Here is a 144,179-nt window from a genome sequence, read left to right on the forward strand (position 1 = left end):
TGAGAAGAATTGGGAACACGTAAACCCAAACCCTGTAGCTTGGCGTCTATGGAAGGTTGAGCTAGAGAAGTTGCGTTGCACCTCCCTGGAGGTTTGGGGGCTCGGGGAGGGAAAGACTGTGGTCCAGGCAGTTTGGACACATTTATCGGTGTTTGGAGTGGGGAGTATGTGGAGCACACAGATGTGGAGACACATCTCTGCTTGGACAGGAACCTTCACTGCCTGGAAGTCATACCGTCATGTGTCCATCGTGCTTTGAGGGATGCAACCACAGCTAACGTCTATCTATGCCTATCCATGTAGACTGGCTACTGGCTCAGGTTCACCCTATCTTAGTATTAACCTAAACAAAGAGTTCAACTCTTTTAGATGTCCTCCAAAGGCACTGACGAAAGGCAGTTCCCTACCACGATATGATTTGGTCAACGTAAAGATTAACTGTAGGTGCTTCTGTAGGTGTCTAACACCTCAAGGGACAAATCCAGACTGGCCCATCCTAGAAGATGCATGAGGCCACTCCAGATGAAGATAAGTTGGCATTTGCAGTGAAGCCAAGCAGACGACTTTCTCACCTTACCTCCTCAGGGATGAACCAAACAATAAAACACAACCCTCACTGCCCAGCCCAACAAAAAACTACGCTGGAGAGAGAGAGATATGATTTATTGTTACTTTATTAACAATGTGGCTTACAATTGTTTCAAGTAAAAAGGGGATTTATTTCATTTTGAATAAAAATTAAAATATAACTCTGAATATAGATTTTCACTTATTTACATGAAAACATATATACAGAATAGAATCTTACAGCAAACTAACATGCCCTTTGCCCTGTGAACTTTAAAAAGTAAAAACACCAGCATTGATTTATATGTATATATATACACACATACATATACACACACACATATATATACATATATATCTCTACCACACCAAAGGGATTATATACACAAAGTTTGAATCAAATCTTCAGTACAAACTGGAATGCAAAACAATTTGAAGGTTTCCAACGTGCATCACCACGAATGGACCGTAACTGCTGGTTGTGGAGTTAATTTCTGTTGTTCCGTAAGAGCCAGGAATGTTTAAGTGCTTGCCTTGTCCTACCATGGTACATGACAAGACTCAACTCTATTCACAGCCTGCACTTGAGACTCTCACTTCTGCTGGACCATACTGCAGCAAATACATGGTTGTATTTCACATCCCTGCTGCGTACATGAAAGTATCTTGATGCTGTTCCTCAGGTGAGTGTTTTCTAGCAAGCAGGTCCCTGAAGGCTGCTGAAATAACTGCACGTATCAGCATACCCTGACCAGGTTTGGCGGAACAGGGACTGGGAAATTCAATTAACACATTTATAAGCAGATATAGTGACCATAATCTCCAGTGAGACTGGAGCAGCAAGAAGCAGGTGGGGGTGACTTTGGAATAATCATTTTCATCCTGTCACATCATAACACAGAGTGTTTTGTAGACCCACAATCTGAACTCAGGGCAATGTCACCTTCTTCTATGGGAGACAGCTCAAGTTTTAGCCCTGACATTTCCTGTGGAGGTCTGAAAGGTCCAAGAGCAAGTTCTTCATCCCCCAAACCCAAAAGACGCACAGGAGTTGGGTATAAGGAAGGAAGTGATTTTTCCCTACTATCCAGCCAAGGAGCTTAGAGCCACCTGAGCCGAATCTCTGTATCTCCACTGGGAAAATGGAATATGAACCTTTCATCATTGTAGCTTTGCCTGTATTGCCAGCTTCTTTCCTTCATCTCATGTAGCTCCTGTTGGGGCTCAAAAGACCTTTGCTGTCAAAAAAACCCTTCAGGAATGATGCTCATGGATCACAGCTGTGCTTCCCTGTCGTGAGAGGTCCCTCTCCACAAAGATCTCTGAAGTCTAGAACTCCAACTTCTCTCCTTTGCTGAAACCCTCACTCCCCTCTCCCACATCCTTGGCAGTCACCAAGACAAAGAACACCTGTGGGTAGGTAACCATACCGCAGTTGACCTGCTCCATTAGGCTACGTGACCTCTCCAGCAATAGCATCACTGGAAACATCTGTCCTTCCACAGTGAGCTGTGGGGAACATCTGCCCTTCAGGTTGTACAGACTCCTTCAGCAAGGTGTTGAAGCAAGACCTTCTTGTCTCACCTGACCTAACTGCTTGTCAACAAAATGACCCCATGCTCATCTACAGTGTGATGATGGATAAAAATGTATTTTGCTGGTACGTTGTGCCACGGGCCATTACGGAGGCTGGAGTTTTACATCAGGAACATGAAACATTTTTCAAGGTAAGAATTAACATGAAAGACTAAAACAAGAGAAAGGCCATGAGTATTTTAAACTATGACCCATGTTGGTTTTGTGCAGTTCACATGTCGTCTTCTGCAATAGAATTCCAGCTCATGGCACCAAACCACTGCAAAACCACTCTTCTGCAGGATGGCTGACATTAAAAGGACTACTGGGCTATAAAACTCTCATATTTGATGTCTGACTCATATTCTAAATTCAGCCATTAAGAGTATTTGCACTTCTCACTGGAGTATTGTACCAAAGAATAAATGAGAATATTAAATGCTTCTGCTCCTTTATTGGGAGTTCATGAGCACCTAAGGACACTAGTTCTCTCTTCTTAAGTCGGGCAGCTTTTAGTTGGATTTCTGCCTGCTAGAAGTGGTTTAAATCCTATGTTAATTAACTGCACATTTTTTGACTTTTAAGTGAAAAAATGTTATGCAGACCCAGTCCCACAGCGCATCCACTAACCTCGGTTACTCCTGGAACAAATCCTGAGTGACAGATTCCCTTAGCTCTGGGTCAGTTGATGTTATGAAGAGTATTATTAAGGGGAATATATACATGCACCCACATTTTGAAAGAGTTTTTATGTAAATATACTGTAGAAAACTTCTCTAAAACTCACAATTGGGGTTGGGGGTGTGGTATTTGTTGAGTATATCTCAGTTAAAAAAATCCACAGCCACAAGAAAAAAATAAAATCCTAATGCTTAAGATGTTGCTGATTACAGAAAATATTTCCTGGAGTAGGGAATCAGCTTTGCAATCCTAAGCAATGGAAAATACAGCGTGACACAGCACCAAAATGGAGCCCTTGAGACTACGCTTATCCACGTTATAAAGCTGGTTTTGATGGTGCTCAGTTGCAGCATGTTCTTATCTTTTGGCACTTGAATTTGGAAATGGGAGGAACGGTCTGAGTTCATCATCTTCCAGACACACTGAACCAGAAAAGGAAAAAGTATTTGAACTGTCCTGATGGTACTGAGCTTCTGAAACATTGAGATGGCACCGCAGCTCTGCCAAATTCCATTTTGCACCATGAAAAAACCAAGGCAGGCTTTTCAAGTAGCCAAATGTTGATTATAACAGCCCAATAGTGTCTGGTTTGCCTTCAAGGAAGAGCTCCATACCACACGACTGAGGACTGCAAAAGGTTGAAGGTTAAAGCCAAGGAATGGTGACTTTCCAGTTTAAGGCAAATTAGCTGTTTACCCAGAGTGAAATATTAATGGGGTTTAGGCGTCTAACTTACTGAGAAACTTTGTAAATCCTCGGAGACATTCAAATACCTCTGACAGTGTGGGCCAGGCCACCTCAGCTAGGACATGCATCTGCTAGATGCTTCACTATGGGCAGAGTGTGTAATAACTGGCCTTGATTTCAGTGGTTACCTAAGCCACACACCATTTCTAGGAGGTCTTCTGCAGCCTGCAGGACCAAACTATCAAGGGCTATTGCATGTGGTTAGGACAGTGGAGCTGGAAACTGTGAAATTCTTCTCAGAGCTGAGAGGCCATCATGGCTTTGAGAGGTAGAAAAATACCGGGTTTGGTCATCCTGGCACTTAGAAAAAAAAATGGGAGTGTGGAGACAGGAGCTGTGTTTTCAAGTTGGAAAGGAGAGTTCTGAAACCAAGGAGAGCATTTTTCTTTGAGGTGGAAGAAGAGCATCCATGACAGCAGGAGGAAGGCAGGACAACCAGCTACAGAATCATGGACATGCCCTTAAGTTAACGCTTTAATCCAATTTCAGAGGCCAGTGCCTTGGGCCTGCAGACTGGGAATTGGCCAATTCTGTCAAGGAAAGTGCTGAGGGGGTCGGGAAGGGAGGAGGGACCTGCCCACGGACCTGTTCAATCTGAGTGCAAGCTCAAAACAAGCCAGTGCAGATGAAGATGGGCAGGTACCACACACTCTTCAACCCCCTACTTTTGCTCCAGAAATGCCCATCTTTGGTCCTATGCCTGAAGAGAGGCCAATAACAGATGCCTACACACCCTTCTTGTAGGAGCAAAGAAGTTTGTGTGAATGTGGTGAAGTTCTGCACCCCACAGCCCAAAAGCAATGGCAGGGTTGCTCCTCAGCCCTTGGTAATGGTCTTGGAGAACCATGAGTTCAGCATTTCCCAGTGGTGGCCTTTTGTAGCTAGTAACACAACAAACTTCAGGCCTGGATGCCAAATTCAGAAGAGCTGGGGAGAAAGATGTGGCTTCACCAATGTCATCGGTGTATTTGTGATGTTGCACCAGCTCTGAATTTAACTCAGAACCAGGGCTAGACCAAAAAATCTTCCAGTGGCTTATACTTCTAGGTTGCAAAGTAATGTGATATTTTACCGAAGCAAGATCGGGTTTCCAATCTCCTTTGAATTACATTACTCCAAAGCCTTGCTAATGTTCCAGAATTGAAATGAAGTCCAGGCAAGAGTTAAGTAGTTTGTTCTGATCTCTGCTCAAGCTGTAAGTGACAATCTGAGCACACTGTCCAGTTAAACTACACGCCATCCATTTTCCACTTGCTTAGTAAATTGTCCAAGAAGGTCAGCTCCAGTTTTTCTGGAAGGCAATCAGTGCAACAGACAACAGTAGCCCAATCCCCTATTTCTTCCCAACCTGCAGACTAAAAGAAATAATAAAGCATTTACCACCCAAGGTAATTTTAGGATAACGATTTCAGGTTATCATCTTCTCTGAAAGGACAGAGAGTGACAGGACACTGAAGAACAATAAACTGAAAGACAAACGATGAGGAGAGAGAAACCTGAGGAAATAAAAGAGCCGGCGCAAGATAAAATTAAACCTCTTTTTTTTGTTAATAGGTGAGTTTTAGATACGATTTAACTTCCCTGAACAATCAACCAGTAAAGACTCCCATGTGCTGGGCTCCATGCTTCACACATCCCCTGCTTGGTCAGCATCAGAGCTGGCTGCTCTCAGTCTGCGGTTGTCTGCTTCCCAACCATGAGTAGTTAGCTGCCATAGGAATTATCTACAGGTACAAGGCTTATGGAGAAAATGACGATGTTTTTGCAACCATGTCCCAGGAAGCATCAAATGTCTCTGACAAATCCCAGCAGCCAGAAAGTCTAAGAACATCAGAGCAGCAAAGGATGCTCAGAAGAAGGTGGATGCAGTAAGTAAAGGATCTGGGCTGGGATGCTGTTTAGCAAACAGCCATTCTGCTTCCCTTCCTTGAAATGTCCTCCTGTGCCCGTTCTCCTGACAGCAGTCTTTCGGGAGACTCACTTTGCTCTCATTTTTCTGGGCACCATTCTTTTGTCTTCAGAGATGAAAAAGGGAGCAATATTTTTAGGGGACTCTAAGAGTAACACAAAGTAGTTATCAAACCAGATGCACAGAGCCCACTCCTCCTGTCTGTAGAAAATCCAGTCTGAGCCCAGTTTTTGAATGTCTACACCACTACAGAACCCTGTTCCTGGAATTCTGAGAAACAAAAGAAAACCATTTGACGCAGAGGTGACTAATTTTCCCTTCAGTTGATTAAAACTCGAGCAACGAGATCTTCAGTACAAGACAACAGCCGAGAAAAGATCCAGTCCTGCTGATCCTCCATGTGAGAAAATTTTGGTGAAGTCTCAGGAATTGGCAGGTCCTGGCCAGGCCTGCAGTGGCTGCACCCATCACATTCCTCGGTGGCAAATCAGGAAACTCACTGAAAAACAGACTAGAAATTCCCCAGTGATGCGTGGCAAACAGAGTCAATGCTTCTTGCCTAACACATGCTCTAGGACAGAATTGGATGCAGTCCACAACATTGATTTCTGAGGCTCTCCCCCTTTAATCCAAAGAACTTAAGGAGGAAACTGACGAAGGAGAAAGCAGCAGCTATAGCCTGATGTTAGTCAGTAGGTTCTTCTTGCTGTCACCATATGGTATGTGCTTGAGGTGGGGGTTATGTGGCCATGAGCACTGTTTTCAGATTGAGGGCTAGAAATGACATTTCCTTTTGAAGAGGTCTTCACTGAGTGGGCTTTGGCATCACAGCATGGTAACAGAACTGTGTACAAATTTCCAAGCTGAGTTCCCTGAGGCCAGGGAACAGGGGTCTGTTTATGGTTTGAGAAAAAAAGTCCGCCGAAGTCAGTGGTTTCCTACAAAATCAGGCTAAAACTCGGCACAAACCAACCAATTCACTTTCTGAGGGAAGGATTCATTTGCATCTTAAAGTCAGAGCAAAATTCAGATTTGGTCTCAGTTTGATTCTTGCTTTTGGGAGAATTTTACATCACTGGGACGCTGCCAACCTCTGCTGAGTTACAACAAATTCAGACTCAACACGTGAGATGAATGGGGTCATAAAACCCTGTAAAGTAAATGCGAAATACTTCTCCTATAAATACAACTGAATCAAACTCAAGGTGTCCAACCCATTTCTCCATCCTCTCTGGTTCTGACCCTGCTTGGCACGAAGCAATCGCCCAGTTCCACTAGCCAAGCGTGGCAATGGGACAATCTGGGGGCTTTATACTTATTGTGTTGGGCTGGATCCTCAGCTGGTCTAAAGCACCATGGTGTATGCCGCCTGAAAAGAGAGATGCTTTTTATTCCCACCTAGCAACCAGATTCATGAAGGTGCAAATGAAACCAGAATTCACTCAACAGTCTCATCATAAAATCTGAACAGACTTTTTTTTTTTAATCACCCTGTGGGGCTCAGTCAGGTCTTTAAAGCGACTCGGATTTAAGAGGATGGGCTTGACTATGAAAGCTTTCACATATGTTCTGTACAAGACAGCAGCACTGTACAGATCCCATCACAAGGACATTCAGCTTATTGTGCACAGCCAGCACAGCTCAGGACATGTTACTGTGCAACAGGTCTTGCTGCACCCCTGTCAGTTCACTGAAGCTTTGTCTGATACCGTACAGAGACCATGGGTTGATTCCTCTTTCATAAATCATGCAGAAATAACAATCAGTGTGTGACTGGTCTAACACTTTTTCCTTTTGTAGGACTGGAGAGGCAGGAAAAAAAAAAGCCCATTGATGACTAAGATCAAATTTGCAGTAAACCCCAGGTAATGCTACAAATGACCGCTTGTATTTCAATACGAAACAAGTGCGTCAGAGTTGGCTAAAAGAATTGTTCACGTCCAGAAACTGACCTAGACAAACCATCATCATCCAGAAATGTCCGACCCTTCTTGGGAATGTGTCTGCCATTGGTGGCTTTGTTTTAATGAACGACAAACCATCTGATCCATGCTGGCTTTGCACCGCTGCATAACGAGTTGGCTCACGAGGACAGATGCCAGCAGTCTTCCAGTGTGCTTTACAACTACAGAAAAATTAGTTCAATTTGTTGCTAGTTTTTTGCTGTGTGTTTTTTCTTTCCCTATAGATTAATTCCCAGTGCTTCCAATTCCATGTGTTCTTTGAAAAGAAAAGGGATAAGGGAAAAAAAAAAAACCTTGAACAAGTTGAAATATTAAAAAAGAGAGGGAACAAGGAGAACAGAAAGAAATGGAGAAGTGCAGTCAGTTGGCGTATTGTGCATAGAAAGCAACTTTTACTCGCTCGATCTGGTGGCACAGTTTGATGGCTGGACCAAGCTTCAGCTCCATGCATTCTTGCACTGTGGGCAGTGTCAGCAACAGAAGGGCTTGTCCATCGATGTCCTGGGGAAGGAAAAGACAGGGAAAATGGTTTTGTTTGTGGACTCTGGAAGGCAGGAAGCATAGCCAGGTCAGTGTTTTCAGCACAAATGCAAAACATAGCCCCATACTAGCTACTATGAACAAAATTGACTCTATCCCAGCCAAAAGTAACACAGGGAGGATCAAGGTCTAAGTGCAGAAAAAACACTATAACTCACAGGCAACATAAACTCCCAGGATAGCCCTGATTAGGTTGCATTAAACACAATGGGGATTTGGACACCTTAAGCCCTGCTTTGATCAGGACTGTCTACAGCTTAGGTTCTTCCTCCACCGAAGCTTGATGGCATGGCCCATTGCACCAGAGCTTCCTCGCAAATCACAAGGAAAAGCTCCAGTCATCTGTGTTTGATTAAAGTCCCCATAAAACTCTTTGGCAAAGGAGAGACAGGGCTGGCTTTCAAGCTCTGGGCATTATTCCAGGCTGATTAAGAAATGGTTGGAGCACAGTGCGACACCACGACTCCAGCATCTTGCTACGGACTGTTTCAGCCTTGCTCTAGACTCACACTTGAACTTCTCCCAGCTAAAGCAGCTGCACTTGGGCACAGAGTTACTCATGGTGAAGAATCAGAGATAGTTCAATGTGCAGTTGGCCATTTCACTGACTGCCATCGGCTATGGCCTAATTAACCACACTTGCTACCTTCTAACTATGATTTCTTTGCGCTGCCCTTTACTTTCAGCAGTGGCTGTTACTCATTAGCCAAGGAATGGCTGCTTCTATATAAATTTTACAAGTTCACACTGACTTGAGATAAAAAGCATTGGCTTCTGCTTCCTGCAAACCTATGTGCTTAATGAGTAGATGCTTGGCATATCCTAAAATTAGATCATCCAGGGACCTGACTACCAGATCTTCAGAGGGATAAAGATAGGAAGTAGGTGTCTACATAATTGGAGCATCTAAGTGTTGGTGCCAAAAATCAGGCAGCAAATTTGGGGTTCAAGAAACAGTTTTCTGCTTCCTAGCCTGCTATTTTAAACCAGGGTGGAACCCATGTGGCCAGGGGAGACAGCTTGCTAGGCACCAAATAAACACTACCTGTTGGTACAATGTGCCTGTGTGACACCAGGACGGTGCTGTGGACCTTGGCATGTGCAAGGAAGGTCCAAGCCTCCTGCTTTTCACAAGCACTCCATCTGGAGTGCTTCTGGTCTCTCTGAGGATCTGGCAAGGCTCTGACTCAAGTTTCCAAGGGCTTCTATGCTTTGTCAAAATTTGGGCTACAGCTTGGTCTGAGGGGATCTAAAGTCTGATCCTAATCTCTTTGTCAAAGTCCAAGGCCCAGCTAGCAAGGTAGTATGTGCTGCCCTTTCTTTCATGATGTGAGTAAGCACCACAGACACAAAGAAAAGAGTTACAGGAAGACCTCTACCTGCTCTTGAAATATTTTGGCAAGCGGTGCACAGTCAGTCAGTTTAATAAACCTCACAACATCAGTCACAGTCCATTCCAGTGGATTACTGTCCAGGATGAGCTTCTCTTCCTCTTCTTGCTTAATTTCCTACAAAAAGACAAAAAGCTCTCATAAAGAAAACGATGTTTGCAGTGAACCAGGGCAGGGATGTCCTCCTCAGATGAGCAAGGCTTGGCACCGAAGGTTAGTTTAGGAAGAATATTCCTATTGATTGGGAGGGGGAGCCTCATACTCACCTCCTTGACTTGCGCGCACTTCTCCGTCTCGCCATAGGAGTGGGGCTGTGGTCTCCGGCTCCGTCGAGCTCTCTCCGTGGGGGCAGGTCTGTCCAACTCGGTGCTGCTCCGCAAGGTGACCGCTCGCCGGGGCCTGGCGGAGGGGACCTCGGCGGAGGAGGTATCTGTCTGGTCATCCCGGAGCTCTGAGCTGGTTTCTTCGCTTCCCGTCTCGTCCTCCATCGCGTCCGGCTCGTCGTCTTCGCTCTCCTGCACAAGGACCACCAGAGAAACAGCAGCCGGGCTCGGAAATTAATACAGCAGCAAATCGAAAGGCACCGGGTCAAACTGCATGCCCACGACAGTCCAGGGTAACATTTATTTTAATGGAATTATCTCATTTTCATTACAGTGCTAAGTAGATTAGCCCTCAATTTAGATTTGTTACAAAATGTAGAAGAAAAAAAAAAACCACGGCGGACAAATCCTTTTTTTCTGTTTCTTACAAAAGGTCAACAGCAATCGCTCATCTGGCATGAAATGTTCCTCTGTTGGGCTTGTCTCTCAAACCTTGTGGCGATGCAGATGTGCACAAGAAGGGGAAGTGGAAAATATTAAAAGTATGAAACAAAACTCAGGTCACTCAAGATGAAATAAAATCAGAAACAGGCTTGAATTTAAACCTTCACCTTGCTTCAAATTGTCATGGGTGTCACTGGTATTGAAAGGAAGTAAATTTTAGTGTCTCTTAAAAATATCTAGATCTACAAGTGCATATTTGTATTTAACTTCTTAGCTGGTATTTCTGTAAAACCCAGGACAAAGGATTTCACCCAGATTTCTCTGCTTTCAGCCCAATAGCTAACTGCTGAAGGCGAAGCACATATTTCCATTTAGAGGATATTATACCAGATTCTTGTTATTTCTGTCACACAGAAGCTGCAAGCACACGCAAACTGATGGAAACTGTGTATTTTGAGCTTTATATATACATAAGTGGCCTAAAAGGCTTCAACAGCTTAGCTCTGATCAAAGTGTCAGCATGCATCTAAGACATACGCGCAGGTCTTAAATGAAAGAGCAATTTTAGACAAAGTTAGTTATGTTGGCTGAAAGGCTGAAAAACTTGGCTCATGGTTGATTTAGGCTTAGCATGAGTTTAAATTCCTTTGAAGCACGTATAATTTAAGGAAACTAAGCAGAACTACACCTAAATGAGGACCAAGTCATGAGGATGCAAGCAATCAACTGGAAGCTGACTAAAATATCCCTTTCCATCTGAAGTAGAGGGGTTTTAAGTAAATCAGTTTAACTTCACATTGCACAGGGCAGAAATCACTGACACTCAGCTAAACCAAGGAAACCACACGTGAACTTTGTCATCACTATCGTGGGAAAACCACCTGGAAACGGTCCACACAGAACTAAGCCTGCTCCAGGTTGCATTTGGACATGAACCACTGCTGAAGCCGGGATCCTGTCGTGTCACACAGCACACTGGAAAGAATGAGGCCTCAAATACCATACATCCGGGACACAAACCATTTGCTCGCATTCTACAGCTTCTGGAACTTCTCTTGCTTGATGTTGTGAAACAAAAAATATTACAAATGGTCAATGAAAAAATATAAGTCCTTGAAACCACAATGGTCCATGAGTTATTAATAATACTTGTTGATCCCAGACATGGATCACAGACCTTCCTCACTCTGCTAGATGCTGTGCAAAGCATCTAAGAGGCTGATCTACCTGCCCACAGGGCTTGTAAGGAAGCAAAAAAAACCACATATTAGACAGCATGTGAGAATTATGAAGGCAGGAGCAAAAAAACTCTTTTTTGTTAACTCTAGAATAGACAAAGGTAAAAGTCGCCAACGTGTCCCAATAAAGCCAGTCTGAACCTAAAGAACAGAGTAGCAAGGAGAGATTCAAAATGTAAAATGGAAGTATTGAGGTTTGCTGAGAAGTCCCTCAAAAGGAAGATGCAGATGGGGGGACAAAAAAGCACCAAGGGGCTTTACCTGATTTATCCCAGTGTAACACATACCTCTGCAGAGCCTGCAGCGTTCAAATCGACGGCTGATGACCTCCTTTTCTTCTGCACAAAGATGGATTTCCGCCTTTTTCTGCGTCTGGCTGGCTTGACATGTCCACTTTTCATGTTGTTATTTTCCCCAATTGGTGGCTTAATGATTTTTTTCCTCTTCCCATAATAATAAGCTGGAGATACGAAGTAAAATACCCATTAAAAACTTTAACCACCAAGAGAAGGAAACTTTGGCTTGCTTCTTGCCACTGACTCAGTACTGCACTCTAGGTGCACTTTTATAAAACACTTTAAAATACATTGATTTGGAAAAAATGTGCAGTGTAAATACAAGATGTCATCTTGGACTAGCACAAGAGTGTTACGGTTCTTGTGTAATACACATTTATTGGTGATGAGTGCGGAGTTCAGAATTTAACCCTATAATATGTATTCAGGCAGAGCTCCCATTAAGCCAAGCAGTGGTTTGGAGGGAGAGAGGCCAAGATGTTTCAGATTTGATCCCGTGCCCTTCTGCATGAGTTAACAGTCCTGGAGACACTTCAGTTGCTTATGTTTTCAGTAAAGGGTGAACAGGGCCAGCTATCTTGATTTATGTAGGTTTGTTGAATGCATGAAGGAACAGACTTTTATTACCTTCAACTATTTTGTGGCCCGAGTTGAAATTAAGGGTGTGAGAGGCCTCCGACCCTTGCTTGTGTTAGATGCATTTTGATGTGCTCTACAGCATCTTCTGGGGCTGCACCAGATAGGGTAACCGAGGACAACTAAAATGACACTTGGCACCCATGTCAAAGTTCATAACTGAACTGAGCCTTTCATCCAATCGATGGAGTTTTGAGGAACAATTCATCCAGTCACACAGAACCATCAACTTTGAGATGACACAATCTCAGCTGGAGCTCTCCTAGCTGTGTTCCTCCAGCTCTTCATTTGCCACCAGTGGGAGCCAGGGGTCTAGCTCAGGCGTAGACCTCTATGTAAACCCACATTCAGTGATCTGAATATCTCCATGAGCCCATCCCTCCTTCTTCTCTGGCACCAAACAGAAGCTAATTCATTTGAATCAATTGTATTCTTTTCTTGCAACTTTGTGGAAGAAGAACAGCAGTCGCTTTCACTTTCCTGACTTAAAAGTCAGTAATATCAGTAATATTGACAACAAAAAGTGCTGAACACACGCCTAACTTCAGCCTTCCTGAATAGGAAGGAACATGTTTAATTATTAAACACCCTAAGCAGAGAGATTCAATGCTCCCAAACTGTGCCCAGCACCGGAGCATCGTGATACCGGCCTGTGCTGGTGCGTATGCTGAAAACTCTTCACTGAGTGGGACGAGTTTCATTTCACCCAATGAAGCTGTCTCAGACATAGAAGTTTAAATCTCAGCTGGCCACTGCAAGTTCCTTTTATGTGCTCCTTATATTAACTTGACATATAAAGAAAAGTCAAGACTTCCAAAAAGTAATGACTTTTAAATAGATATGTTGGGATGGAGAGAGATGGACAGTTTTATGGAGAGGTCTATTTCTCTGTACAGAATACTAAAGGAGCCTATGGTGGCCTGGTCAGGATTAAATAACTGCTCCTAGATGAGAGGAATCCTACTCAATATCAATGTGTTACACAACTCCTGTTCTTCATCACTAGCTCATCGACAGTTTCCCACTGTTCTGACTCCCAGCTAGCGACAAGAAGCATTTTGGCTGATACTCACTGTACTTGGTTTTAGTATGAATGGAGCAGTTCTCTGGGCAGACTTCGGCCACCAGCACAGGACTGAACAAGTTGGGACAGCACTCCAACTTTGCACAGACTCTTCTGCAGAAATCCGCCACCTGATCCGACGTCCGCACAATCTTAACAGTTGCCCTGTATGTCTTCCCTCTGTATCTAGAAAAGAGTGCAAGGTCCCATGTCACCAATCAAGCAATGTCCTTTGATGCTACAGACCAGACTCTCCTCTGTTACCTTCCCTAATGACTTTTGGGAGAGCGCCTCTCTTGGGAAGGCAGGCAGAATAGGTCTACTTGTCTCAGTGGCTCCATTTCAGAGGGACTTGGGGAAGGAAAGGCAGGGTGAAATGAATCAGAGGTGTGGACATGATTCAGGAAGGAATGCACGTGCAGACTGGACAGATCTGTTGATAGGGCAAGAGATGAAAAATATCACAGCAGATTTGGTGAGGATACTACACAGGATGGCAAGCCCATACCATGAACTGATGCAAAGTTTTTGGGAGAGGCATGTAGCCTCTCTTCATATATTGACCTGTGATAAGAAGTTTATAAGTCTTGCAGAGCTTTGGGGTCACCACTGTGTGTTTGAGCTGCATTGGAGACTGTCTCTATAAGCCCCCAATATACCTTTGGTCTTCTCCATTGCCACCTTTCTCGAGGCAGCTCTCATATCATGTTCCAGCTCAGAACACAGTTTCATTGTGCCAGCTGCAGTCCCTGGGATACAGATATTGTGTAGAAGCATCCAAGGGAAACTGTACTATCTGCAATACGGGGTCCTGATGATTTCACCGCTATGAGATGTGGGCAATACAAAACCCGAGGAACTCATCGGGAGTCTCTTAATGCGGTTGCAGAAACAGACCCTAAAGGGTATGTTTTAGGGCCATAAAAATGATCAGAGAGATGCAACACCTCTCCTATGAAGACAGGTTGAGAGAGCTGGGGTGTTCAGCCTGGAGTAGAGAAGGCTCCAGGGAGACCTTATTGTGGCCTTTCCATACTTAAAAGGGGCTTATAAGAAAGATGGGGACAGACTTTTTAGCAGGGCCTGTAGCAATAGGACAAGGGATAATGGTTTTAAATTTAAAGACGGGAGATTCAGGCTGGACACAAGGAAGAAATTTTTGACCCTGAGGGTGGTGAGACGCTGGCCCAGGTTGGCCAGAGAGGTGGTGGATGAACCATCCCTGGAGACATCCCAGGCCAGGCTGGACGGGGCTCTGAGCAACCTGAGCTGGTGCAGATGTCCCTGCTCATGGCAGGGGTGGGAATGGATGAGCTTTGGAGGTCCCTTCCAACCCAAACTATTCTATGATTCTAAAAACTGATTCCTACAGGGAATGCTCAGGGCAGAAATCTTCAATGAAAGGTTTGTCTTAAATTTGTTACCCATGTGCTATTAAAACATTTATTTCAGTGTTTTATATGCAGTGTTTCTGAGTGATAAACAGCTAAGAAAGATACAGTTACATCCCTGCTGTAATACATTGTAGATGTGAACTCTGAAAAACCAATTATCCCCATAATTTATTAAACAGCAGCACCAAGCTATCGTAAACAGGGAGATAAGGTTTTTAAAACATCTCTTAGGCGTCCTGAGGAATGCAACACAAGAGACAATCATGCAAGCGGCTGGTGCTAAGGCATTATAAATGTGCTCAGAGGAGAGAAAAGTAACACACACAAAAGAAAAAGAGGGAGAGACAGTGAAAGAAAGATTAGTGGATGGGAGGGAATGAAAGGCAAAGATACAGACATCAGGAAAAATGAGACAAGACATTTGGGAGTGTATTAAAAGCCACAGTTCTCTAGCAGGGAATCAGCTGCTGATATGGAAGTGGAAGAGGAGAAGGTGAAACAAAGGAGATGTGTCCAGACAGGTAAAATACGCAGCATGTGTCTGGACTCTGTTACCTCTCCGGAGGCTTCACTGAGTTGCACAAAGCAGCTGAGAAACCACCTTTTGCTGCTCTCCCTCCGAAAATCTCTTTCTGGAAACACTGGGGTATGGGAAAAGGGTTGGAAACTGTGGTACATGAAGTGTTATAGAGGGGTATCCAAATGAAACGTGGGTCTGAGAACAGCCCCGTTCAACCATCCCCATGTCACAAAAGACTTGATCCAAACTATCACCTCAACATGAAACTCCTCCATTACCTAAATAAGCATTTCTGCAAGGCACCAGGATCTGATACCCCATTTGACGCCTGACCAAGGACTTCAGGTCATGGAGGCAATCCTAGTTTAATTAATCTGAATGAATGGATGGATGAATGAATGACTTAATCAGACAACTCTTCATGCTCCCTGGCAGACCTGGACAGACGATGTAAAATGGAAAAAGTGTTCCTTCCAGGTACAAAGCACTGTTATCCCAGCTTCCCTACGAAATAGTGCACAGACAGGCTGGCTAAGGAGGGTTTGGCAATACCTAATACCAAAAGAACAAATTCCACAGACATTTAAATATACCTACTTATAAATGTTTTATATTTCTTTCCAATGCGTTTGAAAAGACTCCTGCCTTTATTACTTCTCCAGGAGCCATCAAGTTTAATGATGGACTAGATCATTAGGTCAGTAAGTCCGAGTCCTGCAACAGGTTGCAGAATTTCATCATGTTACCTTCACCTGAACCCAAACGACTTTGGCTGGACTAAAGCATCACTTCCAAAAAAACATCAGCCTCTCCTCAAGGGTCTCCACACTGGAACAATTCCAGCAGCAGGACCACCTGTACCTAAACCTCATGAGCTGATGCCTCATTTTATGTCTGGATGTGTCTGAATTTAACTTACATTTATTTGTCCTTGTTCTGACTTTCAGCACCAGGATGAAAAGCCTACATCTGTTTTTGTTTCCCTGCAAAAGCACTGTAATCAAATTGCCTCTTGATCTTCTTTCTTATGAGCTAAGAAAGCTGCCTGATGGGTATTATTCAAGGATGGCTGACTTTTCTAACTGTGTGCTTCCTATTGTGTTTGGCTGCCCAGAAAGGACTCATTGTACTGAAGAGCCTGGTGAAAGAAAAAGATGAAACTAGGAAAATGAACAACTGACTGATTTCACAATCTGGTTTGAAGGCAACACACACAGTAATTAACAGAATGGATGGCAAAATGGAGATCAACACAACTGCAGAAATCAGTCTCAATAACCCAAGGTGTTAGTACTGGCCGCAATAATATTTTTTTTACATGATTTTGGCCTTGGCAGCAACTCTTGCAACTATAAACCAGGTTCTACTAATATTTTCCATATTCCTCACACACTAAATGTTTTCAACACTAACACCACCAAATGTAATCTGAGCTGTTCTAGGACAGCCATGTGGGAAGAGCTCCTTTGGCTATAATCAGAAAACCCTTTTCTGTTAGCATTTCTCAAAAAATTACCAATTACTGATATTCCTATTGATGTTTTCATACTAGGACTCCTGTCTTCCCAATCACTTTTAAGTAGTAAGTAACCTGCACGCACAGCATGGAAGCACTGGAAACTTGGAAAACAGCTGTGTCACACATAGCATTTTCAGTTTTCTTAGAAATTACTGTTCTTTTAAAAAATGCTTTTCAGCTAAAGCTAAAGAAATCTTCCTTTCCTCTTTCTCGTTCTCTGCCCTCAGATCCCAAAAACTGGAGAAACTTTTACGGCTGAAACTATTTCCATGAAAAATATACACGGTATCTTTGCTGATCCATTAGCGACAATATTAAGCTAATAGCACTTTGCTGGCAATATTCTACTGTTGAAGCTTCCTTTGGTGATAAAATAGATCAGAGGTTCATGAGAACAAAATGACTTCTAGGAGCTCCAGTTGGGGACCATTGTGTGATGCCACAAAAGTTGTGTGCTGAAGACACTTCAAACAGTAAAAACATTAAGACTACAGTCATTTTCAAAAGTCAGTTCTGACAATCCTTGAGACCAGTTTGAACAACTCAGTGGCTAAAAGCCTCGATTTCCTTTTGAAGGACCAAAAAATGTCTATTTTTCTGCAAAAAAAAATCCAATTTGTCTTACTAGCTTAAAGTCTGCCAAACGTGAGAAGTTATTTTCCTCCAAAGCTATTTAATCACCCAATGACATTTTGTACTCTTGAAGGATTCAGAAAGGGCTCTGGAATTGTTCTGCTTCTAGGGACATCTCTCATTAAGTCTCCTCTTGATTAAGGAAAGAAAGGGTTTAGGTCATTCCATTGGTCCTAATGACCTCTACCTCCGACACGTCACACGGAAGGCCACCTGGTCACACTTAATTCACCCTCGTGGTGCCTCAAGAAGTATGTGGCGCAGCTGATGTGGAAGACAAATCAAATCATACGAGCTGTAGCTTTGTATTGACCTTTTGAGGAGCACTGTTAATAACTGGCTGTCGCTTGGACTTCATATCATTGATTGCAACCCTTTGGGTTCAGTTGGTCCAGTCTACCCACCATGCACATGTTCAACCCACATCTCCAAAGCTTGGCTATAAGGACACTACGGGGGACTGTGTCGAAAGCCTTGCTAAAATCAATATAAATAACTCCCACTGTTTTTCCCTCAACCACCAAACCAGGTATCTAAGCACATCAAGCACAACTTGCCCTTTGTAAATCCGTGCTGGTTCTTGCCAGTCACTTATTGGTCCTGCATGTTCTTGGAAATGACTGCCAGGAGGATGTGCCTAATAACCTTCCCAAGAATGTTATGCTGATGACCTGCATTTACCTGGATCCTCCTTCTTGCTCTTCTTGAGAAGGGGTGTGATGTTTGCCTTTTTTTCCAGACATCAGAAGGCTTCCCTGATCATGATAAACTTTCAAACGCAACAGCAAGTGACCTTGCGATGACATTAGCCGGTTCTCTCAAGCAGATCTGGCTGCACTCCATCTGGTTCCATGCACTTGCACACATCCCATTTGCTTATCTCTCTAGCTTCTTAACCATTTACTGTGGGTAACACTTTACTCCCTCAAACAGTAACAGGGACCTGGGAGGCCTGAGAACAACCCTTGTCACCAAAGGCTGAGGCAAAGGAGACTTCAAACACCTCACCATCACCCATCATAAGTGAAAGGCAGTCTTCTAAAGCATCCACAGTGAAGATACTTCCTTTGAAATACGGCCTCATAAATAAGCAATGATGTCTCTGATTGGGGTAAGCATTCCTGAGTTCAGCTACTGGATTTGGGCAGCTCTCAAAATTTCATCTAATGGAGTCGAGGAATATTCATCTTTCTTATTCTGATGAACTGGGCTTCATATGAGACCCAGGAGACAACTCTCTACACACATTGGTACTGTTTAAGCCCAAAGTCCTGAAAAAATGGGTAAGTCCAGACAACCCCACTTACAGCCCTTAGAAACAGCCCTTAAAAAGCATAAAGCCCCTCTAGCATTTTATGTAAAATTGGGAAGTGAAATCTAGAGGTAGGCACTGAACTTAAAGCATCAAAACTATAAGGGTTAAGTGCCTATAGCTCTGGCTGGTCCTCATGGGAATTCAGAGGATCAGGCCTGACATTTCCAGCTCATCATCACCAATAAATCAGGTTTGACTATTTTCACAAAGTGCCAGCAGCGCTGATGGGAAGCGACTGCCATCACACACTGTAGACACATCTCTTTGGACAATCTAAATTGTTTATCTTCTTTGCAAGGCTAGTATAATTGATTCTGCGCTGCTCACACCTGACAGCGGAGTAAACTAAATGCAGGTTGCCCTAGGACTGAGATAATGCATTCCTGGCAGTGCACAGTTTGCCATTTGGGACAGTGGGGAAAAACAACCTTCTCTTCACCGTTCTCCCTCCCCTTCGCTCTACCCTACTGCAGCCGTCACCGCAAACAAACAACAACATTGTCAAGATCCAAGGAGTTGTCAGCTTACATCAGAAGGGCGGCAGTGACACGACATGTCACATCACAGCGCAGACGCTCCAGCTGGCTGTTGAGCTGTCATCATTAGCAGCAAGACGCCATCGGGAGCTGGTGTAGCTGGAAGTTGGTGTAGACAGGCGTTTGCTCGTTACGGGTTTCTGTTTAAGATTCTGGAGCACAACTGTCTGTCATACCTGATGTTATGTGTCGTGTGCCGTTTGCGCATCCCAGGGTATCTGATTTCACGAGCATGTTTTCTTTTCTGCTTCTGCACAACCTGATGCAATTAAACCCCCAATACACTTCTTGATGGAGCTGCTGAACCAAACTCAGGAAGGATAAAAGAACAAAGTCCTAGAGTAGTCAGACAGTCTTAGGGCATGTCTGGCGTCTGTCACTCACTCTTAGAAGTACTCAAACTACCCGCAGGCAAGCTGGTATGACCAGCCAGCACCACTCTATGAGTCTCAGAAGCCACATAGCTACACCAACAAGCTGCCGTCCAGCCCCATGAGCTCTGTCTCCTTGGAGGACAATGCCACAGTGAATGAGAATACATTTGGATGCTTAGAAGTCACTCCAAAACCTGCTGTCCCAGGTCTGAGCCTGTAATGATCCATTCTGTGGCTTGATAAAGTTGAAAGAGGCTGCTTGACTCACTGAAGAACTGAGATTGCTGCCTCCTGGGGTAGACATCACACAGGAACACGTACACAGCCTGTGACTGGCTGGCCAACATAAAATACAAAACCTCTCTGCTGAAAAACATTGGTATATTTTTTTCTGGCAAGTTATGTAGATATAAGGTATATTCCAGCAGGCTGGCTGCCCCGCTAAATAGATGGGAGGAGGAGGCAGATAAAGGAATGAATGGGTCATGGGGGGAGGTAACGGGGATGGAGATGCTCATTACAGGATGATTAGCACATCAGGTAACAGTGAGGGAGAGTAAGTGGTTGATGCAATATGGGTAAGCGACAATCTCTAGAGGCCCACGTACTCGTAACTGAGTTCACAGAATCACAGAATGTTAGAGATTGGAAGGGACCTCGAAAGCTCATCCAGTCCAATCCCCCTGCCAGAGCAGGAACACCCAGATGAGGTTACACAGGTCTTGGTGTATCAAGCTGCCTGGGGTTCTCAGTGGACTGGGCTGTAGATATAGCTGACGATCAAAGACAAGACATCCCTGCACTTAATGATCAGTTAAACATTTTCCAGGCCTGTCTCCCATTAGAAATAAGGATTGCAGCCTGTAAGCTCAATTCTTTGCAGGACAGGACATTAAGCTGGGGCATTACATCGTGATTTCACAACTGCTAAGTACCTGTAGAAGTGCATTATCTAATATTTGCTAGTACAAGGTGTGGGAGCTTGGAATCAGTGAAAAACAGGTCATGGACGATGACTTGTTTTTAATGAAAGTCTGCATGCGCAAGGATGACTTTTAGATTTCCATCCACAAAATTTCAATCGGCAAACACAAAAACATGACTTTCTGCATAGGTGAAAGAAGCAAATTAAAAATAGGATTTTCTAGTAGCTTTTCATTTCTGATTGCAACCCTCCTTTAGAAAAGCAGTTTCTGAGTGCGCAGAATAAAAGGTTCTCAATTCTCTCCCTCAACCAGAGCACAAATGAGTTTTCTGCAAGATCTGCATGGCCAAAGATCAAATACAATAGCAATCAATAGCGCCATATTTGACAGCCAATCATTTCAAATAACCAAGAAAAAAATGCTTTTATTTGAAAAGGAGTAACAGCGTTCAGTACAAAGGATGAGATTCACTGCATTTAACTTCAGTACTCAAAAAGTCAAGGTGACCAAGTTAGTCAATGGAGAGATGTCTTCAAAGAACTATTTATTGACATCCAACTTCAAGTGAGGAAGAATTGCTCTTTGGAGGGACTCTGGAGAGAGGTGAGATTCCTCTCCTTCAGAAAGACAATGGTTGTTGAAATACATCCTAAGTGTAGTGCCCATTACAAAAAGAAGACATAAATTGGTAAATTTTGAAGTCGGAAGGGGAAATTGAGTATTTTCTAGATACATAGTTTTCTTAAACATTGTTTAGATGAGAATTGAAGCATATATTCTAGAAAGGCCTCAAATCTTGATCTGAATCCCAGATCTGTTAGTATTTTGTCCTAATCCCTCTCCTGCTTAAAATGGTGCCCCTGCTATTTTGTTTGCACTTGTTTTTTGTGCCATTCATTCTTGTCAGGTTTTTCTGCATTAGAGTGACAGGCTCTATATTAAAAGCAGTAAAACTCCTACATTTTGGAAGCCAAGAATCGAGTTAATTCAATAATAGCCAAGCTTATAGGAACAGCTTATCATAAAACTCAGGACTTCACTGAATAAACATGGCATTTTTCATCAAAATCTGGATGGCTGCTTAGAGAAACACAATAGAAATGAACCATTCAGGTGAATATTTCATTTGCTTAAGTTGCTATAGAATGAGACAAGTAATTCAATGAAGCAAAACGATAATTAGAAAAGTGAAACTTTCACAATAAAAAAAAAATCTTTTGTTCACTCTTTTTTTTTTTTCCTCTGCCCAGTCAGTTCCATTTTTGAAGCCTTCCAAATAAAAGAACACACGCTGAAGACTTACTTTGCTTTAAGTGTTTCCTCTTGGAAATTCCACTGAGGGTCTTCCACTAGCTGCAATTCTCGTAAAACACTCCCTGGCTTGTAAGCTGCATTGATCACCATGCTGAGAACCTATTGAGAGAGAAAACCAACAACACCGATGGGTTCAACAGTAGTTCTTGACCACACTGAATATGATCCCAGGTGCTGCGTAGGCAGGAGCAGCTTCCAGGTGCCACCTTATGTTCAAAGCTGTGCAGGGTAAGTGCTAAATGCAATGAGAAGAGGTCCCAGATTGGATCGATGTGCTAAACATACTGTAGATAACACATCGATCTGATATGGTGACTGCATTAAATGTTGCCAGCTAAGACCAAAGATCTTCTGATAATCAGTATTTTCCTTTGAGACAGACCTCCTCATCCATAGAAGATTCCATTTCCTGAATCCGCAATGGCTCAATTTAATAAAAAATGAAAATAATTCTGATGGTTCAACCAGGTACAAAGTTACGTGTACCATTACACACTGAATACTAAAGGGGAATCTCACACACACACCTGAGGTCAGCAATATGCTTAAGCATCTGAGTGCTGCATGCCTTGGCTTCATTAACAGAATATTAATCAAGTTTACACAAAGAGAGTTTGCAGGAGGTGTCCCTGAAACCCAGTGTGTGTCCACTCTGTACAACAAAACGTGCCAATCCATTTAATCCAAAGTCCCTCAGAATAAAAATGATTCCTACTATCAGCTCAGGGAATCCCAGCTTTAATAGTCTACACTTGGCCTAAGGAGATAAATACAAGAAAAACAAACCTCTTAACAGCACGAGACCGTGTGTTTGAACACTCTGCATTGTATGTATGTGAATGACCACGTAGCGAGTCTGGATTGGTTTTGATATAATTTAGCTGTTTATGTAACACCTGTTTGTAATTCTTTGGAGGCTCACAAATGATGTCAGTAGGATGAGCTTTAATCTTCCCCAGAACCCATAAATGTGGTTCATCATAAATGAAAACCTGACGAGGTTATATTGCAAAGAGCAAAAAGAGCAATGTGTTTATGTTTTGGGCATTTTTTCCTGCTTTTTATGACTTTTTTTTTTTTTTTTAATTCAGCAACCTGAGGATTTTCTAGTGTTTTGAAAACCTCGTAGGATTAATTATTTTCAGGCAAAGGCTTCATTTAATGCCGCATAGTACCATGTAAAATGGCAATGGTTTGAGTTGCCTGGCTAGGTTATTTACTAGAAGCAAACTCTGATTTATCACTGGGCCCTTGGAAACATTATTTGAGCCCCTTTTAAAGCAAGTGCAATCAGAGACACCTAAAGCAATGCTCAATAACAGCACCAGTGTGTTACGCAGCTCTGATCACCTGTACATCTCAAAGTACTCTAAGAGGAAGGGCAGGAGCACATTCCCTTTCTCACACAAGGAGAAACTACAACACAGATTTACCCACAGCTCTTCAGCTGGTTCCCATCTCATCACACAACCCACTATACTAGTTACTAAGCCATATGGATTCCCAAGAGAAAAAAAATAAAGCTCTGAGTGAGCCCATCCAGTTGTTCATCCACATCCTTTCTTTCCTGCTACTCAACATACAAACTGATGGGGCAATGGACTCTGACACAAGACACTATGCTGGACATGAGGAAGAAATTTTTTACGATGAGGGTGGTGAGACACTGGCCCAGGTTGCCCAGAGAGGCGGTGGATGAACCATCCCTGGAGACATCCCAGGCCAGGCTGGACGGGGCTCTGAGCAACCTGAGCTGGTGCAGATGTCCCTGCTCATGGCGGGGGGGGCACTGGATGAGCTTTGAAGGTCCCTTCCATCCCAAGCCATTCTATTGTTCTATGACACTGAGATATGATGCAGGGAAGCCAAAGACGGGTTTTCAAAAAACCATCACGTGGCAGGATAGCTCCCATGCTCATTCACAACCCATCAGATGTGTTCTCCTCCTGAACAGCACATTCAGGGAGTCATCTAATGCCTACACAGGAGCTTGTTCGGAAAGCTCTCCTTCCACCCAACCAGCTTGCTGGTGGGAAAGCCACGAACAGAAAGCAAGCATCTCTTACTGACCAATTCCCACAAACAAGGCTGCCCTGCTCCGTTATCAGGTTGATGGTGTTTGTAAGAGTTGTCAGAACAGCTAGGAAATAAGCAAGAAAATAAAACCTGACCCTGCTAACAACAGTGTGGCCCTGCCTGGGCATTATCCCAGACACCTAATCAACCCCAGCCTTGCAAAGACACCCACACCAGGACTTTTGTCAAAGCTGGCTTGTCATCAGCAGGATTCTGTAAACTTCTAAACTCATTTTACAAAAGAGCGTTTTGTAAGAACAATAATTTCCCTTTAAGGGAATAAAAAAATGTGGGTTTTTTTTTAAAAAAAAACCTTCTGGTTTTTACTCTTCTTGTATCTCAAAAAGTCACTGAGTTTGGCATTCTACCCTGCAGCCCCAGTCCATCACCATAACACTGTTATCTTCTAACAACATTATCACTTCATATTACATACTATTAGACACTAGGGAGAAAAAAGAACACTTAGTTTCTTGTGGAAAAAATAACTGTGATTAAAGCAAAACAGTGAAGAAACCTAGACCAGTATCCAACATTCCAGCTTTCTCTGGAGAGGGAAAGTCACTTCACCCATAACAGACTGGTCAAATCTTGATCTGATTCACTAAATCCCCTTTGGCTGGAGTGTGACCAGTCTGAGATTTTGGTAGTTGTATTTTCAGCCCTCTCCATCAGGAACAGCCAGCGATGCCTTGGAGCAGAGAGATGGATTAGACAACATCAGCATTTGCTGCTACGCATCTCCGAGGTTTTGCTTTGACACAGCTGAACTTTGGATTTTCAGGATCAAGTAGGCTGGAGTCACATCAGTGAGAATGAGATGTGAGAATGATCACACAGCACCACCACCACAAGCCTCTACCCAACCTTATAGCACCTGACATCTTAGCTGTAAAGATTTCCATGCTATAGATTTTCAAGTGTACAAGGGCCCTTTTCTGAGGATGTCATAAAATCGTAGAATCATTGAGGTTGGAAAAGACCATTAAAGTCATCGAGTCCAACTGTAGATGCCTCTGACCTTGGAACTGGATCTTCCAGAGGCCAATAACAGGTTTAGACGTGCCTGACGCCATCGGGCAGCTCAGCACCTTTCTTCCCATCATAGGTTTTTGGTATTCTCACATTTCCCATCTCTCCACCACTATTCATTAATTGTCCCAACCCTGGATGAAGCTTTCTCAGGAGATATCACTGATGAAGTACAGTTTAAAATACCATTAAACTTCTCCTGATGTTCAAGATCAGCATCCTTGTGAGGAGAAACTAAATTTCCCTCCTCTTTCTGAGATGTGAGCCCACATCTTTTACCTACCAGGACAGACTCTGACTCCCAGGCTAGCCTCAGGCAGGAAAATAAAAAGTTATTTTATTTTCCTTGGAATAATGGCGTGCCTGTACGACAGAGAGAGAAGGAAAAAGAGAATTCTTTGGGATTTCTTCATTAGAAGATCAAGCACCCAGAACTGAGCTTTTGCCATAGTCAAGGCTGTAGGACTTAAGCGTTGACACGACTACAACAGTCCATGACATTTCAAAAATATCAATAGCCAGATTCTAAGTTGAAGGAACCATTAGAGGTGAAGTCCACAGAGCAGTCTTGAAGAGGATGTTAGTGAATCCTCTTTCAGAAATGCAATTTATCTTTCCAGACTATAGAAGGTTTCTGCCATTTCAACACCATACCTGATCACTGATGATAACGCTATCAGCCTGGCTCAATCATACACCTAAAGCTCAGCACAAGCTACTTAATTTTCTGAGCGTCATGATTTAATTATGCAAATTTCTCCTAGGAAGTCATGCTGTGCTCCAAAATAATCAAGTTGCAGAGTGCAATAGCCTTCCTTCGCAAACGCTGGCTGATTTCTCCTGTTTGCTTCGGTTGGACAGTCGCATTACCTTTAAGTCCATTTACTTTTTAAGTAGAGAATGAACAAAGTATCTTAAAAATAGTAAGAACAGTAAGCAATGAGGCTAATTAATCCTTACAGCATATTTCCCTAAAATATGCTGGGTTATAGATCATCTGAAGTCTTTAAAAGATGTCTCATTTTGGTTAAACAGTGTTGCTGTGGTAAGTTGTTGGCATGGGTGGAAGAACCGTTAAGACTTTTTATTTTTACATTCTGACCCAAGAACTGAATCTAAAGTTGACAATGTGTTTATTTTAACTTAAATGTAGCATTTATTCTATATCTTAGCTACTATACAGTCGCAATTTCTCAGCCCAGCTGCAGTTGTTGGATGGCAATAGCTGACGTCTTCACTGTATTTGGCTCTAAGTTTCAAATTATTTTCCAAACAAGCATCTCAGGAATGAGATAAACTTTGCAGCTATTAACAGGCATTACCACCTCATTTGCCTCTTGGGATGAAAGAAACCACAATAAACCACTGGTCTCAGCAGAGAATTGCGCTGGCACCAGGAATAATGAACAGCCAAGCTTTAAAAATAAGCTTGGCGCTAGGTAACACAAGAGTTACTTGTCACTCACCTAAGGCTTTGCATGGATGCAAGGATACACGAACACAAACACACATGGAATTTAAATCAGTACTTTTGAACATACTACCAAATGAGTTCCATTGCTCTCAAGATTTTCCTGGGAAATCTTGCTCACGGGCTGCCATTCTGGAAGGCACCTTCGCAGCTTCCTTCTGCTGAGCTCACAACCTCTGAACCCAACAGTAGGACAAAGCAACTGCACAGAAATCAAGGAGATGCACTAACAACACCACAGAACTCGGCAGAAACGCCTGTTCTTTTAGAAAAGTGGTGCTGCACAAAAGCAAACCTATCTGTTCTGCTTTCGTCCCAACACCCCAGTTGACAACAGCCCAGGCTACTCAAATGGAAGGTGTTCCTACTCCACACTACAAGGGTATCTCCCAACCTTGTGTAATCCAGAGCCAGGCTGTACTGACCCACAGCTATCCCACCACCAGCATGCAGGTGAGTAGCACCAGGTTGTCTGGGGCTGGATCCAGGATGATCCTTCAAAAAAAAAGAGGCTGAGGAGAGACCTTATCACTCTCTGCAACTACCTGAAAGGAGGCTGGAGTATGGAGGGAGTTGGTCTCTTCTCCCAAGTAGCAAGTGATAGGACAAGAGGAAATGGCCTCAAGTTGCACCAGGGGAGGTTTAGATTGGATATTAGGAAAAAATTATTCATGGAAAGGGCTGTCAGGCATTGGAACAGGCTGCCCAGGGCAGTGGTGGAGTCACCATCCCTGGAGGGGTTTAAAAGACACATAGATGAGGTTCTTAGGACATGGTTTAGTGCTAGTGTTGGGTTAATGGTTGGACTCAATCTTGAGGGTCTCTTCCAACCAAAATGATTTTGTGATTCACTGCACCAGTCACTGAGCTAAGGAAGGACAAGACTTTGTGGGAAAAGAGGGCTGAGGAGCATCATGAACTCCAGTTGTGCTGCATATTTTGTTACATCCCTCATGACTGCGTGTGAAGGAAGGCAGAGGATGGGAAGCTATAATACTCCCTCAGCACCCAGCCAGGACCAAGGTCTCCCACCACCTGGTGCTGGTGGGGAGAGGACATCTGCTCTTTTCTTGCTTTAGTGCTAATCCAGGACAGGGAATGGGGTAGTACTAAGTTGTCCAGGTGGTTTTAGTCCAGAGTTTCCATCAGTGCCAAAGAGAGCAGCATCTCCATCATGGAGACTGCTGCCCACTGTGAACTGCCTTGGCGAGCAGCACAGGTTCTAGAGCATCTCTAAAGGCAGTGAGTTACGGCTGGAGACCAGGGTGACTTAAACAGCTCTCGCCAGACTGCTACTGACTCTGCTCTTCCTTCATAGCTGTTGTTTTGAGTTGTCTTTCCCACCCTCCCCTGTGTGTTGCCAAAGTAAAGCCCATGTATAATTTATCTATTCCAGACAAGTTATGCTGATGCATAATTTACAATGGTCTGCAATTTTTCTATATAGTGGAAGAGAGATAATTATAATGCATTTGCATTCTTGGGGCCACACTGTCAGCGGATGTAAAGCAAGACAAAGGCATCAAGCTCAGCACTGAGGTTGGATTTAGAGGGTTGGGGACCCCTGTGAACTTGTCAGCTGTGCAATGCCTCGTGGCTGTGGTTTTGGGCTGGAAGAAACATCTCCTGTACTGCTCTCACCACTCAGCTCTGCAGCCCTTTTGGGTGCACTGGCAGCTGCTACAGATCTTCATGAGGTTCAACAAGGCCAAGTGCAAGGTTCTGCACCTGGGTTGGGGCAACCCCTGGTATCAATGCAGGCTGGGGGATGAAGGGACTGAGAACAGCCCTGTGGAGAAGGACTTGGGGTGCTGGTGGATGAGAGATTGGACATGACCTGGCCACATGCACTTGCAGCCCAGAAGCCAATGGTATCCTGGGCTGCATCACAAGGAGCGTGGGCAGCAGGTCAGGGGGGCGATTCTGCCCCTCTGCTCCGCTCTGGTGAGACCCCCCTGCAGTGCTGGTCCAGCTCTGGGGTCCTCAGCACAGGACACACATGGACCTGCTGGAGAGGGGCCAGAGGAGCCCCAGCAATGACCCGAGGCTGGAACAGCTCTGCTGGGAGGACAGGCTGAGAGAGCTGGGGTGTTCAGCCTGGAGAACAGAAGGCTCCAGGGAGAACTTACTGTGGCCTTTCAGTGCTTAACAGGGGCTAGTAAGAAAGATGGGGACAGACTTTTTAACAGGGCCTGTTGCGATAGGACAAAGGGTGATGGTTTTAAACTAAAGGAGGGGAGATTCAGGCCAGACATGAGGAAGAAATTTTTTACACTGAGGGTGGTGAAACAGTGGCCCAGGTTGGCCAGAGAGGTGGTGGATGCCCCATCCCTGAAGACATCCCAGGCCAGGCTGGACGGGGCTCTGAGCAACCTGAGCTGGGTGCAGATGTCCCTGCTCATGGCAGGAGTTGGACTTGATGCGCTCTAAAGGTCCCTTCCAACCCAAACTATTCTATGATTCTGTGGTATCAATGCAGGGATGTCGTCTTTGCCACTTCTTGCCTTCTCCATGTGCTGGGTACTCCTATCCTCCACATTGTCCATGGTTCTCTGAGCTGCTGACACCTCCCTCATCTCAGCAGTAGTTGACAGGAACCAGGTATATCACCCCGGTGTATCTGTGTAAAGGCAGAGCATGAGAAAACAGGCTTTCTGTAGGAAACGCAGGCTGTTTTCCACAGTTGGTAATTGGTCCCATTGTTGAGGAATATGGAGAAACTGAGGTTAGTCTATGCAGCAAAGCCCTAAGATACTATTGGAGGACCTGGCAGAAGCTTTTCACTGCTTATGTTTTTAAAATCCAAATTCCATGAGGAAAACAGGAAGAAATATTAGCATAAGTATTGCCTGTGCCTGCCTCATGTTTCCCCCGTGTTGCTTTTTCATTGCCTGTTTTTCAAGTGGCAGCAGATTGTTAACACTCCCCATCAGCAAGACACTGTGGACTTGCTTTCAAATCTAGCAGCTGTCAACTTTTGCTCTGCAACCAGTTTATCCTGCTTTCTGCTGCGGGCTACTTTTGACTTGCTCCTTTGAGACCCAAGTGTCCCACCTTCACAGACAGCTGGATTATCGCACTCTCTTCATGTGCTGATGTGGATAAAGCAGTGCATACACGTGATGTGGAGGTGAATGCGGACACAGAAGTCACTCTGCAGTACAGGGTGGGTGATGTGGGAGGAATCTCGCCTTTTCAGTGCTTAGGTTAAGGGCTGGGATTCATCTTGTTTCAGACAACTGCAAACATCCTGAGCTGAGCACTGAGGGTCTTGCAAACACATCAGATAAATGGAGACCTAGAAGTTCCCATGCTTTTCCCCCAAGGGCAGAAGGAGCCCTGCCTCCACATCAAGCACTCCTTCAGAAAAGGAGGCTGAGTGGAGACCTTCTTTGCTCTGTACAACTGCCTGAAAGGAGCTTGGAGCATGGAGGGTGTTGGTCTCTTCTCCCAAGTAGCAAGTGATAGGACAAGAGGAAATGGCCTCAAGTTGCACCAGGGAAGGTTTAGATTGGGTATTAGGAAAAATTTCTTCACGGAAAGTGTTGTCGGGCATTGGAACAGGCTGCCCAGGGCAGTGGTGGAGTCACCATCCCTGGAGGGATTTAAAAGGTGCTTAGACGATGTTCTTAGGGACATGGTTTACTGCTAGAGTTAGGTTATGGTTGGACTCGGTGATCCCAAGGGTCTCTTTCAACTGAAATGATTCTATGATTCTAAATCTGCTAGCCCAACAACAGCACGGATGCCAAGAAACAGGTTGATGTCAACAATCAGAGGTTCTCTTTGGGGATGACTTTGGTCAGAACATTAATTCTGTTGCACACACTTAGATGAAATTTGATACAGTTAGATGAAACTTGCTCCCAGCCACAAACTCCCCACATTTCAAAAATGTCACCTCTGCCATCAAAACCCACAAAGCATATACCTACCCTCTCTTTCCAGCTTGAAGTTTTGAGTTATGGAAACCACTACAGAGCTCCAGGACAATTTTAGGTGCCTTTTTTTCAAATTCTGGACCTGGCAACCCATGACCCATGCTTTCTCCTGAAATCCCCCCAAAAGATAGCTGATCCGTACCTCTTTGAGGACCAGCACGCACTTGCCGGGCCCGACAGACTGAGGTAGCTCTGCTATTCTGCCTTTGTTTAAATATGGACCTGAGAAGCAGCGGTGGTTGATGTAGAGCTGAGGGCAGCAGTATCTCCCATTGATGGTGCCTGCAAGGAGAAAGTAGCATTGATGTGCATGTAGCACTTCTGTACAATAAATTAAGAGCCCTTTTTCTTCCTCCTACATGTGGGAAGGAGGGAAGGAGAGTAAATGAGGCACAAAGAAGTCTCTCCTGGGACAGGAGGTAGAGAAGCCTCTGCTACTCAAATCCATCCAACACGGGAAAAGTGATTGCTTTTAATAGCAACCAATTTGTCTGCAGACCCTCTCAAAAGGAGAATCGGGAATGGATTTCATTCATAACATGACGCGAAGCTCTTCCATAGCTTGCATTGCAGACGAATGTGAAAGACTCAGTTGCAACTTGCCAGACAGGGAATGTATTGGCTGCCTCTCACAAATATGGAATCGGCTCAGGGTGAAAATTCAGGTGGAGGGCTCCACAAACCCCTCTTCATCTACTGCCCAACCCAGTAAACACTGAGGTGCCATTGCCCAGACCCAACATGGAACTACGGAGCAGTTTTCTTTGTCTGGGCTAATTACTCTGGGCTGCTTTATAGCCCAGGAAGAGAAGTGGGTACTTCTAGACACAGTTCATGTGCTATCCAAGCGGTTATCCACTTTTTGGTTATCATACCCAAAAAGAGCCTGTTTCTCCCCATTTGATTGTAACAGAGCCCTGGGATGTTGGCTCAGATGGCAACACACGCTCTGCAGTCTGCTGAAATAAAGTGAGCTAAATCCTGCCCCTCCTGTACAGTCTATGCAATTAACTGGATGAATACTGCACTCTCAGAGCTAAAGGGGAGAAAAAATTTACTTTAGCAGAAGTAGCAGCCATGCCACACAGCCCTGATGCTAACGTAGGGACCCATTAAGTCCTGGTGCAAGCAATTTCACTGATGCCAATTAAAAAGTCACATCCCTCTCCACCAGAGTTTCATTAGCCTGGCCCTAACATCATTAGCTGGAATGGGCAAGCTACAGGGGAACTCTGATAACCCCAGCAAGATACGATGTTCACACACAGAGGACCAGACCCTCACGTGCTGTCAATCAGAAACTTTTCGCGATGTTGGTGGGTCCACACCGCCTTACACCCCCTGAGGATGTGGTCCCATCTCCCCACCCGTATGACACGCTTGCTCCCTTTTTGGGGTCATCCCCCTCCATACAGGCAACGGGTCCTTGAAATAAGGACCCTGCTGGTGCTGAGCAACCTCACCTGTTGTGTCGGGCTGAGGAATCGGGCAGAGGTCATGAGGTATTTTCTCAACAGGCACTGTGGATGGTAACCTGTTAAACAGCAATTCGGTGTATTTAATAGCATCAGACAAGGCAAAGGGGCAGAACCAGCCTTCAGGATGGACCAAGGGATGCACAAGACCTGCTCAGAGCGAGGAGTGGAGATGCCTCAAATGCAACCCCGTTTCCACACAGTTTATGGGCCAGCATATTGCAGAAGAACGAGCCAGGTCCAGCCCTCCTCCAAAAATACACTCCGGTCTGTGAGCTTTAGCCCTTCAGGCTGCAAATATTCACACTTAAATCCCTTAAATTCTAGTTTCCAGAAACTGCAAGGGCTAGATTGGGAAATGCCCTCCTCGTACATGTCCATCTTCCATAAGCATTCCTTACTGGCCATCAGACACTGGCTATACAGTCCCAGCTAATAGAATATTTCTTTTTCAAAGACTTTCTACTATGCTTACAAATATTTTCAATTTAAAATAATCCCCTTGCCAACTCTCCTGTGGTACCTGGGTAGTAGTTAGCAAGTCACTCAGTTGCGGTTTATTACCTCCCCTGGAAGACCTGATGCATCACTGTAAAAATAACACCTTAAAAGCAAAAACTTACTGCTTTTCTGGTTGCACAACTGCAATTCTTCTCTTCCTTCGCACTGCAAAAATGAAGCAAGGAAGAAAAAAAAACAGTTTTGTACTCTTCCATCCTAAAAAGTATACCCATAATGCATAAAAAGCTATATAAATGCACTGACTATAAAATGACTTCTAACACAATGAAATGGTACTTAATTACTATCACCATATTTTCTTGGTATTTTTTAAGTAAGTCACTACATCATTAAAACCTACTTTAAAGATGTAATAATATATTTAATCTTTCCTCTGGAATGCTAATATCGTGTTTTATGGGACCAGTATAAAAAAATTAAAATAAAAACACAAATATTTTTCTGTACCGAAACACATATGGATAAAATTACATTTTACAAGCATGATTACCTCCAGCATAATTTATCCCTAGCTATAAATTGCCATAAAGCTGCTTAATGTTGCCATAGCAGTATTCTCCCAAATTAGGCCCCGGCTGCCTGATTTTTAACTTAAGCATATTTAATTCTTCAAAAGGGTTGGCACATTTTAAAATTTGCCTTTCAAATGTTAATTAATATAAACAGTGAGGCTAATTTTCGTCTGGTGGCTTGAGATCAGGGCTGGATAGTTTCTGTGAGGAACGGAACACCACCCGGCCACTGAGCACTCATGAGCTGCCTTCAGATGCAAATGGAAAGGGAAGAACTTGGTCTTAATATGCACTGGAGGCAGGACAGAACACCACAGGCTTAATTGTGCTGGGAGAGATTTAAATTAAACACTAGGGAAACCTCTGAGCAGTGAAATAACGGGATAGATACCCTGGGAAGAGGCAGAAACTCCATCACAGGAGGCCAGCAAATATTTCTCCGTTTAGATGGAGCAGACCCTCTTTCACACCTGGATGCTCTCTCTATGTCCACTCCACCCTATATTTTATGTTTCTTTTTTCCAATTTGAGGTCCTGTGTCCTTAATTCACTCAGCTGGTCAGGTGAACTTGGCTCAGCACAACAAAACCTGGTTTCAGTCTGACAACCCCATCGCAAGCCCACAAGCCACACTGCAATCCCAAACCACATAACAGCCTTTCCTAGTGCAAACAATCCCATTTTTAGAGGGACTGATCACTCAGACAAGTACAAATCGCATAATACCAGTGCTGCAGAGTCTGGTCACTAACTAGATTTATTACTATTTATTACAGTACACTTACAGCCTGGTTACTAGTCTGCTAGTTAGGTTGGTGGTTTCAAGAACTGGATTATAGATATAAGACAAACTCTCTGATAAATCTGTAGATGTAATAGCTACGCTGCTTGAGGTTTCCATGTACTTACAAACAGCTTTGTGTGGTGGAGTCAGGTTATAAGCATTCGCTTCACACCAGCCAACAGGGAAAATGTCCATAGATTCTACATCAACTATGTACTCTGGAGACGGCATCTGTAAACCTATAAATACAAATTTATCATGTAATTTAGACATGGGAATACTGAGCTCAGAGCCATTCAAGCATTCATCATGAACCAAGGGAAGCAGATGATGGAACACATAAAAACAAATCTGCTTCCCTGCATCAAAATCAGGCATCATTTCATCTTCCACTTTTCAGACAGCGATGATAAGGCTGTTGCATTTACAGTGCGATTCCAGAGAAAATCCTCATTAAGAGCACTCTAAGGGTGCGCAGTGAAGCAGCCAATAGTCAGTAAGGTTAAACATGCATGAATCTCCCCACCAAGATGGCCTGATTGACTCTCAGGTTTTTTTGCATAAGCAACTTAGCAGAACTTGTTGGGTGCTCGCTCTTAATGGTAACAGGGTGTATATGGGCTTCAACAGGATGGTACCTAATGTGACAGACCTTTATGCCCCAGTGCCCCCTTGAAACTTTTTTTTTTTTGTGTAATTCTGCCCTTTGAGTCACTGTTTTTAAGGGCAAGCAATGGCCACCCTTCTGTCTAGAGGTGCCATGAATTCTTCTAGGGCACCGCGCTGCACATGAAACATGAGCTGATCACCCAATGAGGGAGTAACAGTATAAAAACCCCAAGTGGGACAGATGCACTAAGATCTCTGGCATAATACTGACTCCAAAATCCCACTGAAAAACTCTGCTTCAAGCAAATATCTTCCAGTTTGGTTATTATGACTCCTTTAGAAGACAGTCTCCTGCCTTGGTTTACGTGGGTCGCACTCAAAGCCCATTGGCAGCAAATGGAAATATTCCCACTGGCTTTGAGGTCTTTTGAAAACAACTCTGGGTCCCCAGTCAAGATCCTGTTTAGTTACTCCAGTTCAAGTTTGTCTGTGCCTGGCCAGCAAGTTCACCCCCCTCTGTCATTTCCACCCTAGGACCTATAGCTCCAGCACCAGCATGAGATGATCTAATAAAAGAGACCAAAGGATCAGCAGCTTCCCCTGCAGCATCCTCTCGCCTTTGCATCTGTTACAGCATCTTTGCCTCCTCCTCAATGCAGCAGCGTTTGCTGCGCACAGCTACACGACTATGGGGAACTTCCCACTAATGAATGTTCATCAAGGGCTTGCAGTGTAATTGAAACAGTAATTGAACTTTGCGATGCGAATGGCATCCAGGCTGAGACGCAGCGTTCGGATCAGTCTTTCCTCTAGTAATAAACTTGCTGCACTCTGAGTGCACGTGGTTGTATGAAAATCCAAAAGAAGCAGGAAAATAGGTGCTGGTGCTCGTGCGGCTAAAGGAAATAATTTTTAAAAAGGAAATAATGGTGTCTGCACAGATTCATGGATGTCTTCATGGTATTCCTCTGAGTCCTGCACTGTGTTCACACATTGTTCACTGAAGATACAGTCTCTATTTCACTGGGAGATGGGGAAGGGATGAAGGCACATGATACAGGACACAACCTGCTTATATGAGCAGCTGAGCCTCAATGCAAGGTCTCAGCCCCTGGTATTCCCTGTAAAACCATCTCCCTCCACGAGAAAGTATCAAGAGGTCACTTCTTCAGTTTGAACCTGATGAACGCTGCACTCTGCAGTGGGCAGGACACACAAATCCAGCCAAGGAACTGATGTGAGAACTGCTGAAGTCAGGCAACACATGCATGAAGTGAGTAAGACATGGAGCAAGCCCTAAACAGAGCAAGACATCAACACAGCCCTCACCGAAATTTCACCAAACGTGGCAAAATCCACTGTTTTCATTACTGTAACTGTTCTGTGGTTTCATTCTGACCCAATAAGCAGATGAAATGTACTTTCCTGCTTGCAAACAACAACAGATGTGACAGGACAATTTTGTTTTTAAAGTTTACAGCTGTAGCCACCCAAATGAGGAAGGAAGCACCATAATGTCTGTTCTCCTGCAGCATCACTACTCCTCTTGCACAACATATTCACAGCTACTCTGTCCTCCTTGGTACTGCTTCTTCCCTCTGGCAATCAATAGCCCTGCCTTCCACTTCCAACATCTTACTGATTCGTTTGGCCTCACTCATATAAGCAGAAAACAGCTCGTTTGAGACTCATTAGTTTCATTTTATGCCGACATCCTCCCAGACTAAGAAATGTCTGCAAGACCTGAGATGTTAAATGGAAAAGAAGAGAACGGGGAGACTGGAAACAGGGTGAGGAAAATATCCATCTCCTGCTACAAATCCTGGGCAGAACAGAGCAGCAACTCTGGAAAACTCTCAAAGGGAAAATTATGGAACACCTCCTTGGAGAAGTGATTAGCAAAAGGGTTTTCCTCAAATTCCTAAGCTGTGCAGAGACTGAACATTATTACTTGTATAAATTCATACCAGGAACGCTTCGGCTTTAAAATCTAAAATGAACCAGTAAAAATTAACAATGCAGATGATGAGTAATAAAGAAGCAGGAAGTGATGGGATGAGCACAGCCTTGGATCAGCTCTGTGCTTCTCTTCCACCACGGGGGAACTATACTGCTGCTCATTAAATGCTCGCCCTGAAGTTTACAGACTTTTGCTACTGTACAAAGCGTGATTTATTACGCAATGTTCCCTCACGTCTAACTCGACGCTGCTTAACTGCTGCGTCCTGTTTTATGGCCGCGGTTTGGGCTGTCAAACAGTGCAAATGGGAGGGTGACAATGAAAGCTTCAGACGTGCCCATGACGGATGGTGGGACCCGAGGTCTTCAGCGATGGGCTCCCATGGTAGTTGGGGAGCCTTGCTGCTACCAGAATATAAATAATCAGTTAGAAACAATAGTGTATTAATGGAGTAAAAAAAAAAAAAAAGCCACAGTTCAAGCCACATTTATTTTACAACTCTGCAAGCAGGGTGGTTTTTTTTAATACTTAGTTTTAGTGCAACACTGTGCATACTGTGGTCATGTATTTCAACAGCAGTGAAGACTTCTTTTTATTTTTGCAGTCTTTCACATCTTTTCCTTTTACTACAGCTTATTCTATTTGAGATATAAAACAGGCGTAAAACATCTATATATCAGAATTCAAAAGACAAGGAGATGCACACAGGGGTTTTTTTTATGAAAGAAACATCCTTTAAGTAATTAAAAGACAGAGAGAAAGAGATGAGGGAGGGGAGCAAGGTGGGAGTGTGTGGCCCTCTCCCTGCCCTCTATCCAGGCTCTTGGAGGACTAGTTGATTTAAAGACCCAAGAAATAGCACTTCCTATTCACTGTAATAGGTAAAAGATTAGTGAACACCAAGTCCCTTTGAATACATTACAGTTTAGGGAAAAAAAAAAAAAAGGATTCCCAAACTCCATAAAATGTGCATATAAAAGTGAAGGCACTTCACCATTTAAGAAGGGGAGCTGCCAAAATAGCTCGGATTCCTTGACCAGATGGGTATAAATTTGGTAAGATCCTTACTGAGAACTCAATTTCAAACAAGTGTTGATTCCAGCTCTTTACCAAAATAATTGCCTTGTGTCCAGACCAGGCTGCAGGTGAGCTTTTGCCACCTTGAGTCAGAAGTCAACCAGTTATCTTAGACAACAAAAAACCCCAAAGCTTGCTACTGCACACAGCTCTACTAAAAACAAAGATGCAATGTCATACCTGCCCTGTACACGGGAGAGAAACAGAATCACAGACTGGTTGGAGTTGGAAGAGACCTCTGGAGATCATCCAGTCCAACCCACCTGCTAAAGCAGGGTCGTCACCAGAGCAGATCACACAGGAATGTGTCCAGGAGGGTTTGAATGTCTCCAGAGAAGGAGACTCCACAGCCTCTCCGGGCAGCCTGGTCCAGGCTCTGGCACCTCAAAGGAAAGAAGTTTCTCCTCATATTCAGATGGAACCTCCTGTGCTTCAGTCTGCGCCCGTTGCCCCTCATCCTGTCATTGGGAACCACTGAACAGAGTCTGGTCCATCCTCTTGACACCCATCCTGGAGATATTTATAAGCATTGATGAGATCCTCTCTCAGCTTCTCCAGGCTGAACAGCCCCAGCTCTCTCAGTCTTTCTTCATAAGAAAGATGCTCCAGACCCCTCATCATCTTCGTAGCCGCTGCTGGACTCCTTCCAGTAATTCCTTGTCCTTCTTAAACTGGGGAGCCCAGAATTGGACACAGTGCTCCAGATGGGGCCTCACCCAGAGGAGACAAACTGCCTGGGGTGACAGCTATACGTCAGGGATGGAGAAGGATAACAGCCCAGCTCTCCTACATCCCCCACCTCTGCTGCATTCGGGCACACACCTGCAGCTCTGCTCTCCCCACATCCCAGCCAGCCCAAACCACGAGGCTTCACAGCAAAGACACAAGAAGCACAAACGATCTGCCCCGCCAAGCTTTAGGTGAGGAGGAATCTCTCTTCAGGCAGCCATTGAGTTATAAACCCCCGAGAATGGAATTTATCGCAGAAGCATTGGGAAAGCCTTGTCTACCATAGAATAGAGCTAAACACTGCAGAACATCTGCCTTTGTTATATTTTAGAACAAGCTGCTAGCACAGATGAGGTACTTTGGACTACCTGACAATGTGTTTACTAAATTTCAGGGCTTTGATTAGAGACCTTTCCTCTTGTACAAATGGCACTGTGCATTGTCAGCTGCTGAAATACTTCTTGGGTTATTATAGTCAATGCAGTACGATGCTTAAGGTGATGTGCCGGGTGATGATGAAGCAATACAGTTAGTATCTGGCTTCCACCATCTTCCAGCACTAAAACACTGAGAGCTGAGCACCTTGCAGAGGAAGGGAGGTGCCTTCTGAGGAGATCAAACTTGAGCCTTCATCTCACGTGGGATTTCTTCAAGAACCTCTTGTCAAGATCCCTGTTCCTCTGTCATCTCCTGAAATCCTGTGCTCGACTACAGTTTGTACTCCCATTAAACCTTTCCTAGCTGCTTTACCCTGGAAAGGTCAAAATAAACTTCATAAAGCTCTGAGAATGAGGGTTCAAACTGCTTTCGCAGAAACAATCCTGACAGCAGACCAGACTTAATGCAGTTCAGCAGAATTACTCATGAGCCAGCACACTGACCCTATGGGCCACCAGAGAAGATTGGGTGACTCCTTTCCTGCCCACCCCGCTGCAGAGCTCCCCTGGAGCAAGCAGGTGCCACTGACTTCAGCGAAGGAAAGACTTGCTCTGTTCCCTTTTGATTCTGCTCTCCACAGGGCAATTCTGTAACCTGGAGCTCAGCACAAGCTTCATTTCTCCCCAGGAGTCTGGAGTACCAACAACATACACTACTCCCTCAGCTGCAGAAGGTGTTGGTCTCTTCTCCCAAGTAGTAAGTGATAGGACAAGAGGAAATGGCCTTGAGTTGCACCAGGGGAAGTTTAGATTGGATATTAGGAAAAATTTGTTCACGGAAAGGGTTGTCAGGCATTGGAACAGGCTGCCCAGGGCAGTGGTGGAGTCACCATCCCTGGAGGGGTTTAAAAGGCACATAGACATGGTTCTTAGGGACATGGTTTAGTGCTAGAGTTAGGTTATGGTTGGGCTCAATGATCTGGAGGGTGTCTTCCAACTGAAATGATTCTATGATTCTGTAAGATGACTGCACCTTGCTTTCCTCCCAGTTCACCAAGACATCATGCCATTGTATCACTGTGATATGTCTTGGGGTTGTACGCAGCAAGTGTTTAAGAGATGTTGCTCTTTCATCGGCCTAGTATCTCAAGGATGCCTTGAAATATCTAGTGGCATAGGCGGAGCTGCACAGTATCGACCTATCAGCAAGTGACTGCAAGCCAAGGGGTGGAAGTGTTTTAACATCACACCTCCCTGAACCATCATGGTAGCTTGGGCAAATGCATTTTGTTTTGCAAATGGCAGGGTTCCAGCAAGATGTTGATTTTTGACTGTATCAGGGCTGGCAGCACGTCTGCGTTGGCATTCATCAAGAGGCAGAAGCACAGATCTTACAGAGACTGGGCATGAGCAGGACTACGGGCCACCAGAAGTGCCTTTGATGTTTTCATGATTCTTCAGAAGAAAGCAAGGAAGCATATTACATTTGCAGTTGATACTGACTCAATTACTACTGATTTAAGAGGGAAACTGGAGCTCTTATATCCCTTAAAGATGAAGCCAGTAGCTTCCAAAAATAGTATGTTACCTTGATGGGTAAAAATTAACCTATTTTGTGACAATGATGGATTCTACAATAACTTTGTGGTTCATCACAGTGCCCATCAAAACACTTACCTGTGTGTGGCTTTCTGCTCTCTGTGGCTTTACAAATAACACTGGTTTTAAAGCTGTAATAAGAAGAATCTCTCTGTTGTTCTAAATTACACTTACTTAAGAGGTCTCTGCCCAGTTGAATTGAGAAAGAAAGTCTCAAGAGCAAAACCACATAAAAATGAGCTCACCTACACCTCTTTTCAAGAAAGGTGGAAGTGGAAGTTTTGCTATGGTATCATGCTCTGCTAGTTTTACAGCACCCTCCTAAATACTGCTTGTACAGTGGTGATGTTCTCCATGGGGTGATGGCTTTTTAAACTCTCTATAATAGAGCTGCCTGCAAGAGCTCTCTTAGATCAGCAAAGGAAATTACACAATCAAAGGAGGGAGAGGTGTGAGCATGTGATGGTCATGGTGAGGAAGAGCATACATTGCAGAAGTTTTATGGACCTAGGTCAAAAAAGGAGTGAAAAAATGAGGGAGGGAAGGAGGATGGAATTTGTAGGGGGACAGGAGATCCCATGAGAGCATGTTGGGAACCACAGTGGAAGCCTCAGCTGCACAAGCGAGGCAAATATCCATTCCCAGATGGAGATCTATCATGATGGCAAGGAGGTCTCTGTCATCAATGGAGACCACACTGATAGAATCCACAGGGATGGGAGGGTGGCAGCTCTTGTGGTTCCCTCAGGGAGGGAAAAGGGTTAGATAATTCTTTAATGACGTACTATTCGTTAATGTGTATAAACCGGAAACTGCAGAAAGCAGTTTTGTGGAGAGCGTGAAGGATAAAATTCAGAGGCCGTTTGAGTGAATCACACAAACACAAGCAGCCTTTACATCACATACCTTCAAGGCGAAGCCACATTAACCGTCCTTTAACTGAGGTGACAGAAGCAACACATATTTCTGCAGGGTTCCTGGGGTTCACCGCCTCCAGCTTCATGTTCTTAGTAAAGCCACGGCTGAAGGATGTCTGAAAGAGTCAAGAGCCAACACTGAAATATGGCACTGCAGCATTGCATGACTTTAACTAGGCTGTTGGCTGGGAAGCATAAATTCAGCATGGTTTGCTTTTCACTGGAAGTGCAGAATACACTGAAGAACATAAAGGCATTCAGATTCAAAACGGAGCTGCACTGGACACCCATATGAAACAACAACGATGACAACAAATCAGGAAGGAATGTATTTCATAGTTTACTCCAACCCGTAACTCTCAGAGACTGGGAGGAGGTTACTCTACACCACCCCCATGTATATTTGAATGCTTGTTAGTGACGCATTTGCTGTTCACCATTGCTGATGGGAAATTACACAGAGGGTTCCCAGATATGCTGTGCTTCAGCACCTCCCACCTTCCTTGGAAAAACCTTGTAAAATAAATAACCCATCTTGCCTGAGACCAGAGAAACTTCTTCAGACATTCAGTTGCCCAGGCTGACTGAGGCTGGAGAAATCTGAGTAACCTATTCAAGTATGTTTTTCTTCATGGAGTATTTTAAGCTCCATGTACAAGGTCCTTCTCTGTAGACTTCAGGTACATAAGTTCATCAGTTGCAGGTGGGTGTAGATGGAGCCAGTTGTGTTCACTGCCACAGCAGTAACTCTGAACACTTAAATACAACCTAAATACAACTTAAATGCACTTAAACCAAAGAAACAGGTCTTTCACAGGTTATCTGAGGCTCCCACTGCCCTCCCACTCTTCTCCAGTGAAGGGAAAGCCAAGTCTGATGTAAGAGCAATGTTCCCCAAACAAGTGGTCATCATCCCAACTATGAAACATGGGACCAAAATGTAGGGTCATGAGCTTGCAAGAATGCAGCATCCCCCATTGTACTAAGAGTTTGGGTGTCCTAAGAGAAGCTGCTGAGCAGCCTCTCCTGTACCTGCCAGAGCCAGGATGGCTCAGCCCTAACGTAACAAACCAGAGCTCCTGTTTGGAGCTATTGCAGGTGATCCCAAGTGCAGAGCAATCCCAAAACCCTACAACCCTCTCCAAAACCTTCCCCACAAGCCTCAAGCTACTCTTCATCCACTTTCATCCTTACCTTCTGTCCCTTCCAGTGTCCCCTCTCCTTTCACTTCTGCTCAGTCCCTTCCCAGCATCTACACCACCAGAAAACACACTAATGCAACACCTGTGGCCATGCCATGGCTTCTTTTCTTTGCATCTTCGTCCCCTCTGTCCCACCTGTTCTGCAACACACCAGCTCTGAGCACTTGCATCTCTGTTTGCACACAGTAGCACAAAAAGGTTCCCCCTCACAGCTGAGATTCTGGCTAACAATAATTAGGATGGGTAATAACTGTCGCTGACTCAAAATGACATCAATGTCTCATCCAGCAACCCCACGTGAGCAACTGGAAGTCAGACTCAAATTCAGTCCTGCTATTTGTAGCACCTAGGGCCATGGGTACTCCACCTTTAACAATCACTGGGAGCTCTTTGTGAGACTAAAAACTTATGGATTTGGTCTTTTTTTCATCAAGGGGCCTTCCAAGAATGTACTGCTAGTGTCAAACACTGCTTGGACTGTCACAAGCCTTGCTCAGCACACAGATCAGCTTCACCCCATAACAGCTGCCTCTGGCCAAGACTGCAGAAAAGCAGGGTGAGTTTGTTTAAATGCCTTTTATGTTGCCTAACAAGGAAATGTCATTTATCATCACACCGGCTCCTTTCATCACAATTCGGTGCTGGAGGCTAATTTACACAGAATCAATGGCAAAATAGTTAGCTGGGAGTTTATTTTACTAAGCATTTGGTCATGTCAATCCATTTCATAAATGCCTCTCCTTGTTAAATATCTCCCCTCGGGGAAACAGTTACAGCATATCCACTTCCAGCACCACGTCTGGCTGCACTAGATGGAAGATGTGTTTGCAAAACACCTTCTATCAAAGAGCCGCTCACAGCCATGAAATAAATGGACCAACCTGCCAGGGAGGTTGTGCAAGAGACAACAGCGAGATTACATCTCTCTGCAGAGAACTGTGTCATTGAGAGTGAAAGAATAACAGACACTCGTTCATCTGATAAATGTTTCCTTAAAAAAAATGGGGGGAAAAAAGTGCTTAGACCTGATTTAATCTTTGGAGGATATTACGCAGAGACTCTTCTCAAAGCTGCCAGTGTTGAGAGCATAGATCCATTACTTGACAAAATGAAAAGAAATATAAAGCAAATGGAGGGGTGCTTGCAGAAGAGAAGAAATGCAGCAGTTGTCTCACCCTGTTGGTGTGATGTAGCATTGTCCAGCTTCCCTCAGCGCTTTCAGAAATTTTCACTTAAAGCCCCTTGAGGCAGAGAGTTTTGCATAGGACAACACAATAAATGGGACAAAGAAATCCCAACTCTGACCAGATTCCCAGGTCAAACTCTGTTCATGACACCAGTCTTCTGAATTCATCAACAAGAAGTGTTCACATTCATCATTCCACCATCAAAGGTCTGTTTTAAGCCAGGCTGCCCTTGGGTCACCATAGATGAGGAAGATCATGCGAAAACACAGCCAGTGTCTTGTGAGACAGTCTTGGTTCTGCTTTTCATAAACACCTTCTGAATACAGTAAAAAGCTACGTAACTCACAGATGAACCTGCCTGTCCACCATTCACAACACCGCTTTATTTTGCAAACCCTTCTTCACTCATTTTAGGTACCACCACATTTTCAGCTATTGATGGGATCTCAACTTCCATCAGTTGATGGGAGCATGAAGAGCACCACATTATTGTAAAAGACAGAAGGCTACATCTGCCTTTCACCAAATGACAAATACTTGTGGGATCAAGCCATGCCAGACTGCCATTGCCATAAAAAAAGCCTGCAAAAGACTATTTCCAAAGCTCTTAATGGCCTACAGTGTAATGATGTGCTGCGCAGTCACATCACTCTTGACATATCAAGGAGAACATGAACCATCCCCAAGACCACAGTATCCATTCAGGTTAATCACTGTTCTCACACTCTGAGCTCAACAGTTGCAACCTTAGCTTTTAAACACATTTGGTTTGGTTACACATATCCCTTTAGAAATAAGAGAAAACACCCAACATGTTAAAAGGGCCAGATGATACCATGCAATTTTCTTTATCCGGTCTTTGGTTTTTTTAATAGGATTTGAACTATTTGTAAAAGTCAGTTGAGATCCTTCTTGTGCTAGGTCCTGTACAAAATCAGAGAGGAGATGAGAAGCACAAAATCTAAATGAATCAGATAAAGAGCCAGATAGTATTTTTTCTCTTTTAGGGATGGAGACCTGAAACATTTCTCCAGCTTCCTTCCCATGAAACACTCCTAGTGGTCCTCCCAAAGCCTCGCTGCAGCTTTTCCGTGCAAGCAACCGTGTTTCACATGATCAACAGGAGCAACGCAAACGCAAAAAGAGAACTTACATTTCTAAAGCACAGGTGAGGCGCCGCCTCCGCTCCACACTGCTTCTGGTAGTCTGCCCAGTCAAAGTCCTGCCCAGAGTAACCTGCGGGGTGACAAAACAGAACGTGCCATCAGTCTCTACTTCACACCAGAGAGAGAGCACGGAATGGGCCCCAAGGAGACAGCTGTGTGTTTCAGCATCCCATCCCACCTCAGTGACCTCTGCATGATCAGTTCTCTGGATGCCTGTTTATACACCACGAGACCCAACGCTCCTCCAGCCCCTACTCACACACCTTCTGCATTTTGCTTTGAAAACTCTGCATCTTCATTAAAAAGTAATGAAACATATTTATTTTCTTTATTTTCCCTTTCCTGTGAGCATCTCACAGAATTTAATAAACCCATAACGACCTAATTTTCCAGATGGGACTAGCCATAGTCTTCCTTCTCTTTCCTTTAGCTATCTAAAAGATGGGGTGATGGAGCTGGACATCAAGGGTCCCTCAGCAGTGGACAAGGAGAGGACAAGCACAGTCAGAAGCTGATCCACCCTCTCCCTCAAAGCATGAGATAAATTCTACTCTCTCTTCATTGATAGGGGTGTACCCTACGTGACTGACTTTCCAGCAGCTCAGCGTACGAGAGCTGAATCCCATCACACCAAGCATGTCATCCAAGGTTATATGGAAATGTAGAGCAGAGCAGGAAAATAACCCAGATTTCCCAGCTCCCGGACTAAAGTCTCAGTAGCCAGATGATCCCTTCAGCCTCTACTTCTCTGAAAAAAAACGAAGCAACATTGATTTATTATGGGCATCTTTCAAACAGTCCCATCGCAGAGAGACAAAACAGACCTCTGCTCATTGATTCTTCTTACCTGGCTATTTAGGCAATAAAATCTGGGGACAGAAAGAAGGTGGGTTTCTTTGCTTTTTGGTTTGGTTTGGTTTGGGTTTTTTTTTGTCTATCTCAGCCTGTTTTTAAGGTGCTTGAAACCAGTGAGTGCTAATCGTGTCCAGGGCCCTGTGATGATACTGTTGACACTGTAATAACATTATTGAAGACCTCTCACTGGAAGGTTTCAAGAGTCACCTAATGGCCAAATTCTCCCCTCCACCTCCCTGCCTGGCATCTCATTTCACAGAACATCACTCAATGCCTTTTTCATTGAGAGTCAAAAAGGAACACTCGAGATCAGATGGGAATGAATCATTTATGACAACGAAAATCGTGAAATTTTTTTGTAGGCAAGAAAGGACTGGAATACTGAGTGGAGTCACCTATCAGTCACACAGATCCAAAAAAGGAGGTAAAAAATTCAAAAATAAAAATCCCAGGCATACTGCTAAAGTGCAAGTCTCTGGGATAAGGTGAACTTCTGCTTCTAATGATTTCACACATACAAACAAATTGAGATAAAGCCTTTGAGCAGAGAAGGTCATAAAAGCTGCCTGTCTCTCTGGGGCGTCAAAGTGCACAATAGTTCAGAAGCTAGAAATAAACATGCACAAGGAAGTAAAAAAGGGCAATTACTTATAATGTTCATTTTTCATTAAAAAAAAATCCTTGCACTGTTTTTTAACAAGTTTTTGCAACAGTATTTTCTTTCTGCTTCTTCTCCATCTCCTTTCTGCTCTCCAGTTGTTTGCCAGATATTTTTCAGCTTCATAAAATGACATGGAAAATGGGAGAAGTGCACGTCACGTCAGAAGGGGATTCGTCTGATCGCATACAGATTTTTGCAGTGGAGACGTCTTATAGCTGTGCTTGTCACCTTGGATTCCCTAAAGAGTCAACGGAGAAATGGGGAGATCTAGAGGCCACCTGTCTGTCCATCTGTCTGTCCTTCTGCACAAGGAGCAGAATTGCCCTATGAAAGTCCCTCTCACTCTTCATTGACTCCAGAAGCTGCTAAGGTGATGGGTGGAGGTGGGGACAGCCATAACATAGTTGTCTACATTAAACGACCTGGGGTCCACCCCAGTTGCCATGGCACGGTGCCCTCAGGGACCCAAAAACCCTCCTACACCCTGCACAGTCTCGTATCTTCAATTTAAACTCCTTACGGACAGGTTTTGAATCTTAATCGCAAGCTACGCCAAGTCTTGGCAGAGCGGATGGAAAAGGCGCATTGACAAGGTTTCAGTGAGGTATAAAAACTTGACTGAGTCGCCACCACAACTGCTGGCTTGTCTCTACACCACTGAAATCACTGGAAGACCTTCTGCTGCAGACCTCAGCAGGACTGAAACCCGGGAGGGCAGTTAGAGTTGGCTACAACTCACTTCAGCAGCCCAACGAGGATGACTCCAAGACGAAAAACTCAAGAACTGGCTTCAAGCAAGCCTGGACCTGTGTATGGCCTTTCCATGGAGCACCATGGTATAAACTAAATGCCATTAGCACATGACATTCACATTCTGCGATCCTTTCCGGCTCAGCCCAAGTGACAACGTCCAAAGCTTTGCTTGAGTGATTCACTTGCTGCTCCCCAAACATGTAAAAACTCATTGTGTTTTCTACCTCAACTCTCAGCATAGAAGAGCCCAGCAGTTCAATCAGAAGCAAATATAAAAACACAAATGTATTGGAAGTTTTGCAAGTGGCATTTTCTTAGCAAGCCTTACAACTAGGAGCGCTGCCGACATGTTTTTCCCCCCTCTTAATAGCTGATAAAAAGGAACAATGGTTGTTACTCTAAAGAGAAATGGTCTACAAATCCAGCTCTAATAAATACAAACAGCACTTGTTCAATATTTATACAGCAGCAGTAAATGGGTATTCATTTTTGGCACCGTACAGGAAAACACTGCTCTCTATTTCTAGTAGCAAATGTTTGCACCTCCTGTTCATGACTCATCTACTGTATGTTTGGCTTCAACAAAGGCCTGATAGGCAAAAAGGCAAGAGAATGGATATCAGAGAAATAAAGGACTCTGAACCCAAATACCCCAACCTGGCATATTGTTCCAGTGAAATAAAATCAGTTCATTTTAAATTCAGAGAACCTCCTTGTCAACAACAAACTAACCAAAAAATCCAAGCAAAGAAATACAATACAGCAAATAAGATTTTTTTTTTTTTTTCCACAAAAAGGACTTCTTGTTCTTTTGCTCCACTTCTTGCTTTTCAACAGGGAGAGCCATTTGGGCAACACTAGCTATTGCCAACATGCTCTCTGTTAAGGATAATGTTAGTCGGGAATGCGTGAGCACTGGGGAAGCAGGAGGCTGGTCAATTCTGGTGTGAGAAGGGGCAATTCTGGACACCCCAGGGCAGGTAGAGCTGTCCCATGATTTGGGTGGAAATGGTGGGACTTCCTCCTCCTTCTGCAGGCCTGCTCATCAGCAGCCAGCTCACACCACAACCTTCCTCACTTTCACAGCATTGCAGCCCTCGCGTGTCAGTACCGGTTATTTCTTTATCCAAACCTGATATTATTCTGCTCAGAGAAGACCGGCTACCTCAATGGGGGTCTGGATGCTTTTCACTTTCCCTCTGCTTTATTTTTTGGTGGTTTGTGATTTTTTGTTATTGTTTGTTTTTAAAAAAAAATGTTCCAATGTCTGACCACATTTTAGTGACTCAAAGAGCGTGCCTGCCAATGGAAGAGGTATTTCACACCAAAGGTGCTAATATGCAGTTTGGGCACGCAGCCCTCATACCCAGTATAAGAAATACAGGAATATAGAGTGTGCATCTATCTGCCACTTGCTTGATGCCTTTTTAATAGCTTCCCTCCAGGATTTCCAATCTGACAGCAGAAAGCAAATTTTATTTTCATCAGGGGAATGAGGGGAGACTTCCTGCACTTTCTCAGGAGGCCAAGTAAACCCTAATCACCAGACCACGCCAGATACCTACTCGCCCCTTAGACTTTACTGGCCATGTTGAGAAATATCCATATGACAGATGCTATAGCCACTTCTAAAAATGCATGCACTTGACCTGTAAAACACCACCTCGGACAGACTTTGCACCAGCACAGATTGGAAATTATTAGGCCATGACCCTGTAAAGAGAAGTGTCTGGCCTATGATCTACTTTAGTTAATTAGCTGGCCTGAGGGATGCTGCATGTGAATTTGGGGTGGGGAAAAAAAACAACAAGCAACAATGAAGAAACACAAACAAACAAAAAAACCACACATTAAAAAAACCCCAAACAAAAAAACCCCACCACACAACCAAAAAAGACCCATTCCATGTACTTTCATTTTTATCCACTTTTCTGGCCAATATCATTGAGCACTGACAGAGGCATTATCATTACACCTGGATTTAAGCAGGAAGGAGCTGAAGCATCCAGACAGCACATTTATTTCAGCAACAGCAACAGAGTAATCATGGATGCATCATATGCAGCTGCATGCACAGGACTCCAGGACTTTGGTGGGAATTTCAAATTATGTATGCTGAAAAGACACTTTGGATATACATAAGAGGACTCTGAATGTGTTAGGGAATAATTCTGTCTTCCCCAGGTTTGGCAGCAGCATACTTTTTCCAAAATTAAGACAAATCTGCATGCACAGAACTTAGTGGATTTTTTTTTTTTGAGGCATTTATTTTTCTCCCAAGCAACACCAATTTTTGGCAAAGTGTCAACATCCCAGCCAGCTTCAAAAATCTAAAATTCCAGAAAACCAACACATTTTGCAAGCGAATAAATATTGCTTGGGCACTGCAGGTGGTTGTCTGAAATTGCAAGTAATTAACTGCACTACCACGAAGCTGGGAAATAGCGCGGTTGTAGGCTGCTTCTCCTGGCTCTGACCTGAATATTGCTCACAGTTTGCCCTCACCTGGGATTTTTTGAGACAGTGAAGGAAATGCCTACACGTTCCTGGGCAGGCAGCTCTGAGTTTAGCTGGCAGGGTACAAGGTGGTTTCAATATAAAAGACATTTAGATTTAGGAGCTTTCCTTGGGCTCAGTGTTTTGCCAGTGTGGATGCTGTAGTGGAACTGCCTGGTTTCCCTCTAGTGTGATAAGACTTTTAATGTTCCTTTTGCTCTTTACACACACGAAGCATCGCTAAGATGCATTTTGCAGGAATTCACCAGGTTTAGCTGCAGCCTCCTTCAGACTACAAAGCACACGGACATCAATTCACCAGCAAGATGCATTTGCAGAGATGTTCTTGGGGACAGAATTCTTAGCAGGCCCTGTTGCAATAGGACAAGGGGTGATGGCTTTAAACTAAAGGAGGGGAGATTCAGGCTGGACACGAGGAAGAAATTTTTTACACTGAGGCTGGTGAGACCCTGGCCCAGGTTGCCCAGAGAGGTGGTGGATGAACTATCCCTGGAGACATCCCAGGCCAGGCTGGACGGGGCTCTGAGCAACCTGAGCTAGTGCAGATGTCCCTGCTCAGGGCAGGGGTGGCACTGGATGAGCTGTGAAGGTCCCTTCCAACCCAAACCATTCTATGATTTTATGATTCATGGGGTGGTATGAGCCACAACAGCCCCAGTGACTCAAGAGCTATTCTGGCCCAAGAAACGTAGGGTGAAGCTCTGCAGTGAACAGCATCACAGTTTTAAAGGCAATAATAACATGAAAATTTCCTTCAGAGGAAGCCTGCAAACCACCATGAAGGAATACGAACCCTTGGGAGGTGTGAGATTGACTCCGTTTTTAAGGCACCACTGTATTGGCAAGATCCCTAAGGAATCCGCATGGCAAAGCATGGAGATTTTGCTGGGTTCAGGTCTCACGTCATCAATGGTCACTTGTAAATAATGATTGTTAAAAACCTAAGGGGTGAAAAAGAAGAAAACAAAACCAGAAGTTAATTTTGCAGTAATATTAGGCAACGTGAAAAGCTGAAAGAGACAGGCCCTGGAATCAAACTACTAAAAATAACCTGCTCTCGCCTAACACTTTTCATCAAAGTGCTTCTAGCAAAGACACCAAAGCCTGAGTTTTAGAGATGGGCAAACTGAGGCAAGGGAGAGTGCTGGGGTTCAGGGTCACTCAGGGTACTTACAGCTGCACAGGGACTGGAGGTGATCCTGGAGTCCCTACAGCCTTCCCCTCTCTTGCCTCTGAGAGTATGGATTAAATACCCAGCTACCACCTCCATCCAGCTGTTACATTTCAAAAGGTTTCCCAGATGTGCAGGGAAAATACATACACATGGAGGGGAGACAGAGATAAAATAGGGATAACTTTTTTTTGCAAAGAAGCGGTAGAAGGGCAGGCTCATCCCCATTGGATCTAAGAGCATATCATCAGATGGTGATGCTTGTGGGAAAGAAACAATTCATTAATTAGGAACAACCATGGATTTTAAACATATTTCTTAATGTGTTCTCCAGTCAATGATGAACCACTCTTGAGTTTGCCTAAATGTGGTGGAGATCAGTAAGAGGTTCCTAATCAGGCTCTTTTCATCCGGCCTTTCTGGGAACTCACCTTGGTCACTGATGCAGGACAGATATGAAACGGCTCCCTCACATTCACTGCCTCCAGCTTCATCCCCACAGTGAAGAAGTGATTTCGCAAGTCAGCATGGTCCTGTCAAAGCGATGGGGAAGAGGAACACACAGTGTGTCAGCTCCATCCACCAAGGAGGGGGTGATAAATTTCAAAATCTATTTGAAATGTGTCGCTTAGCTGATTGAAATTTTGTCACGCAGCTGATAACCAGACTGACTTCCAGCTCCAACTAGGTTCTCCTGATCCCATGTTCTCTTCATGCCAACCCACTCACAGAAAGAGAGGGGACAACCTCGCTCCTAGAGGACAGGTCTGCAGGACCAAGCCCATCATATCTAAAGCACGACGTGCACCCACCTCATCAGCAGCATCTTACTTGAACTTAAGTCAACAAGGAGATCGTGTTCACCAAAGTGAGGACCTGTCTGAGACATGGCTCCTGGAAAATCTCCCCTGGCCAGAGCCTCTTCACCTCTGATAGCCACCACCAGCTGAGAGCAAACAGAGGTCCAGAGGTGCCAGGACTCAACCTGAGGTCCCCCAGGGTATGCACAGCACGGGTGCAAATACCTCAGGATGGCCCTGATTTATCCTGATGATGTCCAGCTCCTTCTGGGCACCAAAATAAGGGCCTGGGCTGGTTTCCATGTGCTACAAGATGAGAAGGTCTTTTCTCCAGCCAGGAGACTAAAGGTGGACTAAGGCCCAGATGATGAACTCGGACCCAAAATGTGGGCAACAAGAGAACATGCTGGTGGGAAAACATGCAACTGTGTTCAAGTACATGCCCACCACAACACTTTCACCTGGGATCAAACCTGGCTGCACACAGAAGAACTGTGGATGGCAGCAGGATGAAGCCCCAAGACTGAGAAGAAACTTAGATTCAGGTCCCTGATAGGCCATTAGTTTAGTGTTTAACATCTATCAAAATATTCCATCCCTCACGATCCCTGTCTAATAGGTGTACAAGCTGGCGTCTTAATTCCAGAGTGATGATCATATTTTGTGTTCATTCAACTAAAATGTCGTACAGTGTTTCTAAATCACCTGTGCATTAGCCAATAAAAGCCTAAAAAGAGATAATGTTATATTTAACACGCACATACAGACAATTCCAAACTACATGCAGAAACCTTGCTATCTCATAAACGGTTAGCAATGTCATTCCCATCTACATTCACTGCTACATGTTGTATTCTTGTTCTAAAATGATTTTCTATTGATCTGAAGTTCTGTGTCATTAGGCTTTCTTTTTCCAAGAAGTGCCTTCCCTCGTAGACTTAACGACTTCTATTTTGGGATCTTACATTCCTGCTGTCATTAGAGATAAGGATTTTTACAAGCTCCAACCATGGCTAAATGAATTGTTTTCATCTTACCAACCTGCAATGTGACAGAGCCTTTTATGTGAGAACCAAAAGGCAGTCAAAAAAAATCATAATGGATTTAGTCTCACAGCAGAACTAGCACAGCACTGATGGGGAAACTGAGGAAGATTCAGCAACAAAGGCCCAAAGCCTTGAGGAAAGAGCAGATATTCGGGAGTTTGGGTGTTCTGCAACGAGGACCCACACCCAGCATCTCTTAATCCTTAGGGTGAGATTGTAAAGAAAAGGCAACTTTGCAAAATATACATCTGGAAGCAAGCTTAGACTGCAGCGTCTTCCCATCAAAAGTTCTGGGATTCAGTTCACGCTCATATCCAGCTTCGATACATAATAAGCCAAGATGCACCAAATCACTTAATCATGTTTATCTTTAAACATGCAAGTAGTTTCATCAACTTTAAGTGATTTGTTGAATGAAACCAAAATATATCGAGACCAAACCATATTGCTTCTCATTTTTATTTGAATCCGTTTCTTTGGTTCTGTTTGTTTTGGCCTTTTTCAAACGAAAAAATAATTGGGTAAGGGGGAAAAAGAAAAGCTAATAACATTTAAAGCTATTTTACTTCAAAAGCATATCCCCTTTTCTCCACATGCTATGTACTTTAGGATCAAATATCCCTTCTCATTCAGCATAGCATGTAAATATCTTCCTCATTAAATTAATAGCAAGAGCGAACTCACAAGGGGAGTTATGGGATCTTGGGTATTTCTCCCATTTGAGGGTCAAAATCCTCTTTGAAGCAGGAATGTACATTTGTTCGGAGAAGGGCTGCAGAAGTAAAAAGCTTGTCTGTGTTAAATGTCATTTTTGAGATGGGAAAGCTTTCATGGAGAAAAAGCCTTTGTATTGTACCTCTGGCAAATGGTCAGAGTCTGGATATTTGATCTCTCTCATGTATTTGCTAAAGAGAGGCAGCAAAATTTACCAAAGCAGCCTTAGAATTTTGCAGCCACAAAAGGAAAAAAAAAATCCCGATGCTGTTTTCCTGTTCCAGTGCTGGAGCTGCCTCAGCCAGCAGGGAATTACTTAGGATTGGGCATATGCTCCTCTTCAAAACTCCCATTAATTTACATAATTTCTAAGAACAGATTCCACAGAAGTGAAGGCAAAGCTTTTAATTAGTATTAGACTCAAAGTGATACACTGGATAATGAACTGCTCTCTCCTCCCTTTATTCATGTTGACAGGAAAGATGCCTGTTTAATAAAAGCAGCTACAAGAATAGGACTGGAGGGGTGAGACATTCCCCTCGTCATTGCCAGGCTCTGCAGTCAAGAAAAAGAAATGCCTGAAACAATTACGGGTGGCAGAGTCCCACCCTTCACCACTATTTCACAGCATTCAAAGACACCTACAGGAATGTCATCAGCCATTATTTTCTAGCAACTTCTCCAAATGAGTTTCAGTTTTCTTTGAAATGGAGATGAATAGGCAAAATATTTTTGACCAGTTGGAGCATTTTACAGCCTCATGCCTGGTGAAACTTCACTTCTACTGGCAGTCAGTGCTTCCCAGGAGCAGCCCCACTCCCCACATAGATTTATCATAGAATCATAGAAGGGTTTGGGTTGGAAGGGACCTTCAAAGCTCATTGAGTCCAACCCCTGCCATGAGCAGGGACATCTGCACCAGCTCAGGTTGCTCAGAGCCCCGTCCAGCCTGGCCTGGGATGTCTCCAGTGATGGTTCATCCACCACCTCTCTGGCCAACCTGGGCCAGGCTCTCACCACCCTCAGTGTATAAAATTTCTTCCTCATCTCTACCAGCAGATTGTCCATCCTGTGGCTCAGGAGCCCTGAGTGGGTGATGGAAAATACCCTCTGACTGCTGGAGAACAATCAAGTGAGCTCGACAAGGATGCAGAAGAATCCCTTAGAGCAGAGTGAAAAACCGTACCAAGGAAAGTAAAACAAATTAACGAGGTACAAGCACCACAGTCGCTCATTCAAAGGGTCACAATCTCTAACCTGATGGATTACAGCCTGTGACGGCACTCGCAGGTAATAAATGGAAAATTGCACAGCCCCGCTCTGAACGTGTGTCACTTACAGCCCAAACCCACTGGCAAAAGCCAGACCTGTCACAGCTCTCACTGCAAACCCCAAGAAGCAATTAAATTCAGCCCCACACTCGTCGTTTTAGAGCCGTTTGCATTTGCAAATTTGCCAGCATGCGCAGGCTGAGACTCTCCGGGCCACCTGAAAGACAGCCCTGCTTTGATACGCATCTGCATCATTATCTCTATCTTCAGACACCATGTGTTTCTGCGACCTTTCTGCAAAAATCCTGATGGGCTTTGCAACAGCTCACTGGAACCAGCGTCACCTGCAGAGCTGAAAGCTGGAATGTCTGAAGGTCAAAAAACAAGTCAGCAATGCTGCTGGGAGGAGAACCAGGCTCCTAATTCCCAATCCTTTTCTTTAGGTACTGAGATAGCTGCATAATTTTATCCTTTATAGGTAACGAACCACAAGCAGTGCAGGTTTCAAAAATGTCAGGTGACTTGGGAGCCTAAATGTCATTCCAAAAAAGAGCCACAATTAGATTTACAAAAGTACTCAGACTCTTAAGGGTGCAGACAGGCTTTAGGGAGGTACCTGTGTGGGTCACATGCTGAAGTCCTAATAATAAAGTCACCAAGCATTTGCTTTAGGTCTTGAACACAAAAAGATACACTTAAAAATCATCCTAGTCATTTGTCTCCTCTGGTACCTAAACACCTTGCTAAATATGGCTTATGAGTATTTCTGTTCAACGAATGTAATTTAAGAGTAAATAAACCCAAAGCTGTCATGTCATAGCAGCATTCTTGCCACCAAAGGGTGAAGGTCAGGTAATTTTTCAGTGCACTGGGATATGCAGATAAAGCAGAAGGACTTGGCTAAGCTGCTTTTGCTGCCGACATTGAGGGAAGCCACGGTATGGGCTGGTTGCTCAAGCTGCGTCCACAAACCCAAGGAAGGATGTTGCCTTCAGATTACGAAATGCTCATTTTTAGCCCGTTCTGCTCACGATACGATACTGGAGTCACCTCATTTTAAACCCAGCAGTTTACACAGTGTATAGATAAGAGGAAAACACTCTAATTTGAACTCTAATTTTCAAATGCCCTAAAAGTCAGGGCTCTTTTGGTCCAGGATAGTCAGATTCACACCAACTGTAAGACTGCAACTTTCTGCAAAAATTCAGAACTAAGTCTGAATGCTGAAAAGTTGCAAAGTTGAGAAGCTGATAAGAAACACTGAGTGCTTAATAAATTATCGACCTGAGCCTCCTTTAATCCTCACCAACTGTAGCAGTGCTAAATGCTGTTGCCTTCGGTCACATCTCTCCTGGTTTACCCTACTAAAAGGCACAGAAAAAGTGGGCCCCATCTGGTATGACTGGAAACATATTATTTGATTCAGTTTTTGTTTTCAAAGAAATTGCTTCCCCCAGTGTTTTCCCTAATTCTCCAAGAAACTAGCTGCTTCTAATAGCCTAATTTTAATCACAAAGCTCATGTGTGGTAACCAGTCACAAACACACTAATAACAGTGGTTAAACTGCCTCTACAGGAATCTGGCATTTGTTTTTTAATTGAGAAAAAAAAATAAATAAAGAAACCCTCCCAAATGCAATCCTCTGCATTATTTGCAGATGAATCTGTCTTGTTTGCGATTCATCAGCTCCCTTTGCTAGACATGGAGCAATTTTCCCTGAAGACACACTCACCGCAGGGAGACAAAAATCCCTGGTAAGACACAACTCGAGCAAATTGTCCCTCGATTTGACAAATGCAGTCACGGGAAGACCAAAATGTAGAGATGTGGGGTGGGATGAAGAGGAATGGGTGCTGGGAATGAAGCTTTAGAGATACCGTGACCCTGAAGTAATGAGCAGGAGAGCCAGCTACAAACTGCACCTACTAAAGAGCCCCTTAAAAACTGCAGACGCATCTGCCTAGGATCAAATTTAGCCCTACAGATTTTTAAGCTTCTCTTGTTGAATAAAAAATAGTTACCATAGAAACGGCAACATAGCAGAGTAGCCGGTCTAAATCCAAATACACCTTCTCCGTATGGCTTGGCCCGCCGCAGATGGCATTAGGGCAAAGATCCCCTCCTACGCAGCGCCTGCTTCAGTTTGCTTGGGCAGTGGAAAAATGGGCAGAAGAGGTAAAAGAGACAGATATGCATCCAGTCAGGGATTTTTTTGCATTTGTTTGCTAGGGTTTTTAATGTCTTACAGCATTCAGCACTACCGCAGCACTCCCCAAGCATTTGCTAAGGAATCCTTGTTGCATGGGTCCCATGCATGGGTCCCAGTTCACAGGTGGGAAAGACAAGTGGAAAACACCAGTGGGAACACCAGCTTGAGTGCTCAAAAGGAAACCATCAGTGTCTCTTATCACATCCCTAAATATCTCGGCTGCAAAGCAGGACTGAGCCCTCACAGGCACTTCTTTGGACCAAGTCTGCCCTTAGTAATGTCATGGCAGTAATCGCTACTGAAAAATCAATGGGAATTTGTTAGAGGAGAGAGGATCAGAATAAATTCAGTGCACATCGTGGGCTGCAACCACCCTGCAAAACAGCTATGGACCACAGCTGGCATTTGCTTTCTCTGAGAAAAATCATCCATCTTTAGGGGGCAGACTCTTGCTGTATGTGCAGATGAGCCCTTCTCTGTGGAAAAAACGGCCATGCCCAAGGATGAGGGAGGCAAGAGCTCAGGTCGTCATCCACAAACTCGCCCAGACTGAGCCTGGATGCAGTACATAAACTGGATCAGGCCCTTTTGCAAACCTCTCACCATCCTGAGAGACCCCTGGGACGTAACAGAGAAAGAAAACCACACGTGCTGCATGTGCAGTGTTTTTACACTGAGGGTGGTGAGAGCCTGGCCCAGGTTACCCAGAGAGGTGGTGGATGAACCATCCCTGGAGACATCCCAGGCCAGGCTGGACGGGGCTCTGAGCAACCTGAGCTGGTGCAGATGTCCCTGCTCATGGCAGGGGGGGCACTGGGGGAGCTTGGAAGGTCCCTTTCCAACCCAAACTATTCTGTGATTCTACAGCCAGAGGGACAAGGAAGGGTGAGGACCCCAGTTCTCACTCAGCCCATCTGCTTTGAACTGTCTTTGCCTTTTCTCTTCCAACCCTGACTTTCATACAGTGCTGCCAAACAGACCCTTGGGGCATCTCAGATGGGGCTTGGCTTCATTCACCTCCTTGGATTGCTCTCCCCACCCTCTTCCTTGCCAAGCCCATGGTCAAGAGGGTAGAGAGGTTAAAACTTCTCCCTGGTCCACAGAGGGACCACCAGACTCCATCTCACCTGAGTGGCACCTTTCATATCGGAGACATCCTTGCTCCCAAGAGCCGTAAAGGCAGCTACATTTATAAGGACCTTTGAGGTATACTCCTAATGATGGTTATTAGGTATTAGAAAGAAAATGGCTTAATGAGCTTGGGAAAGGAGTGGGTCAAAAGGCAGCTGAACAACAGAAGGATCATGACACTGTGCACACCTCCCAGCCAGGCGAACAGCTGTCAGGGAGAAGGGCTAGTGAGTGCTATGGATGGGCAAGAATAGATGGAGTATAAATAACGTGGCAGCCTGCAAAAAGGGCGACTCGCAGGTTACTAAATCACAGCGTGTGCGACGAGGGCCAGCCAAGCCATAATAACCTGGAGGGGCTGGAGATTGCTTGTGCTGGGATTTGGCTTCCAAGTGAAACCACAAGCACATCCGTTTTAAGCTACTGTGTCAGCACGTGCCCATCTATTGAGGGGGCTGAAGACAGAAAACTCTGTTTGACTTCCAGTCTATTTATCCAGCCAGTTCAGGATTGTCTGAGCATCAAGTAGCCCTTGGGTTTCTTTGCCCCACAGTTTAACTCCTCCAGAATACCAAATAATGGAAGAAAACACCCTAAATCACCTGAAAGGTTTATTAAACTTTAGGGAGAAGTTGTCCTCTTTAAAAAAAAAAAAAAAATCACAGTCTTGGAGAAATAGTTCATCTCACTCTTATAATGAAAATTCACAATTCATCTAATAGAAAAATTCCATTTGAGAGGGGGACAGGGAGTCCTGTTTAATATTTCTCCTCAAACTTTAGAGCGTGGAACCAAAACTAAGTCCTCAATTTCAGGGGGCAGCTCTCACCAGGGTGATGGGTGGTCTTCCATCACTCTCCTCAGGAGACATCTGTCCCAACTGATTCCTTCCATGTCATTAATCTTAGCACTAATTAATGCAATTACTGATCACAGGAAACATCCAAGAGCTCCAGTTAGAAATAGGGGAACGCTGGGCTGGGCATAGTGCTGAACAGCAGGTGTTTTGGTATTTTTTTTTTTTTAACAGAGAGAGAACAATTTCAAGCCAGAAAAAAACAACCACAACTTTAGGAAAAGAGGACCAGAAGGTGGGGACAAGAGGAATGGGACCAAAGGCTATAAATCTGGAGTTGCCACCTGTCTTAGATAACACCTCTCCCTCCTAAGCATCTGTGCTCTTCAAGTCGTTTAACAAATTTTGGGTTAGGGATGTGGCTGGTGACAGCTCCACCCAAGCTACTTGTCAGGACCCACTTTACAGCAATCAGAGGGATCTGGGAATAGGATGCCCATATGCAACATCTACAGAAAGATGATGACTGCCCTAAATCCTAGGTAGGATGTAGTTGCCCAAACAGAGGTGTTTGGGGTGAGCTGAAAGACACCAGAGGATCCACGAGATCTGAAAGGGATCCAGAGATATGGCACAGGAGACCAGGGGGACAATAGTCAGAGAAGATCCCCAGGACGCTATCTGCCTCTCCCTAGGAAACTAAATCCTATTACCTGTTTCCAGCATTCATCCTACCCAAGCTAAAGGGCTGTAACTCTAAAAAATGCATTGATTAATAAATATTAGGGCTAGAAGTTTGGGGACTGGCTTCTCGAGGCAAGGCTCTCTCTTAGAGAGCACCAGCAATGCCACCACTGAAGCACCTGCTGAAATTGTCTCACTTAACTTGAAATCAGGCCCCAGTAACAGTTTGACCACCCCTATTCATACCCAAATCCCTGGGCATTTTGTAAGGTGTCCTCTGAAGCCTAAGCCACCACTGGTACCTAGACAAGCATGGGGGATCCCAACAGCACCCTGAAAACAGAGCAGAGACAGCAAAGGACGTATCTCCGTCGGTTGTGGTCTTTCAGAAGGATTTGTGCTACTAAACCATTCAAACACCCTTGAAAATCCTGTCTGTATTTAATTTTCTTCAAGGATCAAAATGTTTTCTGAAAAGAACACGATGACAAAATAGCGGGTGTGTTGCAAAAAGCTTTTGTGAAGAAAAAACTTATTCCAGGATGTGCAGTTTGCAAAACACTATGTTTAGTAGCTATATAATAGCAGCATTTTCTGGCAGTTGCACATCACGTTCCTTCTCAAAGGATCGTAAAGCATTTTACAAACACTTTCGACATATGGACAAGTGTAAAATAGCACTGGAAAAAAAATGAAGATCTTGCTTGCAGCCTTCCCCCTGATTTTTGCAACAAGCTCGTGGGGTCTGGTGTTCTTCTCCTTGGATGCCAAGAGGGCTACACTTTGGCAAAAGATTTTTGGATCTGCTGCTGAAGACCACCACATAAGAATTCAGCTCTGCCACACTTCTGAGCGTTGATAATTCAGGCTCCATGGCTTATGAGGTCTGGACAGAACCCAACCCTAATACACCAAAACCAAAGAGCTTCACCATTGACAGCAATGATGGGCTGATAGATCATCGAAGGAGCCACTTCTCCCACTACAAATGTGGATCTGCTTTCCCGGCAGCACCACCTGGGACCAGCTTGATGGCGCATTAGTGACACTGCCCACATCCACTGTCAAAGGACAACATTAATTTTAATCCAGTCGAATGTTCACATGCTCACCCTGGGGACCGCTCATGTCTGTGGAGCAACAACACACTTATGTTCTCCTCACCGCTGGATTTCTGCAGGGAAATGTGGAAAACGCAGGACATAACTGCTCAGTGTGCAGTTTACCATGTCCGTCAGAGTAAACATTTCCAGCTTTCCAGAAGATCTTTAACAGTTGCCAGCTGTCAAACCTTGTGTTTTATATCTGATCTAACAAATGACAGTTACAGTAGCACAGAGCCCCAGGCACCACATAGAAACACTAGTTCTGTGCTGGTTTTGAAAAAAAAAATAAAATAAACAAAAAATTTAAAAAAAAAAAAGATATCTTTGGATTCAACTCTTTTTGCAGGGATTTGGCATTCTCCTTGAAGGTCCCACACACAAATACTGGCTTATCTTGTAAGAACAGACAAGTGTACTCTCACATAGCCTCCTAAAGCTTCTCCTTAAGTCATGTTTAAGTCATTACTAGAGGAAGACATGCTCACAGGCATAGACAAGCTCTTACATTTTCCTCCTTAAATAACAGGCACAAGATGAGGTTGATTCCCCCTAAATGGGCAGAATAAAGTGATGCCCACACACAAACCATTTATTCAGCCTCCTGCCTTCCCAGCACCAGGACCTGGGGCTTAGATGACACTGGACACTGAATTCAGCTCTCCTTGCACTCAACTTCCACATTACAAATAAAGAAGCCCTATTGAACTAATCCTTCCTTTTTGTCATGTTTGGCCCCAAAGTAACTCTCCTCTGGGGCCATTCAAGCATTCTAATGTTTTACATTGTCTTCTAAGAGGAACATCTTTGCCTGCTCCAAACACACAGCATGGCAACTGGGATTTGTTGAATTTAAATTTATGACCCTCATGCAATAATTAAAATAGGGGGTATAAGCCTGGCGTGCTGAGAAGAGGCAGCAAAACAGCTGTTAGTTATAAACTTTAAAAAAAAGGATGTTTTATGAGCCTCATCAGAAACATTCTTCACTCTTTCATATAGACAGGAATAAAATTTACACATTAGGCATTCTCTATTGTGATTTAATCCCTGCCCCACACAATGCATTTTTGATCTTGAAACTGCAAATGCAAACTTTAACAGAGCTGGCGGATTGAAGCGTTACATGAAGCAAATGGCAGAGAATCAAAACTCTCCGCACGCCACTCCCATCGCAACACGGGGCTTCTCAAACCCACACCCGTGCCGAAAGTCAAGGCACAAACCTTCCCACATCTCCCAGCCTAGCACAGCTTTCACATTGCGAGCAAACGAGCCGCTGCCTGGGCCATGAGCAAAACGTTTTGAATTAATGTTGCTAATTCAAGTGCATCTCAGCTGGGTGAGGAGCCGGGATTCCTCATGGGAAGCTGCTGGCATGTCCCTGTAGAAAGGGTGAAGGTGGCACCTGGGGTTTGTGGCACGTCAGCCAGGTTGGCGCATATAATCATAGAATCATTTTGGTTGGAACAGACCCTCGAGATCGTCGAGTCCAACCTTTAGCCCAACACTGGTACTAAACCATGTCCCTAAGAACCTCGTGTACATGTCTTTTAAACCCCTCCAGGGATGGTGACTCCACCACTGCCCTGGGCAGCCTGTTCCAATGCCCCACAGCCCTTTCCAGGAAGAAATTTTTCCTGGTATCCAACTTAAACCTCCCTGGTTCAACTTGACGTCGTTTCCTCTTGTCCTGTCGCTTGTTCCTGGGGAGCAGAGCCCGACCCCCCCCGGCTCCAAGCTCCTTTCAGGCAGTTCAGAGATCAGAAGGTCTCCCCTCAGCTCCTGTTCTCCAGCTGAACCCCCAGCTCCCTCAGCCGCTCCCATCACACTTGTGCTCCAGCCCCTTCCCCAGCTCCGTTCCCTTCTCTCAACTCGCTCCAGCATCTCAAGGCCTTTCTTGGCGTGAGGGGCCCAAACCTGCCCCCAGGATTCGAGATTGGGCCTCCCCAGTGCCCACTACAGGGGACGGTCACTGCCCTGGTCCTGCTGGCCACGCTATTCCTGATACAAGCCAGGCTGCTGGTGGCCCTCTTGGCCACCTGGGCACACGCTGGCTCATATTCGGCCACATGGTGGATGTCTGCAGCCGCGTGGCGGATATTCAGGACATGGTGGATGTCTTCCTCCAGTTGCATAGGGGTTTTGGGGTGTCCCAGTGCAATGTTGCTTATGGGCAGGGAAAGAACCCAGAGGGTCCCCAAGCTGGATGGCAAGGGGGACAGACACTGTGGTCAACCAGGTCCCCAAGCAGGAGGTGACACCAGAGACAGAGGACACACCTCCCCGAGCATCCTCTTGCACCCACGGCCACACTGCCCATCTCACCGCAGCGAGGACGTAACTGTTAGAAACCTTACAGGCACAGCTAGAAATTGGGATTATCTGGAGCCGTCATAATTAATAGCAGTGCAGATTTAGATGGGAAACTAAAGCTGCTGCCTCAGGGCTGGAGCACATCTCTAACTATTAAAAAATAGAGTGAGAAAAATAAAAGACGTAGGGGCAAAATTATCTCCCACTTCCACTACAGGCCCCTGAAGGAGGTTTCTCTGACTTGTGGCTCATGATCAGATGAAAATGTTGGTGCAAGGCTCACAGAAAGCTGCATAACTGACACCTTTCGCATTTGTAGCCCTACAATTTCACAGTTGTAGACAACACCTTTGCACAGGTCTAACAGAGTAAGACACATTTAAAATAATCTTGGAGAAATCCGTGCTGATCACCCCCAGCCCCTATAAAACACTGACTGCAAGAAATCCATTCTCAGACGAAAATCTGCACAAGAGTAAAACCGCATTTTATACAAATATCTCACTTGTGGCTTTCATGGTGATGCATTAAAGCAGCAACGGTTTTTACTGCAAAAGTTAAACATAAGCCACTAAACACTGCATGATATTTATTCATTGTCAGGTTCTGCAACTGAAGGAAAAATGTGTGTCTTTTTACCTTGAACACTTCCATTGGAAGAGGAAAATTTGCTGCATCGTTAAGGGATTTTTCCAGAGCGCATTTCCACTCGGATATAGTCTTCAGAGAATAGATATCTAAAGCAATGACCAAAAAAATAAAAAAAAAAAGAAACAAGAGGTGACTGTTTGGGGATCAAACGTTTTTGAAAGACTTAAGTTCCTATGTCATAAAAATGGATAGTACAAGTGAAATGAACAGTGTGTAAATTCTGAGCTGTATAGCGTGGATAAATTCAACACAAAAGCAACTAGCAGGGCCACATTTGAGGAAGATTGTGTTTTATATCCTGAAGTAAAACCCAGAAAAATACATGTCCTTCATTTCCTGTTGAAGAAACGACAACCGTGTTATCTCATTACTTGAAAATAACAAAAACTCTCCTTTGATTTTCAGTTCTCAAAAAAACTGATGTTTTCCACTTTGAGGAGCCTCAGGTCTTCAGCCAATATTAGTTATATTCAAACAAAACCAGAAATATCTTTACCAAAGTTTCTGTTCATTTGAAAGGTTTTATTATTATTTTTTATTGCAGGGTTGGGGTTTCTTTGTCGTGGGGGTGGGTGGGGGTAAGTGTGGGAAGGAACATTTCAGCTACATCTCTACCCAGAACCATTTGTTGGTACCACACACTCAAACCAGACCATCACACCAATTCAAACACTTACACTTACAAATTTTCATCATTATACTTTCAGGCAACATCTTTGTGCAGATTCACATTGCTTTCAGTGAGTTTCTTTAAATAGGTTTAATATTATTAAATCATTATATTAGCAAGCCCTTTATGGTTCAGTGCAGTGAAATGTCTATGAATCATCAAAGGAAACAATGTAGGAAACAATGCTATGATGAAGAACATTGTACTGGATTTACTCCTGCCCTAGAAAACATATTGTTATCCTGCACATAACAAGTTATTGCAGAACATTCATACCAAGGTCTTAAAGAGACAAGATAGGTAGATAGATTGCAACAATTATTAAAATGGAAATGAACATTTGCTCAATAATAAACTTGAACCTTGATACAGAGTGAATAGTGTGAGGTTTTTCTTTTGTCAGTTTAGCTTCATGCACTTAGATCACAGTTCAATTTGGCCCAATTTGCATTTAAATTCTGTACATCTAATAACCATATATATTTACTAGCTACCAAGGATTTACTGCTGTATCTTAAATTCCAAAGGAGAAAATAAAAATATGTATAAAAAAAAGGAATTGGCAAGCACTGTTTTCACCTAGCACTGACAGTACAAGAGAATTTTATGCTCTGATCTCAACAGATTTAAGACCTTATCAAAATAGGATTTGCAGAATCACTCACTGGAAGTGGGTGTATTTATACTTCCACTATATCAAACCTCACTACTTCAGAGCAGACATCAAGGATATGCATATGAATTTAAACACACTTAAAGGGAAACATTAACCTTTCAGGGCTGTATTTTTAATTCATCAACTGTCTGGTTATTAATGGGAATATCCATTTCAAGTCTTTGTTTACAGCGTGTGCAGCAGTCACAAGTGTTAAGAAGTGCACTCTTTATTTAATTGTTAATTATTTTATAGCCTTGTTGCTCCAGTTCCCCCTTCCTTTTAGGAGCTCTGATCAGTTTGAAGCCCACGGAAGGTAACAACTCAACTTGTTTTTTCCCTTTTTTGACTTAAATGATGCCAAACAGGGAAATAATACAACATTATTTTATCCCAAGCTGCAGCCAGCCTGTTGTTTCAACTAACAAAAAGCCTGAGTTTTGGAAAACCCTGCTGTATGCTCCCTGGACCTTCAATTTCTATCGTGATGGCAGTGAAGCATAGGAAATAAGAAGAAAGTGGCATTTCGGGTGACTTTGCTCAAAATCAGTGACAACAAGCAACAACTTCTTTGGGCAGTGTGAACAAACTTTGAGAGATAAAGACAACTCCAATGGTTTCAATAAACAGCAAGCAATATCATATGTGCATTTAATTACTGGCAGGTTGCTTAGGCTGGCAAGTACATGGACACTAAATCGCACAGTTAAAAGAGCATAAAGCGTTTTGTTTAAGTGACGGGGTTGCAGGTAATTGAACAAAGTGTACCGTGTCAATTTGTATTTAGGTTAACAAGGAGTGAGCAATTAAAATGACTGCCAATTTGTCTTTAAATAGAACGTAACATAAAATTAGACGATCCCTTCCTACATAAACAGTCGAGGCAAGACCATCAGTGGATCTGTGTCAAGCAGCCTCTGCTAATTTGCACTAGCGAGGAGGCTTATTTTGGATTCGGATATATATTTGGACAAGACAGAACCCTCTTGCGCATTAAGTGGGGGCTGGATTGTGGACAGCTTTCAGAAAAGAGACATTTCCACCCAAAATACTGTAGACATTTGGATCCATGGGATCTCGTTTATATGAAATGCTCTTGAAATCTTGAAAAGACTGACCGCAAACTGCTGCGCAAATTGAAACCCAACTTGGCAGGTTCTACAGGTGGATCGACACAGAAAAATCACGGCCCAGACACAAATGGAAATAAGGATAAAGGAGCATACACAGCACCCAAGTCAAGGATAGGCAAAGCACTGCAACAACCTGCAGAACTGACTTGCAGATGAACATCTGCAATTGAACACGCCGCCTGATTTGGGAGGAACTGCATGTCCTCGGTATCTATTCAGAGGAGATTCATAACAGCTTTGATATGCAATCTAAGGCTATTCCTGTTATCAATCAAGGAATCACTCAACTGGCTTCAGATGCTCAAGTTAGACAACCAGGTCTGTGTTCCTTGCTTTCAACCCCCAGGGGGAAAAAACAGGCTTATGAAGATCTCATTTCATCTGGCCTATGCTAGACACATCTTATGCATCCCCTTTTCTCCACCGATCATAAAGGGAAAGCAATAGCTCATGCTGAACTGTCTTTTTGAGGCCTACACTACAGCAGGTGAATTTAATCCCTGATGTGTAAAAAGCCAACATACTGCCTACACACTACCTCTCTTTCCCAAGAAGGTCCATACTAAGTCTTTCACACAATGAAGGTCTTCCTAGTCCAAATTCTATTTACTACAGAAGTCACTAGGATGTAAGCAGGCAGAGATGTGCCCCTGGCACACTCTCCTGGCCTGGGGTCCATAGGAAATTGCATCCTTTGGCAATGTGTGGTTTAGTAGCTTCAGCCCTGAGTTTCTTTAGAGCCCTCTGCTGCCACCATCTCATCCTGACAACTCACGACTGCTTGCCTACCTGCTTGCTCCTAGATTTCTTTAGCAGACTCTTCAATTTGAAATAGATCCCCTAAGACCAGCCACTTGGCTTCTTCCTTCTTGCTCCTCTGGGTAATGCTCATGAGCTTTATTCATCCATTGTGCTTTGTGAACATGTTGCTGTTTGGTGGACATCAAATGGCTGACATAGTCCACTATATCAGAGGTGGCACAACCAGCATTCCTGCCTCTGGAAAATCATCAGATTCCCATTTCTGACTGGCTATTCCCTGGAGCGCAGAGCCTGAAAACTGGGTAGACCAGAAGTAGGGAGCATTCAGGAGAAGACTTATGAGGAAATGGAAGGGTTCAGACCCAAAGGGTCTTTTCTCAGCCAAATCTTGTGAGATACAACTTTAGGAGATGTGATGACCACCTATTTAATTCAATGGAAGTCAGGGAGAAGATCTAGGGCATTGAATTTATTCATAACAATGTTCACTAAAAAGTGAATGACCAGAGAAAATGAAAAAGAGAGGAAACACATATCAGATGAAGATACATGAGAACACAAGAGAAAGAAATTTTTAAAGCAGTTAAATCAAGGAGAGGGGAGAAGAAACATAAACAACTTCAGCAAAGAGTCCAATAACAAGTTTTGAGACAAGACAACTGAAAAAATGAACATTAAAAAAAAGGCGGGGGAGGGAATCCGTAGAGAGGAAGTACAACTGGATAAAACCAGAAAAGAGTAGAAAGACAATAGAATAAACAAAGAGGAAGCACAAATCTCGTTTGGACCATTTCTGTATTGATTCACCAAACCTATACAGGCCAAGAGGGCTCAAAGATAGTCAAAGAAAAAGTGTTTCTCTGTAACACAAATACTCTGTAAAGTAACAGATTGAGTGATATTCATGCTCTCCAGCATGTGTATCTAATTAAGAAGTGATGTGGAACATTGATTCCTACCAACCAGTGAAGAAAAACACAGGCTTCCAAAAAGCATTTGAGATCCCAGCTTGGACCCAAGACCCAGATAGACTTGTGAACACAATAGCTGCAAGTATTGGGCTAACTGCTCTGTGAAGGACAGATTTGATGGACAGCAGTCATAGCAGAAATATCCACCCAAAGGAGGGCTGGACAAGTTGTTCACGTACACAGGAAAAGGTGGAATAGGTCTGCCAGGCCAAAACTTGTGCATTAACCAAGAAACCACCTCATCTCTCAAGGGAAACAGTAGTCCTAGGACATCTGGCTTGGAGGTGCAAACAGCTAGCAACTGGTGGCCATGCTCCACAGGACTTAACAAACAGATTTGTGGCTCCAGGTATAAGCTTTATGAAAAATAGAGATGCTGCACACTTTCTGCCCCAAAGAAGACCATGCAACAGCCCAAGCTGTCATGTTTAACAAGATCCCCACCTCCAAGAGAAGTCAAGTCAACCAACTTGACTCAACTAATTCAGCCAACTCAAGTCAGACCAACACAGAGCCAAACACCCTGAGAAGAGAGAAATGCCATCACCCAGAAACTTTCACAAGGTTTTGACCAGTACTACTGGTGTGGCGGAGATAATTCACCTCCCAAGTCTTCCCCTGCTGTAATGAGGTATAGCCTGGATGGAAGCACATCTCCAAAAGCCCCAGAATCTGACAGTGAATGCCTCTGCAAGCATTTTTCCAAGAGCCTGCAGGCAGCTGAGCCTCTGCTGTGCCCTGTGGTCCCTTGGCCTTATCCTGCTTGTTAAACCTTAGCAAACCTTATTTTTCCCCCACGCTCAGCCCTGCACTCCTCCTTGCGCTGCTGGTTTGATCCTGCTCCTTTTGACAAACCCAGTCTCACTGCTTGGAGTCCGATTCCAGCTGACCCCTAAACTCTGTTCTTGCCCAGGCTCCTGGCTCAGCCTGCTTGATCCCGACTCTTCTGCCCAGCTCCTGTCCCTTGAACTTCTCCTGCTCCTGGATTTGGGACTTCCAGTTCCTGACCTCAGACTGACTTAACTGTAGTCCCTATCTCCCTCCTTCCCAGATGGTTTGAACACTCAACTCCAGAGAGCTGCAATGTCCTGATGCTGAATCTGGTCTGAATACTTGCAAAGAATCCAGTCCCTTGGAGAAATTGCAGGACAAAAATCTTTGGTCTTTTAAATCTGGAAGACCTCACCTACCCTTACTCAAAGGAGTATTTTCAATAGACATCCCATAGCTTCTCAATGGGTGAGCTGACATGGACAGACAGACAAAACCAGCACCCTCACTGCACTTTCTGACTGGTTACACACAAGATGGGTCTCACTTGGCAGCTGTACAGCGATGTTACAGCAGAATATGAAAGACCTGTGTTACAAGGACCATTAGGGTCCCAAAACACTTTCTCCAGCCTTGGGAAATTTCATGGAGGTCTACTGCTACCCAGGAGAAACGTGTGTGACCACAAGAAGACAAATGGGCAAGAGGTCTTTGGGTGAAGGGAAAGCAAATGGAGCCTAATATATGCTCAGAGGTGTCACCTAGGACTTAATTTGGGCAGTAGAAGACTGGCTCCCAGTGAGGCCTCCACCGGGATGTCTACAGTATGGTCAGGAAGACCTGGCCACTGAAACACCACTGCAAAGGGCTGGGCAAGCAGGAACATCCTTGGACTATCCCCATCAGGTCTGCTTCTTGGTAGAAAACTGCACGAAACTGCTTTTCTTAGATGCTGCTTCCTTCCAGGAGTGAGCTAAGCTAAACTGAATTTATTAAATACACTTAATACAGTTTACCTGACCCATTTGGAACGTAAATTAGGTGACTCTCACATGTCATCTGTGTCACAGCTAGAAACTACTGCCAAAGCAATGTGAATGCTGGAGAAGAAGAAATGGGTGGCACGAGTATCTCAAAACATCAATAAACACCATGAAAGAGAGACAGTATTTTTAGGAGGCTCTTTACCTGCAGGTGGATCCATTCTGTATTTATTCTCTTGACACCAACCGACTGGTCGAAGTCTGCAATCCAAGTAAAACAACCACTGGTCATAGGATTCAGTCTCCTCCAATCCCACATAGCGAAGGCGTAATCTTCCTCCAACATTTTCAACCACACTAACTATCCAGTACTGAAAGGGATTCTGGGAATCCTGCAGCTCTATTAAGGAATCAACTGTAATGAGGTCTACAGGGTTTTTTCCTCGCAGAGGCTGTTTGAATAGAAGCAAAACTCCTTATTTTAAACTTTATTTGAAGACTTCTCAAGGAAACAGATGACAGCAGAAGATTATTTTTGTTTTTCACACCATCATCCAAGCGATCAGCAAACAGTCTGTTCTTCTTCTATTTTACCCAATGTCTTCCAAGTGCAAATTCAGAAGTAAAACAGAAAACAACAGTTGTGCTAATTTCTCAACTGACATCATCAACAACAACAAAAAAAGAATAATAAAAGGTGGAACAGCTCATAATGCACATCCACTTAAGATGCTCCTGAACAACTCGAAGCCCAGTTAAGTTGGAGGATTTCAAACCAAATTCTCATTGATTGCAGCTGATAATAACCAGTCACGGGACTGGACACCGGCATTTACCTAAAAGGCAATTACTTTGGCCATGACCCTAAAATCGCCCTCTGTGCACTGATCTGTCTCACCAAAAGCTTTATCTCACTCCTACTGGTGTATAAAGCAAATTATTCCCCACCACCATGGATGAAAGAGTCTATGGTGGTTATTCCAAAGCCAAGGGCAGGTTCTCATCAGCACAACGGCCCTGGGATCAAAGCCCAAGGTGCACAGGATTTGCTGGAGCAAGCCACCGTGCCCAAGAAACTCCAGTAAATGAGGTTATTTGCTTACATATTGTATTTTTTGTGATCCCAGTTTTGCAACAGTCTACACATGTGCTTAACTTTACACCTGCAAAGCTGCCAACTGCAGGCATTAAAAAAACATGAGATGCTTTGCAGAATGATACCTTGGGGGCTTAGTATTTTTATTTTGTGATCGTGAGCATCTCTGTGCTGCCCAGCTTGTCTCCACTAATGTAGTGGTTAAGTTTCTTTAAAAAAAAAAAAAAAAAAGGCCAATTCTTATGCAATTTCTTGATTCTAGTGTTTTAAGAGCAGCACTAAAAAACACCCCAAGAGTTGGAAGCATTGGTCCCCACAGGAGATATTAAGCACAGGCAAAATATATTTTTTAAAAAGGACTTTTGTGTGTGTTTTTCCCACTTCTACTTAATTAAACAATATAAACATTTCACAGTATTTTTTAAAAATATTAATTCTGTAAATCAGAGTAAGTCTAGGATCATACTTTGTAGGAAAATGCCTTATTTTTCAAAAAAGTTCTCTTCCATATTGGATTTTGAAAATATTCAAGATTTTGAAACGCAACCAATTTTGACTACATCTCTCTTAAGCCAAAAGTGCAGGCAACAGAATGAGAATTTGGTTAAAAATGTAATTAAAATTTACTATAACCTTATCACATGTACAGTTTTAATCAGCTTTATGATTAATAGATATTTCTCAGAACAATGTATTTGCCATTATAAGCCACTCCTCTACAATGTAAGCGACCTTCAAATATTATTTCATGGCAAAATGCAGTGTCAGAATTGAATAATATAACAGAAATCTGATTCAACGCTTTTTTTTTTTCCCTCATACAACTGCTTCATTGCAACAAAACATTCTTTAATATGAAACAATGGTGTAATGATTTAACTCATTATAATAAATCCCTGGCTGTTTAAAAGCGAATATTGCTTCTCTGATTTGTGTGCTAAATTTTAAGCCAATGGGTTGTCACTTACCCCTGAGAACTGAATGGGTAAAATTAATAATTGGCTTGCATGAAATATTAACATTTACCATAATGCAAGAACTCTTTATATGCATAGCTAGCATGTAAAAAAAAAAAAAAAGGCATCACTACATATTAATTTAACAGTATAACAACAATCTGCAGCACTCACGAGCAGCAAATCTGTCGACAGGGGGTTACATACACCGCACAACACAGACAGTACTAAGCACGTATATTACAGAAAACACCAGAAAAAGGTCAGATACTGTTCCAAGCCAATGCACCGTTTTCCCTCTCTGCATTTCTGCCTGGAGCTGCCTCTTTTCTCTGCATGCAGAAAAGGAATGGAGAGATTGGTGATGGCATTGGCCATCAAGATGGGTGTTGGACACCACCAGCTTTTTGCACATGCCACCTGGGAGCGGTCCAGGAACAGGGATGCAGCCAGCCTGAGGATGTGCATTATTTTGGGTGTGCAAGGGATGTTGGGCTAACAGATTGGGAGGAAAAGAGTATATCTGATGGTACACTATTAATCCTCCCTGCCAGGCAGCTCATACTGCAAAGCCGCATGGAAACGGAACACAGTTGTGGCAGGTGGGAGCGACCAGGGACAAAAAGATCAGAAATGGTGCCTGGATGCACACAGAGGTGCAGAGAGAATAATCTCCTGCAGGATGGGCTGTCTCCTCTCCAAATGCCTGCACAGCATCCACACAAAAGCAGGGTAGGTCCCGATGGAGAAGGTGCCCTGTTCCCACAGTTTCAAGGTGAATCTGCGGGATTTGCATCCCACATCTCAAGGCAAGCTGAGGCTGTCCCAGGTGCAAGTCGCCCCCGTGAATATGCTGCACAGACTGGGCTCTCGGCCACAGGGGTGAATCTAAAAAAATCAACGCCGCCTTCTCTCTTGAGTACTGACAACTGAGGCCACCTCACCCAACTCCCCTGCTAAATCTGACTGCTCTGTTTAGGTGGAGAAAACGTCCTTGGGGCAGGTATTTCCAGACACACATAAATCCCCATCAACCTGCTAAACCCTTCTTCAAACTGTGTCCTGACCTGAAAGCTCAGGTCATCATTTTGGTGGATCTAAGGGGGCACTAAAGGGTTGTGTCCTCCTTCCTACGGACTCCCTCAATGCTCTCCTTCACCACCCAGGCTTTTTTGAGTACCCAGCTTTCTAAGCAGCATTTTCCAGCCTCAAGGCAAGACAAGCTACCCATCGCTGGGCCAGAAGCAGATCCACCAGAATCAAAGGCAACGTTGCCACCAACTTTTGGCCAGCGCTGGATCAGACTCTGCTGCCGGCAGACGGACGCTGCAAACACACAGCCCGACACTTTGGGAGCACAAACACGGCTGCAGCACGCACATCGTGACACTGTTATCAGATAGAAACTGCAATCTAATACATACGCCTTCCAGTAAATTTGCAGGTGCAGTCCGGGCGCCAGTCAAATCGTGTATGAGAAACTCCGTCCAGTCCATGTATTTCTCTTTGATCGCTGGGGAGGGAGAGGAAAGAAATGCTTAGCACAGCACATTGCAATGAACATGCCTTGTGTGTTTTACAAACATTTCGTTGGGGTTTTACCAGCTCTGAAGTTTCAGATACAATTGCAATCCAGAGCAGAAGAAAAGACAGTTTATTGTCCAGTTCCCTGGGCAACCCATGCAGATGGTTACACCCCAAAATCAGACTGAGAGCATTGGGGTTGTTTCTCATGGAGACAAGAAAGCTCCAGGGAGACATTATCGAGGCCTTTCCATACTTAAATGTGACCTATAAATAGGATGGGGACAGACTTTTCAGCAGAGCCCGTAGCAATAGGACAAGGGGTGATGGTTTTCACCTAAAGGTGGGAAGATTCAGGCTGGACATGAAGAAATTTTTTACAGTGAGGTTGGTGAGACACTGGCCCAGGTTGCCCAGAGAGGTGGTGGATGAACCATCTCTGGAGACATCCCAGGCCAGGCTGGACGGGGCTCTGAGCAACCTGAGCTGGTGCAGATGTCCCTGCTCATGGCAGGGGGGGCACTGGATGAGCTTTAAGGTCTCTTCCAACCCAAACTATTCTATGATTCTATTAAAAGAAGGGAAGGTGTTGCTCCGCTTGATACCGACAGTGATTTACAACACGCCTTATCATCTCCATCTATCCCATTCAAAACTGGACACTGCTTGTGTAACCACTTGTTTCCTGCTTACTGCATAAGTTCAGATATTATTTATAAAGTCCCTTTGTATGTTCACTAATGAACTCAGAGAAAACAAAAAAAAATGTTGTGCAAACTTTCAGTTCCTCGATAGGACATGCCCTTACGAAGCACAAAAATCAACCCTCAGAACATCGTATGTCAGCTACCATGTCAATACACTTGTAAGAAGAACGACTTAAAGAATTTACCAAGTACATCTATTTATTTTCAAAAAAATGTTTGAATAACTTCTGAACTAAACACTGCAAGCATGTGTTACTTCAGGGATCTGTATCCACACAGTTTCGTAAGATTTGAACTGTAATATATAAATGCTGCCGCTAGGATTCAAATTCTGGTTCAGTTCTTGCTGAAATCAGTTAAAGTTGGGCATCAAAAGGCAATTGAACAAACCTCAGCTTTAGAGATTCAGATGCCACTTCAAATATATTATGCATTTGCAATCAGAAACCCAGAAACCAGACTTCAATTCCACCTGCCTGTAAATGGGAGTTAAATTGCAACACAAACATTTTTCTCTCCCCAAAAAATCTTACTTATGTGTGAGATAGCCAACAGTGGTATAGCGATGTTGCTAACATAGCAACACTTATAGAAGGGAAAAATCACATGCATTTGAAAATTAAAACATTTCATCTGAACAAACAACTGGATATGTGGTTTAAAGACCATTAACCCACAGGGGAGCTCAAGAAAGGCTCTAATTAACCGCCGCAGGTCCAAAATAATTAAATTATAGCAGTCTTTATGTTTTGCTCAAAGGAAGCGGAGTCCTTTGGTCCGCACTTTAGGGAAATGCCATGTTAGTCACTCAAGAGTAATCCAGTCTGAAGCACTTTATGCTTTCACATAGATCAGGGTGGGATTTCTAAATGTTTTAAAAGTTCAGTGACTGTGGTTTGCAGACCTTCCCAGAGATGGGTGTCAGCTACTGCAATGCCTCGACAACGTAGAACCTGAGCTGTGGGACCTCTGAGAAGGTACAACCTCTGTGGTTGGAGCAGGAGGACTTCGGACTGCAAATGCAAACAGCAATGGGAGCACAAATGTTGACACCATTACGCCCAGACCAAACCTGAGCCTTCTCAAAACGCATCCTCAAGCCAAAAATTGAATTAAAGGAACGCAAAGAGGAAGCGCTGGGTTTGCCCAAGGACACTTACATGACACGGCCACAAAACCTGGCACGACATGGTCATGGTTGGGCTTGCTTCCAGATCACGGGTACTTGGCACACTTGGACTTGGCCCACGCTCAGTTCATACCCTAAATACCTTGTGTAACCCATACAGTTGGCCACAGACAAAGACACAAGCCATGTCCAGCAGACCATACATCAGACCTCATTTCTGAGTTGTGCTTTCTCCCCCAAAGCCAGTTCTCTCAGTGTCACTTGAACCATACATTGAGTTTATAGATCTAAATTACCTTGAAAATGCATTTAAATGTATTTAAAATTAGAAAACTTTAAAGTGCTGGACTTGAGCCTCTATAAAATAAAATCTAAGCTAGCCTGGAACTGTTCAAAGTCTTTTGCAGCACTGATTTTACACGATTTCCAGAATATTTATGACCTTTACATTATTTAAGAGGAAGGAATACCCTGAGAATAAATGGTTTATACATGGCATTTTCTCTCTCAACATTCCTGATGCGTTCGCCTCAACAGTTCCTGTCCATCTACACTAGAACAAAGAAAACAAGCTTAATTTTGGCATCAGCAAGAAGACAGTAATTGCCGTAATAAATGAGGCTGGATTCCCTCTAGTTCAGACTTCTGCCTCTTGCTGCAAATAGCACTGGGTGCATCAGAGAAAGGTGCAAGTTGAACTTCATTTTGGCTCCTACCCATGAAGTTGTCAGACAAATTTTGAATGCCAGAGCTTCATTACTAAGGAATGACAAATGTGATAAAAAGAACACGGTTCAAACTTTCAAAGCTGGCAGGAGGTGGGGGGGAGCAGGGAGGGCGAAATGGGATTTTCAAAGTTGACAACAGATTTCAGGCGCCTTCATTTCCAGATGCCCAATTTGAGATGTCTTATGTGCCCGATTCACAGATCTCTCTGTCTGTCAGTCAGTCCCCCTTCCAATGCCTCTCAAAAAAAAAAAAAAAAAAAAAAATCTTGCCCTTTTTAAAAGACTTGCACCTCACAACTTTCAGACACCAAAATAAGATGGGACCCTCTCCACATTCAAATATGGATTACGGTCTTCCAAAGTCCAAAAGTCTCAAGGTGAAGTTTGTTTTCAGACTAAAAAGACTCAGCTAAAAAAAAACCAAAAAAACACACAAAACAAAAACCAACCAACTAAACAACAACAAAAAAGAAAAACAAAAAATGAAAAACACAAAAACCACAAACAAACAAACAAATGCATTAAAAAACCCAAAAAACTTACTCCTACTTTCTGAGCGCTTTCAGAATCATCCTTACGAAAAAAATCTAATATATGGTGTTTTGCTTTATTTTATTTTTCTTTTGTGGTGTTGATAAAAGGACTGTGGAAACTTCTGGGAGACAACAGGTTGCAGTGGAAGTTTTAGGAACAGGGATTTACACTTTTTTGTGCACCTGTAGGGCACAATCAGGCTTCTCAGTACTACAGTTCAAGTCATTACAATGCAAATATTAATTTTTAGTAGTCATGAAGTGAATCTGAATGATCACAGTATCTGGAAAAGCCTTTGAGGACCAAGCAAAATGTTAAAACAAGAATATTCAAACAAAGGAAAATCTGCTGGGTAAATGGGAATAGCTGGCAGGGTAACGCATGGGTGCCCAACCTGAGCATCCACCTCAGGAAATGCTGGTGCTTCTCTGGTGGATCATGCTCAGCACCTGTGAACCGAAGCACTGATGTTCAGTCTCTAATTCACATTTTCATTTCCAATGGGTGGGATGGGAAGATGGATAGGACAAAGGATCTTTTTTCCACAGGGACCTAAGCTCCAGTAGTGTTGCTACTTTCGAAACAATTTTTTCCTGCCTTAAATAACTTCAGTGAGTCACGAGTGGTCCATGGGGCTCAGATACCCATATTTTCTCTGCCTTTCAATGGACCCGTCTAAGACCTCTGTGAACTTCCCTCACCCAGAACCTGTCAAGCTGAATGCAGCTTCAGGACCTCAGCTAACGCATGTGGTGCCATGGGAGGCAGGGGAAACACAAGAAATAAAGCAAAAGAAATGTCCTCCTCAAACCCTTTCAAAGAGATCCATGTCATGAGGGAGGTAGGTCCTTCTACAAAAGACAAAATCCACAGAGGACAAAACGTGTCCTTCAAACCTTCAAATGAAAATACTCTTGATGAGCCCACTCCAACCACAAAGTGTGATGGGCACAAGGACTAATTTACAAGCACATGATTAATCTCACCCTAATTCATACCACCCTAGCTCTTACTGAGCTGTGCAGACTCAAAAGGTGGTAAGAAATTTGCATACTAAGAAAGTCCCTGGTACTTCTGCCTGGATGGCACAGGAAGAAACATCCCTCATTCTTCTACTTATCCAAGGGGGAAACATCCCTCATTCTTCTACTTATCCAAGGGGGAAACATCCCTCATTCTTCTACTTATCCAAGGGGGAAACATCCCTCATTCTTCTACTTATCCAAGGAGGAAACATTCCTCATTCTTCTCAATCCGGGGAGCTGACAAAGCTGGGAGAAAGACTTTTACCAACACATAAAGTCCTCTCCAAGCAAAGCTAAGGACTGAAAACTACATGTCCCTTCACACACCAACCCTTCTCTCACCAGGCACAGCTCATCTGTGAAGACAGCACCTTAGAATCATAGAATTCAAGAAGAGACAACGCCCGCAGACACATGGTGTGAACCTTGGGGTTGTCATATGCAGGGACAGGAGTCAGACTCGATTATCCTTCTGGGTCCCTTCCAACTCAGGACATTCTATGATTCCATTAATCCTAGAATAGTTTAGGCCAGAAGGACCTTCAAAGATCATCTGTTCCAACCCCCCTGCCATGAGCAGGGACATCTGCACCAGCTCAGGTTGCTCAGAGCCCCGTCCAGCCTGGCCTGGGATGTCTCCAGGGATGGGGCATCCACCACCTCTCTGGCCAACCTGGGCCACTGTTTTACCACCCTCAGCGTAAAAAATTTCTCCCTCATATCTATCCTGAATCTCCCCTCCTTTAGTTTAAAACCATCACCCTTTGTCCTGTCACAACAGGCCCTGTTAAAAAGTCTGTCCCCATCTTTCTTACAGGCCCCTTTTAAGTACGGAAAGGCCACAATAAGGTCTCCCCTGAGCCTTCTCCAGCCGAACACCCCAACTCTCCCAGCCTGTCCTCCCAGCAGAGCTGTTCCAGCCTCGGGTCATTGCTGGGGCTCCTCTGGCCCCTCTCCAGCAGGTCCATGTGTGTCCTGTGCTGAGGACCCAGAGCTGGACACAGAACTGCAGGGGGGTCTCATCAGAGCAGAGCAGAGGGGGAGAATCACCTCCCTCCACCTTTGAAAGGGACTGTCACCCACACCACAGTGGGGCTCCACATACGCCAAATAAAGCATTTGAGATATTCTAGTTATACTGAGGCTAATTTGTAAATCATATCCCATGCAGTGATTGGCTTGCTTGACCAAGACTACTATAACTTAACCACACCGACTGCTCCTCTAGAGCATGAGGCTTTGATGCTCTAGAAGGTCACAGCTTGACCAAGAGTCCCAATATTGCAACACATCCATCTTCATGCCAGTCCTGTGGTCTTGCATGGGGTATGAGAAGTGAACCAGTAGGAGACGGTGCAATGGTCTGAGACCCTGGGGACCGACTGCGTTCAAATTTATCATAGTGAGAGGAAATGATTCAAAAGAAGCAGAGACACAGTAGCAGAAAAAAAGACTCGGTTTAGTGATCCCACCAATGCAAAGGCCACAGTGTGAGCTGAACTGAACGATTAAACGGTAAATAATCCAGAGCAGAGACAGGCATTAGCAACGATCTCATCACGGAAAAAGCATCGGCTGCAGATTGCACCATATTAGACACAGTACAACCCAAACATGGGACATGCATCACGTGAAGCGATGCTCCCAAAACACCAATGCTCTTGTAACTTTCCGGGTTTAGCAGCCCCATTCGGAGCTGCAGCTTGTGAACGCAGATGTGCCTGTTTCTTTTGGGTTGGGTTCAGTTCATCTCGGTGCCGGCGTGGGTGCGTGGTTTCACACCTCTGCAGCTCCAAGGCTTTAAAGCATCTTCCTGCCATAAAAATGCCACAGAACCACCTGCCCCAGAGCAAAGCAGCCCAAAACAGAGGCCAGATCTGCATGGTGCTGGACCAAAGTGTATCCACAGCAGAGCTCTGCTCCAGACTGCATTCACGCAGGACTAAATGCACAGAGAGGAAAATCCATCTGGATCTAGCTCACCACAAAAAGACCTGAGAGAGATCCCACATTTCTCTCTCCAGTTCCTGAGAAGCAGCTGTAGTGGTGCAACAACTCCCAGACTCGGAACCAGGCTGGGATGGTTGAGGCTGAGCCAAGGCTTGGCCTCCCCCTAAGAGACCTCAGTGAAATTATCCCCACCTGGAAAAGCAAAAACCAAGTATCCCTGCTCTGCTGAACTCTTTGCAGCACACAACCTTTGTGTCTTCTGCAGGAAAATACAAAGCCCTCCTGCCTCCTTCAATGAGAAACATTCGTTGGAGAGAGCAGCTTCTAGTTGGACAGATATTAGGGCAGATTCTTAAATTAGAAAGAAAAAGGACCCTTCCACACTAAGACTCTATTTATTTCCACAGAAGTGATGGTACAGCTTGTAAAACTGAGCTCCCCTTCCACAGGGCTGAACTCAATCAAAAAACAGATCACACCCAATATCCCTCAAATAATAATAATTCTTCCCACTTCTTTCTCTACTTGATTCACTCTGCCCTCAACCTCTCTGACCCCCATTCCTCTCTCCCCTTTCAACTCCTGGCCATTTTCTCACTTTTGTTCATTTGTCTCATTTTCCCAAGTAAACAACTCTGGGTTGTGGCCGGACCTGAACGCTCCTGGGCGTGAGTGAACCCGGGCACTGCGGCAGCAGCCGAGAGCCAGGGGCTGCTGCAAGCCCTGGTTGATGCGCAAGTAACCATCAGCACCTCTCACCCTGTGCCAGGTTTTCCCTGGTTTTAACCATCACCTGCTCAAAACCAGCCCTCTCCCTTTGCACTGTATGCGCTTGAATCGTGGGGGCAGTTTTGGGCCCCTCACACCGAGAAAGGCCTTGAGGTGCTGGAGCGAGTTGAGAGAAGGGAACGGAGCTGGGGAAGGGGCTGGAGCACAAGTGTGATGGGAGCGGCTGAGGGAGCTGGGGGTTCAGCTGGAGAACAGGAGCTGAGGGGAGACCTTCTGATCTCTGACCTGCCTGGAAGGAGCTTGGAGCATGGAGGGGGTTGGTCTCTGCTCCCCAGGAACAAGCAATAGGATGAGAGGAAACAGCCTCAAGATGCACCAGGGGAGGTTTAGATTGGATGTTAGGGAAAATTTCTTCCTGGAAAGGGCTGTCGGGCATTGGAACAGGCTGCCCAGGGCAGTGGTGGAGTCACCATCCCTGGAGGGGTTTAAAAGACATGTACACGAGGTTCTTAGGGACATGGTTTAGTGACTGTGTTACATTAACGCTTGGACCCAATGATCTCGAGGGTCTGTTCCAACCAAAATGATTCTATGATTCTACACTGACCACAAAAACCATGCAAATCGTGGCTGAAAAAGGCCAGAACACTGTGACCCCTGCATCACCGCTTCCCCCGTTATCCCACTAACCACACGCTGGAGAGCCAGGACAGCGGCTTCATGCCCGGTGCACAACCGGCTGCCCCGGCAACCCTGCAAATCCCTGTGCCCTGCCCAGCCACAGACATAATGGGTTCAGATTTATCTGCCTCTCTAGAGAAATAAGAGATTAAAAGAACATTTACAGTTCCATGAAAGCACTGAGTCTCAGGCACTCCATTCAATGAATATGAGACACTATTATCACATTACCAACTCTTGGGGATTTTATCTAGTCTCCTTGTAGTTGCTGTTTTTCTTAAAGCCACTTTTCCAGGCTCATGCGTCTATATGAAAATCCTCAATTTCTACTTTTTTTTTTTTTTGGAAGTACACTGCAAAACGCAGGAAAAACCTTGAAATATGAAAGATGAAAAAGACAGTGGAAAGAATATGCGTGCTTTTTTTTTTTGCCTTTTAGTGATTTTTTTTTTTTTCTTCCCCCAAACCACTCCCTTGACTGACAAGAGCAAGACTCAGGAATTCAAACTACTGCCTTCAGTTAGCAAAACTAACAGTAGCATAAATACCTTATGGGGTTCCAGCACCTCAGAAACACCTTTACGTACCTCGTGGATTCTCTTGCCCTTCCCAGACACAACGGAAGGCAGAAGAAGCACAAAGAGAGGTGGAACTGGCCAAGACCAAGTTTCCAGCCACTGGGACCATCAAGCAAAATAATGCATGAAAATACAAAAAAATACATAATGCACAATTCAATATCTATGCCCATCTATCTATCTACCGTTTGAGCATCTTGAGTATAAACTTGCCGCCGTCAGGACGAGCTAACAAAAGCCCATCTGAGAGGTCCTGAGCTGCTGCCACCAGTAACAGGGCCCACAACAAGTAATAACATCAAATTATGTTCATTTTTGTCCTTACTTTTAAAAAAAATAAAATCAAAGGAATGTTTTTCATATTGTTTGGGGTTTTTCGTAGTGTGTTTTGGTTTGGTTTTTTTTTTTAATAAACCAAGAGCACCAGCAACCTGTCAACACTTGAACTGGATAATCTCCACTGGACCCCACTGACCTCTAAACAACAGAGTTTCAATTTTCTCGTACGTGAAGATCTGTATCTTAAACAGCTTTATAAAATGGTCTAGAACCTTTGGCATAAATCTGCTAAGTGACAACACTCTCATTGTGACAACTATTCTTATTATTAAAAATTTAACTCCTCCCAAGGACTGGAATGAACAAAAACAGTTAAAGAAATTATAGCTGGACAGGACCTGGGCAATTCTTGTCATTCCATTATGAAATATACTAAAATATCAGGATCTCATAAAGTAAAATTATAAACAAGTAATTCAAGATGTTCAAAAGTTTACATATATGTTATATATATATTTAAGATATGCATTTTTTAAAAAGGTAAATAGTATATTGCAAAAATATAGAAACCTTATAATATTGATATTTTCTTTTAATTTGAAAGTTATCACACATTTGATGCAATATTTATGAGTTATAGAAGTCATAACATATAAATGTTAGAACTATGTATAAAGGTCTAAATGACAGAGTCAAAATGAGATGTCTTTATATCAAAACAACATAGAATGCGAAAACAATTTGTTTAGACTTCACCCATCAAAACAATTCATCAAAACTGACATGTTCTCGCAAAATATTTCCGTTTTGATAAAACAGCATTTTGACAGAAAATGGTTGAATCCAAACATTTTTACTCGGTTTGCTGAACCGTATGTGCCCTTGTGAACCAGACTGGATGTGAAAACAGGACGGGGGTTTGAGTCCTGTCCCTGCCCCGTGCCCTAAAACAAAGGGCTCAGGCTGTGTCCACGCTGCTTCTAAACCCTCCCCAAGTCCCCCATTAGGCATTTCCAAAACAAAATCAATAAAAAACAAATTTTAAAAAATTTGTTTAGTGATTTAACAGCATTTTCTATAAAAAGGACTGTTCATTTTGGATTCTTTTGTGAGCTCCCTGGAAAAAGCCAAATAGGGCTGGAGACATCTTCAAACAACTTTCTTACTTAAAACTTCAAACAATCATCTGTTCTCACACCAGCAGAGTTCTGCAGTTTGAATCAGATCACAAAATAATGAAAATGCAGTCCAAAAAAAGCAAAAAAAAAAGTGCATCAAAAGCTGTTGATCTGATTTCCTAATGATGGGGCCATAAATATCAAGAGATATCAACTTCAGAGCTCAGCCGTCACCTTCTATATACCTGCAAACATGGAAAGCCTTCAAAGAAAATATTATATATATAGGGGATTTTCATAGAAACCAGAAGTTATAAGCAACTGTCCATCAAAGAACATATGTGTTCAAAATACATTCCTGGAGTCAGAATAACATTGTGGTGCCATTCGTAAGAATTTATAACAGGCTAATAAACAGATGTTAGGAGGAAATGTGATATCTGTAGGAGAACAAGTAGCTCTTGTACACTGTTAGAAGATGCTGCTTTAAGCTATCAATTGATCTATTAGCTCTTATAACTGTAAATTATTTAATTTTAAGAAATAAAACTGGAAATGTGTAAACTTCAAATTAATGCTATTTGTTTAGCCTACGTGAGCCACTTCATATAATATACATATTCTGCATGTTTCTTTAGTTGTCTTCAAAATACTTGGTGCGCTCTGGTCTTTCAGACTGCCCAAAACACCCTGATCCCATTTCTAAGAGAAAACTACTCATGCTGCTCTTTTTAGGGTCTTGACCCAAGAAAGGGACAATGTGCAGACTTTAATGCTTGTACACCCAATGCTGCATGCACCCCTTGATGAGAAAAAGAGAAATAAAAACAAAGAAAGGCACGAACACGTGCTTTACGTTCTCATGTGAAGAACTCCCTTTAGTTTTTTCAATGCAATTATACTGAATTTGAGTATAATGCGACTGTTACCCTTCCCGCTGCCATTCAAAGTTTCCAGAAATGATCCACTTACATTCTCTCAGCCAAAACAAGCAACTTCACATGCAAAAAAATTGTCTTACTGTCCACAGGAGGCTTCACTTCCTAACATCCTTTGAGTCCTTCATAGACACACACAGTATTCCCCTCGGGTTTCTCTAGTCCTTAATTAACCGTTATCTTTTTAACCACAAAATAAAGCAGCGGGTGGTTTGGGAGTTGCTTTTCATTTCTTCAAGCTTGTCCTGGCCCATGCTACGTCTCCAATTCACCTGTTGTAACTAGGGGTGGAAGAAGGAAGGGATGCGGAGGTGGAATGCTATGGGAGAAAAGTGTGTCTTTGTGCAGCCAGGTTGAGTGGATGCTATTAAAATTATTATTTTTTTTTTAATAATGCAATATCCTGCAGCAATCCTCTCCGTGAACTCAGCACAGCTCAGGAAGCCCAGCAAGACACTTTGCCAAGCAAGAAATAACTGGCAGGAGGGTCACCACCAGCAACTGCTGAGACACTTCCATGCAGCTTGTTCAGCTGCCTTCACCCCAAACACAACATTATGGAAAAAAAAACCCCACTCTTCTTGAGAGCATGTTGCTATGGCTTTCTGCTTACAAGTTAAACTGCCCAGGATCAGAAGAGAAATTTGCCTACTAAATCCCAATGGCATGGTGACCTGGGTGCCATTAACCCCTATCACTCTGCCTTGATTGACTGAGAACAACAGCCTCAGGTACCCATCCTGTGCACAAGCTGCAATAAATTATCTACTCATAAGTACTGTGATTAATTACTTCCCCTCAGTTAAAGTCAATACTCTACTTGTACTGAGTTATTTAAAAGAAAGAAACAAACAAAAGGATAAAAAGGAGAGGTATGTTGATACTGGGAAGCAGCTCTGCTCTATCTTGGTCTACGAGTACCTGAAAGGAGGTTGTAGCATGGAGGGCGCTGGTCTCTTCTGCCAAGTAGCAAGTGATAGGACAATTGGAAATGGCCTCAAGTTGCACCAGGGGAGGTTTAGATTGGATATCATGAAAAATTTCTTCACGGAAGGGGTTGTCAGGCATTGGAACAGGCTGCCCAGGGCAGTGGTGGAGTCACCATCCCTGGAGGGGTTTAAAAGGTGTTCAGAAGAGGGACACGGTTTAGTGCTAAAGTTAGGTTATGGTTGGACTTGTTGATTCTGAGGGTCTCTTCCAACCGAAATGCTTCTGTGATTCTAAGATTATCTATCAATTGCAATCAGGTTACACAGATAAAGAACAGCGGCAAATTTATCAGCTCTATTCATGCTTGTCGCGTCCCTTCGCTCTAAGAAGATTTGATGCGAGCCCAGCCAGGGACCACCAAGATGCAGCCCTGCTCTCCCTGGGGAGGAGGGAAAGAAAGACATGGGTGGGAGATGACAAAAGGTGATGGAAACTCAACTCTTCCCACCCTCAACCTTGCAGGGGTCCAACCAATTCATTCACCTGGTCCCTCAACACAGCTCCAAGTCACCTGTGGCCACCCAGCCTCAATAGGGTGATATTCAGGGATGAAGCATTCATATTTTCAGAGTATTTACCATGCATAGCCATGGTTTTGGGTTTTTTTAAGTGTTTTCACATTAATTTCACCTGCAGCACAATTCTGAAACCTCGTCATCCAGATTAGGTACCAAAAAACAGAAACAGCTCCATTACACTGCCCTGAATTGGGAAGAGCAGCCATCTGGCGATGTACACAGGAAAACAAAAGATCCTCTAGACACAAACATTTTTACTTGGGTCAATTATCTGTTCTCTTGTATATGCAGGCATGAATTATGGCTGATATTCTAATTTTGCTATAGCATCCAACATAGCAAAAAAGGGTGGATTTTTTTTCTTGGTTACCTATGCAATAAATTAAGAGGAAACCTGATGCAACACCACAAAGGCGATTCACTCAGAGCAAGTGGTTTTAACTTCTCCAAAATTTCTTACTTTCACAGAGATTGTACACTCTTTACGGCTAGCAATAACATTGCTCTCTGCCCAATTCAATTCTAGGTATGAGGTAACTAAATTTCATTTTTATCAACAACAGTCTTAGAAATTAAACAGGAATGACTGACTTAAATGGTCTCAGATGTGTACACACAGAGATAAGAGTTTCAGAAAGGTATTTCTGAAAGCCAGGCAATGCCCAGGGTTTGAAAGCTCTGAACAAACCATATAACCACAGGGGTTCCTCCATCATTAGTATCAATGTCCATTAGGGTGACGGCTCACTGCGAAAATGAGCATCCCAACTCCACGGCTCTCGCCACTTAACCCCAAGCCTCCACATACGTTCCTTGATTATTTTTTAACTCCTCTTGCATTAAGCACCGTGCTCAGTGCGCAGAAGAGATGTATCATGTGCAATGAGAGCTCAAACTCCCTGTCTTCAGACCCAGGAGTCTCAATGAACGCCTTGTGAAATCAGCAGCTCGGGAGCATGCAGGGAGGGAGGGAACCTGGTATTTTGATTGTAATTTCTAAATCCATTTTTATCCCATGGAGATAAAAATAATAATAATAATAATTATGAGAACTCTGTTTTCCAGGCAAAATCAGCACATTAACCAAAGTGTTCAGAAGCAACCCGGGTCACAGACCTCAGAGTGTGGCTGCAGGAGATGGGTTGTGTGTGCGCCTATATGAGACATGGGTGCATACACCAGATCCCTTGCACAAAACCGCGTTTAGCAAGCAGCTACTCAGGTATTTCCTTCCAAGTTGTAGCCCCTTTGGGTGAAAAGCAAGAAGGCTTTTCTGCTGTTGCAGGTAGACAGAGACAGAATCACAGAATCATAAATAATTTTGGTTGGAAAAGACCTTTAAGATCATCGAGTCCAACCATTAACCTAACTCTGTCAAGTCCATCACTAAACCGTGTCCCTAAGAACCTCATCTACATGCCTTTTAAACCCCTCCAGGGATGGTGACTCCACCACTCCCTGAGCAGCCTGTTCCAATGCCCGACAGCCCTTTCCGTGAAGAAATTTGCAGACGCTTCATAAAATCCTGATTTAAGAGTTTCAAAAGGGAGGATGTATGCATGCTGCTTGCCCATCATCGCCCTGGTAAAGCCTACGTATAGCACTTCGTGTGCTCCCTGTGTAATATTTCCAGAAGAGAAACACACAAAGAGAAGAAAAAAGGTGTGTCTACACAGCAAAATGCAATAATTCCTAGATAAATCCCCATTTAAGTTAGCATTCAGAACCACAGCCAGAACTATTGCAATATAGTCTGTACTCCGAATTGATATCTCTGACCACGCACTGGAGTTGTTATGAATTAGTACGGGGATCTCTCACATAATGCTGCATTGCACCAGATCTCTCTGACACTAGAAAGTGGAGCTAGTGAAGGAAAGAAGGTCTGGAGGTTACCTGATCCTGATCCAAATGCCAAATGCTCTCCCCTTGGCTCGCCCTTGCAAACAGACACAAGAGGCACTTCTATGTCCTATCCCTCTGGGATCTCACAGGCCAGCCCCAAATGGATTCTGTGGCATAACAACACCTAAAAGTTATGGGCCATTCTGTAAGGGGATGTTATTGCAGTATAAATATTGCGCCCAAGGCTCTGACCTCACGCCTCCAAACTCTATCCAGTTATCTCACATACTAAGTGCCTTTTCTCACTTCTAAATCCCACAGTTCACTTTCTGAAGGATGTTCTTGGAGACAGCTCTGTAAAATGCAACAAATTTACAGCAGCACAATATTCTTACATAAAGCATCAACCAGTTCACTGCACGATTATCTTTTTTTCCCTGGCAATGCCAATAGCCTACAGCAAATATCCACTGTGAACAAAAGCACCAAAACATAGAAGACATATAGAGGGACTGATGTCTAAGAAAACCATTCTGGGTTTGTCGGGTTTTGGTTCGTTGCGGGTTTTTAGGGTTTTGTGTTTTGTTTTGTTTTTTTCATTTTCCATCTTCTACAGAAAGATGAGAATTAGTGGGGATGATGTTTGCAGTTTATTATACACATTGTATTGTTTAATACACTACAGAAGAATAACTGAGACAACTTAGCTCTAGTGGGAAACATCAATTAAAAATTTTTAAAAAGACACAAGTTTTGGTTAATGTTTAAAGCGGGTTTTTTTCCTATTATTGAATTTATCAGATATGCATGAGACCCAGCAAATAGCCAAAAGCACATTTTTCACTTTTTCTGCCCTTAGACAGACAGGGCAAGTCTAGATTCACAACACCCTACATAATCTATCCGAAATTTAGCATCTGGTCTCACATTGAAGACACAAGCAGTGATTTGAAAGAAAAAGCCATTACTAATTTCAGCCTGGACCTCCCAACCCAAGGATGAAGATGCATCTCAGAGATGAGGAACATCTGGTGGGAAACCCTTGTGGGACTCGGGCAGGATTCTGGGGCCACCGTGCTCAACCTGGCGAAGAACAGTGCTGTGAGGTACAAGTAGCAAAGCTAGACATACTAATTTGAGGATTTGACCACAGTTCTTCCCAAATCTCACTGCTCATGCCCAGAGCACGGGACACCACTGGGAAGTTAACCATCCTCATGACCCAAGAGCGGGCCGGCACACTCCCAAATTGTCAGGGAAACAGCCAACAAGCCTCGTTCACCACGACTTCACCTTCTGACAGCCCGCGAAGCAGAAACATACGTTTAAACAAAACAAACAAATAAAAAATCAACAAACAAGGAACTCATTTTGCGCTTTGCAAAAAGTGTTCTTTAATTCACCAGAATCATACTGCCAGCTTCTAATGATCGAATCCCATTTAATCATTTTGGAGCCACTCAGCTGCATGGCGTAAGTGCCACAAATCAGGACCTACGGGGGACTTACGAGCGTTCATCACGCATCCTTCCCAAAATCAGTGGCACAGTCTGAGCACAGCCAGGCCCCAGGAGGTGCTTCACATCCTACGCACAAGATGTACGTTCATAATCATCATCGCGACACCATCAAAGAAACACCCCATCAGGGCCTCTTCTGTGCTTGCTAAACATGTGTTTTCCTTACTTGAAACTAGAAAAGGGCTTGAACTATAAATCCAAGGATGAAAAAAAAAACCCAAAACGGTCTGAATTGGAGATCAACATGGAACACCATGCAAGGCATCATCCGAAATGAGAATAAGGACGTGTTGTGGGATTTGAAATGCCAGCAGCTTTGCCACAATGCTCCAAATCTCCTTTGAATTCTACAGCTTCAGTTTCTCCATCACTCTGGGACACGCTGACTGGAGATGATGACGCCCTGATGAACCCAAACACCTTCCCTGACAAATCGAGGGCTCCCAAATCCTTGTGCAGAGCTGTGGTTCATTCAGCTGTTCTGTGAGCTCTTCATCTCATTTTCAGCACACAATGTTTCCTCCAAGTTGTTTGTTTTCTTTTTTTTACTTCTTTGTTTCTAAATAAATTTTGTAGATGTTCTACAGGAAGGATGGCTTCCAAATGGAGCCACCTCCCAATGCCCAGGCTGACAAGCTCAAGGGCAACAGCAGAATGGCTCAAAGCAAAGCAAGACTTTATGAAAGAGGTAGCTTCAGTAGCCAAATGCACAGGGTGTAGATGCCTCACATGGCCAGGGACGTTCCCAGGGTTGCTTTAGCACGGGAGAATTACAGAATTTCTCTTTAGGCACTATCCTCATCATGGCACAGCCTCTTCTTTAAAACTTGTACAATATATAGCAGGATGATTTCCTAAGTTTGGCAAAGTTTTCCTGGGATACATATTCTAGATTAATTCCAGCGCTTTAGGAAGTAGCTGCATCTTTACACCACGACCTGAAAATGTTGACTTTCCCCTCGTTTCTTCATCCATTTCCAACAGTTACAGTGTGAGAAAAAGCTTTTTTTGCTACAAACGCAGGAGGCGGATGCTCTGCCTCACAACACAAAATAAACCATTAATCAGGAAGGGTTTCAGCATGTCCTTAAGCGTATTTGCTTGTTGTGGTGTTTGGGCATTTTTGTGACCAAAATCAAATAGAAATGAGAGCACACACACAGACATAGAAACAAATCATTTCGGAATTCAGAGCAACAGCTTTCCGATGTCAGGCAAATGGGTCAGAATTGACACAGAATTTGGAATCTGGGTTAGAGGAATTGATTTTTAGTTGCCATCAGGAAAATCATTTATAGGAGCATCAGTTAAATCTCTGCACTGCACAACAGATACCTCCACGTGCTCCAGGAGCATATGGTCTGCTTCAGGAAGCGAGCCCTTTCCATGGTGACTGGAAGCCCACATTATCATGTGTAACGAGGGAAAAATCAAATGCAAGTCACAGCTGGCTTGGGATCATGCTGGTGCTTGCATCTGCCACTAGCAGCTACCCAAGTTCTGTATATGCATGTTCCTCATGAGCAAAATCTCAGGTGCCCCTCTGTGCACCTGAAGGAACACTCTGCTGAAGACACGATACTAGACATGTTGGCTTGTCCTTGGGCTAAAAGACCACAGAAAATCCTCTGTCGGCTCATCTCTACTGGATATAATTTAATCTTCAACCTGAGCAAAAAAGGTCCACTGCGGAAACGTGTACATCAACTTTGGCATACTCTGGATCAAGTCCCTTGTGCTATTTACTCTTCTCAGCTCCGACAGCAATGCACAGAAAGTCACCTCCTTCTCTGATATAAAGACCCAAAACTGTGTCTAACTTAAAATATGAATCGCAGGGGCTTTTTTAAGTCTCCACAGATGTCTCCAATGGTGATTATTTAAGTCTGTCAATGTTTTACATATTATATCACCACATTAACTACACAGGCCTAGTCTTACAGTTGAGATGGAATTCCATTCCAAAACTCCTCTGGTGGAAATTACGGGAGACTGGGGAAAGGAAATTATATCCAATTACCAAGAATGTCTACTCAAAATATCTCGAAATAATAATTTTTAAAGAACATTTTGTAAAAAACTCATTCAGTTGGACATTAGTTAAGTTGACCATATCAAAAAAGAGTGGCTTTGCCTCCACTGTTATGCTTTCAGGGTCAATCCTCCCATTATTTCATGGTTTCTGGGTTTCCACAGCTCCACAGCTTCAGAGCACATGTCCCAGGAGGTGGTGTGAGTGTGGAAGAACAACTCTGGATATTCACTGCTGGATATTCAAGGCGTGGAGATCTCCTGAGTCAGGAGTGAGGCACACACTTCAGGACTATTTGCTCAAATAATTACATTCTTCAGGGGTATTTGCTTGAATAATGACATTGTAGTCTCCTCAATGATAACTTACCAAGTCTACAAATGGGGTCGTAAGTCTTCTGCTTAACGGTGAAAAGATTCTCAGCTGTCCTGCATTTTGTTCTGTATCTACACGGTTTGCTCTAAATAGTTGGATGATGTCAAATGTTGGCTCAACATGGAGCAACAGGGTCAGTACTTCTAAAACTTACTGTCTCCTCAGCCACACTTTTTATTAGGAGCCTCATTGGGACTTTAATTGTAAAATAATTTACATATTTCCATTGCTCGGCACTTAAGTGTCTCAGAAGGAATATTTTGCTGTTTTGTGCAATGGATGGAAGAGGTTCTTTCCAACAATCAACAAGGGGAGATTTTATTTGAAATGGTCTCAAAGGTACCTTTCAAAAATCCACCTCATTTCACCTGCTGCTAAAGAACAGGGAAATCTCAGGAAATCTCTACTCACAGAAAAGCCTTATTTCTGCTCATAGCCTTTTCCTGCAATATTTCCTTGGAAATACAGCATCTCATTCACAGTCTCTGCCTCACGCTGCAATTACTCCATTCCTCCTGCATCTTTGTTCCTCCAGCACAACTTGTACTAAATGTCAGCTCCAAAACCAATGGGTTTGTCACAGCAGAGGCTGCAGCGTTATCCTGCGGACTGTGACCAGGATTGCAAGCAGCAGAAGGCAAAGCTGTGGGGTCTCAACTCCTCATCTTAAGCCCTTCAAGCATCCTGAGTGGAACTTGAGTTCCACCAAAATGTGCTCTCCTTGCAGGAGGTCAGGAGCCACAGCAGAAATTGATTCCGCCAACACTTTGGGCTGGATCAGCTCAGCCCTACTACAAGGAGTTTTGCTCCATCAGCCTTTGCCGAAGATGAACCCTTCTGCTGGGCAAAGGGCTTGGGTTTTGCTCTATATAGACATAATCTCGCATATTGCCTGACACTAAAAAAAATATATACTAAAGAATACAGGTCTACCTGGGTTTGGACAATCTAACCTTCCTCGGTTTCTAATGCAACTTTTTTTGTCACTGCCCATAGTGTGGCACAAACCTCATGGGGACATACCCTATCCAGCCAAGAGGGATAAACTTCAGTTCCCAAAGCTGCCCAGTACAAAATCAAGTGGTTCCAGATCAGTGGTTGTGCGGAAATACATAATAAATAAAGAGGCACTTTTACTCATTTTCATGGCAAAAGAAGCTGAGAAATGCCCCATTCCATGCATTTGTGTCTGACCCCACCAGCCCATGCAAAGGTGCATCAGTGTCCAAGTTCGAGCAGATCCTCAGCTCATTTAGCAGCCCTACCCACAGATGCCTTCCCAAAGTCAGCTTTACTGCCCCGACCACCCTTGCTTTTACCACCCTACTGCGTCTTAATCGCTCTTCACTTGCATGGTCCAGCTGTGAAAGAATCAATTGGCTACAGCCCTGTGTTCCCAAAGAAAAATCAGGTCTCTGAGCTAGAGGAACATTTCAATTTTCCTGCATAAATCTGTGCAGCAATCCATCGCAGAAGTGTGCAAGCCTCGCTTCCCACATGGGGCCAGACTCCAGAGCACTTTTAGCTAATTCTGGTCCTTCAAGCAAGCAGCAAACTGGGTGCTGAAGACTTCCAAAACACAAAAGATGCCCACTCGCTTGCATTCAGAAATTACCATCATGCTCAAGTGATCTCTGGATCATTTAATTATCTGTTGGATAAGGAAAACCCCGGCTGGGGTCCCATAACACCTACGGATGGGATGGTAGAGGATGGCTGACTCCTCAGCTGTAGGATAAGGAGAAAGTCAGACTGTGCTCCCTGCCTTGAAAACCCAGATGTGCACTAGAGGGGCTGGATGAAACTAATCGTTCTTTGATATTCAAGCATCTTCCAAACAGAACAGGTATCAGGAGAAAACAAACAGATCCGAGTACAGTGCTGTGTACAGAAATGAACTAATATCAAGCTTGACTGAAAAAGTTGATTAAATTAGTTTAATTTAAAAGCCCAAACAAACCCTGAAGGAGGTTCTTTGTTTATTGCTTTTTACCAACAGCATGCGTTACCGAAGAAGCACCATGTGGGCATGAAATATTTATTCATTAAATCTTTCATAAAGCTCCACACTATTGGTTTCACTCAGGATATATTTATAACTTGTCAAAGTCCACAAAAAAAAATCACTGCTTTTCTTTCTCCCACCTCCATCCCCCTCCAGACTGTTTATAAAAGGATTAGGCTTTCAGTTTTCATTGCAATAAGCCTGATCCTCAGCTCCACTCTTGCCTGTGCACAAGGTGCTGCTTCTTCAATCATAACAAGACAGTTGTAGTTAAAATAGTCCAGCCTTCCTTGTACCACCCAAAAGGGGCCATTACAGTGCTACAAACCACACTGCTGCTTTACGTATTCCTGCCAAGGGAATGGCAACATCATTCATCTATGGAGGAAGGCACCATGCACCGGTAGCAATACATGGAAATAAAAGTCAGGACAGACAGTCCACCTGAGCAAGGGAAAAGCAGTCAGAAAGTGCATTTATTTCAGTATCGGTACGTCCAAGTCATTTGTTATCAAACCTCACTCCATTAGTGAAACTCCTTCTTGAACCCTTCCTTGGCCATCAGCCAACCTGCAGATTAAACCCATGCTCCACGCTGGGCTAATAACACGCTAGTGTAAACAGTGCTGTATTATCCTCAGCATACGTAATTTTGTTTCGCTAGTTTTATAGCTCAGTCCAGTACAGGAATGAGGAGTGGTTATACCTAGAAATATAAATGAAAGTACTTTCCACCCATAAGTGTGCAAAAATATAGGATCTGCATTAGGACTGTGTGGGGACAATCGCATCAGTGAAACTGTCACGTCTCTAAGAAGTTGCGCTAATACCCCATCTGGGTGCGGGCCAAATCTAATTTCCCCAAATGATCCTCAGCAATGAAAAAAGCACCCCAAAACAGATGCTGGGCAGGCACTTCAGGTGCAATGCAGGGTCCTGTGCAGTTTTGGTGGCTGCAGTCACTGCGTGCATCCCTGCTGCACTGGACCATGGGCTGTCCAGCCAGGCCTGCCCTGTTTCCCTTGCTCCATTTGTTTGTTAGAATAAGTAAATATAAATACAGCATAAGCAGATGTCGTTGTCCCTGGAAACTAGGCTTGCTGGGTATGTTTCTGCTGAAACGGCTTCTTACTGGAAAATTAGGTTTTGATTAAAGTGTGCACTCTTCTTGCTTTTAATAAACAGAGCCTACTTCATGTGAAAGCTTTGGGCTTTTTTTTTTTTCCTGGAAACCTAAACCATCTTGCATGGCTTTGGTTTTTCAAATCCTCAGAAAGGGCTGAGTTCCCCAGCCACAAGAACACCTTGTAGGGCATGAAGGAGAAATTGTTGGCCCTGAGGGTGGTGAGAGCCTGTCCCAGGTTGGCCAGAGAGGTGGTGGATGAACCATCCCTGGAGACATCCCAGGCCAGGCTGGACGGGGCTCTGAGCAACCTGAGCTGGTGCAGATGTCCCTGCTCATGGCAGGGGGGGCACTGGAGGAGCTTTGAAGGTCCCTTCCAACCCAAACTTTTCTATAATCTCATGATGACTCCACAAGGAGAAACCAGACCCTCATGAGATAAAGTCTAACCCAGGCAAAAGGGCAAGGAAGCACCAGCACCCAAGTATGAATCCCATAAGGCAGTGCTGCAACTCAAGTCAATGTTTTGGGTATTCAATCCCCAAAACAACTGTCTTGACATTTTTGAGGGGAAAAACGACGACTTTATTCCAAAGGAAAACACTGATGAGAACAAAGCAGAGGATTCACATGTATGGTTTTTGTGAAGGGGAAAAACCCCTTTCCTAAGCCAATTCCACCAAAAACTCAATAGAGAAGCACAAAGAGTGACCCCTTCACCTCAGGGGAAATCTTCCCCTAAGCAGAGAGCCTGACAGCACCCATGGCCATGTACCTAAACCACGGGGACACTGCAGAGCAAAAGCTGTAAGCCTTGTGATAGATATGTTCCCTAAGGACCACCTCTACTGCACTCCTGAAAGGCTTGAAGCAAAAGGACCTATGTTTAACCAAACATTGAGTTTTCCCCTCAATACCTTCCATTACTCACAGTGGTCCCAGCTGAAGCCAGAGCAGCGCACACGCAGCATTTCCCACTCACGCAGTGTTTCTTTGTCCAAGTTTCACAACAGGAACACCAAGATAAATCATCTACTCCCAAGCCCACCTTACAAACCTGCCAGCATCCCATCCCTGCAACGTCCTCTGCAACTATGCCTCTCGACCTGAAAAACTGTATTAAAAGGAAAATCAAAACGGAAAAGCTTGACTTCAAGCCCAGCAGACCTCAAGATCCTCAAAAACTCTGCATTTGATAGTCTACAACTCAAAAACCTTTTGCAAAGCACGTCCCACTGGCCAGGCTGTGCCACATTTGCACAGTAGTTCGACAATTACTTACACTCCCAAAAGACACGTGGTGGCCTGGTACACTCAGTTTACCCCCAAAGGGCCTCACTTTGCAATATTAAGTCTTTTGAAAGTAACTAAAGCCAGCAGCACATGCAAAAGATTTGCAGTTTCACACAATAGTGAAAAGACCATTTTCCCTATCAAGAGAACATTACACCGATGCCACACAAGCAATTAACTAATTCTTGAATTTTCGCATCCCAGACTGAGCGATCTGAGTCACGTCAAGGAAGGGGAGGAAAAACTACTGTGGGTTTTGTAAGGAAAATATGTTCTTCTCAGGAGCAAGTCTGCAAGGGGTTATATGGGGCTGGTGGGGATGCTGAGCCACGATGTGCTCCAGCGATTTCAGCTCTGCCAGCTCCCCAGAGACAAGTCAACTGGCACGGCTCCTACTAGGGCAAATTTCAGCCCAAACACTCCAGGCACTTCAGCCAAAGTAGGACATTATTTTTACCTTCCTTCCTCTCCCCTTCTCTGTCATCATTAGGAGAGCAAAGAAAAAAAAAAGCTATTTTTTATGTGCTCGTTAAGTATAATCTGCTAAATGTTCTACGCCAATGCATAAAGCTGCCTACTATGCTAATAGAATATTTAATTGACATTTATTTGCTGACTAGTTATTTACGCTAACGTCACCCCTGCATAATTAATACTCTGCTAAAGTCGACTTGAAAAGCACACATAAAACACTGCACTGGGAGTCATTCACAGTATTTAAAAATAAAGAAATCCTACAATCTATTTACATTAGGTTAGTCTAAACTTGGTTTTGATCGAATAAGAGGATACAGATTGGGCAAAGAAGATAAATTTAAAAAAAAAAAAATCTATATACTACTTTAGAAATATCCAGTGTCCTTGACAGTACAACCTGCCAAAGAAGATTTCCGAGTTTCATTTTACTTGGCTCGAGGGCCCAGTTCTTAGCTGATGTAAAACACCATAAGCTCAGTGAATGCCTACTGATTTTCTCCAGTCTCGAGCTCTTAGGAAGTAATATTTCAGGTGAGCCTTCAGTGAAACAGCTAAACTGGGGCCAGATCTGCTCTCAATTATACCAGTAGAAAAGCAAACTCATCTCAGATAAGTCGGTGAAGGCGAGCCAACTCCATACAAAGATAAAAGAAGTCCACCCTGCCCATCTGATCCCTCTACCTGCACTGTAATCACAGACCTGCAGGCATAGTTTAAGTTTTATCTCCTCTGGGATGAGATTACCTGGGGAAAGTTGGCTTTGGTTAAATTTAAAAAAAATAAAATAAAATTTTAAAAAGCCATGATCATATTTCCTGAGAAGCTCTGGAGGCCCTCATCTTATTCTCAGAAACATTATCTCTGTGTCACTCTCTGGAGAACCTGTGGACAAGCTTTGCAGACACAAGTGACCTCCAAGAATGATGCTGAAAGGCAAATCTTGAATTGTGAAGCCCAAGGCTTGCTCTTCTCTTTGCTCCCGTCTCTCCATCTCCTCTTACTGCTCCTGCTCCCATCCCCTGTGCCATATTTTATCTCAATCCCACTGCATTCTGCTGTAGCTCAACCCCAGCCTCTGTTCTAACTACTACATCCACAGATGAGTTCACCTGAGCACTAACAAAATGGAAAAATTGTCTCGAAGTTAACTTACTCCTTCAGTCTATCTATCAATCTATCTGACACCTTGCACACAAATAGGCTGTGTAACGCAACCGACCATCTTTTGACTATGCAGAATCTGGTGAGTCCTGATGCTAAAAGTTTTGGCATGGCCAACCAGATCCACTTCTCCCCTGCTTTACACCAGGGATCTCAAAAGAGCAGGATTTGGCTCAGTGATATATTCAGATAATTGTATTTTAAACACAAAAACAGCCAACAACAACAAAAACACATGTTGTCATTTGAAGGCAACCCAGTTTGCTATGGCACAAGCTTTATCTCCTTTCTCATCCATATGCTGCCCAGAATCAGACGCAGTACTTTGAGTCTGAGCGGAATTCCCCTCCCTTGGCCTGGATCTAGGCCAAAAGCTAACCTGACCTGAGCAAAACACAAAAACCTGTTTCAAATGGTGACCAAATGACGATATGCACAGAAAGTCTGGGCAAGAAAAATGCTTTATGTCCACCACTCCCAATGGCATATTTCACTTGATGAAGGTCAGCTCCATTCAAGAGGGACTCACATCACCCCAGGATCAGACTTTTCAGCTTTAACTCTCCTTATATCAGTGTAACAGAGAAGTAAAGGCTGCTTTCCTACACATAATCACAGTATAATTGATCATCTTGATCACCAAAAGTAAAGATAGATGGTGTTCAGAGGTTTTTCCCATGCGTATCAGTTCATTGTAAAATCAAAATACAGACCTGGCTCTCTCCTCGTTGTATTTCTAGCTCACCGCGCAGATCTGCACACAGAAATACCCTATTTGAATTTCCATCTGTCAATAACATTAAAGCAGAACCACCACGGCAATTATAAGTGTACACAATAATCTTGTCATCCAGTGTCTTTAGTGCACCCCAGACTGCATTAAGATAGTGCCAGGAGAGATTCAGCTCTGTTGGCTCAGCTGTAAATTCGCAATCTGTACAAAAAAAACACCCAAGTGTCAATCGAAAGACGTTCCTGCTCTCCGCGTGGTTCACAATGCATAATTTAGCTACTACACTTGTCAGGTTCTCCACGCCGCTCTTCTGCTCGATGGTAAATGTGTTCCTGGACCCAACTGTCATCAACAAAGGAAAACAGCACATGGAAATAACAGGCTAAAGGAGGCAAGAGACCTCTTTTTCTTTCACAGTTAAAGGAATTGTTGGTAAAGGAAAGTTTAGTTAGACTTTCATTTTTAATGCTCAATGAGTAAAACATCCCAAGGGATGGAGGATGTTGAAAAAACAACCACATCAGCTCTGTTCTGAGGCGGCGGACAGCACTTGGGTAAGACATAGGAGGGGATTAAGGTTCTCCCTGTTTCCAGGCAGGCTAATATAATGGGGAAATTTTAATTAACTGATGGGAAGTCTATGCTACATCCCACCCCTACAGCGCAGAAAACAAATCCTACTAAGCCACCACAGCCTGGCCACTGTCAAGGAACTCTGAAGCAAGTTGTCCTTCCTCATATGAATTACAACTGCTGAGGGGCCTTGTCAGTAAGGATGAAAATTTCATACTAGGTTACATCAGGCAGTAGCTACCCACAGGTCAACACCACAGTTAATATGCAATAAAATACAAATTTCTGTCCCAGGACGTGACTTTAGAGCTGATCAGTGCCAAAGCTACAGACCATAAGGACAGCTTCACACTTGCTTCAGCTAGTTCATGAATAAACATCCAACTCATTCAAATGAGTTCTATATTAACTAATTTAAATAATTTTCATTTTGCTTTGAATGGTAAACAGATCTATTCTGCCAGGATAGTTGAGTTTGCAATTCAAATTACACACCGATTTGTAATGAGAAAAATATAATTAATGGCAAAGCTTGAAGTAACTACAATTTTATTCCTTTGATTTCCTGCAGGGAAGGAGGGAGTGGAGGGTGAAACTCTGACACGCACGCACTTACAGCATCCTTTCATAAGCCAACACATTTTATTGCAAACTCAACTGTTTGGCTTGAGCAGTCCTATTCTAGTGCGTTGCACCATAATGTCATGGGAGGATGTAACATGACTTGACATTATACTCACAGGCACCATGATGCAATACTAACGTCACCCAATTAACAATCCTGTAACACTGTAAATTAAATTACTTCCTTCTATTGGGATCATAAACAACAATTATTTGGCAGCTGCCCCTTGAAAGCTCTGTGTCTGCTGAACATTAAGTCAAGCTCCATTAATTAGCTAAACTGAACTACCCGACTTTTTTGCATTTCTCTCCCATCTAATGAAATTCTTCATCCTATCACTCTGTGCCATTCTGGTCTGGCATTACATTTATAAGACGAGTGTCGATCAGTGCGATCTGATTCATAAGCAGAAACAGAGTATTGTCTCATTGCTGGTATTCTGCCCATTAAAGAAGTCTTTCTTGGCCTATCTGACGGCAGATAACTGGCTCTCGCCACGCTGTTTGCACGTAACCAAGATGTGCAGAATCAGGCCCTTAGAAAATGGGTTCATGCAATTTGGAGCTGGCTTTTCATTTCTTCCAAAGGTTTGACAACAAAATAGTGTGCAATGCTAAAAACGCAAAAAACCTCCATGGAGTTCTTACACCTAGGTGTAAAGGCTCAGGGAGTTGCGGGTGTTCAGCCTGGAGAAAAGGCGGCTCTGGAGAGACCTGATTATGGCCCTTCCGTACTTAAAAGGGACCTATAAATAGGATGGGGACAGACTTTTCAGCAGGGCCTGTTGTGATAGGACAAGGGGCAATGGTTTTAAACTAAAGGAGGGGAGATTCGGGCCAGACATGAGGAAGAAATTTTTTACAATGAGGGTGGTGAGACCCTGGCCCAGGTTGGCCAGAGAGGTGGTGGATGAACCATCCCTGGAGACATCCCAGGCCAGGCTGGACGGGGCTCCGAGCAACCTGAGCTGGTGCAGATGTCCCTGCTCATGGCAGGGGGGGCACTGGATGAGCTTGGAAGGTCCCTTCCAACCCAAACTATTCTATGATTCATACAGAAGATCACTGCCTCTACAACCAATGCAAAGTCTGATCCTGCAGCCTTCACAGGCTAAAACTCCCAGCACTGCAATTAAGTTTGGCTCCTTAAGATATATTCACTGATCAGCAAAGCAATTAAGCACAGGATAAACTCCAGATATCTGCGTACAGTACGTCTAGCACTCACAAGCTACTTTTTAAAGCTGGTCAGAGCTCAGTTCTTGCTACAGAAGACATTGGGCACTCTTGAAAATGCAGCTTCTACCCTGTGGTGTCCCAATGGGAGCCATGATCTTTTGGAAACTCACCTTCAACCACAGGCTGAACCCCGCGGGCAAACACCCAGAGGAGCTCTGCGATTTATGAGCACACTTAGGACCTCTCTCTTTTCCGGGTGAGAGAAGTCCTGAAGAGTCAAATCCTCCCGGGTATTTTAGATGCCTCATTTCAAAATACGGCTCAAGCTCTTAAATGCTTAAATCTCTTTTCAAATTACAACCTACGCATTTAGTTTACTCTTTCTGAAAACTACACTAAGACATATTCAGCAGAGTTTATTCACTGAGAATGGGAATGGAGAAAAAAAAAAAAAAACAAACCAACCAAAACCAAACAAAAATTAAATTGAATCAAATTTTAAAAAAAGGCAGTTGACCAAATACAACACCCTGGTGTATAGTTACATCGCTCAGCAAGAGAAGAAAGGAGGTATGATGCACCACAGATTTGCAGTCATTCAAGCAAGATGATTCACACAAAGTCATCATAACCTAAAGAGCAGATTCCAACATTTCCATGAAAAGCACTTGCCTCCGGTTATAAGACAATCATTATTTTCTATTACAACAGTTGATAAGATCTCTTACCCCTTGACCCTGGCATTTTGAGACTTCATTTACAGCACTGTACACCTTTCTGGTAATATTGATTATAATCCATGTAGTAAAACATAGTTTAAGAGACCAATAAAATAAAATACCTAACTCCTCTCACATCAGATTGATTTACCAGTGATAAAGCAACAGATTTCTTAGACATATTTGTCTTCAAGACAACTTTTTTTTTTTAAGCAAACAATCCTCTGTTTATTCAAAATACACAGACCAGAACAAAAAGATAAGCTTAACTTAGAGTTTGGCTTATGCAGGGCAGGAATGTCAGTTCTGACTCAAAGACTGTGTCTACATTTCACTGGGAAATAAGGCAACACCTACACCAGGAGAAATCACACATGGCACACAACTGGCACATATACTTTTATCAATGGTCACATGTAACAGAAAGTAAAAGAATAACTTCAGCAGCAGAATCCTTAAACGAGACTTCTCTTAAATGTGTGCACAAGCTGGAGGCTAAATGTTCATCTCTTCTTCCCTTCATCCAGAATAAATAGGATATAAGGCAGGAATATACATAAGTAAGAGTGACAAGCATGCCTCTGCTTGGAGCTACGTAGTGGTAAGGATACCCAGCTGTTCTGTTGATGTACACAGCCAAAAAAAAAATAAAATAAACCAACCCCACACATTTTTCTTACACACTGACGATCAAATTGTATTAACAAACTGTTTCACATGGGCCACTCAGTAACCTACTGCTCTTGCATTCAGCTTTTGTGCACCTAAAAGCTGATAATCAGGACGTGCCCTAACTGATAATGACCAAATTTTCCTCTCTTTAATCAGGTGTATCTACCACCGGAATCAAAAGCTGCAAGAATCTGGCAATGGAAGGTTTTAAACTTCCAGGGCAAAACACTTGAGTGCACAGCCAACTTCTGATTTTGGTTACACCCAAGCCGATCTTGCTTATTTCAGTTTGTTCTCACTCTGAATTTCATCCTTCCTTCCTACAGGAACAGGACAACTTTCTCCCCTAACTGAAAATCACAGCTTACAATTTAGTAGTAAGTTTCCTTGTTAAGACAGCTTCCTATAGAAGTGCCTTCTGTTGTCACCAACTAGGGCAAAAATGCCTTTTCTAGAGGCTGACTGGCAAACTGAATCACCCATTGACCCGTGGGGACCTGACCCTGACTGCACCACCCAACACCACTTGAGGATCTGGAGCACCCATTCCAGATCGACTGGAAGTCTGGAGATTAACCACCAGCCCAACACTAGAGGATGACCCTAACAAAACACACACAACTCACCATCTGGAGGCATCAGGACCTTGTTATTCTGTGTACACCAGCCAACGGGGTGAAGATCTGCTGTCATCACGTCACACCAGAAATCTGCCCTCCGGTCGTCTCCATAGCCACAGTAACGAAGCAGTAAGAGCTGTCCACACGTTGTAATGATCGTAGCCACCCAATATGTGTCTGGATTGCTCTTGTTGGCGACTTCTAACTTCATCCCTGGTTGGAAACTGCTTTGAAGGCTGATTTCAACCTTACAAAATGAGAAAGGCATGGTGTTACCTTTTCTTCTTTGCAGGGAGACCCCCGCTCCCCCCTCCCCCCCAGAGAAGATAATGCTGCCCTTAATTGCAGCTCTAGGATAGGACATGATGGTGCTCCTTAATCCAACTACCTCCTTCACAATCTGTCTGGGGAGGACCATTCCTAGCTCACTGGAATATACCCTATCATGCAAGGTCCTGCATGCTCTACAGAAGCCCTCCAGTAGCAGTAGCCTCAGCTGCACTACATCTGAGAGAGGTCTAGTACCCATCTTAGCACCATAAATCTCACTAATGCCTGGGAAAAGGCAGTATAACTCAAGTGAAGTTGCATTTCCCACTGCGCAGCTCCATCACGTAAATCACAGGACACACGTAAGGTAGAAAGGTAGGTACTAAGTACCTCTAGGAGTTAAGCCCAACCACAATTATTAGTCATATAACAACAGTGAAGCACCTCTTGAGGGCTGACGAGCATCAAAGGCTGAACGCTGTACCAAGCAGACCAAGCAGAGCATTTACACTAAATCCATACCCAGCAGCTCAAGCCTCGAACACCCCAGTAAATAAGGTATGATGATCCATCGCTGAAAGAAGCAAAATGGTTTGAGTCACTGTCTTGCCATCTGATGGAGACGTCACATCCGTTTATCTCCCCAGTGACAGGTCATATGTAACTTGCCTTCTCTGGACACTGGAGATGCCAGTGTATCTCTTCTAGGACACGGCAGGGACTGCTGCTAAACACTAGGGCCTGCTGTGGGCACATCATTTGGTGTCTTCCAAGGGCCAGTGGGATGTGTCTAGCTGCTGTTGATGAAGAAGGGGTGGATGCCAGTCCACTGGTTCAGCTGCCAGACTTGTCTTCAGAAGACCATCCAAAACTTAGCCTGTACTTCCTACGAGATGCTTAAGGATGGGTACTTACAGGTTTCTTAGTACCTTAATCTCCTACTGAAACCAGAGAGATTACAAAGCCTGGTTTAAGCCTTTCTATGATTAACTTCTCATTTAAATGGCAGGTTAAAATGACTCTTTTACTCACAAAGATTAATATAATATGGTCTATTTGGCCACTTGAGGACTGCACAGACTTGGGGCTGCCAGGTTGGAGAGAAAACACTCTTCTGGTGTGTCAGCAGCAGTCCCTCACTCATCCCACTCCAGGTCATGACACAATTCACACCAGTGCCTGGAGCCACAGAATAGTTGAGGTTGGAAGAGACCTTCGGAGATGTCTAAGATTGAAGATCTGTGACATTTACTACTTTGTCTTAAGATAGGGTCTTAGCTCTTGCGATGCTAAGGTCCTCATAAATAACCCAGGACACATGTTCACTTGCAGTTTTTCTCCTCACACTCACCATAAGTAAAGACCAAAGTGGTATTCTAGTGGCAAGGAACTCATGACTGAAAATCACATGAAGAGTGGAATGAGACAGATAACATCATCTTCTCTGACGGCTTTCAGGTTCCTGGCCAACCCAGGGTTTTTTGAGGATCAAAAAGCACAGTCACTAAAGACGGCTCCCAGCACTAACTTGTGTCACATCAATAGTCCCAGGATTGAGGGTCTGTGAGACACCACAGTCAGCAGGATCAGCAGGATGAGGTGGGCATCTCCACACACCTAAAGACATCCTTCGGGGCTTCATGAAGCACAAGACTTTCACTTGTATTTCGGTTCGGGCCTGGAGCAGAAACCTGGGACAAGATGTTCTCTCCAGAGAGCTGCTGGATCAAGGATACACTCTACAATAAGTATTGCCCTGTAATTCTCCAGTATAGAGAATTATGGTCCTTCATCCTGCAATACTCCACTGTTGTTAAAATGGAAACAAATAGGGAATGGAGGATTGTATTTTTTTTGGATGCAGATAGAAGAGAGGTTTTTCATCACTGCAGCTCCTTACCCCTTCAAAACAAGCCAAGAAATCACCTGGACACAGTAGTAGTTTAATGGCTTGACAGCAGTCATCCAAATAAAGACTTCTCTTAAAGCAGCAACGGGTTCTTCAGGAAGCTTTCTCACTGCAGCACAACTACACTGTTCCCAAAGGACATCTCTGCCAGCAAACAGACTTGGTGGAGAACAACCCAGAGCACCACATCTAAAACCCCTCTCTTCATGACGAAGATGTCCACATCCTCCAGACCATGCAGACCAGCCAAGTGAAGCTGGGAGAAGAGCCAGCACAACTGATGAGCAGAACAGGCTCCTTGCTACATCTGATGGGGCAGGTAGGAGGATGAGCAGCACTATCCTCATGGAACTTGCAGCTCAGGACGGAGAACCAGCATGACTTGTCATGGCCTGACACAGATGAAGGCATCATCACATCTCCCCATTAGGCCCCAACATCTCTGACAAGAGTCTTGTGGTTGAACGACAAAACATGTCCTGGAAAAATCTACTGATGTGGTCACATGTGCACGCCCTTGACTGTGATTAAGAACTCATACATCAACTACATTTCTGTCCCATGTCCTCATGTGACATCACACACATGTAGCTGAATAGAAGAGGTTAAACAGCTGGTGGTGGATGGAGAAGCTGGTCCCAAACAACAATATCGTTGACTGTGATGGACTCTACTTGGAGACAGAGTCCTTTCTTCAAGTGATGCTCTGATCTCCATCAGTCAAGATTTCAGACACTTTGAATGCTACTTGTGCTAACATGGACCAGAGCCACAGACCATGCTGTTACTACCATGGCTGTCTATATGAGCCACATTCACTCCGTAAGGGTATTACCCACCCAAATACTTGGTTCTCATGCTCCTGAGACAACATCTCCAGGCTGGAGGCTGAGAGGTGGCTTCCTATGGGCCCTGCTAGTCAGTAAATCATGCATTAAGAGGACAATTTTGGAGAAATAAGGCACTCTTGTGAGATGAATCTCTATAGGTTGGGATGGACAGCAATGAATAAATAAGAAAAAATAGATGAAGAGAAAAAAAAAGAGTGCATTATAAGCAAACGGTGAACAATATAAACCATCAAAAATGGAAAATTTGAACCCAAGGCAGAGGACAAGGCAGTGGTATAGACAGTGCTCTGAGCTGCAACTGTAGATGATGCAAATACATGGAGTTCACCTAACACCAGATCGGGGGTCATTCCTAAGCAGGTTGCTGCATGCACAGAGGGACGATTTCTCCCCAAAATGGTCAGGCCCCACTTCAGTTCTCCAGGGACCCTCTGCAAACCAGAAGAGGGAACGTGTACAATGCCTACAAGGCTCAGATGAAACACGTACGTGTTTGAAGGAGGTGTGGGGAGCAGCGCTGGCTCCTGTTTCCTCCAGGAACTCATCCCAGTTGAAGTCTGCGTCCTCAAAGCTGGAGCCCTCATCTGTTCAAAAAAAAAAAAAAAAAAAAAAAGACAGAAAGAAAAGCAACCTAAAACACAGCCAAAGAAGGCAAAAGTTGTGTCAAAGAGTTCAGGGTGAGAATAGCAACCAGTCTAATCATCAACACAATGGAAAACAGATAGCTTGTTTCAAAGATTTGCGCTTATCTGTTTTGACCAGCTCTTATTACGCTTTCAGCAGGCTTTGGGACTTTAGCAGCCAATATTTTGAGACCAGAAATGACTCTGCTTCCATGGTTTCACCCGTCACACAACAGGCACTTGTGGTCTTTTATTTTGCATTTGATGTGACTCTCTTGCTGCAAGGGAGGTGGCTGCCTGTGCACTACCACAAGGCCTCGCCCGTGCCCCAAAAGTGCGTCGCCCAGCACTGTTAATCACCGCAGTGTCCTAGTGATAATATTAGAAATTGCATCTGTTGGCTGAGCAGTGTGTAGAACAAAAACCCCGACACTTGGGGATGGGAAACCCCATTCTCAATCCTGCCACCCTTTCTCTCCTTCCTCAGCATCCCTCCACCTAGAAATTTCAGCCGAGGCCTTCACATCTCCCTTCTCCCCCAAGACTACTGCTGCTTTCCCCCCAAATCCCTCAGCACCCCTCACCAGACCATTGTTGCCTTCTTGCTCCCTGCACTTGTTCTTGCCCCATTTCAGATTTGGGGCTCTGCATCACACCTTGCCCCATGTACATCACTGCCCCACAAAATCCTTCCCCACAGTGAAGGACTTGGCATTACTACGCTTTCTTTTATTCAGGTGTGGGGTTTTTTTATAACCATGCTGACTTGAGTGGAGCTGAGGCCTCAAACCATCGCTGAAACACGCACAGCAATAATTAAAAATAAATCTTTTACTTACAGAAAATCAGCCAAATCTGATTGTTTTCATTTTGTTCCCAAGTAATCTTGCAAACCCAGTTTCATCCCCAGAGCAAAAATATTTACAGTCTAGCAATGAGCTCTTTGCAATAAGCATTTATCAGGCAAACTCTGCAAGACCCTTACCTGCCCAAACATTCATCAGTGTGGGCATGATGTAATTAAAGTGACTCATGACAAACTGAATTAAGAAACCTCCCCAGACAATTTTATGAAGAAAAAGGCAGGGTTAATTTATTGCAATTATTGCTACAGGTCTTCGGTTTTCAGGATCAGAAAATTATGTTGTGCAGTGGGAATCTCTCATCATTAAAAGGCAAAGACATTGGTTTTATTTGCTGCCTATAGAGTCAGACATACATAGGCGAGGGCAAAAAAGTGGAGAAGAAGAGGGTTTTTTGAGACAGAGCTGGTGGAGGGTAGAGACCCGTCTGGGAGTTCAAAGAGGAACACAGAGCCATCAACACTGTTCATGGTTCCTTGCCTTAAACTCAAATAACCTGCTCAAATATGAAGGTGTAAATCAACATTTACTCCTGTGATATAGTGGCTACCAGATGACTTTTTAACTCAGCAAGACAAGAAATAACCCAGCCCTATGATTACAACCTGAAAATAGACAAATTCAATGTAGAATAAGGGATGGGCTTTGTTTTGTTTCTTGCAATCACTGCAGAAACCTCCAGGCACAAAAGCTGGCTCTACTTGAGATATTAGACCCACAATGAGGGGTTTGTTCATTCTTGACTGAAGATAAGCCACAGCTTAACCACAAGGTAGGAGCTTAGTGCAAAAATTGCTAAGAGTTTCACTCATCTGTATCATCCACACAGGCAACTTAGAAGATCAGGAAAATTTTTCAGCCTTAATGTCTGCAACCCTGTGGAGCTGATGTTTTAGAGAAGAGCCAGGTTCAGAGATTTCAAAGGCTGAAACTCAGAAATAAAGTATGTTAGGCTGTGATGAGATGGGCAGATATGGTTATCCATCCCAGGTTTAAAATTGCTCCAATGCTTAAGTAACTTTTTAGCCTGAGCACAACCAATCCCCGTCCCACTAAAAGTCAGAAGCATCTGACGTGAAAAGCTAAAAGTGCATCCCCTCTGCCTGGTTGCGCCCTGCTTCTGCATCCATCTGAGCTTGTGGTTGTGGGATGGGCTGCTCAACAACCCCAAGGACATCTTCACCTTTAGACATCTGACATGGACAGGACATTTCCACGTCCCTCTTCTGCTCAGATACTTCCATTTCAGGGCATGAGGTATTTCCCTCAGACCACACTGCTCTCTGTATATTTTCAGTTTTTATTCCTGATTTCGGCTTTAACCTGGCTGGCTGAGACCAGGCAAGTTGTCTCCTTTTCTCCTGCCTTCCTCAGTAGTCTTATGGGAAAGAGTCATTCCAGAGAGCAGCAGAAGCACAGAATTTGGGCAGTTAAGTATATAACCTCCAGCCTTTGCAGGGAGCAATGTCCTATACTGGGCACTGGGGAGGCCGCACCTTGGATCCTGGGGGCAGTTTGGGGCCCCTCATGACAAGAAAGGCCTTGAGGTGCTGGAGCGAGTTGAGAGAAGGGAACGGAGCTGGGGAAGGGGCTGGAGCACAAGTGTGATGGGAGCGGCTGAGGGAGCTGGGGGTTCAGCTGGAGAACAGGAGCTGAGGGGAGACCTTCTGATCTCTGACCTGCCTGGAAGGAGCTTGGAGCCAGGGGGGAATCGGGCTCTGCTCCCAAGTAACAAGTGATAAGACAAGAGGAAATGGCCCCAAGTTGCACCAGGGGAGGTTTAGATTGGATATTAGGAAAAATTTATTCATAGAAAGTGTTGTCAAGCATTGGAACAGGCTGCCCAGGGCAGTGGTGGAGTCACTATCCCTGGAGGGTTTTAAAAGATGCATAGATGAGGTTCTTAGGAACATGGTTTAGTGTCAGTGTTGGGTTAACAGTTGGACTCTATGATCTTGAGCGTCTTTTCCAACCAATACGATTCTATGATTCTATAACAGCACACTAATTACATTAGCATTACAGATGCTGGTTATGGATGCAACAAGTCCTCCTACCCTTCATAATCTTATTACCCGTGACCTACTCTGCCATGTGCTCACAGAAAGACTCACTGGCCCTGCTATTCCCACAGCCCCACCAGGCTGATTCACATGCCGTCCAGCAAAACTCAAACCAGCACCTGTTTAAAAAAAAATATATCACCCAGATCTCTCCTTTCTAAACCCAAACAGAGAGGCCTTAGGACCCCAGCAGGAGGCGGCGTGAGAGCTGCAGCCTTCCCTCCCTGTCAGTTCTTTTCTCCCTCGTACATCACAAGTCTGACTCCTTTACTGTGTTTTATCTGCAGACTTTATCAGGAAATTACTTTTACAAGGTCTGTAAAAATAATGTCAGCGTACTCATCATAGTATCAGTGTTTTATTTTGCTTCATTTTATCACAAAGGATTTTGAAGGGACTGTAAGTTTCCGAAATGTTTTTTATGGACTTTGTTGATTTCTAGAAATCTGGCAGAGGGGTGTCCAGAGCAGAGACAGCATGGCCCAGGGATGATACCAGCCCAAGGGAACCAACCTCATCCATGCATGTAATGGAGCTGTACATAAATCTCACCCACCAAAAAAGCCCTACTGTTGAGGACACCTCTTGGTGACCTCTCTCAATTGCCTGGAGATTCCCCATTTAAAATGCAGATAGAGAAATGCAAAGTCTCTCTTAACGTACGATAACAAAGGTTGTGTCCACTTGACAAGCAGTTATCACAAAGCTGATTTGTTTGCTGCTCCTCAAGTCACATCTCCAAGAAAAAAGTCCTGGATCTGCTGGAGAGCTGCAAAACCCCGGGTGCCAAAATTTCACTGAGCACCCTGTGAGATGTCAAATTTGGCATTAGGCTTGTTTTACTTATCAGCTCCCTTTCCAATTATTGGTACTTAGGCCCAGTGCTCTTTCTTAATGAAAAGAGTCAAGGCTGGCCAGCCGACAATATGGTGATGTATAAACAAACCCAGGATGGCAAATAAAATCAACAAGTCATTAACTGTGAGCCTCTCAATGGCTTTAAAGTGCTCGTGCATTGACACTATAAAAATGCAACTGTTCTAGCTGTTAACAGCCCCCCAGGACGTTTGGCTATGGGAAATAAAGGGGATAAAATACCTAAAACCTGTAGATCTGGAAACACAGATTTTTCCCAGGTTCACTGAAAGGGAACATGTTTGTGGCAAATTGCACAGCTGTCCTATTATGCCATATATAGTCATGACTTTTTGACTGAACAGAGAACTGTAATGCTTTAGCAGTTGACACACTAAGCAAGGCAGAGGGGTGGAATGTGTTCAAACACAAACCTCTGGCATGGCCTTGGGAGAGTCACCCAGATCCATAGAAATGTAGGCACCGCAGGCCAGTTCCTCTCATTCCAAAAACAATGTCTATGGTCGGAACAACTCAATCTCATCCTAGAGGCTCCTAGCTCTCTCCCATAGATATAAATGGATCAACGGTGACTAGGATCAGGCTGCAGGTGTCCACTCTGGAAATGTCTGAATTAGAGGACATGAATCGAGAGAGGGTTCTGCATCACATGAGCAACAAGGATTGAGATGTTCCCCTCTGCTCCAGCCAGGATTTGATTTCTTTATCCTCAGTGGGGAGAAGCAGGCAGCTCCAGACGGCAACTCAACCCAAAGGTGACCCAGTACCTGGGTTAAAATGGGGTGATCTGCTTCCTGCAGCTGTATCTTTTTCTTCACGGGTGATACAGGCAGCATCAGATGACCAGGTTTTATAAAGTGTTTTAAGACACTTGAGCTCCACGTTCAGATGTTTAACTCTAGATGACCCTCAGCGGTCATCTCTTTGAGTCACACTATAGAAGGAAGGCTCTTTCATGTCTATGGGAGAATTCAGGGTAGTATTTATGTTCTTACATAAGGTTACATAAGAGTGTCCTGCTTTCTTTAGGTGGGATGAATCCAGGTGCACCTCTCTTCCATGAGCGTGTCCAATTTCCATTTAAAGCCATTTCAAACAACCAGAACCACTGCAAATAGAATGGAAAAAAACCCAAAACTTTGGCTGGGCTAACACAGGAAAGTTTTCACCTGTGTCCCACCTAACATGCAGAGCTCAAGAGCCCAGTTGAATCTATAAGCATCATGACAAGAACAAATGGACTACCCCATGTTTCAAGCATGTTTTCTCCACAATACAGGTAGTCTGCATTCCTTACAGGACATTCCTGTCATTTTTCCCTACCTGTGCTGACATCTTGAAACCCACCTGCATTTCCACCTCAATTGCACAAGCATAATGCAGTTGCTTGCTAAGAGCTGCTCAAGTGGTCACTGGTAACCTGCAGGTCAAGTATCCCACTCCTGTTTATTATTTTCATGGTAAAACTTGCAGAAGATGGCTGCATTGCACAAGGGGCTGAGCAAGACAGCTCATCCTCACTCTAAAAAGCTCACAGTCACCTCAAGGACCACAGCTTGTCATAGAATCATAGAATAGTTTGGGTTGGAAGGGACCTTCCCAGCTCCCCCAGTGCCCCCCCTGCCATGAGCAGGGACATCTGCACCAGCTCAGGTTGCTCAGAGCCCCGTCCAGCCTGGCCTGGGATGTCTCCAGGGCTGGTTCATCCACCACCTCTCTGGCCAACCTGGGCCAGGCTCTCACCACCCTCAGCGTAAAAAATTTCTTCCTCCTTTCTAGCCTAAATCTCCCCTCTTTTAGTTTAAAACCATCACCTCTTGTCCTGTCGTAACAGGTCCTGCTAAAAAGTCTGTCTCCATCTTTCTTATAGGCCCCTTTTAAGTACTTTACAGTTTAACAGGCATGGTATCCCATTGCTGTGAGTCTCTGCCCCAGTTCCCCAACTCATTAGTGAACATGATAATGATTCAAAGACCAGCCACAGCTTTCCAATGGGTGGTGTGCAGGGAGACAGGAAAATCACCAAGTCACTACGAGAAGTGAAGAAACTCAAGGTTGGGTGGCCAAATTTCTGAGGTGCTGAGGAAGAAACCGTAAAAAATGCATGAAAACCACAGCTTTTCAAAGGACTTCAGCACAGCACTGACCAATAAAGCACAAAGAACACCACTGGAGACAAAAGATGCAAAATACACTGAAGGCAAAGTATTAAGAGCTTTAAAGCTGTCACCCCAACACTGCTACAGTTGTGTTTGAGGAGTGATGAATCAGTGATTCACCACTGGTGAGGACACCTATTTCCATGGAAGTAGACTCAAGGTACCCCTTCACGAGGTCCATCTGCAAGCATAGAATTTAATCATTTACAACTTTGGATCCTTTTGTCAAGAATAGCTCTTACAGAAATGTGAGTTCTGGAAAAGCATCCAAGCATCTGAGCGCAAACACAAGTACTATAATGTAAAACCAAACCCTTTTGTACAGATCGACTGATAGCTTAGTGTTGCTCTCCACAAATTCATGAGTTGAGCTCTCCCATGCAAACACAGAGCAAGGATGAAGTTACACGTTATATCTGAGCCAAATTAACAATTCAGTGCTCTTGGTCCCCCCTCTTCCTCCAGCCAGTTCAACTCAAGAAAACAGCAGAAATTATCGACTTTTGTTTTCTGGATTAGCTTTCTGCTGGGTTAGAGAGTTGACTGACTCAGCCCAGGGTGTGATGGGTAGCAGAGGTGGTGCAAGAGAAGAGATGGTATAAAGAGAGGTCTCCCATTTTTGCATCACAAAGGAGGTAAAATGGATCTAGCCCTAATGCGCAACTTTGCCATAAGATACAGTCTCCTCCTGTTAAGGCTAAATATGGCAAGTCAAAGCACCTAATTCCAGAAGAAATCACCAGAAGCTAGCATTTATTTTTCTGTATCTACCATGATGATGGCCAAATTTAGTGTAGTGAATCCTCACCTTTAAGTGCCCATCCCAGAGCATTACAGAGCATCCAGTCAAACCCATGAGCAGAAGGACAACATGTGACCAGCGCTCAGTTGGCTGGTCTAGTGTTTGTGAAGCCCTTTCACATGAAGCACTCAAAAAAATTCTGGAGGAAATGAGGATGAAGGGTCAAAACAAGAAGTGCTGTAATTTCTGTGTGTTCATTTCCTCTCTTTAGCCACAAAATTCCAACAAAATAAAAAAGGGTGGGGAAATAGAAAGTACACAATATGATGTTCTGGGAGCGGGTTTCCATTGCTTTTTAGTTAAATTTTGAATAGATGTAGAAGATATCCAGAAGATGAAAAGCTCAAATTTCCCAACTCATCAACCAAGGGACACAGCCTAGTGCATAAGACCCAAAAGAGGCCATCAAGCTGTACGACCATTCCCAATGCTCCTCTGGCAACATGGCTCTTCCCACCCCTACCAGTGACCAGTTGGAGGGCTGTACCAGTGAAGACAACCTACGGCAGTGATGGAGAGCTCACCTGAATCAAACTGCTCCATGTCGCCATTTGCCGGGCTCTGACCTTTCTCTGGGGACAGATGCTGGGTCTCTTGCATGGTGGCGATGAAAGACGCCCTTGTCTCCATGGTTCAGAGGAAGAGTCTTTGCCCTCCTAATTCATCCTGCAGCAGCAAGCACCTAGAGGACAAGCTAAAAGAGAAAGAAAAAAAACAAGGAGTGATTTTTTTCTACCTACACCAACTCATTCCTTCAGCCTTTTCTAACCGTTTTCAAATTATCCCATGTCGATTGTAACCTTTTGATCCTGCTCTCTCCTCCAAGGTGAAGCTAGAGTTGCATGAGGAACCACAACAAAGGACATCCCCCCTTAGCAGTAATTATATGAAAGCAGCAGCAACAACAACATACAAGATAATGAGGTAATAAACTAAATCCACAGTATTCAACACAAAGGATTCACATCTCAAAGTTCAGTCCTGCTCCCTGTATCACCAGAGAGGGAAGGTCCAGCCCATAAGGTGGTACAACCTATTCCATGAAAGGCCAACTCAACCATCCTCCAGTGAGTCCAGCTCTTGGCATCCAACTTTTTGATGGCTAACACTGTGTGACCTATATCTCACTCCATAAATATTCAAGCTTCCCAAGGGGGATGTATTTGTGACAAGGAAACAGAGGAAACACTGAAGGAAGAATACTTGATAGAGACGAGAATAACTCTAGAAAATAAAAGTTTAGCATGCAAAATGTAGATACTCCAATGAAATAGCATGGGCTGCAACTGTTTTTCTAATGAAGACTGACCTAAGGTAACTGCATCAGTTAGCACCATGCAGGGTAGCAAATATTAACTCAGGTGTAGATTATGTTATGTTGGGTTACATTGCCAGAGGCGATTCTTCTAGAAGGAATGAGCACAGTAAATACAAAGTGGAATAAAAACACACGGAGATGAAAAATGATATGAGAAAAGGAATACAGACTGACTAGACCCTGAATCAGACACCAGGCTAAATGAGAACTATATTTCTAGCTACAGTAAGCCACCAAGACAAGCAATACCCAGAGATACACTCTTAGGAGTAGATTAAAAAGAACTCCAAAGTGAGCTTTTCAGTAAAGCTCTTTGAGTTGGTGATGAATTATGAGGTGTCAAAGGAGGACTGAAAAAGAGAAACCAAGAGCTCGGGTTATGGGCACAGAGGGAACCAGATATTCACACAAGATACGCTAAAGCAAAGACACGTAGTAGGGAAGGTGTGTGTCCAGAATATACAATGTGCAGGACTGGTACTGCTTATTAGTGAGTGAATCCCACTTGCATGACAGAGACAACTATTCAGCATCGGTGCCAAATGCCCTGCAAGAAGCATGAGTAAAAGTAGGAAAAAAGTTTTACTGCCAGAGGCCAGGCTAAGCACGAGGTAACAAGATTGTAAAAATATTATGAGGTTTTTTCAACTTTTACTACTCAGGAAGCATATTCGGGATGACTAGATATGATGGTTATAAAATAGAAAGAGGGAAACTGCTCCGTCATAGATTTTTCATTCACAGTTTTTAAGGCTGTTCTAATGAAAACAGCAAGGAAGAAATGAACGTGTGTGAGCGGTTACAGGAGGGACTGAAAAAGATGAGGAGCCTGTCAAGTGTAAGTGGAATATCCATTAACTGAACCATGGTGGGACTGTCTGCTGGAGCGATCACAACAGCATCACGGCAACTGCAATTAAACCACGCTAAAACCACAGTTGTTTCACAAAGCATCACTGGTAAAAGCGAATTACCAAGGCCAGTGATACAACGGAGACTGTAAACCAATTCAGTGCAATATGCTTTTTGCTCTCTTTGCAAAGTGCTTAGTAAACTTGAAGCATTCCATAAATAATAACAACAATCACTTCCCCACTTCAATGGCCACTACGGCACTTCATCTTTATTCTTTGTTGACATGAGTCTTGCTAATGAATTAATGTGTATTATATACTATGACTATTTTGAGTGCCGCTAACCTCAGAACATATATCTCATTCATCCCCAGTGTATATTAAGTTTCAATTAACTAAGAAACTAGAAGCAGTCTACTGAAAGTCAAAAAACCACTTCTCCTTTGGTAGTGAAAACTTGTATAAACATCATTAATAATAAATTGGTTAAGTATCAGGATCTTACATGAAGCTTGTTAAATGTGAGAGGAGGGGAGGTTTTAGCAGAAGTTAAACCTTGGGTGGATTCAGCTGTTTTCATTTTTGCCTAGGACATGACAATGTTGGAAGGTAATCTTGATCTATTTAAAAAAAAAAAATCAAAAATCAGATAGAAACAGAGAGATCAATTTAAACACAACAAATAATCATCTTAAACAGAACTCAGGGGTAACAATATAAACACCAAGAAGAAAGATAAGTTACTTGGTAGTGTAGTTAAATCTTGTGATGCTCCTGTGATGCTGATAAGACGAAGTTATGAACTGATAAAAAGCTGAAGGTGTCCAATCAGACAACAACAGTATCTGTTGTTTGTTACACAATCAAGCCCCAAATCTGCTACCAGACCCGCGAGAACAGCCCGTTCCCCTGGGTCAGGGAATTTCTCATCAGAAATGGAAAATGGATGGAAAAACCACCTGTCTCAGGCGTTCACAACATGGCTGGGATCCATCCTCAGTGGCCACGTCTGGGCTGGGCTTGAGCCCACTTTGATTCCAGGGGGGCAATGCAGACTCTCCTAGCCAGATTCAGCAATGTCATAAACAAACATTTTTGTTTCTCAGAATCACAGAATTCATCAAATCATTTTGGTCGGAAAAGACCTTTAAAATCACGGAGTCCAACACTGCCAAGTCCGCCTCTAAACCATGTCCCTAAGAACCTCATCTGCCTGTCTTTTAAACACCTCCAGGAATGGTGACTGAGGTTTGTTTAACTCCATTTTAATGCGTTTTTTGCTTAAGCTATGGACAACTTACTGTTTTTGAAATGTCATCCCAAGAAAACTGGATCTGTCAGAGGCTATAGCTTATCTTCTTATTTTGGGAATAAATGACCTCCTACCATAAATTGTAAACTAGTTAAGTATTTTCCTAATGCTATGTGACAGTACCAAACTTCAGTGCAAACATAAGCTTCAAGATAGATCTGAGTCTTGGTGTTGGTATAACTAACTAGTAAAGAAAGCTGACATACGGTATTAATTTTTCATTTCTTATTAATTGCTGCTAATTAACACTTCAAACAGAGTCCGCAGCCATACTGTTAACAGTAGCATGCCGACTGGCCTGCAATCATCAACGTTAGACCAGTAACACACACCACTGTACTCTGATTTCTCTGTCAATCTGAAGAAACACGTGTCCACTGGAAACCAAAGGAAGGACCATAAGGCACATTGCCAGCCTGTAAACTAAGGCATGGGAAAAAGCAGCAAGAGAGGTTCAAGGTGACACTACACTAGGCAGGAACACAAAGAAAAAATATTATGAAATGCATTTGAAAGAGCAGGGAGGGGGAAAAATTCCCTGTTTTCAGATCCCTTGTTCATTGTTCCTGCACAGTGGTGGTTCAAACTCATCCAATTCTTCCCCCACACAGCTTCCACTCCCCTGGTATTTAATTCAGATCCAGACACTTAATTCACAGGCAGAAAAAGCCAGCCAATATTAAAAAAAAAAAAAAAATCTCTTTTATTTCCTTCTTCCCACGGCTGTCACTCTCAGCCACACTATTATCTCAGACACGCTGCCTTGTCATCTCCATCAATATTGGCTCTTTGTATAAGTGCCGGCATTGGCTTCCTCGCACCATTTTACATTTCTCGTCTACTGTCAACTCCATCCTGGTTTTCCTTCCTTTGGAGTAAGCCCCTGTAGGGAGAGGACCCCTACCCACACACAAAAATCCAGCACCATAGGGATCTCCCTTAGAGTTATTCCTGAAAAACTTACTGTCTCCCTCCAGCACATGCTTGGTTAACTGGGATTGACATCAAAAAGCCAAGCTGTGGGAAGAGAGGATGCAAAAAAGTTCCTACATCCTTGAAAGCTCCTGTCTGGATAGTGCATCAGTTGTGCCAATGTACCGCTGAGTCCTGAACGGTGGAGAAGTACAAATCCCACTGCGTTCTCAACGATCTGGCCCCTGCCTCCAATACTTAGTAACATCAATTGATTTGAGATGGTCCCCCCTCTCAATAAGGAGCCACTTGATGAGTACAGCAGGGCTGCCAGCATGACCCCATGTCATTGGTGAAGAGCCCCTACCAAGGACATGGCTGATGGGAAGGTGGGTCCATGGGCAGCTCCAGGGCTCACCACGGTTCCAGAGCTCAACTCTACGTATGTTGGGATATAAGGACTCTGCATTTCTTTTCCTCGCCAAGCTGGAAGGAAGCTGAGTAGGGGTGGCCCCAGTAGACCTTTGTGAATGAATGAATGAACCTGCCAGTTTCACCCAGCCACCTCAAAGCCAGGAGCAACCATGTGAGATTTCATACAGTCTTTACCATCTTCAAGCCTTTTGCAGGACCATGAGTGAAAAAGCCACTGCAAAGCGATCAGTGAAACCATTTTGAAAAAATGGGACCAGATCCACCAGCCTGAACAATTAGGAAATTGCAGTAAATGGTGCTGAGGCTCTCAGGAAGCAGGACAGGACCATGCTGAGACCTGCCCTGCCTCAACCTGGTCCCAGAGATGAGATGGTCATTCCAGTTGTCTCCTCTTCCATCCTACTTCCAGAACATGTCATTTTTTTTATGTCTCTGCTAACATCCCCCGTCTGGCAAAATGGCTTTACACCAGGTAAAACAGAGGCACCTAGGCCTGAGTAGATGAAGCAAAAGCCTAGACAGGACACAGATGATACCAGACCAGGTCCTGACTCCATTATTGACCTCACCTCGGGGTTTTCCAGCACAGCAAACCCCCATGGAACAGCACTACAAGAAACGATGCCCATCAAACACACCCACCTCAGGTGGGATTTGCCTCACCTAGTCAATCATTTGCAGGTAACCTAGAGAAAACATTTCCAAAGGACAATTTTTGTGGTCTAAGTCAGACACACAAAATTTGGATGAGATGAATGACCCTCAGGAAGTGCCTGGGCTTGCACAGCACCTGCTAAGATTTTAGACATCCAAATTTGCCCACAAAAAAACTGAAGAAGTGAGATGCTCAGATGCCATATGTTACTGGCCCTGTACGTGGAGCAGGGTGAAGGGGGACTCAGACCTGTGGGACTAGAGCTAGCATGCATGAGTTCACCACCACAAGACTGCATCATGCTCTCCCTCCTCAGGTGACCCACCAAGACATCTTCTCACCCATGGGACACAATATGAGACCAGGCATCACCTAAGAGTCAAGGCAAAGAACACCAACTTGATATTCTACCCGCCCTCAAGCATTCTTCTCCATGGCATCTCCTTTCTCTTTTGGGACTCCAACCTTCATCAGGAGGGTCTGACCCAACATTGTGCTCTTTCAGCCTCTGTTTGCCTTCACTGGCATAGCCTGGAGATACCCATGTCCCAGTGGATCCCAGCAGACACTGAGATCAGTCTTCCCAACAGCCACATTGCAAATCGTAACACACACAACCTCTGATTTTTACAGCTCAAATCAAGTCAACAGTGTTCCTTTCTGGGTCTCAAAGTCTGGATCTCCATCCTTTGCTTTAAGCAATTAAGGTAACCTTTGCCAGAGACCACCTCCAAGAGCATGCAGGCAAGGTAAAGCAATAAATGTAGTCTCCAGCTCCCCAAAAAAGCTACTTCCTGGGCAATGCTGCAAATCATCTCATTGTGTTTAACACGAGGATGCACACGACCAACACTGTGGCTAGAAGGAAGTCTGCTCCTCTAGACAGAGGTCCCTAAATAAAACGATATTTCATGCAGGATTGCTAGTGGCAGTCTGCCACAATATTTACACCCCCTGAGCATCTGCACAATGCAAACGGAGGCTCATTTGGAAGGGCTATTGAACACACCAAGGAACAATTTCACCTCCTAGAGAAAGAGCCTGTCTCTCTTCACAGACAAAGTACCAGTTGGAAACCTTGTAAGGATCACTTCTTCCAAATTCCAGTCCTTTTTTATTATTATTTATTTGAGAGCTTCCCTCACCAGATGTTTTCACTTACATCAAGTCACAATTTCTTTTATATTGAACCTCCCACAGGATTTCATTAGGGGCAAATTACTGCTTTGCACAGGGCTGTGCTGGTTCAGATGTGCCCTGGGGTGGAAGAAACAAATCCCATCTAATCCAGAGAACTAGGAGTGTTCAAAATATTCAAATATATATTCCACTAGGCTAGGTTGGATGGGGCTTTGAGCAACCCATTCTAGCGGAAGGTGTCCCTGCCCATGGCAGGGGGGTTGGAACTAGATGATCTTTAAGATCCCTTCCAACCCAAACCATTCAATGATGTAAAAAACAGCTGAATGGGGAAAGAGTGGCTGGAGCAGGAGGGGACATTAGATTTGGGCATTAGAATAAATCGCTCATAATGGATCTGGTGAAGAAGTGGGACAGACTGTGGGAAGGGCACAGAGCACTGCTTTTTGGAGGGGTTAGGAAGCTGATCTGTCCAGAATAGATCTTGGCACAAATAATCCTGCCCTGAGTTAAGAGATGGTCTGTGTTAGCCATGGAGGTCACTTCCAGCCCTCCTGCTCCAGCCACTCAATAGGGCTTATCTTTCTGCTCTTGAAGTCAAGCATCAGTTTCATTTGTGCGGCAGCACATAATGTAAACGACTAAGCCTGGAGGGAAAACATCCAAAAATGGGAAACTAGGGAACCACCAGAGAAAGGAAGGTCTGGATGGTCTGGTCCATCTCTAAAGGTAAAAAGCACAGGAACCAAACTTCTCTGAAGACAGATGATGGATAAGGGTTTATGCGAGATGGTGACAGCTCTTTGTAACTCAGCAGGTCCTTGCTCTCGTCTCTTCTCGCACTGGTACCAAACGCCTCACACTTTTTACACCGACAGAGACAGACCTGCTGCACAAGGCAATTTTTCTCATCTTCCCTATCTGGCACACCCCAGAGTCCAGGATACACACAGAGATAAACAGCAGTAAAATAAGATAACAGAAAGTAAAATGCACCTAATTACAGAAAGTAACTTGTTTGCAGTGAAAATCCCTGCAGTGTTAGGGGAAAAAAAATGAGACAGATGACAGGCAGGCACACAGATGTCTGACTGAGGTACGCATCCCACTCTTAGCTGCCCTATGTCTAAATACAACCTGAGGATCTAGAGTTGGACTTAAAGCAAAAAGCTGCCAAAAACTTCACCGAGGACTAGATCAAACCTCTAAAACTAAAAGGACTTTTTCATTAAATTTCCCTTCTATATAGCAATGCAATAAGGCATTGCTGCCACACCTGTACCCCGCCATCGTCCCTGCTAACCCTCGATGTCCCCAACGCGAGCATCCCACGCAGCACATGTGCACGGCACAATCCTGTCCTCCGTTCCCACACCACCTGGCTGGGAAAACCTCCCACATTCAGATGCCAACAGCAGGATCTGGCCCAAAACCACCCTCCGGTGCTGCCACAAACTGCCAGGCCAGGCGAGCGCTTGGCCTGCGCTTGTGTTACTGATGCTCATTCCAAGCAGCTCTAAAATCCCCGCCTGTCACCGCACCGATATTTTACATCCTCTGTGCACAGATACAAACATCAGCATAAGGTGCCAGGCCGGTGAGAGCGAGGTCAACAGGTACTACACTGTCTCGGTTCCAGCTGTTCTGTCACCTCCTAGGTGGCTGTCACCTTCTCCATGATTCAACGGGCTATTTCCATGATGCAGCTCCGCTTTGGCAAAGCACTTCTACCTCTGCTAAGGATCGAACACACAACAACCACTTGGGGAGTATGGCATGTTTAAGATTAGGCACCTTCTAAAGCTCTCAGTTGAATCCTCCTGTAAGGACAGGCTGAGAGAGATGGGGTTGTTTAGCCTGGAGAAGAGAAGCTCCAGGAAGACCTTACTGCGGCCTTTCCGTGCTTAAAAAGAGGCCGATAAGAAAGATGGGGCCTGTTGTGATAGGACAAGGGGCAATGGTTTTAAACTAAAGGAGGGGAGATTCGGGCCAGACATGAGGAAGAAATTTTTTGCACTGAGGGTGGTGAGAGCCTGGCCCAGGTTGGCCAGAGAGGTGGTGGATGAACCATCCCTGGAGACATCCCAGGCCAGGCTGGACGGGGCTCTGAGCAACCTGAGCTGGTGCAGATGTCCCTGCTCATGGCAGGGGGGGCACTGGATGAGCTTTGAAGGTCCCTTCCAACCCAAACTATTCTATGATTCTATTAATATTATCAAGGGCATGAAGAATGAATCAATATCCCCAATGCTCTCTACAACAGACCAAAAAACCCGCAGGTGTGCACAGTGGCGACATCAATCATCTGCAATGCCTTGTCTTCACCCACCTCCGTGCTTGAAACAGAGCTGATATGAGGAAGCCTTTTAGATGGGTAACGTGAACATGCACAGCTACGTATCATCCCAAAACATCTCATGATGCTCATCATCTCCAAAAAACAGCCTTGTGAATTAAAAAAAAAAAAAAAAAAAAAAAAACCATCAGTCAGACCCCCTGAACCGGACCAATCAGCCAAGTGATACAAGTCACCCAGTGGAAACACAAAACACTGTTTTCACGGACTTAATTTAGGGCCCAATTCAGAAGTCCCTCATCAGCCAAAACTCCCATCTCCTGGGGCAATCAGTTCTGCCTTCTATGTTGCGGCATTTTGCTGCAGTCGGAGCTGTTTTTCAAAGAAAAAAAAAAAAACACAACATGCAAACCAGAATCCAGGAAACATCTGCCATCTGATACCAACACTTTTTAGGAAAAACGACATTTTAGGTCTTGGCACTGTTTGATTCATTTAAGCAGCGCAGTTGATCAGCATTTGGGCTTAGTCCTACATACATTTACATCCCTCTCAGCACTTTACATCCAGAAGCAGCTTCACCGACTGGCAGGATCTGCCAAAAAGAAAGAAATCCAGCCCTCACAGCCATCTCCTGCCACCCCTTGGTACATCAGCAGAAAGAGGAGGACCCTTCGCTTCACCAAGGGCACGTGAGGGCAGCCAGCAGACCCCTGCCAAGGTCTATCCAGAACCAAATTCCACAGGACATCTGAACCCAGAGCCCTGCAAGTCACATTCGCAGTGTTAATTCCACCCTGTTTCTCTAAGACAAGACAAACTGGACTCCTTTTCGTTCCACAAGTGGCCTCTAAGAGGTGCCATGGTGAACATGTGAGCTGCTCCAGGACATCCAGGTTTTAATGTCTCACCACCACTTATACAATGGTACATCGTGGAGCCTGGTCCTACACCTGCACTGAGCTCCCACCCTGGACCCTGCTCAAAACATCATCCAAGAAACAGTTAAATATTATATCTTCTTGTTTTTTCTTTAAAAGGATAATTTCAATGCATCCAGGAAAGCTATTGCTTTCCACCCAAAAGTCTCCGCAAGAGACTTATGACTCCTTAGACATCAAGGATCCTCAGCCCACGGTCATCTTCCCTGATCTCCTACATAGCAAGGGCAAACAATACGGTCACCTCCTGGATTTTAGTGGAGGGAACTCATCTTCCTTGCTAAGCAATGAAACGCAAAACTTTCCAATCATTTATATTCAAACTGGGTCTCAGGACTTTACCCAGGAAAATAGGACTCCCTTGCACAAGCCACCCCAGTGATGCTAAAAGTATTAATCATGAAAGAAAGAATCATGGTTGATAGTAAAAATAGCAAGGATTCTGCACATACCTTTTTTTAAGCCTCACACCTACTCAGAAACGATCTCTCAATCAGCTGCCAAGACCTGCTTGGGTTTCATTTTGTTTTTTCTTTCTTTTTCATTACTATTTAATTTTAGAGCAAATGCTTCTGATTCATAAAAATGGAATAACTGTGAAAACACTTTCCAAACCAGCCTTCTCAAGAATGCTTTGTTTAGGTCTTGCAAAAGGCCAATGCCAAAATAAACTTTTTCAGCAGTTTTTTAAATGCCAGTGACAGAGTCTTTATTCCTATTTCTGTATTTCCCTGTTTTGCAACTCAAACATTTTTAATCACTGTAGGAATCACACCTGAGATACAGAAAAAGCAAAGAGAAATCTTCTGGCAGAAACCCCATGAGATCGATTTGACTGGTTTCATCAGAGATTACTACTGTGCAAAGATCAACAGTTCCAAATTGTGAGATTTAAATATTGACAAGGCACCATCAGCTACTCTAATCCTAAAAGAACTTGCTCCTGGAGACCAGCACATTCCAATGACAGAACAAAGTCAGTATTTGCAAATAGCATCACTATTAACAACAGCACCAGCATTTCATTTTCAGCACTAAGGACCCTGCTGCACCAGCTAATATACTCTGTATGTGTCAATAATAAAGGACCTCTGACACCTCTATCACCTTCAGGTCACCTAAAATGTGGCCCTGGTGGTCACCACATTAATTTTCTCTGTGCATCTTCAGAAGCTTTGGCTCCTCTGCTTCAAGTTCTGGCTGCTTATCCCAGGTTTTAGGGCTTTCCACAACTCTTTTACATTGTCATGTGGAGACGGTCAGGGACCAGTCGCCTCCTTCAACCACCATCACCCTTGTAACCCCCCACTAGCTGCTTTCCACACCTCCCTTTACCCCACATCGACCTGAATTTAGCAAAAGGTCCTTAAAGAACCAAGACAGCACCTTCTCTATCATACCCTGTCCTTCAGCAAGGAAATGTCATGTCCCCTCACTGGTGCTGTCATGATATCATCCCAGCAACCCCATGGCTGCAAAAAGGCCAGAAACAGTGACTCAAAATAATTATATGTTTTTAACGGGCCAGGAGCACAAGCCAAGGGTGGGGGGGAAAGCATCCCTAGTTTAAAGAGTTGACAGTCACAGCGTTTATTCTGTTTCTAGTAACACTACCATAAAGTTTTCATAAATGCTTCATTAAAACATCAACTTTCTGTCCAGCCAGTCAATTATCACTCATAATCACAGCTATGTACTTTCTCCCACAGATGTTCTTACATCTGTGTGAAACACTCCACCTCTGCAACATCCTTATGACATCTGTTGGATATCTGTAAATGTTTTCTCAATATATAAATGAAATTATACTGTCTTGCTTATAATACATGTACTGCCCCAGTACCCTGTGCACGCCCTTAAATCATTAAAAAGGTATTTCCTTGTTGTTTACAATGTACTAGTCTCTGATAGCTCTTCGCCATATCTATTTAAACAGCTTTTAGGTTTTCACTTAGTAACAGATTACACCAAACCTCCATCTTATCGCAGGAGCTATTAGGAGCTAATCCTTTATAAGCACTAAAGTTATTAGACTTGCAAGAATATTTTCTTCCCTTCCATAAATAATCTGTTGGGAAGAAAAAAAAAAAAAGGAGGAATAAAAAGCCACTTGCATCCCTGCTCACCCAGACAACAGTCCCAACCCTGGAAAGGAAACCTGCCTCGCCTGCTCCTCCTTTGCCCCCAGCAAAAGAAATCAAATTTGTTTGTACCTGAATTTCTTGGGACGAGAAGCAAATCGCACTAAATCCTGGCCAGCAGTTCCCTGCCACTGCAGGAAAAAAGTCCTCGGCAGAGGTTTGCCTGGTGAGACCAGAGCTAACCCTAATGCTAACCCTAATGCATCAGCAGGGGTGTGCATGGGCTTCGTGCAGCAGCGGGACCCCCTTCTTTGAGGGAAATACGAGCAAAGATGAGCGGAGCAAAGTGGTCCCATAAACACAGCCCCTTTGGCTGATGTGGGTGTCCCCAGGCTGGCAAAGAGTCAAGGGTGGGGGAGGCTAGAGGGGGGGTGCCCCATCTTGCATGGGGTGTCGGTTGTAGAGTCTGATATAGACAATGCTGACGCAAAGCGAGGTGTTCCCGTCAGAAAGCGCAGTTTGCAAGGAAAGAGCCATTTTAGGCTGGTTTGTTTGTTTGTTTCCATTTTTAAGTAGATCCCTCCACGGCAAAGAAAAACAAGTGAAGCGAGGGAAGACGGGTAAGACCCCAGGTACAGGTGGATCTCCAGAGACCTTCGCACCCTCCATCCCCATGTCCACATCACGCAACCAGGCAAAGCTGCTCCTCTGCTCAGACACGAAGTTTATCTTCTACAACATCTTCCTCCCCAAGAGCAAACCGATTTTAAAAACTGTCCTGTCCAAGGAGCAGCAAACTTGGGGATAGAGAGATGCACAGAGAGGGATTGCTTCTATTTTGCAATGGCTCCACCCCTTCTCACCCCCACAGGTTGACATATTTTGCCACCCAAGTCCCACCACTGTTTGACAGCTGCCTTCCAAGATGCTCTGCTTATAATTAATGCTGTTTTCTGATATTATGATAAGAGATCACAATCCTCCCCAGCCTAGTGTTCTTCTTTACCCCCCTCTCCACCACCATATCCTGTGATGCAAGTTTGCTGGTTCCCTGAGTGGCAAAACTTGGTCCTGGCAAGGACCTGGAGCTGGGGAAATGGGGTGGGAAGATGGAACACAGCCCTTTTGGAAGGGGAAACTTCAACCTGCGTGACAAGGTGTGCAAACAGCATCTCCAGCCGCTCCTGCTAAATAGAAGTATGGTGGGTTTCTGGAGAGCATCTCCAAGAGGTGCGGGGAATTGGGCTGGCACATCAGCTCTCTTATCACCCCAGGATCCTCTCTGGCTCCCCCATCCGCACCCAGGCACTGACAGCCTGTGATGCTGGAGCTTCCCATCACCTCCCACGGCTACAAAACACAAATGCTCCGAAGTCGACATCTCGCAACCAGGGTGAAACAATCCCAGAACAGCAGCAATGAAGTTGCTCCCTGCATGGGAACAAGGGAAGTTTCTCCTGCTTCTGAGACAGCCTCACTCCCCCACTCCCCTGGAAAACACATTTGCAAAAAGCAGCTGGGAAGGGCACAAACAACTCCCTGCAAACTCCTCGCAAACTCCTATTTGCTTGCCTTGCAAAAACTGCGGTTCGCCTCCGTCGTCGTGGGCTTTTTAGGGTCTCTCTGCAAGAGACGCTCATTGCAGCACACATTGGTAAAGTCACTTGTTTGGCAGCCCAAATTCCCGTGCAATTTCAGAGCTTTTTTTGCTAAACAACAGGAAAAAAAAAAAATAAAACAAAACAACCCACATCCCCGGTTGACTGCGCCGAGGCAAGCAGGGAAGGCTTGACAGCTCCAACAGGACATCTCATCCCACGACATGTCTACAGTTAATGCAAAATAAATCATCGCTGTGTCTCTCGGCATTTTATTACTTTTTCCCCCCCACCACCACCCCTTTCTCATGGCATGTCTGCAATTTTGGCATTCAAAGGCAAATCGGCCAAGCTCCCAAGTCCACATGCCCCTTCTCATGGTTTCTTCCCAGCACACACAAATGTCCTACACTTTTTCCACCAGTGAGTCCTGCGCGGGGGGGGACCCCAAGGATGGATCCCATCCTTTTCCCTCCACATTAAATTCACCAGCGCACCTCTCCGAGCGAAAAAAGAGAGTTGAACCAAACGTGTGGCACCTCGGCTTTCCTCCTCTTCTCCTCACAAAATGTTTATTTTCAGTTTTTAAAGACACCTTAACCCGCCATGTTGAACTGACAAGCTTTATAAATATTCATTTACCGCAGTTCGGGAGCGCTACGGGAAAAATATGTACAGATCAGGGCTGCACATTTTGGCACAGCTGATTGCTTTCTTTTCTTTTTTTCTCCCCCTCCGCCTTTTGCAGCAGCTTTGCTTTTCTCTCCCACTCTCCCCTGCAGATTCAGAAGAAACCCACCCGCACACCCAAAATAACTCTTTCCGAGACGTGCATCACCCGAGTAAATTTGAAAAGAGGTCGCGCGAGCATTTCTCAGGAAAGTACCGAAACGACAGATAGTACTTTAAAAAAAAAAAACAGAGAGAAATGTGAGCATCTAAAATGCGATACGCTGAGGTAAAAAGAAAACCCTCGCACGCTTGGGATTAATTGCACAGGCACCGCAAACCCTGCCCGGGGTAACTCCAGGGAAGGCACCGCGGGGGGAGCGGGACCCCCAGACCCGAGCGCAGGTACCGGCGGCTCCCGCCCGGGGCATCTGCCCGAGCAGCCCCGACACCCGCACGACAACACTTCGCAACAACTCCCACCGCCTTTTTTTCTCTTTGGAGAGGGGAGGGGGAAAAAAAAAAAAAAAAAGGGGAGAGAAAAAAAAAGCCCCCCACACCCAACTTCCTCTGCTTAAAAAAAAAAAAAAAAAATAAAAGGAAAAAAAGAGAAAAAAAGAAAAATAAAGGAAAAAGAAAAAAGGAAAAAAGAAAAAAAAAGAAAAATAAAGGAAAAAGAAAAAAAAGGAAAAAGAAAAAAGGAAAAAGAAAGAAAAAGAAAAAAGGAAAAAGAAGAAAAAATAAAAAGGCGCTTTCTGATAAATCTCGGAAGAGGAAAAGCGACTCTCTCCACCCAAGCGGCGCAAAACCCAATAAATAAAATAAAGGGAAACGCCAGCCGGGAGGGTTGGGGGAAAGGGGGGCTGCCGAGCGCGGTACCTTACCTTGGTAAGTTTGCCTTTTTTTTGGCTGTTTTTCTTTTTTTTTTTTTTTTTTTTTAATTTTCTGCGCCTCGGCGGCAAGACCCCCGCGGTGCGCGGCGCTGCGCGGCGCGGAACCGACCCGTCCCTCCGCCCGCACTCGCGGCAGACTCATTCCAATATGGCATCCGCGCAGTGCGCATGCCTGCCGCTCTTTTTAGGGTGGTTTTTTTTTTTTTTTTTTTTAGCAGCCAACTCCTTCAGTGACCTTTTTCAGCAGTTTCATTAAAAAAAAAAAAAAAATCACATACACATCCCAACCACCATCGCCCCGACTCCGCCGCTCTGCGCATCCGCGGTGCCTCCGCGCCCGGAGCTTTGCCTCCGCCCGGGAAATGGACTTAAATAACTGCGGGGGATATTGAAATTCACTCGTGAAATTGATGCGGTTCCGCCGCGCCTCGCGGTGCGCAGCGGTAACGCGGTCTCGCCGTCCGCGCGTTAAATACGATAAAATACCATAAAGCGTTTTATACCGCCGGCAAAGTGGGAGCTTTGCCTCCCATCTTCCCCTCCCCACCGCTCTCCGCAACCTTTTATTTCGGTTTTTCCCCTTATTTCGTGTTCGCGAAGAAACTTCCAGGGAGGGAGATGGAGGAAGAAGGGAAAACAAAAATGCACCACGTCTCTGCCCGTCCCCCCCGCTTCGCCAGGCTCCTGCATTACCTGTTTACTCCCTGTTGCGTAAAATAAATCTTAAAAATAAGCAAGGGAAGGCACAAAGCAAGATGCAAAATCAACTGGTGCGCACCCTCCGCCCCTCCCGCACAACTTTCTGTCGTTTGGACGTTTGGGGTTTTTTTTGTTGTTGTTATTTCTTTATTTAGCGGTTGCAGGGGATTCACGGCAGAGTTGCGCTGAACGTCGGCTGTGCTCGTGTGGGGGTGTTCGCACGTACAACCACACTGCGGGATTTTTCTGATTTTTTTTTTTTTTTTTTATTCTCCTTTCGAGAAAATCGGCCCCGATGCAGGACTGGAAAATCTGGCCAGACACCATCGCCTGTGCCCTCCGCACCGACTCTTCCTACCCCCGGGGATGCCAGAAAAAAAATCCCCGGGGGCAGAATGGGGCTAAAAGTCCCCCTTGTAGCCGGGATTATTCGGGATGCTCCAACCGGTGGTGCCCGGCCGGCTCTGGGGCTTTCCCACCCGGGTTTGCTCAGTGAGTGTATTTTGCAGGGATTTCAGTCCCTCTCTCAAAGCCCTGCCCAGGGGCTGCATAATACTTTTTACTGTGGATTTTTGGAGCCCCAAATCCCTTCTCCTCGCAGGGGCTGTATCCCTGATAAAGCTGAGGATGCAGGCGGGTGCATTTGGAGCATCCTTTGGGATGAGGGCTGGCGCAGCGCACACATATCCAACAGGTGGGGAGGAGAGTGGAGGAAAGGGGCATCCGTGTTTCAAGGCAACCACCAGTCCAGGGCTTTGTCTTTTCCACCTGTAAAATTCACCCCCAAACGCTGGTGTGTGTCTCCTCCCATGCCTGAGCTGTCAAGTTTTCATCTCAAAGATGCAACCGCTGTCTCCACTTGGTTTTCTCCGGTCATTTCTGAGCCGCAGTTTGAAGTTTCCAGCACCCTTTGTACTGGTTCCTGCTGGGGATTCATGGCTGAACCTCCCCAATCCCCTTCTTTTCCACTTTCCTCATACCCTTTATTTTCTACCAGCCTCTCGCAGACACATTAGCAGACCACAGGGGGTGTGTTCAAGAAGATAAGTGAGGAGTGCAATAGAGATGAAGAAAGGTGTGATTTTTTTTTCTGGGATATAGTTATGGAGAAGACACTGAAGAATGAAGAAAAGAGCAAATGCCGCAGATGGTGAATTTCTTCACCACAATCCACCTTCTTGCCATTCCCAGTCCATCTCTGAAAGGTCATGGAGATGGGTTCAGCCCCTCCTGTTCCAGCCGAGGTCCTATAAATCATACAAATCAAGCAGTTTATATTTTTCAGGCTTTGGGTTGGGTGGGATTTCGAAACAGCAAGGGAACATTGTCAGGACTTCAAAATAAGTCCAAAAACACAACAGGTGCCAGGAAAGTGTTGAAGTCCCATTTCTCCAGATGATCATGGAAGTGGGTGACATTTTCAGCACGGTGACATTTGAGATTTACAACCTAGTTTTGAAAAGAAGATGCTCTGCAAAAACCATGTCTGTGTTCTCACTCCTTTTAACCTGCTCTGAATTAGGTTACACTGAGATTCCTCTCTCTGCAGCATATTTCGATCTAAAGCTGGTGGCAGGTGACACTACTGTCATCCAGCTTAGGGACACAGCCACAGCGGCTCTCACAGCAGATCAGATGTGTCTCCATCTCTTTTCCATTAACACCAGACACCTTTGTGCTTTATTTCCATTCACACTTAAGTGCTCTTTGCAGGAGCTTTGGTTCCACTTATGTCTCTGGAGCTTCTGCCTCCCTCCTGGCTTCTGTTTTCTCTGTCCTGTCCTCTTTTATTTTCATTTAGAGACTATTCAGAAGTACCTACAGTTCGTTTGGCCCTGTACATAGAGATGTAGAAGAAAGGATCATCCTTTTCCAAAGAGATCTGAATTAGCTCTGTGGATGGTGTCCAAAGAGGTGGATTAAAAAAAAAATAATAATATTCAAGGCTGAGGAAGAAAATCCTTTTGGACTTTTTCCTGAGTGGCTGCTACAAAAAGACTTTCAGATATGAATGAAAAGGTGCGCATTTATATCAGGTCTGATCTGAAGATGACTGTAACAGCTCCTCTTGGCAGCAAAGGCTTTGGATCTTGCTCATAGCTGAGAATACAAATTGATTTAGTGGACATGAACTGCAGTAATAGCTGAGAGATTTGATTTTAACATTACCTTTCACTGTGAAAAAAGAAAGCACTCAGAGAAATACTGAATTATCCCAGGACAGTATCCCAAGATATAACATGGATTGAACCCCTGTGGTGGAAAAAAAAAAAAACACTGTTAAGTTTTAGTCTCAGTGACATTGTGTTCTCAGGATGTATCTTCAATCCATTAAAAGCAACCCGTCTCTATTAATTTTACTGCCATCCATGCTGTTTAATGCCACATCTGTTGGCAGCTATGTGACACCCAAAATTGTATTTCAAGTTGGGAACAGAAGTTTCACATCTGAATTTTTTGTTGTTGTTTTTAACAAAAATACTTTCATACAAACAGCACTGATAAAAAAATGAGATTTGTCAGTGCACCAAGTACCCAAATTGCAATGATGGTCTATCTGCACTTGCCTCCAGTGATCACCCCCAAAGAATATAACTGTTCACATCCCAAGTTTTCCATAGCTGAACAAGAGAAACATGTCCAACCCAGTGAAATTCAGATAGTCCTATTACTTTAGATCAGTGTCACCCACCCTTAGAAGAATGTAGCTGAAAAGAAAATTAACTGAAAGAGAACTGATCTTGTTTTAAACAAAACCGGGACAATCAGATATCAGCAGTTCCCGATCCCAGGAACAGATTTTCACTACACAAAACCCTTCCTGTTTTCCCATCTTCAGCAGGTTCAGGTTTTTGGAGGAGAGGTAGGGATGTAAAAAGATCCCCTACATAAAGAGACACAAACATGCACACACAGAAAAATGTTATGACATTAACACTCCAAATTTCTCTCTGCTGGCCCAAAAAGATAAATTCCCTGGGGGACACTATAGGATGTGTAGATGGATGTGCACCTGGGCATCTGTTTCTGGCCCAAATTTAGTCAGAGTACCCCAAAATCTTAACATGGCTCTGGGATAAGGTCTGTATTTGTACGCGGCGTCTAGACGTTTTCATAAACATAAGTAAAAGGCACTAGCTTTGCGTGCAGCGCAAATGGTGAGGTCTGAGCCAACCTTTTCATAGGTAAAATGGCAAAATTCAGGGTCTGGAGGTTCACCCATGATAAACAATGTCAGACAGGGGACGAGTGATTTGGCAGCAGCCAGGTTGACACCCAGAGGAGCTCCGCTTTGGGGAGATAGTTGCTGGCTTTGAGATGCTGCCATCAAGTCGCACGGCACAGCAAGAAGGAGCAAGGCTGTGGAGCTGGCACTGGGGAATTATTTGGGGATGGTTCGAGGTATCAAACCTGAGAGAGCTGAAGCAGAGACACTGTCTAACAGGAGCTTGGTGTCAGGAGGGGACAAATGCCCCAGCGGAGGTTTAGATTAGATATTAGGAAAAATTTGCTCATGGAAAGGGCTGTGGGGCATTGGAACAGGCAGCCCAGGGCAGTGGTGGAGTCGCCATCCCTGGAGGGGTTCAAAAGTTGAGTAGATGAGGTTCTTAGGGACATGGTTTAGCGCCAGGGTTGGGTTAACGGTTGGACTCAATGATCTTGATCATCCAAAATGACTTTATGATTCTATGACATATTGAAGCTACTCTGCATTTTCTCCCCTTCCATGCAGTAAAATGTGGCCTTGAGCTTCTAAGCCTTACGGTATTCAACCCACCTCATATTCAATCTTTACGAGAGGAAAAGACACCGTAAGGCTCTTATTTCGTACCAGTTGATGCTGGCATTGTGTCTTGGGCCAGAGCTATCACTTACTTACACCTTTGTCTTCTTTTTATTCATCAGCCCGAATTCAGAGAGAAGTTGGTCCCTGGAAGCTGCCCTTGAGATGCTGAAAGACTAGTTTCACAGTGCCATCTCCTGGAAAGAGAAATCACATTTAGGCTGCATTTTGCAGATACCTTTTTTCATCCGATTTACCGTCGAGTGTCAGGCACTTCGAAGGCAGGTGTTGAAGGCATGATCTAAAGAAGACATTAGCATAAGTGAAGTTAATCCAAAGTTTAAACTCTCTCGTTACACTCTGCAGTAAAAGTCCTGCTTCTTAAACGCTGTGAACAGGAATGACGTGACTGGTTTGGGATTTATAAAATGCTCGCCGGGTTATAGTCTCACACCTCTTTGTACCTCTTCCTTGACAGCACCGGGGGTTGCAGAGACAAAAAAATGGTCCCTTGTTTTACCCCTTCTCCTGCAGCAGCTCAAAGGACACCGTGGCAAAGGGATCATCATCACCTCTCGAATGGGGGGTCTCAGGGCCAGGCACCCCCACAGCATCCAGCGGCAGCTGCCCTGCAGAGCCCTGACCACACAGCATGTGGAGACCCACACATCAGTTCCGCAGCCCAAAGCAGTCTTCATTGCAGCTTGCTCACCAAATTTTATTTAATTTCATCACCCGTTGATTAGAAATTGCTGTGTAGGGCTTAGGACTATTCGGCAGAGGGGCAATGACTCGCTTTAACATGAACTGGAAAATTCGAGCCAGTGCATCATGTCTGCAGCTCAGGAAAGCCCAGAAAGTGTGTTCTCAGTGCTAAACAATAGTTTTTCCACCTTAGCAATAAATGAAAAGGAAGCACATGTTATATCCAATAAATCACAGAGTTGAGGGTCAATACTGAGGCTCAGAGCTATGAGTCTTATTGATCATGCCTGCGCTATGGAAGAGATCCACTCCCATAGCAAAAACTTGCTCTTTTCTACCAACCGTTAACAGCTTCCTTATTTATTTTGAGTATTTATGGGCTTTTTCTCAGCAAGAAAACAGCTCCTGAGTTGTTTAGCTTCTAAGCTAAGTTGGGAAGGGAGGCTGGGGAAACTGAGGCAGGAGGGGCTGAGCTCACACACAGATGTGCAATCCCAGGGAAAGGCTGCAGTAATGGAAAGGGATGTAGAGCTCTGAAGCAGGGCAGCACAGCAGAGTGGTCATATTATGGCTTTCAACTTACAGGCGTGTTTCTGCCCAACTGTGATGCTAAATAAGTCATCTGTTCATTTCCCCTCTCACTCCTTAGTACAGGAGTCTCCCCAATGCTATAACCAGGCTAAAATCTCTGACCAACAAGGACAACCAGGAGCTCACAGCTTGTTAACAAATGTAAATTCTGCCTCACATCTGCATTTCTCATAACTGAGAAATGATCCCAATGGGCGATCAGAGCAGTTGCTGCACGTTGGGTGAATTCTGCATCACAGCAATGCAGAACATTGAGTCGTTCTGGCTCTCCACGTGCCCTGCTTGCAGAGCAGACTCGAAAGCCAGATCAGGCGCTTGCACGGTTTGGTACGGCATCCGATGTATGAGCTGGTCGGTTGTGGGGAGAAATGCCGTGGCACATTCCTACAACTGCCCGGAAGTTCATCCACAACGTGCTTTGTGCTCAATTTTCTCTGGAAAACATCTCCTGTTGCAAGAAAAAAGCTAATCTTGCAGTTACACACTTGTCCTTCTCCTCCTTCCTTCCAGCCCCTGCTCACTGGCACCACCAAAATAACAGTGAAGAATTAAATGGGAATATAAGGAAATTTTTTGATTGACAAAAACAAGGTGAAAATGATGCATTTGGAAGCATCTCTCTGAAGCTGGCTGTGAAACAGGCTTGTGGATGGCTTTTGCTCTTTTAACAGCTCCTTCTGTGTTAAGGAGGAAGATTAAGAATGAAATGCCACTAATTGCACATAAAGGCCCCGGCTCCCACAATAGTGTAAATGTACATTGTATTCCGCTTAATCTCCATCTACCCCTAAGAGCATAATTGATTTTTTATTTTAATTTGAAGAAGCTGACACTTCTATTTCTTCACTGTCAGATTGCTAAGGACATTTAATAAGAACATGTACAAGTGGAGGAGTCTACAATATGCCATTAAAGGTAATAGGTAACATATTTAAGGTCTTAATGAGCTCAGGACTGAGTATCTCAGTCCAGGGATCAGGAAAGAAGGTGTATAAATACTTTCCTTACTAGGACTCTGTTGAGCAAGACATGGCTGTGGGTTAATAAATAAAGAAGAAAATGGAGCTTTTTCTCATGAAGTCAATTTTTTTATCTCATTTCAGACCATGTCCCTTTGATAGTTCATGTCCTACCTACAGGTTTACGCTAGACTGACACCAGACCCTGGCTGACCTTTGACGAGCGATGGCCTCTGTGCCTCAGTTTCCCAGTCTCTAAACTGGAGAGGAATAGTGCCCTGGTTTTATAAAGTGTTTGGAGATTTACTGCTGAAAAATGCTGGTATCTGGTATCTTGTGATTGAGCTTTGTCAACCCAGTGAGCCTTTTGCTTCAAAGCAAATCCTGCAGCCCCTTTCCTGTTACACCCCTCTTCTCTGCCCTCCAGAGCTGTGGCTATGCCGCTCCCTCCTGAGATAATAAAAAAATCTCTGAAATATTCCTGAAGCCACATGCTTTTAAAAACATCACATGCTCGTGTTGTTACCTGCACCTCTGACAACCCACAAGCCTAAAAAATACAGTTTCTTGAAAAGGAAGATTTTTAAAAATAATATTCCTGTCCAACTTTCATGCGCAGGTAGTCCCCAGCTGCAGCACGGTGATTGCTGTTCTCCAGCTTTTCCTCAGCCTTAGCTAAAGTTTGCTGCTGGGCAGCTCACCAAGGTGTGCAGGGCCAGGGAGGGCAGTGAGGATGAGGAAGGCAACAGTTATGATGACCCACATTGACTTTCAGCCCCTATAGTTTGTTTTTTTTTTTTACAGCAAGTGCATCCCTTTTAAATGAGGTGCTTTCTCACTTGAAGCTAGAGGACACACAGCAGAATGGACAAGAGGAAATGGCCTCGAGTTGCGCCAGGAGAGGTTCAGATTGGATATTAGGAAAGATTTCTTCACGGAAAAGGTCGTCAGGCATTGGAACAGGCTGCCCAGGACAGTGGTGGAGTCGCCATCCCTGGAGGGGTTTAAAAGACACGGAGATGAGGTTCTTAGGGACATGGGTTAGTGTCAGTGTTGGCTTCACAGATGGACTTGATGATCTTGAGGGATCTTGAGGGAGATGGAAATCTAGGTGAATTAAAAGCCAGGTCCATAGAGGTATTTAAGAATTAAAATCCTTCTGTAAACAAGAGGTATTAAGAATGTAGAAACATTTTTAAGAAACACAAAAGGCTGTAACCAGGCAGTTGCCTATTTTTATTATGACATTGATAACCTTTTCTCCACTTTTGGACGCAATAAACCTGCCCAGGACACGCCTGGTTACATTCAAGCACCCTCAGGCTTGTACGGAGCCTTAATAAGATTTGGTCCAACAGCAGCATCTGCTCTATTTGAAATTCGCACTCGCTCTGAAATCACACAGAGAGACTCAGCTCCTACATCTGTCACAAATTTGCAGCCAAACCCGAAAAATCCAAGCTTGAAAAAAAATTGTAGCTGCTGCCAGATGTAGAGTCAGGCAGCCAGGAAGGTGAAAGCTTATAACACCCATCCTGGCTGCCCAGAAATACCTGTAAAGGGGATGAGCACCAACCTCACACCCTGGACAACCTCTGTTAGAGATACTTCTTCACCTCTAAACACAAGAGTCCTTCCAGGGAAACCTTATTCCAGCCTTTCAGTACTTAAAAGGGGCTGATAAGAAGGATGTGGACAGACTTTTTAGCAGGGCCTGTTGCGATGGAACAAGGGGTGATGGTTTTAAACTAAAGGAGGGCAGATTCAGGCTGGACACGAGGAAGAAATTTTTTATACTGAGGGTGGTGAGAGCCTGGCCCAGGTTGCCCAGAGAGGTGGTGGATGCCCCATCCCTGCAGACATCCCAGACCAGGCTGGACGGGGCTCTGAGCAACCTGAGCTGGTGCAGATGTCCCTGCTCATGGCAGAGGGGGCACTGGATGAACTTGGAAGGTCCCTTCCAACCCAAACTATTCTATGATTCCATTCTATGATTCCAATCTACGATTCTATGACACAAGCAGGGTACAAGTTAAGGTGGAGATTTCACCAGCATCAGATGGGTCGTTTGGGGTCTTCGCCAGGTGTTACTAAGAGATACGAGAAATTTCTCCTCTCTCCCCATTTTTTGACCACCTCGCATTATAAATGTGAGGTATAAATGTAACACCTTCTTGGCATAGTGTTTCGAGAAATGAATAGGATTTAGTACTCCGAAAAGTTTTTATTTAAAAGGACACATCTCTTTATGCAGAGGAATCACATATTTTCTTTGCTCAGTGCAAATAACTTTGGCTTTCTTGTTCACATCTACAATTTCACATCATAAAATGAGAGGTTTTGCTCTGACAAATCTTCTTAGTACTTGTCTCAATGTCCTTAAACAAAAGGATGTTGCCCAGTCCTGTCAAGAGGAACCACTTGCTGAAAAGCATTTTTAAACTAGTGTTTAGGTGAACAACTCATGCTCACAGCCTAGCATTAATTGATTACGTTACTGTCTATGAAATATCCTATTTATCCAGGATCCACGAAAGGCAGCTCATTACATTAGCATAAACCTGGAGTACAAAGCACAAGCCGTGGCAAAGGGGGACTTTGGAAGAGGTGCCAACAAGGCAGAGCCAGGGCAAATATTTTCTGTTTGAAAAGCAAGCGGTTAGAAATGTCAGGGATGAAAGCTCATATGATGATGCCTTCTTAAACTGGCGAGTATAATGTCACTGTCGCATAACTGGGATGTGTCGACGGCTGTGTTTGAAAGGTTTATTTGGGTGAGTTTCACTTCCCTGCATCAGCACAAACACAAGCTTCACAGCCAGGGCTCTTGATCATATTTGGCTTTATAAGAAGCACATCTACAAAACCTGCCAATGTTTATAATGATGCCTTTTAACAAGGTTTCTCCAAGCATCATTCTGTGATAAGCAGTAAACAAGCTTCACATATTTATAACCAGGGAAGAAAGTTTTTTCTCTTAGCATGACCAGCCCAAATTGGCCTGGGAACACCTGGAGATCAAGGCAGAGCAGGCAGTGCAGAAGAGGGGGAGATGTTGAATGTGGTCAGGTTGTTCCACGTTGCCTGCCTACCTCCAGCGATTGGCTGTAGAGTCTGGACAATCAGTCTGACTAGTTTCCTGAGATGCAGCTCTAAATTAGCACACCTAAATCTGGGTGTCACCAATGTAGGCACCTCCATGTGTGTCAGCAGATGGATTCAAACACCTCAGTGGAGATGTCCAGTGCCATTTGATTTGTCTCAGGGTGTCCCACCTGGTCTCCAACTACTGCTCCGAAAGGACTGGATCTCTGACATGTCTTCTGCCACATATGCTGAGAAGTCCTCTAGTTCAGGTCATTGAAACCTTCCCCATGTGTCCAAGCTCAAAGTCAATGGAGATCCAGCAGCCAGTTGGTCAGTGGGATCTGTAGAACAACCATGCTGAGCCAATATATGTACCAAACTTAGGAGTGAGCTGAACTGCTCTCTAGACTAGACTGGCTGCATCTACCAAGTATAATATAATGGGACCTCAGGCATCCAGGTCATATGAAGACATCTCAGGCTGATTCTTCAGATTAATCTCACTCCTTATATACTTCAATAACACCTTTGAGAGTTTCTGGGGTACTCAAGACCACATCCCAGAATAAGGAACTGGGATTCTGTTTTGGGGAAATGTCAATAATTTGGGCAAATTGTCATAATTTTTTATAAGCACTATGGGAAATCAGGAAATTGAAGTGTCTGGGGCCTCTGGTTTGACAACTTCCATGTTCTTCTGTTTTTATAAAATGACTTGTGTCCAGCCAAGAGGTAGGATGGGAGCAGAGAACTATGTCCATGGATATCCTGATCTGATCAATGTGACAGCACAGAGCAGGGAATTCATGTTCCACCTCTGCTGAGTGACAAGAGAAGGCAAGGTAGGGAAGGGATATGACTTTCCTCGTGACAAGCTTTAAAACGTACTTGATTTTCAGCTCAAATTAAAAAAAAAAATGAGCCACTAGAAGTAGCTTTCCAGGCATGGATGGGACACCATCTCCTGGCAGAACAACCTCTGAAGGCATTTCTCCAGCTATTTCAGAGCACTCTGCTACAGCAAAAAGGCACTAAAAGCAGCATGTAAAGCCATTCAAAGGCATCTGTACAGCAAAGGCAGAATTTTCAAAGGAGCCAGAGCAAATTTAGACTCAATGGGAGAGGGTCAACATTTCCTTTGGGCTGCTTGGAAAATCCTCCCTGTGTGTGCTCAGAAAGGTGGCCCTTGTGAGGGAAAACCATGCACTTTAAGAACTATTTCCAGAAAATATTAGCGCCAGCACTTACATATTGGAGGCACAGAAAGGTGACTTTCTCACGTGGCTGGTCACAGCCCAGTGATCCATCATGAGGCCATTCTATCTCCCCATTTTTCATCTCACCAGGTAGTTTTAATGTTAATCTGCTTAAATGCCTTTTTATAGCTGGTAGCTGGAGGCTAGTTGAGTTAAGAAACCTTTACAATTGTGCAAACGTTTACAGGGCTGCTTTAAGACATGGCATATATTATATATGAAGCTTTATAACAACCACCCACAACAGAGTTGATGGAGAACATGATAGCAAAATACAGCAACACTCCTTCCTACAGCACTTTGTTACAGGTGACAAGATATAGGAGATCCAAAGACTGAGTAAAAACAGTGACAGGAAATTATTTCCCTGAGACACTCCTAAAGAATGTGATGATAAATAAGACTCTTAAAGTTACTGTAAAAAGAACAGCTCCTTTAATTGACAGGGCACTGGAACAGGCTGCCCAGGGAGGTTGTGGAGTCTCCTTCTCTGCAGACATTCCAACCCGCCTGGACACCTTCTGTGTAACCTCATCTGGGTGTTCCTGCTCCGGCGGGGGGATTGGACTGGATGAGCTTTCAAGATCCCTTCCAATCCCTGACATTCTGTGATTCTGTGAAATCTGATAAAACATTTACAATTGTATTCATCTGCCTGAACTAGGGTATTTTGAGCTAACTGTATCTGAAGTATTAATCCCCTTTGTAATTGGTGGATAAAATCACTACAGAGACACTGGATAAGAAACTCATATTGCCCTTGGGTAATTAGCAATGTTATACCTGTACTTGAGACTTCCTGACTCCCACATTTGAGTATTCACTTCGGTCATGCCCTCAGTGCTCCCAGGACCAAAGCAGCCTGTGAAGCCCCTTGGTCTGGACCTTCAGGTGAAAAGAATCCTAAATACAACCAAAAGCCAAGGAGAAATCCTGGTCCCACAGACTTGAGCAGAAAGCAGAGATTCCTCGCAGGGTCACTACTCATATGACAAAATTATGCGTGTACTTATGAATTTTGCTGCACTGGAGCTACACCGCTTTGAACCAATTTGAATTAAATCCTAAATGAGTGTGATAACTAGGAGGAGTTTTCCTCCTGGAAGTCAAACTGGAGTCTGCAAAACTACCTTAAATCCAGTGTTGCTGTAATCCTTCGCAATGCATACAGAAGTTCAAATCATCCTGTTTCCTATCCCAAAACAGAGCTATCAACTCCCACCCCCATTTTTCAAGGCTGATTATAAACAGAAAGTCTTTCTTCTCCTGGGGTTTAAACAGTTTCGCTCCCATGCCAAAGCAGAGCAGAAAAGTTGAGTTTCACCTTTAGTGGTTTTAGCCTTTTTGCTTTCCAAAGAGCTCAAAAGCCAGCTCCTGTGAATAAAACCACTTCCCATCACTAAATGCTTCTCATTTACACCCACAGAACACGTGGGCCAGCTTTTCCAAGAAATGCATTTGTGTTCTCGCTCCTTACCATGGTGGTCTACCTCCAGGCAAAGCAAACTTGTATAAAGGCTTTGTAAGAAGTTCATGAGAAAGACACGTGGTGTAATGAGTCTAAATGAAAATATACGTAATGAAATCTGGGAGGAAACGCATTTCTCTCCTAGGAGTGTTATTGCATTAGTGGCACACACTGGTTACAAAGAGCTAATGTCCACTTCAAGTGGTATCAAGAGCTGGAGCAATTGAAAGATAATAAGAAGAAAATGAGTAATGAATCAATTTTATTGTATGCCGTTGAACAGTCCTCGCTGGAAGAGCATGCGTTGGTACTGCCCAATAAAAGGGATGGATGGGAACTGACAGCAGCAGGGACAAGCACTCCTACACTTTCCGAATAAATAAATTGCTTTCAGAATGATTTTTGCCTTAGCTGACAGGATCCTGCTTAAACAAACAGGATGTTTTCTTGTGGAGTTCAGTATAGACACAGCGAGCAAACGGCATGTTCTTTATTTACAGAGAGAGAAAATAGCAGCTTATTGGAGAGACAAACTTACTTTGCACTTTACTTGAAGGTGGCCATACTGGCTTCCCCAGGAAAGGTGACACTTGTGCCACTCAGATCTCCCTGTGGGACTCGTCTCTGCTGCTACATCTCCCTTTTTCATGCTCTACATCCCTGAGCCACCGCTCTGCATTTCATCTCTTAGGCTTGGTACAGGTTCCAAATTCACACTTGCATTCATGCTGCACCTCGATGCAGACACATCTATCCAGAAAAAAATATAGCTGCTGTAATATGTTCCCTGTTGAAAGCAGAGTAAAATGAGCCCACATAGACATTTATTTCTGCTACAGCAAGACTGGTTCCTGTAACCAAGCTAGCTGGGGTATCTTCACTCTAGGCTGAATGGTGGAGATATATTTGGTAACTGTTGTTTTCTGAAATGACACTCAGTGATGTAAAGACTCCCTGATTACTTAGGACCATTTCACACACAAGCTTACATCCTAAATTCACCACTGGAGCCTTCCACTGGTATATAATTGCCTGATCTAGGCTGTTGAGATGGCATTATGGTTAAACACACACATCCAGCGAGTGATCCCAAGCACTTCTAGATATTTGTCCCACACAGGATGAATTACATGCTGGAGGTGTGTGTGTCTTTGCCTGGAAGAACAGTCTAGACAACAAGGTCAAGGTAGATGCCCAGCTTCTCCTGGCTAAATGTCAAGAAAAGTCCATCCATGTCCTTGCAGTGCCTATCTGGTGAGGTTTAGTCTTGAAATGGACTCAAGCCCAACCACCCCAGTGCTGCAATTCTTTCTCATGTGTCTGCAAGTCCAAGATTGCCAAAAGAGGTGAGTCAGGACGAGAAAACCCAATGGTATTTCAGTTCCATTATGATGAACAAGTTCCTCTTCTTACTGTTTCCTAAGTTGCATCTTTTTCATCCCTGTTTAATTCTTCATCAAAGCACAGTTTAAGTCTAATTTCAAGAATCTGAGACAGTTCTGAATCTCACTGACCAATATTATTCCTCCCCTGTGTTAACTTGCAAACATTTGTAATGACAAGCAGATGTCTTCTGGCCTTTGGAAATCCTTGGGCACTCAGGGGTTTCGTTTTCAGCTATAACATCCAGAAGTGAAGAAGTGGGAGGACAAGAACATATGTTCCATGTCAGCATTAACAGGTCACCTGCTACAACAGCAGCCTTTTATTAGGGAAAGGGTGAAAGTAGAAGAAACAGTAGAAGAAAGTAAAAACACCATTTAGGTGAGTCTGAAATAAATGCTGAGTTCAAGAATAAATCCTTATTGAATGGTGTATAATAACAGACCTACTCCTGCCAGGCAAAGAGGAAAAATCTCAGTTTTGGGACCTCACCCTGAACTATATCAAAAGCTAAGGTGTCAGCAGAGGTCACGTGGGAACAGATGGCAAAAGTCACTAGGCACAGATCTCCTCACAAAAAAATAGGTTTCCAGCCAGTAGAGTTACTGTTCTGGTGCGATGAGCAAAATTTAGGTCAGTTAAGGCCTTGTTTTCAACCGCATGTACCACAGGAAGAAGGTTATAAAACTTCACCACTTCACCAGTGCAACACCATCAGAAAAACATTTTAAGAGTAGACCTGGTCTCAGACATGTACAGTGGCTGGGGATTTGTAAACCACTCTGACAAAAAACAATTTTCTATCACATTTTGTTATAAAAATAACTTCTTGCTATGTTAGGTTATGGAAAGAATATTCAGGTTTTTCCTTCTGAACCAACTATGGGAAAAAAACACCTTGTGAATGCCACTTGCACAGATTATGAGAAACTTGTGGGCATCTTTCCATGGGTGTGCATGTGCATGTTCACCTGATTATGTTCCTGAATGAACCATTGTGGCAATAAACCCTGATTTACCTAGAGACACTTTGCAGCTTCCAGAACCATATGTCAAATCAGTCCCTAAATAAAATAACCTTTGCTCAGCTTCCCCAGGGAGCAATCACCAGATCACGAAACCAATGTCTATTTGTCCTCAGATTGGCAGAGCCCAGAGGCGTTTGTTGGGGAGCTGTAAGTGTAGGTACACAACCACTTACCTATTGCATGGCTGTCTTCAAGCAAAGGTCTCTGGTGGCTTAGGACATTAGAAAGACTATTACACCTTCCTCATCCAAACAGCAATAAAATAAATAAATAAAATAAATTCCCATTAGAAACACCTTGTCACATTGTAAAATATGTGTTTCTGTTCTGAGGGAAGTCTTGTTTTCACCCTTTTCTCACAATGAAGGGAAAGACACCCTTTGCCTCAGGATTTTACCCATTCATAGAATCATAGAATCACAGAGTCATTTTGGTTAGAAGAGAACCTCAAGATCATCGAGTCCAACCATAACCTAACTCTAGCACTAAACCATGTCCCTAAGAACCTCATTTACACATCTGTTCAACCTCTCCAGGGATGGTGACTCCACCACTGCCTGGGCAGCCTGTTCCAATGCCCGACAATCCCTTCTGGGAAGAAATCATTCCCAATATCCAATCTAAACCTCCCCTGGTGCAACATGAGGCCATTTCCTCTCGTCGTATCACTTTTTACTTGGTAGAAGAGAGACCAACACCCTCCATGCTACAACCTCTTTTCAAGTAGTTGTAGAGAGCAAGAAGGTCTCCCCTCAGCGTCCTTCTGAAAACTTTCCTTCCAGCCTTGAACAATTTAGCTGTTCCTGGAGGTTGTGTACAGCTCTAGGTCTTGTATGACCAAGGCTCCCTCTGAATTGTAGAGGAGGCCATCACCCTTACTCTGAAAGCATCTCCATCTCCCACACCGTGAGTGATCGTGGCCATCTAATGGCAAAGTCTGTGTGGTTCTTCTCAACTAAATGCAGCTGTTTAGGAGAGAGGTGTCTCGATCCTGTGGAGGGAGATCACACTGAGAGCAATTCATCTCACTATTTCGGACAGCAGTATTAAAAAGAGATTAATGTTTAGAGAGTGCTCTTTCCCTCTGCAGGCTCTGGAGGGAGCTCAGACAGTTAACTTAGACTAATGGTCTAAGTTCGGACAGCTAAAACTGACTGAAACTAATCCCATCCCACTGATAACGGGGTCTTAGAGAGAAAACAGCACTTAATGGTCTTGGACATAAAAAAAAAAAACAAAAACCCACACCACCAAAAAAACCACCAGACCGAAGGTGCTGTAGCCTCCTTAGGGGCAATAAGTGAATGTGCTGATCTTATAAGCATCATCTTTCTTTGTTATAACTTCCACCACCTTAGCTCTCTCTTTTCTTCATTGCATTTTCTCACCTTTGCTTTGTCACCAAATTTTTCAGCAGAATCAACGTTTTTTTATCATGATGTTTCTTGGTGATAATACTGTTTTCACAAGGAAATTGGTCTTTCTTTAGCTGTTTCTATACTTAGAGTTTAACTTTCTCTATGTAGATGTTATGTACATCTCTCCAGGGATGCTCTTATATTGTTTCAACTCCCTCAATGAGAATTAGGGTAGGATTCAATTGATCAAATGCAGCTACCCAAGGATTACGTCTCTTGTTTAAGGTTGGCATCCAGGCTCCCTCAGTAGTGAGTGGAGAGAGATGGACACTTACAGAGGACAGTTCAGCTCTCAGCTGCCGAAGGGCGGATGGACTTCATGGTGAAAGAGCTTCTTTCTCCCCTTACAAATTGAAGCTGGTTATCCACAGGCGTGACAACCTTGAGGTGTTTCCCCTCATCCTTAGCAGAACAAAGGACCATGTTATGCCTTAAACATCTAGGTTTTGTTACTTTGGGAGGACAAGATAGATGGCTGTGTAGGCAGACATCTCGTCTTATCTTTCCCAAGGTTTTGTGTTTGGATGTGGTGTCAAACACCTTAATCAGTGAAGGTCCCATGGCCTAATTGGGATGATAATTGGAATGACAGAGGTGAACCACCTGTTAGACAACGAATTATCAGAAAAAATCACAAACCAACAGCTACCCCTGATGGGCAAAACAACTCACTTCTGGTCATTAC

At 44.1% G+C, this 144,179-nt stretch overlaps 1 protein-coding gene across 1 annotated transcript; it reads right to left on the bottom strand.

Annotated features, from left to right (window-relative positions):
• Nucleotides 1–7,803: 7,803 nt before the first annotated feature.
• Nucleotides 7,804–112,642, bottom strand: SFMBT2 (Scm like with four mbt domains 2). Its single transcript, XM_065647610.1, has 20 exons — nt 112,537–112,642; nt 105,116–105,210; nt 101,603–101,843; nt 72,642–72,730; nt 69,371–69,617; nt 63,209–63,306; nt 50,930–51,031; nt 50,121–50,268; nt 44,529–44,611; nt 40,976–41,102; nt 33,844–33,957; nt 32,524–32,566; nt 31,889–31,959; nt 30,568–30,707; nt 21,895–22,004; nt 13,385–13,560; nt 11,667–11,839; nt 9,641–9,889; nt 9,363–9,491; nt 7,804–7,944 (listed from the first exon to the last, which is right to left on the bottom strand). The coding sequence occupies exons 1-20, from the start codon at nt 112,640–112,642 to the stop codon at nt 7,804–7,806; spliced, it is 2,682 nt and encodes an 893-aa protein (XP_065503682.1).
• Nucleotides 112,643–144,179: the final 31,537 nt, after the last annotated feature.

This window comes from Caloenas nicobarica, chromosome 1, assembly GCF_036013445.1.
Source record: "Caloenas nicobarica isolate bCalNic1 chromosome 1, bCalNic1.hap1, whole genome shotgun sequence".
NCBI classification, from domain to species: domain Eukaryota; kingdom Metazoa; phylum Chordata; class Aves; order Columbiformes; family Columbidae; genus Caloenas; species Caloenas nicobarica.

What these genes read in the sequence shown, in the direction of transcription:
- SFMBT2 (XM_065647610.1), bottom strand. Translation starts at nt 112,642, where the DNA reads ATGGAGACAAGGGCGTCTTTCATCGCCACCATGCAAGAGACCCAGCAT. An exon ending in CCCACACCTCCTTCAAACAC is followed by an intron (nt 101,844 to 105,115) that starts GTACGTGTTTCA and finishes TCATTTTGTAAG; the next exon opens with GTTGAAATCAGCCTTCAAAG. An exon ending in TCCACCACACAAAGCTGTTT is followed by an intron (nt 32,567 to 33,843) that starts GTAAGTACATGG and finishes TCATTTTTGCAG; the next exon opens with TGCGAAGGAAGAGAAGAATT.